The sequence below is a fragment of the Quercus lobata genome, chromosome 11 (genome assembly GCF_001633185.2).
Source record: "Quercus lobata isolate SW786 chromosome 11, ValleyOak3.0 Primary Assembly, whole genome shotgun sequence".
Classification (NCBI taxonomy): Eukaryota; Viridiplantae; Streptophyta; class Magnoliopsida; order Fagales; family Fagaceae; genus Quercus; species Quercus lobata.
In genome coordinates, this window is record NC_044914.1 from 7,738,774 (window position 1) to 7,882,952 (window position 144,179).

The window sequence follows — 144,179 nt, forward strand, 5'->3', positions numbered from 1 at the left end:
TGACAATGTATCAACAACTGTTTGACTTTACAACACAGAAAGTTCTGAAGGACATACCCTGCATTTATTAACCCGTTTTTGTTACCGTATCTTCTTTATCATTTGAATCATTTCTTGGAATGCTGACCGACTTCCCATACCTTATAATTTTGCTAGACTTTATAATCATCATTAATTTAATTAAATTAACAAGAGGAATTCAATCTTAATTCATTCTTAATATTTAGGATCCTAAATAGTTGAATGAATTTAATCATATATAATATAGCCTAAAATGCAAAATGCATTCTCTAAATTTGACTAAAATTTATTTTAGTCCTTTAACTTTACACTTATTTAATTAAATTCTCTAAATTTCAAAGTTATTTAATTCAGGTTTTTGTCCAATTTTATTAAAAAAATTGTTAAATATGCAATTAACTAATAAAATATATATATTTTTAAAAAATTCTTACATAAAAATCTATAAATTTTTTTAATTTAATTTTTTTATGTAAAAATAATTTTTTAAGGACAATTTTTAACAAATTCGACATAATATCTTAATTGAATAAATTTGAAATTTAGAGTACTCAGTTGAATAAAAGTAAAGTAAGATGACTTAAATGAATTTCAGTTAAACTTAGAGGGTGCAATTTACATTTTAACCTATAATATATTATAACTCTATCAAGGACACAATTTTTTTCACAACTTATTAAGGTGGTAATTTGTAAGTGGTAGATAATTACTTTCACATGAACATACCACTAACACTACTTTTATTTCTACCACTCATAATCTATCAATAGAATATGTGAGAGTAAGTTGTATTACTAAACTTATTAAAATATTAAAATGGAAACTCAATTAATAATCCAAATTAAGATTCTAATTGTACTCTAATAAGAGTAATGTTAGAGATACAAATTTTTTTACAAACTGCTGATGTATGATGAGTGGTTATTGGTAAATGAAAAAGTGATATTAATGATAAACCTAGATGAAAACTAATAAAAAGCTAGTCACATTAACAGTTTGTAAAAGTGCTGTAAAATAGTTTGTGGTTGTAACATTACTCCTCTAAAAATGTGTCTAAGTGTTTTTTTTTTTTTTGTTGAGAATTGTGTCTAAGTGTATTTAATTATACAATACACTGATGTTAGATTTTGAATGTTAGATTTTAATTTACTCCAATTTCATATCAAGTGTCTTTCCAGATATACTGTCAATTATATTTACATGCAAATTCATGCATCTGAAATTATAAAATTTAAACTTGGGCTGAATTTAAATTTATTATACTTCTATATAATACTATAAATGTGTTCAGTTCTTTACTTATTATATAGAAACATTATAAATATAATTGTGATTATTTTTAATTGCACATCTTTGTATATGCACTAATTTTAAGTTAGTCATCAACTAATTACAAGTTTATCATCCCTTTTGAGTCATTTTATGTTCATATTGACCTTCAGATTAAACAAATAATTAATTTGTCAATTAAAATACCTAATTAGTCATTGAATTTTTATTCCATGCACTAAAAAGTACATCCTTCTCTTGGAGTTGAGCCAATGGGTCTTTAATACTTCATTAATTATAATTAATTCTTTTAATAATCAATTATAATTACTCATTTATTATTATGACTTGTCTTAAATTATTTAAAATTAAGCATGTGCTTTAATTCACATACATGATCTTATAAATCACTAAGTAAGGGATTAAAGAAGGTTCCTCCAACTTGATTTGGAGAAACACTTTATCTAAAATAAAAGTAAATTGTAATTTTCTAAAGAAAAAAAAAGTTTTTGAATTTTCTATTATCAAAAAAATTTCAGTTTTTCATTTTCAAAAAATTATTTTTTTGAGTTACACACGTACACTTACACATCTCCAAACCCCTTTTTTTTTTTTTTATTCTGAAAACAACAAAAATAATTGTTGTTTTGAATATTGGAAACAGAATTAAATTGAATCAATCAGAAAACAACAAAAACAAAAACAAACTCACAGTTGTTTTAAAAACAGAATTTGATTAAATACAATATATTAGTTAGATTAAATTAGTTTTTTTTTGGGGGGTATTTTACTAAAAAATCCCAAAAAAACAAAAAAATACACGTCGCTCTCATATATCAACAAACTTAACCAACCCAAAAAGGAGAAAACATACCATACATTCACTCACACACAAACACAAACACAAACACAAACACAACAACAATAACAGCAATCATTTCATTTCATTTTCTTTTATACTTTATATTGGTTTTGTTTTTTTTTTGCTACTCCTACTTTACAACAAATTTACGAGTAGAAAGAAAGAAGAGCTTTTGAAAGAGAGAGAGAGAAGAAAAACGACAATCATTATCATAATCAATCAGATCAGAAAAAATGGACGGTGGAGGAGCAGTGGACGGTGGCGGTGGTGTGCCAGCTCATCCTGGCGGAGGAGACGCCGTGATGACGGAGGCTCAGCCGGAGTCTCAGAACTCGATGATGCCGATGTCGGCGACGGCGGCGACGACGGAGAACATATCGGCGACGTTGAGTCACGGAGGGAGGTTTATTCAGTACAATATCTTCGGTAACATCTTCGAAGTCACCGCCAAGTATAAGCCTCCCATTCTGCCGATCGGCAAAGGCGCTTACGGCATCGTTTGGTCTCTATTTCTCTATCTCTTTGTTGGATTTCTTCAATTTCATTTTTTTGTTTTTCTGAATCGGAGAATTTTTGGTTCAGCTCGGCCTTGAATTCGGAGACGAATGAGCACGTGGCGTTGAAGAAGATTGCGAATGCGTTCGATAACAAGATCGATGCGAAGAGAACTCTACTTGAGATCAAGCTGCTTCGTCATATGGATCATGAAAATGTAAAACTCTTTCTCTCTCTCTCTTAATTCTTCTTCGATTTAATGCTTAATTTGGTTTAGTGGTTATTGATTACTTAGCTAAAACTGAAAAAAAAAAAAAAAAGAAAAAAAAAAAAGAGAGAGAGCTAATGAGGTATATTAGTGTGTTATGAAGTGTATTTAATTAATGGTAACGGTGAATGAGAGAATTGACAAATTGTTTCGATTTATTGCTTAATTGGTTTAGTAATTAGTAATTATTTCGTTTTTAATAGAAATTTGATTGCTTTATGTCACTTAGCAAAAACTGGGGGAAAAAAGAAACAATGAATTAGGAATAATAGTGTACTTAAATGTGTTTTGTTGTGTTGTCTATTTAATTCAAGTTGTTAAATGAGGAATTTAGTAATGCATTGAAATTATGTTAATATCGCCTTTTTCAGTATAAATCCGAAATAAGTGTCGATTTTGCTAAAAAGTTCAGTCTTTTGTATTTTCTTGATCTCTTCCAGTGTTTTATGAAATGAATGATAATAGAAAGCACAATTAAGCCGAAACTGATTCAGAATTTTTTTTTTCTTTTTTTTTTTTTTAAAATCTTTGACAAGTAAATAACTTCAATGAAAAAACAAGGTACACAGATAATGTGCTAAATATGTATTCCAGCGTTATCAAGAACATATTTGATTTATTCTACCACTTTCAGATTTGTAAATACGCTGATATATTGTAAATTAAGCAAACCGTTGTTTTTCTGTTTGTCATTTTTCAGTGATTCCTTTCTTGCCTTTTCAAATAATAAGATTAGTGTGTACTGACTACTGAGGTCTTGAATTGATATAGCATTATAGTACAATATGTATCCAGCATTTTCTGCACTAGCTCTTGCCATCTTCCAAGAAATTGCTCCTTTGCCAGACTCCTCTTGGATACAAATTCGTTGGTAATTTTTTTATGTAAATATTTGAGATCAACTTCTCATTTTTTATGGTAACTTGTTTAAATTATTTGATCTAAATAGTTGCAAGTTATATTATGTTGTGATATATCATCTATTAGTTGAGATGTCTTTTTGTGCATGGTTGTTAGTTTTGTGTTGGTGTAGTTGGGATGATCATGTATCGTTGGATACATGTGTCTATACTATATGGTAAGTTTTGTATTGACTTTATTAGTATGTATAGTCTAAACGTCTAATCCATAAGCATGTAACTTTATTTTGGGCCAGTGTAAATTTCAGATATTAGGCCTAATCTTGTCCAACAACTAAAAAATATATCAACATTTTGTTTTTTTTTTTTTGTTTTTTGTGGAGATCATTATGTTTGTCTTCATTCTCTTTAATTTTTAATTTTTATTTATGGATTTTTTTTCTCGTTTTTCGTTTGATTGACTCATCTATATCCTTCTATTATTATATGGATTAAGACTTTATACATAGGGTTATATGACCAAAACTAAAACAAAACTTGTTAGTGTGGCCAATTTGATTGTAAATCGATAAAATACATGATATTCTACGTGATATACAAATATAAAAAATCAAGTCACAATATGATTATAATTTTGAAAATCTATATTTATGAAGAACAAGAAAGGCATGTTAATGGGATTTCTACCATTTAGAAAATAATGGGTCACAAAAAAAAAAGGGTCTGAATATCTCCTCTCTTTCTCTCTCTCTCTCTTAAAAAAAAAAAAAAAAAAGAAGTCAGAACTTCTCATATTCACATGCATTTACCGAAAATCTAAAACACGTGTGAACATGAGAAATTACGCTTGAATAATTTTCACCTCAAGTATTGACCACTTTTATCTCAATCAACGCAAAAAGGCCAAAATCCAAATAAGATAGGGAAAAAAATACAGCATCATTCTTGTATACATAGGAAAGTTCACCAAAGCAATTGAAAATATTCCAAGATCAACATATTCATAAAATGGACAAGCTAATCTATATAAAACATTTGATTGCTTCAAACGTGTTGGACGAATCGTGGCTATTATCTAGCCATTGTACATCTCTAAACATCACAAAAGTGACATACAAGCCTAATAAGTTGTATGACCAGGAGAAGTTAATCCCATAACTCAGTTTTTTACATAGCTAATTCACCATTACGGCTCATCAAGAACTTCTACCATTAGGTTGGGTATATCCGGAGTCAACTTGACAGAGTTTGGTTACACTCGATGCCCAATTTCTCTAAAGTCTAGCTTTGCTCTAACAATCAATCCAAGATTTGGAGTGAACAGGATTTTTTTTCCAGATTTGACAGACAACTTTGGTCAATCAATCTTCCATAAAAAAATGTCTTTACTCTTCAGTTTTGGCTAGTTCCAAATTGTTAACAATCATACAAGTACAAATTCTTACCAAGATTAGCAGAATGGTCCTGGCTAGAAGGTGATATAGTAACCCTGCCAGCAGTGCATAAGATTGTATTTATGGATATATCACCATTTGAATGATATTGTAGAGAAATCTATGAGATGCAAAAATAGAGAAAAATATGCGCCAAAGAAAAACAATTACACAAGACATTATTTATGTTATGTGGTTTAGTAATTTGTCTATGTTTACAGAGTTATAGTGATTTCACTATTTGCAGTAAAAAATGCACGATTTTGTTGTACAATTTTCTCTTTGAAAAAAACACACCAAACCCTAAACTAAAAACAACAGTATTTCACTTATGCACAGAGAATTCACAATGGGCTAAATATGAGTCTAAAAATTTTCCCCAAGGGCATTGCCCCAGACCCCCATGAAGCGGAAGCTTGGGCCAATTCAAAAAGACATTACAAATTTTGGTACATATGTACAAATTGATACATTGTCAATTATAATAAAAATCATTTCTAACATTCAATTTGTATATAACATTCATTATTGGGTTGCTTAATAAAATACTGAAGCTTGCCATATTTCTCTTGCTTCAGCTGTAGGTATGAAATATATTTCAAGCCTACGTATGGCAGCACAAGGATTAAGCAAATGACAAGAACTATAGTTTGTATGGAACCTCCTAGATATAAAGAAGGGAATGCTGAACAATAACCCAGTTTAGACCTTAGAGAAACACCCGATTGTGAAAATGGTGATAAAATATTTTACAGATAACAGCAAAAGGTATACATAAATATGCTAAAGACATTTTTTTGTATTCTACAATGACAATGGTTAATCCAAATGACAAAAAAGAAGACATAACATAACACTAGGAGGTCTTTTCTAAGTAATCATGACAAAAGGTATACCTTCAGTATATAATGCAGTTCTTGGAGAAGACTTTCTATTGTTGCTGCATATGAGGTCACCTATTTAAAATATTAGAGTACTATATATAAGCAGCAATAATTGAAACACTGACCACCACACTTCACATTCTGATGCAATTGCAATAGCTTTTAATGTTTTCCATGTACGAGCCCCGGGAATTGAAAAACAGAGTGCTACTGAAGAGTGGGTTTCCAACTATTTCAACTACTCTACCCGAGATTTTAGCAAATCTGTCAAATTTAGAACCTGCATTAAAAACATTCAATATAAATTTAGTCGCAACCAGAAGAGAACTACATTTTCCAGTGGATTTTATGGGTAACAAGAAAAAGTAATACAGTGAGTAATAGTAAAGCTTAAAGCTGGAAGTATTAACTAGGCACAAATTTGTTCAACCTTGATTAGAAAATAGCAACTATCCTTGATTCTTTTCTGGGTAGACTGCGAAATTAGTTTATGAAAGCAATTTAGGTTTAGCACTCATACCTGTATGTTCTATCTTTTTCGCTAATAATATAAAAGGTGTGAATGTTAGCAAACGTTATACCAATTCATATTGGACACATACGAAAACAAAGGGTACTGCATAAATAAACACAAAAATAAGTACCACTTGACTTGATTCTATCCTTAGAGGTCCAGAATCTGATAATTTTTTTGTACTCGCCCAGACAATTCTAGTTTCATTCCTACTCCTGTATAGAAAGCAGCCTCTCTCTTCACCCACGACAGTTTTCCTTGGCATATCATAATTTACAATACATGAGTTGTCATCAACCAAGCATGACTCGTTAGTTTTTCTTGGTAAAATACTATTTTGATCCCTAAACTTTACTAGAAGGTTTTTTGTCCCTAACTTTAAAAAGTTATTATTTAATCCCTAAACTTTGTAAAAAGTTTTTTCAATAGTTTAGAGACAAAAATAGGGATGAAAAAATAACTTTTTTAATAGTATAGGGATGAAAAACAAATGTTTAGTAAAGTTTAAGGACATAAATAAAACATTTTCAATAATTTATGAATAAAAGATGAACTTTTCAATAGTTCAAGAACGAAAAATGAATTTCTTAAAATTTGAGGATGAAAAACAAATTTTTGATAAACTTTAGAGACCAAAATAATATTTTACCCTGATAAAAATCTTTCCAAGACCAAAGGAAGCCATCCATTGCCTAACACCAAACAAAGATTAATTTTCTTTTCTCTCAAAAAGAAAGTCTGATACTTGAGAATATATGCATATATGAATATTGAATAGGCAAATCAGCACTCACCCAACACATCAATAACGGATTTCAATTCCACAGTTCCTTCCTATAACATCATCCACATCACAAGTTAGCAACGCAACCAAGAGCGAACTGTTCTAAAGACATAGAAGGATGAACTTACTCCAAACATTATAATCCCAACTGCAGGTGTACAACACCAAACAGAGGCTTTGTAATCCATAATATACTTCAAAAACTTGTCAATCATTGCCACTTGATGTTAAAAATTAATAAATGACAAAAAGTTGTAAAGAGTCCACAGATCTTAATCTAATCTAAACAGATATACTTGCTCAATTTGCCAATTTTCTCTGAAAAATGAAGGTCGAATCCTTCATTATTTTGAGCACCCTGCCACATCATTTAAGATGGGCATTTCAAGATAAATTTATTATTTTAACATAATATCAATATTTTCACATTAAAACCCCTGTAGAGAAAAAATCAGCATTCATGGTTTAGTGCCAAATTTGTCACCTTCACTGTTTGTAGAAGTGAGATAGCCTCAACTTTTAATCCTGGTACATAGCCAATACTCAAAACAATGCCATCATTTATATCTTCTATGTACCCACCAACATCATTGTCTGAATCACCAGCAATATATCCCCACGTGACCAACATTAACATTTAAGTAATAAAAAAATTAAACAAAAGACTTGTAAAAAAGAATCAACAAAAGTAAAACCATTATTCTTCTGTGATAGCTTCCCCAATAAATGACAATTTACCAATTAAAAAGTAGCTGAGAAAACTTTAATTTTTGAACATTTTATCTATATATATTACTATTCCTTAACATTGAACATACATCTCATATAGAAAACTTTAATTTGACATGTCAATAGGCATACAAGTGTCTCAAACTCTACAATTTACAATAACAATGCATTTTTGCAGTAACTTTTCAGCAGTCAAATATTCAACAAGAGAAATTTATGCATTAGATAAACATTAACTAGAAAAAACAAGTGCACAGAGATTGGAAGAAATGTTAGACTTTGAGATGTTGATAAAATGTAGTTGATTACTAACAAGTAACAACAGAACCATTTCCTAAACAAAGAAGAAAAAGCAGATGCAAAAGTAGAGAAGAGAAGTAGGAAAAAAAAAAAAAAAAAAAAAAAGAGCTTGCCAATGGCAGCATCGAAGGCATCTCTTTCTGCAATGATTTAGCAGAAACAGACATACCCATTTTCCTGAAGAAGAAGAAGCTGGACCAAATTTACATGCGGTGGCAAACTTGTAATTAAGGAGGACCAAAATTTACACTATACTCGAGAAACATTTCATTGATATTGAGTACCGTCTTAGAAAAAATTCTCCTTCTAATTACAAGTGGTGGCAGACTTTTAATTAAATCAAACATGCCTTCAATTTTATTTTCTATTTTTTGGGTAAAACTAAAACTAAAATATATTCCTTCTTTAAAAAAAAAAAAAATATAGTGTAGTAACCTTTTTCTTTTTTTTTTCGGAGAAATAGTGTTGTAACTTGTACATAGGTTATTCAATATATTTTTTAGGAGGTGAATTTAACCAATAAGATAAAAATAGTGTTATCTTTTCGAATAATAATTAAAATAAAAACAACCAAATGTTTGAAATCTACTAGAAACAATTTTTTGAGAATTAATTCAATTGGGAAACTTAATTTACTTATAAGTAATTTTTACTTTTTTAAAGAAATTATATAAGTTAGCTCAAGACTATTCTACTTTTTCTGAATAAGACATTATTCACAAACATAGCTTCGATTTTCTTTTTCTCCTTTAAAGTTCCAGAAGTCCACAGAGTGCTGGAACCGACTTTAAGTTCATTGACAACTCTAATTATGGCAAAATATATATTTCACTGATTATTTCTCAAGTGCACACTATTTTGTCACAATTGTTTCTCTGTGAAATTTTTGTTGCATTACATAAAGTGATTTAGGAAAGATGTTCACAACTATTACTTCTTTGGCTAGTAATGGGTAAAATGTGGAAAATTGGTAACCCAATGACAATACTGATATCTTTAAAGCTATGACACTTGATTTGTGTGTGTGCACTTTTGTAATTTGCTTTGCTGTAATAATTTGATGCACCATTTGCTGGGGTTTCAATAAATAAGTTTCTTTTCCACCGGTTTGCAGGGGTTTCTAAAAGACAAGTTTCTTTCTCATTATAAGAAATTCCGTGGAGTTATTTGAACTGCTGCATTCAAGATGTGACTGGTCTTATAGGGGCATGATAAGGTTCAGGACAACTAAAAATTTAACGATTAACATCTCTAATTGGCATTACTTTTTAACTTGTGATGGTAATTTTTTTTTAATTTAAAATTTTAATGATGGTAAATTGTTCAAGTGCATCTCTCTATTATAATATCTCATATTCTTTTGAATTGCCATATTCATATATGCTTAAAATTCCCTCTAAATGGAATACAAGCTTGGTTTCAAAAAGTGGAGAATGGATGTTAGGTTCAATCCTAATTTTTGGCATTCGAAGAGAAATGTCTGAAAAATTTTGGTGATATTCTGTTGTTTAAATAACATTTGGATCTCCCAAAATTTCAAAACTGAGATTAGGGTAAATCACAATGCCACATGAATCAAAGCTCTCTTAGATAACTTGATTTTTCCAAATGTTGTTAGGAGATTTTGCATTATGATTTTGTGTTGGGCATTGCCCAAAAATAGGAAGAGGATGCCCCATCAAATGTGTCTTATATGGCTTAACATAGTAACAGCTAAGGTATTTTCAATATTGAAATGAACTGCAAATCCATCTGTAACCCTTTCATTAGTCTAATCATGGTGGCCAAAGAGTTAATTGGCCCTTTTATTGTCTAACAGGAAACAGAATTTGAAAACGATTACAAGTACAAAACAAAGTGTTCCTGATAAACGTTATTTATATACAATGAAATACTATGAAAACTAAATCATCTTAGGAAAAATTTCTCAATATTAATAAAAGGGAGAAACACTGTAAAAGCTTTTGATCGTGATTATTGATTATTGATTACTTAGCTAAAACTGGAAAAAAACAGCTAATTAGGTATAATAGTGTGTTATGAAGTGTATTTAATTAATGGTAATGGTGAATGAGAATTGACAAATTGTTTCAATTTATTGCTTAATTGGTTTAGTAATTAGTAATTAGTAATTATTTCGGTTTTAATTGAAATTTGATTGCTTAAAAAAAAAAGAAACAATGAATTAGGAATAATAGTGTACTTAAATGTGTTTTGTTGTGTTGTCTATTTAATTCAAGTTGTTAAATGAGGAATTTAGTAATGCATTGAAATTATGTTTATTTAGGATAAGTTTTTGAAAGTGAAAATGCTTATTTGTGTTAATATCGTCTTTTCCGGTATAAATCCGAAATAAGTGTCGATTTTGCTAAAAAGTTCAGTCTTTTGTATTTTCTTGATCTCTTCCAGTGTTTTGATAATAGAAAGCACAGTTAAGCCGAAACAGATTCAGAATTATAAAAAAAAAAAAAAAAATCTTTGACAAGTAAATAACTCCATTGAAAAATAGATGAGAAAATACAATGAAAAAACAAGGTACATAGATAGTGTGCAAATATATGCATTCCAGCGTTATCAAGAACATATTTGATTTATTTTATCACTTGCAGATTTGTAAATACGCTGATATATTGTAAATTAAGCAAACCGTTGTTTTTCAGTTTGTCATTTTTCAGTGATTCCTTTTTTGCCTTTTTAAATAATAAGATTAGTGTGTACTGACTACTGAGGTCTTGAATTGATATAGCATTATAGTACAATATGTATCCAGCACTTTCTGCACTAGCTCTTGCCATCTTCCAAGAAATTGATCCTTTGCCAGACTCCTCTTGGATACAAATTCGTTGGTAATTTTTTTATCTAAATATTTTAGGCACTGCAACGTTGTAGCAGATGCTCTAGCCAAAAAAGCCAAGTTCTCTAGAGAGTCTCGGGTTTGGACTGTTTCCCTTCCTGATGAAATTGTTCCTCTTGTAGCTTTTGACATTCATTGAGGTTTTGTTTTCCTGAATAAAAGCCCAGTCTTCTTACAGACTGCTTTCTCAAAAAAAAAAAAAAAAAAAAAAAAAAACTTCTCATTTGTTATGGTAACTTGTTTAAATTATTTGATCTAAATAGTTGCAAGTTGTATTATATTGTGATATATCATCTATTAGTTGAGATGTCTTTTTGTGCATGGTTGTTAGTTTTGTATTGGTGTAGTTGGGATGATCATGTATCGTTGGATACATGTGTCTATACTATATGGTAAGTTTTGTATTGACTCTAATGGTATGTGTAGTCTAAAGGTCTAATCCATAAGCATGTAACTTTATTTTGGGCCAGTGTAAATTTAAGAGATCAGGCCTAATCTTGTCGAACAACTAAAAAATATATCAACATTTTTTTGTGTGTGGGGATCATTGTGTTTGTCTTCTTTCTCTTTAATTTTTTTATTTATGGACTTTTTTCTCTTTAATTGTTTCATTTGATTGTCTCATCTATATCCTTCTATTATTATATGGATAAAGACTTTATCTATAGGGTTATATGACCAAAACTAACTTGTTAGTGTGGTCAATTTGATTGTAATTATTGTAAATCGATAAAATATATGATATTATATTTGATATACAAATATAAAAAATCAAGTATTACACAACTGGCACCAAAGTCTGAATTTCTCCTCTCTCTCAAAAAAAAAAAAAAAGTCTGAATTTCTCATATTCACATGCATTTACCGAAAATGTAAACGTTTTTGTTTTTTTTTGTTTTTTATTTTTTTATTTTTTTGAGAAACAAACACACACACAAGTGAAAATGAGAAATTATGCTTGAATAATCTTCACCTCAAATATTACAAATTTTGACCACATTCACCTCAGGTATTACAAATTCTGACCACTTTTACCTTAATCAATGAGGCCAAAACCCAAACAAAATTGGGGAAAAAATACAGCATCATTTTAGTATACATCGGAAAGTTCATAACAGCAGTTGAAAAATATTCCAGGACTAACATGTTCATAAAATGTACAATTAGGTTGGGTACATCCAGAGTCAACTTGATAGAATTTGGTCACACTCAACGCCCAATTCCTCTAAACTCTATCTTTGCTCTAACAATCAATCCAAGATTTCGGACATCAAAGAGCGAACAAGATTTTTTTTTTTTTTTTTAATCCAGATTTGATTGACAACTTTGGTCAATCAATCTTCCATAAAAAAAATTGTCTTTACTCTTCAGTTTTGGCTAGTTCCATGTTGTTAACAGTCATGCAAGTACAAATTCTTACCAAGATCAGCAGAATGGTCCTTGGCGGAAGGTGATTAGTAACACTGCCAGCAGTGCATAAAGATTGTATCTATGGATATATCACCATTTGAATGATATTGTAGGGAAATTTGTGAGATGCAAAAATAGAGTAAAATATGCGCCAAAGAAAAACAATCACACAAAACAATATTTACATGGTTCAGCAATTTATTTACGTCCAAAGAGTTATAATGATTTTACTATTTATAATAAGAAAATATAAAATGTGGTAGTACAATTTTTTTTTCTCCTTAAAAAAAACACACTAAACCCTAATCTAAAATCAACGGTATTTCACTCATACATAGAGGATTTACAATGAGCTAAACATAGGCCTAAAAATTTTCCCCAGGGGACCCCAAGAAGGCTTGGTCTATGAAGTGCAGGCTTGGACCAATTCAAAAAGACATTACAAATTTTAATACATGTGTACAAAAAATTATACATTATCAATTATAATAAAAATCAATTCCCATTTTATATAGTAAAAAATCTACCAATTACATTCATTACTGGATCACTTAATAAATTATTGAAGCTTGCCATATTTCTCTTGCTTCAGCCGTAGGTACGAAAATATATTTCAATGCCTACATATGGCAGCACAAGGATTAAGCAAAAGACAAGAACTATAGTTTGTATGGAACCTCAAGATATAAAGAAGGGAATGCTGAACAATAACCCAGTTTAGACCTTGGTGAATGGTGATAAAATATTTTACAGATTACAGCACAAGGTATAGATAAACATGCAAAAGACATTTCTTTGTATTCTACAATAATGACAATAATTAAACCGAATGACAAAAAAGAAGACATAAAAAATAACACTAGGAGGTCTTGTAATTAAGGAGGACCAAATTTTACACGGTGCTCGATGAAATTTCATTGATATCGGGTGCCATCTTCCAAAAAAAAAAAATTCTCCGCTAATTACAAGTGGTGGCAAACTTGTAATTAAATCAAACATGCCTTCAATTTTATTTTCTTTTTCTTTTTTTTTGGATAAAACTAAAACTAAAATATAATCCTTCTTAAAAATATATATATATATATATATATATATGATATAGTGTTGTAACTTGTACATAGGTTATTCAGAATTTTTATTTTTAAGGAGGTGCATTTAACCACTAAGATAAGAATAGTGTTATCTTTTCCAATAATATTTTTGAAACAACCAAATGTTTGAATTCTACTAGAAACTATTTTTTGAGAATCAATTCATTTGGGAAACCTAATTTACTTACTATAAGTAATTTTTTCTTAAAAAAAAAAATTATATAAGTTAGTGGAGTCTCAATATTTTCAAGACTATTCTACTCTTTCTCAGTAAGTCATCAGTAACAAAAATGACTTTCAAAGCTTTTTTCTTCTTCTTTAAAGTTCTAGAAGTTCACGAAGTGCTAGACCGGACTAATTTCATTTACAACTCTAATGATGGCAAAATATATAATTTATGTAAGTAATTATTTCTCAGGTTTGGAACTAAACTTCAAATGTATTCGTAACACTAACAAATCATATTAAGATTCATAGTCTTAATATAAGCCTATTTAAAAAAATCTATATATTATTACTTTCGTGTTTGTGTGTTTTAATAAGTATTACTATTTCCTCAAAAAAAGAAAAAAAAAATTCATAGTCTTTTCTCAAAAAAAAAAAAAAAAAAAAAGATCCATAGTCATATAGTCAACGTTTTTTTTTTTCTCTCGTAAAATTCCATATAATGGGGAACATGAAACTGTGAAATTACCTTAGAAATTTGAGCTAGTAAATAAAGACCCTTATAAAATTGAAAGTCAACACCAAATATTAAAGACAATTTAATAGGAGCCCAAATGACTACATTGTTGGTAGACCAGAATTCTATATGTATAATCAATCTAAAGAAAATATGGGAATTGATTATTCAAATCAAAATATTATTTATTTATTTTTTTTTGGTTTCAGTAAAGGAAAATTTGAAGGTCTGCACATAATATGCATATCCTTCATTTGTGTTACCTGCATTTACATAAGCTGATCTTGGGAAGCACTCTTAAGTTCATATAGCTTACAAGCAAATATTTTTTCTTTGTCAACAATCTCATAACCTTTATTTGCTTAGACCCCTCAACTTGTTTGATGATATGGTTACCTATGTCTTCTTTTATATAAAGAATGGCTACATATGTCAGTTGTACTCTTTAGTTCAAGAGTTGTTAACTTGAAATTATTTAATTGATAATTGTTTATCGCAGAAATTGAAGATGTGGAAGAAGCAGCATTAGTATCCCTGTTATTGATAGCAAATGCTATTTATACATTCAAGTTTTACTATAGAACATTGTGGTGTTTGGAGTGGGATGGGCAATGTTGAGAACATTGTCTGATATGCTTCAATGTTGATGAAGAAAACCAAACTCGTATTGAACATTTGAAGCAAAAAACCAAAAAAGAGAACGCTTGAGAGGCAAGAACTTGCTTAGTTGGGAGAATAGATTCTGGTTTTGTCAGTACTTCATTTTGTTGGATGCCATTAGATGAGTGTTGACTCTCTACTCTAGTTTATGAATTTTTGGACTTTGTATTGATTGTTTTCCCTCATAAAGGGCAGGAGAGACCATACAACAATTCCTGTATACTTTAATTCTGATCCAAAATCATTGTACAATTATTTTTAATTGATTAAAATTACTATTATAAAAAAAATTTTGAAAAATCTTTTTATCATTTTTTGAGGAGAATGTTCTAACTTCTAAGTACATACATTGGTAGCATCCTAAAAACTTATACTATGAATATTAAAAGATATTAATTGTAAAAAAGTCGAAGAGTGGACATGGACTTCATAAACAACAGTTTAGTTAATCAAATTAAACTCACATCTTCAATTCGTTTTTTATTTTTTCTGATTATTATTCTAATTTTTTAATATCAGTATATCTTGCACTATACTCCCAATTCCAAATTAATTCTTTGGGAGATGCCATTCTAGTTATCATGGAAAAGCCATATTAGAGATTGAAACTTGCACTATTTTGTAACCTAAAGAATAATAATTACGCCGCATGAAGCAAATGTCACTAATTTGAATCTTTTATTCTCCCTCTTCTTCTTGCTTATCCAAAGAAAAAAAAAAAATGTGCACACTAGTTTGTCACAATTGTTTCTGTGTGTAATTTTTGTTGCATTATAGGCGTCATTAACATTGAAGTTTCTTCCATTAAGTGACTCGAGAAAAGATGTTCACAAGTACTGTATCTTTGGCTAGTCAAGAGTAAAATATGGAAAATTTGTAACCTAATGACAATACTGATAACTTTAAAGCTATGATACTTAATTTGTGTGTACGCACCTTTGTAGTTTGCCTTGGTGTAATAATTAGATGCCCCATTTACTGGAGTTTCAAACTTTCAATAAATAAGTTTCTTCCCCACAGGTTTGAAGGGGTTTCTGAAAAACAAGTTTCTTTATCATTATAAGAAATTTTATGGAATTAATTGGCCTGCTGCATTCAAGATGTGACTGATAAGATTCAGGACAACTAAGAATGGAACAAGTAACATCTCTAATTGGCATTACTTTTTAACTTTGTGATGGCAATTTTTTTTTTTTTTTAATTTTTAATTTCAGTGTCGGTATATTGTTCAAGTGCGTCTCTCTATTATAATATCTCATGTCATTTTGAATTGCCATATTCATATATGCTTAAAATTCCCTCTAAATGGGATACAAGCTTGGTGTCAAAAGTGGAGAATGGATGTTAGGTTCAATCCTAATTCCTGGCGTTTGAAGGGAAATGTCTGAAAATTTTTGGTGAGATTCTGTTGTTTAGGTAACATTTGGATCTCCCAAAATTTCAAAAGTGAGATTAGGGTACATCACAATGCCACATGAATCAAAGTTCTCTTAGATAACTTGATTTTTCCAAATGTTGCTAGGGGATTTTGCATTATGATTTTGTGTTGGGCATTGCCCAAAAATAGGGAGAGGATGCCCCATCAAATGTGTCTTATAAGGCTTAACATTGTAACAGCTAAGGTATTTTGAATATTGGAATGAACTGCAAATCCATCTGTAACCCTTTTATTAGTCTAATCATGGTGACCAAAGAGTTAATTGGCCCTTTTATAGTCTAACAAGAAACACAATTTGAAAATGAAAAACAACTTGAAAATGATTACAAGTACAAAACAAAGTATGCCTGATAAACGTTATTTACATACAATGACCTACTATGAAAACTAAGATCATCTGAGGACAAATTTCTCAATATTAATAAAAGGGAGAAGCACTGTAAAAGCTTTTGATCATGATCCATATACTTGGCATGTAATCTTGAGAACTCCAGTTCTTTCTTGCTAAGGACAAGCTCTAGTTTAGAGCAAGTTTCAACGATGGTTGATGATGTCAAAGCTGAAAGTGAGACAGCAGAACATGTTTGGAATGGCTATATTGTTTGATGGCCTGTGTAACACTGAGTAGAACCTCTGTATTCTATTTTTGGTTAGCGCTTTGTAAAACCAATGTCAGAATTGGTCCAACTCGTTCACAAGAATAAAAACTCACCAATTTATAAGAAGTTCAATTCAAAGAAGCCAGCATGGTCATGCATATATGGAGCTACTCAGGAGAGTCAAACAATGTAAGAATGCCTTCTAGTTCAACCACTGTTGTGCATCTCACTCTTTTCCCCTTCAGAAGATGAAGGAATGCAAAAGTCATCAGAATCTATCAACATAGTGGCAGTTCGAACTAACACATTCCAGTTTTAGTCATAACTGACTTAATTGTTAGAAATTTAAAGCCTTATTTGTTAGTAATACGATTAATGTCTAAACCTTATGTTACTAATTGAATAACAACAAATGTAAGTCAAGTTACAGCGATATACGTCCATTACCTTATCTACTAACTTTATGGAAATATCATCTTGAACATTTGTATGAACTGGGGCACCCAAACAAGTTGGCCTCTTAAGTTAGGACAACAAGGCTGATGAAAAGAGAAGACTGCAAAGATTAATTGACGTTAGTATTATTCAATGATTTGGTAGAGATGTAGAAGATCTTATTTGTGAAATGAAATCAACGTGTATAAGATGGCCAATCTCCATATGTATACCTCAATGTACAGTAAAATGTTGAAGTCACTGGAACAAAGGGCTCTATGAGGCCATGATAACAACATAAGATTTGATAGGTGGATGAACTATTACGAATTCTGTTCAGTAAAAATGATCCACTGCTTAGTATATAGATAGGAAATGGAAGTAACTATGGTGTAAAAGCTAAGCCTCACATTATATTGTTGGTTGTCAACAACCTGGTGCCAACTTGTAGGAACTACGAGATCACACCATGGATTCCTTCAGCATCCATGGATTGTGGACTGACCATAGAATCCTGTTCAACAAGTGGAACACATTAGCTATCCATTCTATGTTTGGGCAATAAGGCCTGGAAAATACAATCATCATTCTTAAGGCCAATTAATGATTATTAGAAAATTTTCAGGTTAAAAAAAAAAAAAAAAAAAAAACTCAGAAATGGTAAAATGGCTTAGGAAAACCCATAACTTAATCTTTGACAAAAAGTGAATCACATTCAAATTTCAACTTTCTCCTCTTTATTGGGAACTTTATCTTCTGCCAAAAGTCTAACAAAAAAATTTCTTAGTTTGTAATTGATTATATCTCAAGATTGAACATTCAAATCGAGATATATATGATGATCAATTGATCATAAGTATTTAAGTAGACTAATCACAGATGTAATATATAAAAGTGTTGAAGTCATTGCCTATCCAATATTATTCTAAATGATTATCTGAAAATTCTCAGGGATAAAATTAAATAAAAAACAAAAGAAAGAAAACGTGAGAATAGTAATATTGCTTACCAAAATCCATAACTTGATCTCAGGAAAAAATGCATCAAATTCGAGTTTCAATTTGTTTTCCTAATTGGGCTCTTCAATTTCTTACACAAATCTAAAGATAGAATTTCATAGTCTATCATTGATTATTTCTAAAGATCGAATATTCAAATAAAGATATATATGATGATAACAGTATGAAAGGCCAATCACAGATGCCTACCTCAGAATCTTGAAAAGTGTTGAAGTCACTGCTACAGCAACTTTAAGTTAGGGAGTCATACTGAAGATTTGAAAAGGGGATGAATTGTCAGAACCTGAATAAATTCAAGAAAGAAAAGAGCTTTTTCTGATTATAAAGATAGGAAATGGAAGCAACCATGGCATAAAGTGTAAACCATAGGAAAGCCTAGGCCTTACTTGATGCATTGTCGATGGTGATACTGAATATACCCAATCAACAATTGTAGATACATACAAGTTATGGTTCTAGTTGACCTGCAACCAGAAATTTTTGAGAAAAAAATAAAAAGAAAGAAAACTCAAGACAATAAAATTATTGTAGGTTGAGAATCACAGAAATCTTGAAGCAATTCAATCATAAGTAATACAACTTACTAAACATTATAATTTGATCTCAAAAGAAAAAATAAGCTAACCCTCTCATTCAATTTGTTTTGGATTTCAAGTCGTACTTCCTTATATTGTGCTGTACAGTAAACCAGAAAGTTCATCTACAAGTCTAATTAAAATAGAATAAATAATTTTTCATTGATTATTTCTCAAGTTCAAAACAAACTTCATATAAATTCTGAACATCAACAAACTTTTGTGAAGTCTGAAATTTGAATAACTAAAGAGCCCTACTTAATCCAAAATTGACAAGTCAAAACTTAACAAATGAAGACAATATAATAGAAACTAAAGAGCCCCAATCAATACATTGTTGGTAGCCCAGAATAAACACACAACACACACACACACACAATCTCAAGAAGTTATGAATTGATTTTTCAAATGAAAATACTTGATTTTTGTTGTAGGGAGGAAATTTGAAGATCTAAGTATGCTATGCAGCAAAATATGTTGCACTATATGAGAAAACAAAAATTCTAAGGAAACTATTAAAAAATAAGTGCATAAGATATTCTATTTCAAAGTGAAATATTAAAAAAAAAAAAAAAAAGGACATTTGAGAAAACAAAATACCAATTTTAGATTCTTTAGAGCTTAGATTAGAGATCAAAACTCAAAATTTTATCTAGATACTTACAATCTTAAATTATCTATGCTGAAGTACAAGAACTCTAATTGGGAAATTAAGTATTTCCAGCATCTACTAGTTAGTAAGGTACCGCATCCTTCCCCCTGTTGATAGAAATCTCAGCTTCTTGCAAGTTGCATCTGTTTAAAGACAGCTCATCAAATAAATGACAGCTTCCCCAACTATAGTGGAAAGGCATCCACTCTTGCCAATTCTTTGATTTTCAAATATGTTACTAACACTTGTTCAAAAAGATGAGCCAGCAACTTGAGCATTGGTCACCACCCACATAATGTTTGACTTGTGTGCAACCTAAAATGTCAGACAACCTTTGAACAAAAAGGAAAAAAAAAAAAAAAAAATTGTGCAAGTTCCTCCAATAATTTAACAAATAATTTTTCAATCTTCTATGGATCCAAATTATGTTACCAAAGTCAGATAACACCACAATATAGAGTATGTAACTGAAAAATCATAATGAGTATGCAATTCAGCGCATTCTCTTTTCCCAATTTGACAGAATATGAGAATCTTTAGTAATAGAGAAAACTTAGATTTTGAAAAATAGCGGATGCTAATGCTTTAAAGTGTGAAATAGCATAGAGTCTCAGCTTTAGATTTTGAAATGCTACCAATAATAGATTCATGTCTATGATTAGAAAATGGAATAGAAAAAAACAGTTCCAAAATGAAGAACGTGGAAAAGAGCAAATTACATTACCTTGAAGAATTCCATATAACTCGCACAGAGTCATCAAACTCCCCACTGCTGTCAATTTGCCACTGAAATATAAATCAACAATGAATTTGAAAGGGAACAAAAAATTTAGTATATTGTACACAAAATTGACAATAAAAAAAGGAAACAGTGATAATAAAATTTTTTGGAAGAGAGATAATAGAAGGGAAGAAAAAAAATCACAAATTTTAGTGAATAACAAAGAAGCAATGAAATCAATTTAAAAGTCCATCTATTGTGATTCAAAGTGAACAATCTTTTATCCCTGGTCCACTCTGACTAGTTCTCTCTCCTTTTCAAAGTGAACAGTAGTTTTGACTGTAAGCTAGGGCTTCACAAGTGTATAAGTTAAAATAAACCTTCAACTACTGTGTCGAACCTTCCACTTAATTACATGTCCAAAGAGAGGGATTGCACTCCATCTTTACTGGAAGGTAGGGGCATTCTTGTCCCTGGAATTCATTTGTTGAAGAGATACAGAGCTTCTCCACCCCAACACAATCAATATTAATGACTCAAACTGATGATATAAATGGGTATCAATATAATAAAGATAAAATGACATCTAAACTTACAAATTCACCTCAAAATTTTGTAGGTCCTGGAATTTGTAATAAGTAGGGGAAGAAATCTAATTGTTCCTATCCTTACCGCCATGACTGAGTTCAGCAGGAAATATCTTATTCCTTCTTTTCACTGGCTTGGATTTCATCAAAAAAGAGCACAATATGGATGGAATTGATGTAAAGTGTCTATTTTTCATTTTTGATTATGACATAGGTGATCCTTAATTTCCCTTTTCCCTTTGCTATGTATACTTTTCTGAACATAGAATGCACAATCAGTAATAAATATAATGCTAGAACTTTGAACTACAATTGAAAAGCTAGATTTCAAGAAAAGAGAGCAATTACTAGGCCAATTGTTAAAAGTACGAAAGCAAATATGATAATTGGCTAAAGCTCAAGAACAATATAATATTGGGAAAATATGAATCATTTTGTGTAAATTTAAACTTTATCCATGACACTTACGCAAGCATTTATTAATTTTTTTTTTTAAAAAGAAAAAAAATCCATTTTTCATGCATTATATTATGTTGGGGGAAGGGCAATAAAAAAGAAATTAACAAAATCTTTCCAAGAGAGTTAGACAGATTAAGTAAACAAACCTGTTCACGCATTAGCGGACCTTGGTTGAAATTCAAGAACCAAGTCTTCCTACCGGCACATTATGCCTAAATTATGAGAAAAGCTTGAAGAAAGTGAAAAATATTATGGAAGAAATAACAAATAATTTATGAATGAAATTTTGATATTTCATTCTTATATGAAAGACAGAGTGAAGAGTCAGTTATGGATGGACTCACCACCAGCTTTTTCTGATATCACATAAGCTTCAAGATGCTACTAGGTGGATGACATAACAGTCAAACTGTTTTAGATGACAATCTTGGAAAACCTGGGGCATTACCTTCAACTCATCCTTCCTTTTAATGATGAAAATCTTGGACAATAAAATATCTAATATATTGCATAATGTGGTGAGGGAGCACATGCATCAGCTTTAGGGAATCATGATTGTCATATGCTGCTCCTAAGTAGAATCTTCCCTTCTCTTCTAGAATGGGATACTAGGGCCATCAGTAATAGAAAAAACAATTACAATTCCACAAATGCAAAAGGAACGTTACCCAACTATGTGCACAAAGGATTATAATATGTAATGATTATTCTAAATAACCATCTCATATGAAAACATAGTTGTAGCACATGAAACAAGCACAAAAGATTCCTTAGTTTATTGTTATTAATGTATGTAGCCAGAGTTTAATATCCAAAACCAAAAACTTGAAGAATTTTTTCTATTGAGCTCACTCGCTAGTATAGTTTCCAGAGTATGAAAGAGCAAAACTCCTCAAGTTCTTCAAAATTTGAACCCATCCTGAATAAGAGACCCGCTTAAGCATTCAATAACTTGGAAAAACTGAGAAAGTCTATAATAAAGAAAAGGAATAATAATTCCCTCTTTAATTTGAAGAAATCCTTCACTTTGTTTTGCGCACAAGGAGCTTTTATATGAACTTACAATCTCTAATGCTCAATTTAATTTGCTAGCTTTTGAAGTTTCCAAATGCAAAAGCTTAATGTATATGCCCATTGTTTTCTTTTCCTTTTTCTATGCAACAAGTTTGTATATGTTGTAGGAAAAGTAATAGGGAAGAGGGGATCTTTGGCATGAATGGTATATTTGTTGGATTCATACAATACTTCATAAATGAGAAGAGAAGAAAATCTTACCAACTTTAAAGAACTTCTACTAAACTCCATTGAATTAGTCAAATTGTTCTTCCGGCTGAATACAATATATATGTTGTCACTAGCACCTACACATCAAGACAATATAGTTCATTAACAAAGAAAAATTTTAGGGAAAACTAAACTGAGATAGGAAGAAAGTAGAGCAATTATGAATAGAATCAGTTGATTTAAGATAAACCATCAAAGAAGAGATGAGGATTAAGTTTAAGCAAACATACCACACATACTGTTGTAACAATATATATGTGTCATCGCCCTCAACACATCTATTTATTTAACTTTGAGACAGTTATGAACAAATAGACGTAGCAATTTGGTGATCAAATGCATGAAATCCACTTTAGGGAGATAAGTAAGGTCCTTGCATCCTATAAGTACCAAATGTTGAAGAGAGAAAAGTTAGTACAACGACTCTAGCAAATTGTACATTCCATAATATCAACAATTTCAGAAAACAGTAGATGAAATAAAGAAATAAGAAGAATAGAAGATGAGATTTGGGGGAACTCACAAAATTTTAATAAACTCCAACCAGATAGGAATCAAATTGACACCCCCACTAGACTGTGTGCAATTGTTAGCCACTCTAGCAGCAACAACAATAAGCAATATCCAGCTTTTGCTGTAAAGTGAGCATCACGTTGGCAATAACTTCTAAAAAAATTCTTGACCAATTTAAGAAACCTTCCACTTGGCTAACACCAGAGAACATCTCTTTAGTAGGGGAATTGGAGCTCTTGAGGAGAGAAAATGTTAACCCATGATCCACTTAAGTATAGTACGCAGGTCTTGTATGAAACCATTCGTTTCTACTAGAGTAAAATGTTAGGGCCATTAGTAACAGAAAATAATTAGTTGTATACAAAGAACAAAAATAAGATCCACTCAAGCCATCAAAAGCAAAAAAAAAAAAAAAAAACATGGGAAAATTTTATACAAAAGAAAACTTCAAATGCAAGTATTGCTTTTGACTTTACAAAGTTCTACAGTTTATAAGGTCTTAAAAAAAATTATATAAATAAATTTAAGAGCTTATCTCTTAAAGAGATTAAGAGAGATAAGCTCTTAAAATTTTAAATCCACCAATAATTGAATTGTTAAATAAAATTACAAAATAGTAGTGGGAGTACGTTATAAATTTTAATAGCAAAACCAGAGGAAAAAACAAGTTTGGTTGGCAAGTTAGATACCTCTGCGCCTAAATTGTAAATTGTATCCATCCCAATGTTCAGATTTTTTGAAGGTTTGTCCAACTGAGTGACAGTCCAACAGTAATCTAATCATGCCAAAATAATTTTATAAAAATACTACCGAATATTAAATTCAATGATAGAAGAGAATAGAATATGCAATCCAGGATACTTTAACTGATCTGATCAGAAATTGCCAAAACATTTATTAAAAAAAAAAAAAAAACAAAACAAAAGAATTTGGCGGAAACTTAAAAAAGAGAAAAGAATTGGAGGCAATTAAGAATATAATATTGATTTAAATGAGAGTATGATAAGTGGATTTGACTACACATACCGCTTGTTCGCTTAATAGATTCTGATATCTGGAATATGGGCAATTTTGTACTGCTCTTTTCCACCAATTGCACAACTTTCCTTTAACTTGGAGCAACGAAAGATTTCCAGAATTTGAAGAGAAGAAAGCTTGGTCAACCACTCAGGCAAAGTTTCCATGGCTTCAAAGTGAGATATGAAGAGACTTTCAAGGGCAGTCAAGATTTGAATATTGTCCGGTATGGACTTAAGTTTAGGCCACCCTCTCAATTCTAAATGTTGCAGGGATGCGTGCAAGTGTTCGATAGAAACGAGACTAGGGAAATCATCCAGCTCCTCACAAAACTTGCCAATCGCCAAAGTCTTCAGGCGGGTGAGAGATTCTAAACCCTCTGGGAGACTCGTCAATTTAGGACAATGACAAATTCGTAATTCGATAAGAGAATGCAATCCTCTTAAATAAGGTATTGATATCAGATTATCGCAATACCTAATTTTTAATTGGGTAAGAGAATGCAATTGTCCTAGATTTGGAATAGATTTCAATTTACCACAACGCTGAATCTCTAGCAGGGTAAGAGACGTGCATGATTGTAGCCCAGTAGGTAGAATAACACACCCAGATATCTCCAAGCGTTGAAGATGGGATGGGACACCTTGTATTTGTAATTTCCAACAGACTTTTATTTTAAGCGATCGAAGAGAGGTGCAGAAGGCCCATACATCCTCATGTGACACGATGGACACCAAATCGGCCCATCCCGCTACCGTCAGAGACATGAGACTCCCATTTTTTTGCAATAACTTCTCTGGCAGACAAGCAAGTCCTGAAATATTCCAAACCTCGAGGGACGTGAGTGTGGTAAGCTTGCTGATAATGTTTTCAAATGTCGTGCTACACATGTCCCTAATGAGTAATTTCTTTAGACTCGAAAAAAAACATGGAGCACTTTTCAGTTGGTTACAAAATTGAATGCTCAACTCCTCAAGGCAAGGAAACACCATTAGGCCTGTTGTTGTTGCTGGCTCCATCACATCCGTCCATTCCTCTAGATTGGGCATTCTACTCAAATCAAGTTTTCTCAAAGCTGGGAACAATATAGTGCCATCACTTCCATTATTATAGTTACTGTAAAACTCAGTTCCTATACGTCTTACACCATCCATACCTTTTATTGTAAGAACCGTAAGATGGGGTAGAAGCCCAAGAGTGGGAAGAACCTCACATTTTCTGCAATTGCCAAATTCGATCTCAATCAAATTGCCAAATAGCAGAGACATCCATGATGGGAATTTCTTTCCTCCAAAGCCATCAATTGCTAAGCTCTTCAAATGTCGGTGAGGCTTGAGACCTTCCAACACCTCTTCATCATTCTCGTGGTTGCCTTCTCTTTCCGATCCCCGTCTCGTCCAGTAAAATCTCAACTTGTATATTTTGGCCTTTTCTTCTAAATTTGCTCTTCGGGCTTCTTCTCTATCTCTCACATGCCCTAGATTCCAGAGGTTTAATTTTCCTCTAAGTTGATTTAAGCATCCCAATTCCTCGATCCGATGACCTGCATCTTGACCCACAATAAAACATGGCAATGTTTGTAGACACGTCAATTGCCCTATATCCTTAAGTTTTTCATAAAAGCCATAAGGGATATAAATATGCCTTAAGTTTATCAATTGTTTTAGATCTTCAGGAGGCTCTCTGACATTTCGGCAACCTTCGATTCTTAAAGTTTGCAAATTGTAGAGTTTGGTGATGGACTTTGGTAATGCTCTGATGGATAAACTTGCGACGCTGAGAAGCCTCAAATGTATTAAAAGGCCAACTGAACTTGGCAATTCTTTTATAGAGTTTCCATTTAATTTTAGAACACGTAAGCAATTAAAATTTAATAACGTGTTGCCAAGCACAACATTTTTTGAAACAAATGTGCGCAATCTCCTAACATCATCTTTTGAAGATGGAATTCTTGGTATAATTTTACCATCAGATTCGATAAATAAATATCGTGTGTAACTGATGTCACCCTCCAAATCCTTATTCAAAAATAAGGTCTCAAATTTTGAAACTGAGAGTGCAAGATCATGTACCAAATCATGCATCTTGCAAATGATAATATTATCAAACTCATCCTTTTTCTCATCTTGAAATAAGGAATTTGCCAACAAGATGTCAAAATACATGTTACCAATATCCTCCATTACCACACAACTTCCTTGAGATGGTTGAAGGAACCCTTCAGCCATCCAAAACTGAATTAACTCTTCCTTTGCAATCATGTAATCTTTAGGAAAAATTGAACAATATGCAAAGCATTTTTTAAGAGATGGTGATTGCAGATGATCAAAGCTCAATTTTAATATTGGTAACATTTCATGGCTAACATGTGGGTAATTCCAAATTTCATTGTTTTGAATTGCTAACCATTCATTTTTGACTTTTTTACGAGCCATTGTCCCTCCTAGGACTTTTGCTGCTAATGGGACCCCTCCACATTTTTTGGCAATATCATATCCGATAGCCTCCAAATCTGGAGTTAATGGAGTTGAAGATACTTTTTTCTTGATTATGGACCAGCATTCTGCCTCAGGTAGTCTTTCTAAGTGATGCCGGGGATGTGTCTCCATGATTTCTGCCACTTTGTCACTACGGGTTGTAACAATAATACTGTTTCCAGTATTTGACATAATTCCTAACAACCAATCCCTTAATGTATCCCATTTTAGTAGAACTTCATTCCATACATCATCAAGAATTAGAAGATATTTTTTCCCCTGCAACTCTTTTTGAAGGTTTTGAAGTACCGTATTCTTACTTACTGAAAGACTTGAGTTATTGGTAAGGGATTCAAGAATCCCTCTTAAAATATTTTGTTCATTAAAATCATCAGAGACACATACCCACATTGTCTTATCAAAATGTTTTTTTACTAGCTCATGATTGTACACTAGTTTTGCAAAAGTTGTCTTTCCCAAACCAGCCATGCCGACTATAGGAATGACGGAGAGTTGTTGATTGGTTGCACTAGTCAGCAAGCTCACTATTTTTGAAACTTGACTTTTCCTTCCTACAACTTCTGAATGATCAAGAAAGGAGTCTGTCTCTCTAGTTGGAACAATCTCAACATTTGAATCTACTGACAATATTCTAGCAAGTCCAAACCCATTTACCAACCCATTTACTTTTGCTAGTTTTTCCTGAACAGCCTTAATTTTTTTCGCCATGGAGAGACTGAAAATAAATGGGTCGAGGAAGTTTACCTTTCTCTTCCTTTCGTTTTCGACCTCTATCTTTTGCCGGAGATTCTCGTACATAAACTCGTCCAGCACATCGTCAGCTTCATAAGCAACATCTTCAAGCTTTTGGAGCCAAAGCTTCACAGACTCATCTCTCACTTGTCTTCTCTCGGCATCAGTCAAAACAGCTCGAATCATGGTTAATGATTCACCAAGCCCTCTCAGCTCCTCCTTGCAGCTCCGAGCATTGCCGATCAGCTCAGTAGCAAATGAAATCACCCTGCTTACGATTTCCTCTGCCATCGTGCTCTGATGATAAGTCAAAAATAAATTGAAAACCATTCATAAACTATAGAAGAACTGGTGATGCGTCAAAAAACTAACAACTATTATTGATGGAAGAGTGAAACTATAGAAGAATTGTGCTTGTGATGCGTTAAAGACTTAACAGCCATCGTTTTCTTCTTCTTTCTCTTTTTCTTTCTTTTTTTTTTTTTAATAAATTGTCTTCATTTTCTAATGAAAAGTAATTGTAAAGTTTGTAAACATAATTGGTTAGAAGTATCTAGTTTGTAAATGATCAAATGAGCATTGCGTGCTTTCATTACCACAAGTACAACAACTGTAGTGGAATAGCAAAAAATGATCTGTTGCATGCATGTATAAAGATGATTTAGTTCTTAGATTACACCTTTGAGAACGACAGTTTTGTTCCCATACAGGGGTAAAAAAGTAAATAACAGAAAAACACTTTTCCTTCTTTACAAGGTGGAGGATCAGGTTTGAGTTATGAAGCAGAAATTGATAGTCATAGTCATAACAATATTGATGAAAACAATAATAAGATGAAGCACAAATTATTTCCAGAACAGAGTCTTACTTGGCAATGTGAAAACTTGAATTTCTTCTTTGAGAATCAATGCACTTGTTGATCTTTTGTAATAAGAGTTATGAAGCAGAAATTGATAGTCACAGTCATAACAATATTGATGAAAACAATAATAAGATGAAGCACAAATTATTTCCAGAACAGAGTCTTACTTGGCAATATGAAAACTTGAATTTCTTCTTTGAGAATCAATGCACTTGTTGAACTTTTGTAATAAGAGATTACAATTTTGGAATTTGAGATTACAAAATAAGGAAAATGGTAAAAAAAGAAGAGGATGGGAATTGGCCAGTTCACTAGATGATCACAACCATCCATCTGGAGAGGGTGGATCCCATCACCTGTCCTTCCATGGTCTTTTAGGTGCAGGTGCCAAGTTCCACCCCCTTCCTTTCCTTGCTTACACCATAGTAGCACAGTTACCTAAGTACTAACTAGAAGTTACAACACTTGGCTGAAATAGAAGAAAAAGAACTAGACCGAAGAGTTCAACTTTTTTAAAGTAAAAATCTAGCTAACTAGTTAACCCATAATAAGAAATGACAAGCTTAGATAGAACTTTGTCAAATCAGAGCCACCAAATCCAATAGAGCTAGATTTGGATAGTCCCAAGTGCCGCTCAGTACAACTCCATGCCGGTACATTTTCTCACCATGCTTTGAGAAGATAAAATAATGATGGTAGTGTGGGGGTACACTAAAAAAGTTTTGAGTTTTTACACAAATAATAATTAGGTCTATACCTGGATTCTAGCTAGGGCTATCCGACGCTTCTTGTGTGAATTAAAATGATCCCAACCCTACTCATCAGTGGCAGTGTAAAACTCCCACACTGCTTGTGGGTTAGTGAAGTTAACAAATGCATACCCTTTGTTAAATCCTGTGCTGCAAAAAAACAAAAGAAAAAGAAAATCAGGGAAGCTAATTACAATATTTGAGTACCTTAAAAAAGAAAAACAAGGTACTCAAGTTTTTTAAGCTCGAGTACCTTTAAAATGTTAGCTCTTATTTCAAGTGACTCACCTATTTAAAACTTGATTTTGTGAAACTCGAGTACTAAAACGTGGTACTCGAACTTAAAATACCATTGTTTGAGTACTCAAGTACTCCAATTTTGTACTGCTCTTTTCCACCAATTGCACAACTTTCCTTTAACTTGGAGCAACGAAAGATTTCCAGAATTTGAAGAGAAGAGAGCTTGGTCAACCACTCAGGCAAAGTTTCCATGCCTTCAAAGTGAGATATGAAGAGACTTTCAAGGGCAGTCAAGACTTGAATATTGTCCGGTATGGACTTAAGTTTGGGCCACCCTCTCAATTCTAAATGTTGCAGGGATGCGTGCAAGTGTTCGATAGAAACGAGACTCGGGAAATCATCCAGCTCCTCACAAAACTTGCCAATCGCCAAAGTCTTCAAGCGGGTGAGAGATTCTAAACCCTCTGGGAGACTCGTCAATTTAGGACAATGACAAATTTGTAATTCGATAAGAGAATCCAATCCTCTTAAATCAGGTATTGATATCAGATTATCGCAATACCTAATTTTTAATTGAGTAAGAGAACGCAATTGTCCTAGATTTGGAATTGATTTCAATTTATCACAACGCTGAATCTCTAGTAGGGTAAGAGACGTGCATGATTGTAGCCCAGTAGGTAGAATAACACACCCAGATATCTCCAAGCGTTGAAGATGGGATGGGACACCTTGTATTTGTAATTTCCAACAGACTTTTATTTTAAGCGATCGAAGAGAGGTGCAGAAGGCCCATACATCCTCATGTGACACGATGGACACCAAATCGGCCCATCCCGCTACCGTCAGAGACATGAGACTCCCATTTTTTTGCAATAACTTCTCTGGCAGACAAGCAAGTCCTGAAATATTCCAAACCTCGAGGGACGTGAGTGTGGTAAGCTTGCTGATAATGTTTTCAAATGTCGTGCTACACATGTCCCTAATGAGTAATTTCTTTAGACTCGAAAAAAGACATGGAGCACTTTTCAGTTGGTTACAAAATTGAATGCTCAACTCCTCAAGGCAAGGAAACACCATTAGGCCTGTTGTTGTTGCTGGCTCCATCACATCCGTCCATTCCTCTAGATTGGGCATTCTACTCAAATCAAGTTTTCTCAAAGCTGGGAACAATATAGTGCCATCACTTCCATTATTATAGTTACTGTAAAACTCAGTTCCTATACGTCTTACACCATCCATACCTTTTATTGTAAGAACCGTAAGATGGGGTAGAAGCCCAAGAGTGGGAAGAACCTCACATTTTCTGCAATTGCCAAATTCGATCTCAATCAAATTGCCAAATAGCAGAGACATCCATGATGGGAATTTCTTTCCTCCAAAGCCATCAATTGCTAAGCTCTTCAAATGTCGGTGAGGCTTGAGACCTTCCAACACCTCTTCATCATTCTCGTGGTTGCCTTCTCTTTCCGATCCCCGTCTCGTCCAGTAAAATCTCAACTTGTATATTTTGGCCTTTTCTTCTAAATTTGCTTTTCGGGCTTCTTCTCTATCTCTCACATGCCCTAGATTCCAGAGGTTTAATTTTCCTCTAAGTTGATTTAAGCATCCCAATTCCTCGATCCGATGACCTGCATCTTGACCCACAATAAAACATGGCAATGTTTGCAGACACGTCAATTGCCCTATATCCTTAAGTTTTTCATAAAAGCCATAAGGGATATAAATATGCCTTAAGTTTATCAATTGTTTTAGATCTTCAGGAGGCTCTCTGACATTTTGGCAACCTTCGATTCTTAAAGTTTGCAAATTGTAGAGTTTGGTGATGGACTTTGGTAATGCTCTGATGGATAAACTTGCGACGCTGAGAAGCCTCAAATGTATTAAAAGGCCAACTGAACTTGGCAATTCTTTTATAGAGTTTCCATTTAATTTTAGAACACGTAAGCAATTAAAATTTAATAACGTGTTGCCAAGCACAACATTTTTTGAAACAAATGTGCGCAATCTCCTAACATCATCTTTTGAAGATGGAATTCTTGGTATAATTTTACCATCAGATTCGATAAATAAATATCGTGTGTAACTGATGTCACCCTCCAAATCCTTATTCAAAAATAAGGTCTCAGATTTTGAAACTGAGAGTGCAAGATCATGTACCAAATCATGCATCTTGCAAATGATAATATTATCAAACTCATCCTTTTTCTCATCTTGAAATAAGGAATTTGCCAACAAGATATCAAAATACATGTTACCAATATCCTCCATTACCACACAACTTCCTTGAGATGGTTGAAGGAACCCTTCAGCCATCCAAAACTGAATTAACTCTTCCTTTGCAATCATGTAATCTTTAGGAAAAATTGAACAATATGCAAAGCATTTTTTAAGAGATGGTGATTGCAGATGATCAAAGCTCAATTTTAATATTGGTAACATTTCATGGCTAACATGTGGGTAATTCCAAATTTCATTGTTTTGAATTGCTAACCATTCATTTTTGACTTTTTTACGAGCCATTGTCCCTCCTAGGACTTTTGCTGCTAATGGGACCCCTCCACATTTTTTGGCAATATCATATCCGATAGCCTCCAAATCTGGAGTTAATGGAGTTGAAGATACTTTTTTCTTGATTATGGACCAGCATTCTGCCTCAGGTAGTCTTTCTAAGTGATGCCGGGGATGTGTCTCCATGATTTCTGCCACTTTGTCACTACGGGTTGTAACAATAATACTGTTTCCAGTATTTGACATAATTCCTAACAACCAATCCCTTAATGTATCCCATTTTAGTAGAACTTCATTCCATACATCATCAAGAATTAGAAGATATTTTTTCCCCTGCAACTCTTTTTGAAGGTTTTGAAGTACTGTATTCTTACTTACTGAAAGACTTGAGTTATTGGTAAGGGATTCAAGAATCCCTCTTAAAATATTTTTGTCATTAAAATCATCAGAGACACATACCCACATTGTCTTATCAAAATGTTTTTTTACTAGCTCATGATTGTACACTAGTTTTGCAAAAGTTGTCTTTCCCAAACCAGCCATGCCGACTATAGGAATGACGGAGAGTTGTTGATTGGTTGCACTAGTCAGCAAGCTCACTATTTTTGAAACTTCACTTTTCCTTCCTACAACTTCTGAATGATCAAGAAAGGAGTCTGTCTCTCTAGTTGGAACAATCTCAACATTTGAATCTACTGACAATATTCTAGCAAGTCCAAACCCATTTGCCAACCCATTTACTTTTGCTAGTTTTTCCTGAACAGCCTTAATTTTTTTCGCCATGGAGAGACTGAAAATAAATGGGTCGAGGAAGTTTACCTTTCTCTTCCTTTCATTTTCGACCTCTATCTTTTGCCGGAGATTCTCGTACATAAACTCGTCCAGCACATCGTCAGCTTCATAAGCAACATCTTCAAGCTTTTGGAGCCAAAGCTTCACAGACTCATCTCTCACTTGTCTTCTCTCGGCATCAGTCAAAACAGCTCGAATCATGGTTAATGATTCACCAAGCCCTCTCAGCTCCTCCTTGCAGCTCCGAGCATTGCCGATCAGCTCAGTAGCAAATGAAATCACCCTGCTTACGATTTCCTCTGCCATCGTGCTCTGATGATAAGTCAAAAATAAATTGAAAACCATTCATAAACTATAGAAGAACTGGTGATGCGTCAAAAAACTAACAACTATTATTGATGGAAGAGTGAAACTATAGAAGAATTGTGCTTGTGATGCGTTAAAGACTTAACAGCCATCGTTTTCTTCTTCTTTCTCTTTTTTTTTTTTTTTTAATAAATTGTCTTCATTTTCTAATGAAAAGTAATTGTAAAGTTTGTAAACATAATTGGTTAGAAGTATCTAGTTTGTAAATGATCAAATGAGCATTGCGTGCTTTCATTACCACAAGTACAACTGTAGTGGAATAGCAAAAAATGATCTGTTGCCTGCATGTATAAAGATGATTTAGTTCTTAGATTACACCTTTGAGAACGACAATTTTGTTCCCATACAGGGGTAAAAATGTAAATAACAGAAAAACACTTTTCCTTCTTTACAAGGTGGAGGATCAGGTTTGAGTTATGAAGCAGAAATTGATAGTCATAGTCATAACAATATTGATGAAAACAATAATAAGATGAAGCACAAATTATTTCCAGAACAGTCTTACTTGGCAATGTGAAAACTTGAATTTCTTCTTTGAGAATCAATGCACTTGTTGATCTTTTGTAATAAGAGATTACAATTTTGGAATTTGAGATTACAAAATAAGGAAAATGGTAAGAAAAGAAGAGGATGGGAAGAGGATGGGAATTGGCCAGTTCACTAGATGATCACAACCATCCATCTGGAGAGGGTGGATCCCATCACCTGTCCTTTCATGGTCTTTTAGGTAAAGGTGCCAAGTTCCACCCCCTTCCTTTCCTTGCTTACACCATAGTAGCACATTTACCTAAGCACTAACTAGAAGTTACAAAACTTGGCTAAAATAGAAGAAAAAGAACCAGACCGAAGAGTTCAACTTTTTTAAAGTAAAAAACTAGCTAACTAATTAACCCATAATGAGAAATGACAAGCTTAGATAGAACTTTGTCAAATCAGAGCCACCAAATCCAACAGAGCTAAATGATGGTAGTGTGGGGGTACACTAAAAAAGTTTTGAGTTTTTACACAAATAATAATTAGGTCTATATCTGGATTCTAGCTAGGGCTATCCGACGCTTCTTGTGTGATTTAAAATGATCCCAACCTTGCTCATCAGTGGCAGTGTAAAACTCCCACACTGCTTGTGGGTTAGAGAAGTTAACAAATGCAAACCCTTTGTTAAATCCTGCGCTGCAAAAAAAACAAAAGAAAAGGAAAATCGAGGAAGCAAATTAGAATATTTGAGTAGCTTAAAAAAGAAAAACAAGGTACTCGAGCTTAAAAGCTCGAGTACCTTTAAAACGTTTCCTCTTATTTCAAGTGACTCACCTATTTAAAACTTTAAAACTCGATTTTGTGAAACTCGAATACTAAAACATGGTGCTCGAGCTTAAAATACCATTGTTTGAGTACTCGAGTACTCCAATAGTATGCTCTTATCTTTTTTTGCGTCAAAAATAGCCAAATACCACATTTTGGTAAAATTTATGTGAAATTAACACTATTTTGAAAATTTGTAGCGAAGTACCATGCTTTAATACTCGAGTTTCACAAAATCAAGTTCTAAGCAACATGGTATTTGGTTATTTTTGCTGCATGGAGGTAAACAACTTGACAGGCTTTGGTCCATCAACATGTAGCAGTCTTCCTTGTTACTTCACATGCATCTGCATGTGACACTTTTGGCTCTATCTCTTGTTCATCTTCCAAGAAATTGCTCCTTTACTTCGTTGTCACTTGATAGTACACCGTGCATGGGGGCACTTTCTGCTCTAATCTATCTCTTGTCAATTGTCATCTTCGAATAAATTGCTCCTCTATTTCTTTGTCTCTTGATAGTACACTCTGTATTTTGGCCTTTAGCAGACTCCTCCAGCTGGATGCCATTATTTAGAATTATATTTGATCTTTTTTTAATCTATTTTTATATATTAATGGATTAATCCATTAATTTATCTTAAAGTTTAAGAGAAAAACTTTTTTTTTTTTTGATAGAAAGGAAATTTTATTGAACAAAGAAACAAAAAACAAACAAAGGCTAGTTTAGCCTTTCCTTCCTAATTACAGAAGCAGCTACCCTAATCAAAAAGGACCAAAAAAAATTACAAGTTAGAAATCACTTAGTTAGGGAGTGAGCTGCCATATTAGCTAGCAACCCAAACGACAGACATTAGAATAAGATACAGGAAGAGACTGCAGGTCCGGCAGGATAAAAGTATTCAAGCGTGAAGGTGAAGTTGGGTCTGACCTTCATAGATTAAGGTCAATATTGGATCAAATTAAAACTACCTGGATTAATTAAAAGCTGCTTAGATCAACCCATAAGTTTTTCTCTCTTAAAAATTGACTACTACATAGTGGACTTTATGCCTCGAGTCTTCCGTGTGAAGCTCTCTCTCCTAGCGAGACTAGTATCTTACCTGTGAAGCTGAAAGTGGTTCTCTCTTACTTTCTTCTTTTCCTCATTCTAGTGACGCAATCAGGTGGATCTCGATTTCTCTCATCTTTTCCCTTTCACTGGTGAGTTCAGGGACGAAACTACACTATGGCAGAGGGGGGCATTGCCGCCCCCCCCTCTCCCAAAATTAAAAAAGAAAAGAAAAATTAGTATAAAAAAATTATGATTTGCTCTTATATGTGTATATATATTTATATATTTGTCTCTCCTAGCTCCTCTAAAATATTTAGATATTGACCTACAAAAAAAAAAATAAATAAATAAAATTCATGCCCCTTTAACTACAAAAACAAAATAAAAAAATAAATATGGACTAAACAAAAATTGCGCACAAAATAAGAAACACTTATTTTGTATGTTATACTTTGTTGATGTGTTTTATAGAATAAAATATTTAAGAAATACTTATTTTGTATGTAGTATTTTGTTGAATATGAAATAGATGTTAGTTTTTATTTTCATAAAAAAAAATTTGGTTTTAAGCTTTGGCCCTCCAAGTATGAATCCTGGTTCCGTCCCTGGGTGAGTTCTTTCCTCATATCTTATCCTTCTCATACTGTAGTGTATTTGGTACTTGGTTTTGGTAGACGTGGCAAAACGGGCGGGTCGGGTCGGGTCAATCGGGTTTGCGGGTTTAACGGGTCATTTTTAAAACGGGTCAATCGGGTTGCGGGTCAAACGGGTCGTGAGTCGGGTTGAGTCGGGTCGTGAGTCGGGTTGAGTCGGGTCGTGAGTCGGGTCGAGTTGACCCGTATTTTTCAAACAATTTTTTTTTTTTTTTTTTTGGAAATAGATGCAATCTGTCAATTATTTATGAGTTCTTTAATTGTGATTAGATTCTCACTAGTGATATTGTTACCAATTACCACTAAACACTTGAATTGATACCCAAATTTGGTGCAACTCCTATTCCAGCTTTCTAGAAACTAATCTTGGTATAATCTTCAATCTATTTAAAGTAGAAAGAGTAAATAAAGGTGGCAAGTAAAAAATAACAAACTATAATGGAGTACATAACATATTAAGTAAAAAAGAATAAGTAAATATTTCATAAAAATTACACCTCAATCTAAATCTACTCAACATTGGTAAACGTGGCAAAACGTGCGGGTCGGGTTCGGGTTCGGGTTCGGGTCGGGTTAATCGGGTCGCGGGTCAAAACGGGTCACGGGTCCAAACGGGTCATTTTTAAACGGGTCAATCGGGTTACGGGTCAAACGGGTTGCAGGTCAAAACGGGTCGGGTCAAAACGGGTCTGACCCGTTTTGCCATGTCTAGGTTTTGGGTCTTTTTGCTATCCGTGGCTGTGGCCATGGATGAGATTGATGTTGAAACCATTACAAATCAAGCCAAAAAATTTTGTTGGTTAAAAGGTAAAGTTAATTTAGAGGTGCTTCCCTCATCCAAAGAATCATCTAAACGGCTCCTTATTGGTAAAATCTTGTCAAAAAAATCCGTCCCTAAGGCTCTGGTTAAAGAAATTCTGGTTAAAGCTTGGATCATTATAAACGATTTTGATGTTGCTCTAGTGTACAAGAATGTTTGTGTTTAGTTTTAAATAAAAGAAAACTAAAGTAATATGGCTTGTCTGACACGTTGTTTCCTTTTCCACGTATAAATACATGAAAGTTCATATAGCATATGGTGTTCAAGTCAAAGAGCAGGAAATAATCTTTGGAAAAGAAAAAATGTATGTGACAAGGCCTCTTTCTATGTTCCAAAAGAATCCTTCGGCACTCTCATGGCCACCCCCTGAAGGTCCAAATTCTGGTATTTTGGTCATCGAAGATGAAGAAGCCGAGCAGCAGTATACTTGTTTTGGATTGTGTAAGAGTAATGAGCTCAAGGACTTGCCTCAGACCAAGAACCTAACGCTTCGCTATTCATCAGGCACTGGCCAGAACCGACGCGTTTCTTATTTTTACGCAAGCTTAATCCCAGTTCTTAATCAGCCGTTGTCTTCCAATCGGTACTATGTCATAAAGAGACGTGGAAGCCATAAAGGGTATGCGTATATATATATATATATATATATATATATTATATCGAGTTGAATTCAATTTCCAGTATTAGTAATTTAATTATTAATTTTAGAAGAGATAATATTTTCATAGTACTGTTCTGTCTCGCTTTAATATTTGTAGTTTTCTTCTAGAAACTATTTTGTAATTAAAAAATAAATAGTGATATGAAATTTGCATGTTGCACCCTGCTTTAAATCGTTTGAGCTCATTGGCCTTGTACCTTAATTGCCCCTTTTAATACACTAAATAATTAAATTTTATACATAAAGCATGAGTTTATGGATCAACTAGTACATGACATTCAAATTAACACAAGATTTGCTGTGCATATTAAGAATAATGAGAACATATAAACCAAAAATATCTATAAATTATTTAGATTTTAAGTTTTTTATATTTTAGAATTATACATAAAGCATGAATTTATAGATTAGATAGTACATGATATCCAATTAACATGAAAGTAGGTGTGCATATTATTAAGAATGAGAAAATATAATCCCATGGTAGAATCTTTAAAATTTTAATTCAATAAGAAAGAATTATAGTAGGCATAACTAATTATGATAGTTATTAACATACATATATTATGATTGTGCTTGCATATGATATGATATGACAAAATTTTACTGGAGGGTTTAAATATATAATAAAATTTGGGCTCAATTAAATGAATATATATATATATATATATATTAAAATTATGACATGTAAAATTATGAGTTTGAAGAGCTTGTAGGACAAAATATTGTGAGAATTAAAAGCCAAACATTATCATGTATGTGTGTGTATATGTATATGTAAGGGCACCCTTTGTAACGAACCGTAACAGTGTTGGGTTCGTACGTAAAAATGCCCAAACAACATCATTTGTAGAGCGTGGGTTTGGAAAGCTAGGCCTTAGTCACCAGACGGTGGGTTTCTCATGGTGTTCATACCTGAATAGGTCATTTTCGCCCAAGGAGTCTTTCTCCTGGAGGCGGGCTGGGAGGCTCTGGTTTTTGGCCATTTTTTTCAGCCCCTTCCCTTAATGGCTTATTTTTCCTTTTATACCAGCATGCAGCCATTCTCCAGCGCCCACGTGTAGGTTTGACTTTCTAGGACAAATATTTGTCCCATTAGCCCATACCTCAAGTGGTTGGGGGTGGTTGTAACAGTTGAGAGTATGGTTCTGTCAGGAGCAGAGTAATGAATGGCAGTATGGGCAGCTTTCCCTGGTCGCCATACTTTCCAGCACACCCTTTTTTACTGGCGCAGATACTTTAGATTTTTTCCCTAGCTGTTCTTATGTCATTTCTGTCCTTTCATTTTGTGGTACTTCGAACATGCCGAGGACTGACTCGTCCTTGACTGTGTCCCAAGGCAGTTTTGTACTTGTATTAACGGTCCTGGGCTGTAACCCTTCTCGGCTCAGGCCTTTTAGACCCCCACGAATAAATGGGTCAGGGCCACGAACTAATGGGCCCCGCAATAGCCCCTCAAAATCCTGCTGTCCGACCTCGTGATCAGGAGAGGAGGATTTTGATAACGCCCAGCCTTCATTATGGCCCATAAGACTTGGTCTTTTATTAGTGCTAGCATCCCTCCATCTACCTGGAAAACAGATCAGACTGCAAGACATTCTTACGAATTCATTCGTGATGCGTTCCCGCCGTTTGACTACCCGAAACGCGCCTTTAATGACTTACTTTTACGAGACTACTTAAATTCAACGGTTTTTTACGGCGTGGGGAAGTGGAACGGGCGTACTCCGGATTAGAGGTTTTCTTGGAAATCTGGACAGGTTAAATGCTTCTCGTTTTGCCCTTTATATAAGAAGGAAGGCCTGAGGATGACTCTTTCTTAGAGAGACTCTTTTTATCCTTCTGAAACCAGACCCTTTAGCCACCTCACGATTTTAATTTATCTACTAGTTACACTTTAAATCTCTATACGTTTCCAGTAGGAGTGAGTGATGAAAGACCCATACCCTTCTCAAAAATACCATGTTCGTATGGAGCTAGAAATGGCTCGTTCAGGGCAAGGATGGCGGAGACTTAAGGTACTCCTCATCCCCCTTTCAGCCAAAATCCGAAACAAGAGTTCGTCACGCCACCTTTTCGATGTAACTGAACTGGGGTCCTCTACCATAAGTACCATCTGCTCTCTCACGAGCATATCTAATATGGCACCAGCGTGTTAGGAGTCAGGACTGATTCAGGGACGAAGTATCCCTGTTTCTTCCTCTCTTCCTTTACTGATGCCTTCTTTTGCCTCTCCTTCCCCTTCTCTTCCATCACTAGATCCATCCTGGTGCTTTCCTTTCTTCCTCTTCTTCTCCTCCTTCTTTCTCTTCTTTCTCCCCTTTTCCTCTTCCTCCGAGGAAGGTCCTCCTCTCAATATGGGCACTACTGGGGCAGAATTTGGAAGGACTTCGGAGACGAGTTTAAAGAAGACCTCGGATGGTTCAATGTGTCTTGTAGTGGTTGTTGTTGTTTTTCTTTATGTGGGAATTGTGAATAAGTAGCCTTTCGTCGCCCTACCAAACGAAAGAAGTCACTATCAAAGAGCTCGCCCTACTGAAGTACCAAAAAAGGTGCGCTCCGCAGGTTGGTTCTTCTGTATAGGCTTGTTTAAGCCCATCTTTGTATATGGTAATACCACTTTTTATTAATAGAAGTTACTATTATTCTATTTTATATGTTTTATTTCTGTATTTCTAAAATGATTATGCCGTGAGCAGACATACCATCCTGGGTACTCTTTTTATGTTTTTATGACCTAACCGATGCCTTGGGCCACTGAAGCTAGTGGGCATAAGTATGCCGAGTTAAATAAATGACACCTAATGCAAACATTCTTAAAAGAGAAAAGCGTATTATGACAAGGTTCACTAGAGTCTTCTGGCGTAATAATGCCGACCTAAGAAATTACATTCAGGGCCGACAATAATTAATAAGGATACGGGATACTATCATGAACATATTGAAGATATCGTGTACAAAAAGACCGACCTGAAAACGGGTTGTATGCCCCCACTTAGACGAAATGATGACGGGGTGCTCGATGCCGTGTCGGGAATAGTCGCCGAGGGCACCCAAAAATGAACAACACCTGCTGGCTGCTGAATAGTAAGGCGTCTTGCCGTCTCACTGATAACTTTCAGAGCCTTAACCTTTTCTTTGGGATTTGGTCCGAGACTTGAGTAACTTAAAAAGTCTTTTGAGGTAGTTGGTTTCCCCATAGGTTTGAGTCCGAGGACCATGCAATACCTTGGTTCTGTCCAAAACTTAGCTTTTTCATCCAAGTAGTTGGTTTCCCCATAGGTTTGAGTCCGAGGACCATGCAATACCTTGGTTCTGTCCAAAACTTAGTTTTCTCATCCAAGTAGTTGGTTTCCCCATAGGTTTGAGTCCGAGGACCATGCAATACCTTGGTTCTGTCCAAAACTTAGTTTTCTCATCCAAGTAGTTGGCTTCCCCATAGGTTTGAGTCTGAGGACCATGCAATACCTTGGTTCTGTCCAAAACTTAGTTTTGATAAGTAGTTGGGGGAATTATCCCCTCGTCTATGACGTGTGCCCTTGGTTTAAGAGAATTGGCTCCTCGGCCAAGCCCCTAGTACTATCCATGCTGTTGACACTACAAAGCGCAGCCCTAGTGAAGAAACTAGTGAAGAAACGTAACCCCTATTGAAGAAACGTAGCCCCTAGTGGGACTTTACGCTAAAACATTCCACCCGGCTGTTGGAGATGATGTGAGTGATTGTCTCGACCAACCACCAGTGCCAAGACACAAGCCTCCCCACAGACGGCGCCAATTGTAGGGGCACCCTTCGTAACGAACCGTAACAGTGTTGGATTCGTACGTAAAAAGGCCCAAACAACATCATTTGTAGAGCGTGGGTTTGAAAGGCTAGGCCTTAGTCACCAGACGATGGGTTTCTCATGGTGTTCATACCTAAATAGGTCATTTTCGCCCAAGAAGTCTTTCTCCTGGAGGCGGGCTGGGAGGCTCTGGTTTCTGGCCATTTTTTTCAGCCCCTTCCCTTAATGGCTTATTTTTCCTTTTATACCAGCATGCAACCATTCTCCAGCGCCCACGTGTAGGTTTGACTTTCTAGGACAGATATTTGTCCCATCAGCCCATACCTCAAGTGGTTGGGGATGGTTGTAACAGTTAAGAGTATGGTTCTGTCAGGAGCAGAGTAATGAATGGCAGTATGGGCGCTTTCCCTGGTCGCCATACTTTCCAGCACACCCTTTTTTACTGGCGCAGATACTTTAGATTTTTTCCCTAGTTGTTCTTATGTCATTTCTGTCCTTTCATTTTGTGGTACTTCGGACATGTCGAGGACTGACTCGTCCTCGGCTGTGTCCCAAGGCGGTTCTGTAATTGTATTAACGGTCCTGGGCCGTAACCCTCCTCGGCTCGGGCCTTTTAGACCCCCACGAATAAATGGGCCAGGGCCACGAACTAATAGGCCCCACAGTATATATATATATATATATATATATATATATCATGCAAAGACATATGTACTTCAAAGGAAGATTTTGCTAATGTGTTGGCTTATTGGCAATATAAGCTAATTTTATCAAAATATTAATGTTACTATATCAACTTCAATTGGCCTTTTATAAGGGAAGCATATCAAAATTCTAAGGAGGAGGATATGGGAAGCTGCTTTTGCTTCAAGTATGTTAGTGATGTAACACCAAAACCTTTGGATCCCAACGACATTCACCAGCAATTTGAGATTCATCGGATCGAAAGAGGATGTCAAGGGGGTGGTTTTGTTGCCAAACCTATAACACCGGATGGGTTTCCTCCAAAGTTCCTTAGAAGAAAGGGTGGGAAGTGTATACCTCAACACCTAGCGATTTTCGATTAGGTAATGCACTAGGCCTAGATAGTGCCCTTCGTGCTCGCCTTCCAGAATTCAACTTCCCACTATCATGTACGAGTTCTCAATCAGTGGTTGTGGGAAAGTGGTATTCTCCTTTTATGTTTATTAAGGAAGGAACATTGAAAGACCAAATGAGTACATCAATTTATTACGAGCTGACGCTTGAGCAAAAGTGGAAACAAATATTTGCATGTGAAAATAATGGGGGCCAAGGCAATGTTGTTGATGTGGATGTTGTTCTTCCAAGAGAAGTGGTTTCAGTTGCTAGGATGGAAGTTGTGGATGTAAAAGTGGTCAATGGAATTATGTGGTTCAAGGGTTGTAGTATAGAGGGACAAGAAAGAAGTGTGGGATTGAGCTTGGAAGTTTTTGAGAGAATGAAGTGGGAGCAGGAAAGGGTGGGATGGGTTAGGGGGAGTGACATACAAGTGAGCTTGAAAAGAGTAGAGGAATTTGGAGGAACGGGTAGGTGGGGGAAATTTGGTTGTTATATTTTGGTAGAGAGATTTGTGCTAAAGCGAATGGACGGAAGCCGGGTATTAACTTATGAATTCAACCACATTAACAAGATTCAAAGCAAATGGGAATGATTCTTCATATCTTATTAAATATTGTAAAATTCATTTAATTTTTGTGCGTGTGTGTGACACTGAATTTTTTTTTTTTTTTTTTTGAGAGAGTTTCCACCTATTACGTTAGTGTGTGATACTGAATTTTGTGTGTGTGTATGATACTGAATTGTATACCTATTTTGCTTACTTCTCTTTCACATTATTTGATTTATTGTTTGTTGTTTAACCATCAAATTGTTTTTTTCCCATTGCTTTTAGATATATTCATATATATTTTTATTGAAACACGTGTTAAAAAAAAGGGTGGAAAATGTGCTAAAAATATCATTTTGTTAGGAATGATTTATACAAATACCCAAAAAATAAAATAAAATGTCATTCTTTTGCTGTTTACATGAGTATGGCTGGAAGGTTATGCTAATGATCTTAACCATCGGTTTAAACTAGTGTTCTCGTTTTAATATACAACTAAAACACCTTTTTGATCTATGCTGACATTATTTTCAATATGGTCCTTAAGTTTTCTCAACTTTTATTTTAGTTCCTATGCTTTTAAACTTTTTGTTATTTTGCACCCTATCATTGTTTTACTTACTAAAACTACTATTTTTAAACTACATAGCCTATTAGCAATGTAGGTATTTTCTGTCAATGTGACGACGATAATAGCCAAAATGAAAGCTTCAAAAACTTAAGGACCAAATTGAAAACAATGCTAAAATATATGGACAAAAAGGTATTTGGCCTACAAAGAAAATACTTACGTTAGCAAATTGAGAAAAATTTTCATTAATGCCATAATTATGAGAAGGAAGTGAAAATTAACCCTAAATACTAGTTATCAAACAATATATACTTCGCTACTATAATATGTCCTCTAAATAAATTACAACTGAAAGTAGTAGAAGTTAAAGTCAGTAAGAATTGAAGGTATTAGAGTTGGAAGTTACCCAAGTCATCGTCATCCTCGTGACCACCTTCACGACCTCCACTGTATCCACGACCTCCACTGCGTCCACCCCCTCCAGACCCACGACCTCCCCCACCACGGCCTGTGGCCTGTGTGCTCGCCTCAGTCGCCGTGGCACGCGCATTCTCCAATGCCGCTTGGCTCATCTCTCTGACAAGATCCAACATCCTCTTCAGGTGGTTGTACACTTAGGAGTTTGGTTCACATTGCGATAGTAATTCCACATTCGACTCAACCTATGAAATAAAGGAGTCCTATTAAAACTTCTTTGGTTAGTTTTGTGTTGTGCAGCACTAGGCCTTTAAGGGCAAATCGAGTTCTGATTTTTGACTATATCTCATGTTGAGCTTATTCATGTATATATATGAACATTGAAATGGTACACCAGTACATATTGCTTGTGACAGATGCATATCTAGTGGGAAGAAATGAAATGTTTTCTAAAATGAATATCAAAATATTGATCCAATGGCTCCATAAAACTTAAATTTTCATAATGCATGTAGCAACACACATATATTGTCAATCCATAAAAGAAGCATCGAATTGTTGTCTTACCAGGATTTCCCAATATGCAAAGTCGCGTGTAATGTACCGTCTGGTCATCCTTCTGTACGACTCCATGTAAGCAGCAAGGTACATCGTGTCCCCATCCAATGCCAGTGCGTCGGCAATATGTTCCTCTCTATGGGCCCATCGGTCAATGTAGACAACATGCTCTTGCACCCAATCCTTATCTAGTTTACCTTGGAGGGAGATTTTGTGGAGATGAACGAACGTATCCACAATATCCAATGGCACTTGCTTCATCCCGAACTGATGAAAGACACGTTCGGGATGATGATCCTCTACTATCCAAAAATAGATCAATGGAACAGTGGCCCTCCATATATGTTGGCTGACAGTGCAATATAGGGGCAACAACTCTAGGACATCCCTGTATGGCTCCCAAACAACCTGCAGAAATGGTCAACAAAAAAAAAGTCAAATACCTACTTATTTGTGTCAATCCTCAATGTGAGTACACATGTATAAGACCATTGAAGAACCACTTCACTAAAAATCCTAAGACATTCTTGACCTATTTCCCCCTCTTATTCTATTTCCCCCTCTTATTGGATTTGACATGGTAAGATGCACCCGGATACTACTAGTTGCACTAGCTAAATCCGAGGAAGAAAATTTAAGTATACACAGCTAAATATATGTGGAATCAAATCAGTGTAAAATTACTGATAAAGGTACTTTATATTGACTGCCCACCTTTTTCTGGAATTCGTAACTAATTCCTTGTATATCTATGGTCTAATCGACCAAAGTTACATTACTAACTATACACATGCAGTAGTTAACAACCCTAGAAAGTGAAAACCAAAAATATGTGGAATTATATCCTTGTGACGTGAAGCGGTAGAATACCTGGTGTGCCCGTATACTCGACAGTGACGCACGATACGCAGCTAGCACATGTGTGGCATGCTCTGTCATGCTCTTCGGCCCCTTCCATCTAGTAAACATATAATTTCAGACAATGCTCATTAGTTAATATCAAACAACAATGATGCCACAAAAATAAATGCATACCAAAAATGAAGCCATTAATTAGCTTTCGTATTTTTGGTGATATGACAATATGTCAGTTTTTAGACCCCTTAAACAATTGATTAAACCTAGGTAATTAGCCAAGTAGTTACTTAGTCCAATTAATCAAGTCTAGGTTATCATAATATAAAAGATCAAATCATGCAAAGCAGTGAAAAATAAATAAGACAATGATATGATCACCTAGGAAACCAAACCGGTAAAAACCTGGGGAGGATTTGACCCAGCTATCCTCAAGGTAAAAAGAAAATCCACTAGAAAGAATCGAAGTTCATACAATAAGACTTACAAGCCCCCACGCTCGACTTCTTATTGCTACCAACCAGTAGAACTTACTGACACGATCACGTGCAAGCTCCGAATCTACGGACTCCTTCTTTCTTTGGCCTTTGCAAAATACAAACACCCCCGTTTGTGACTTTGAGATCCCACTCAAAGGTTTAGCAACACAAACTCTCCTGTTTGTGACTCCAAGACCACCCTTGAAGGTTTAGATCATCAACACCTTTGATAACAACAGAAGGCAGCAACTTCTACAATACCAGATCTTGAGATTTTTCAAGGAATAGCACTAGTAGAAGACATAAGAGAGCTATTTAGGAACAAAACCCTAAATACAAAAGAGACACACTCTTTTCTCTCTGAAAAGCCATATAAAAACGTGCTTAAGGTTTCCTTTATATACTGGGAGAAGTAGATTAGAAACCCTAATCCTAAATGGGCTTGAACTGCTGTTTGGGCTTAATTAAAATTCTGCAGATACGACTTTCGATTGATCGAGCCTGTCTTTCGATCAATCGAACCAGACAGATTATGAAATCTTCTTCCTGCAGCTTGTATTTTCTTGAATCTTGACTTGAATCATCTTGGGCATTGTCTAATAATATCTATAGACTCTACGATCTATATCTAGACAAGTTTGTGTTCACGATTTGCCAATTGTTCTAAACATTTAGAACCTAACACAATACTTATTAGAAATAAGTAAGGAAAAACCTAAAACCTTTGCAAGGCTTAAATTTTAAATGGATTTGTAGTTACAATTGATGAAGTGTTGCAAACAAATATTTTCTAGTTGGCAGGTTCAATTCTCTCCTAATTTTATGGCTTTAGAACTGAAGAGATTAATTTCCATATGATAGGGGGGAAAAAGTGAATTACGATGTTGTCATAAACATGAAACTGATATTGGAGCTATTTGGCCTAGTGTACCATGGTCTACTGCACTAAATGTGAGTCAATCGCACACCAAGGACATTAAGAGCATTGTAGTTTAGACGTTTTCTCCGAAGGTTATTTCATTGGTTTCATCCCCACTTGTTACTATTAAAAAAAGAATTAAAAACGAAGTCTAGACTGTGAATTTTTTAGCACATGAATATGCCTTCGGAAAATAAAATAAACACAAACAAATTCATTGTTTCATAATAATACAAATTTAGATATAAGTTCAGAACAATGTATATAAATTGTTTAACAAACAACCCGTTTTTTCCTTGTTGAAAAAAATTACCAATCTACATACACTACCAAATGAAATGATTACAGAGACTTTTTCATGAGTTAGCCAAAATTCAAAAACAAACATCTTCAATATCAATATTATACTTAAATACGATCAGATTATGTACTATTTACCAATATTTTGTACAACCTATTTTTATAAATTGTGGCCGAGTACATATTAAGTACTGAATGACATTTGTGACTGTGATTCCCATTGCACTAATAGATGCAACTAAGTGTTATGTATTAGCATTATCTATTAAAAAAAAGTATATTCTATTTGTAATTTTCTTCTGCACTCATAACAATGTATATTGGCATGCTATATCTTGTTAAGTAATCCATTAAATTAATGTCAATTGGACTTTTGGTTTGAAATAGGGTTTACTTCTTGACAGTAGTGTCCTTAGTGAATGTATTACAAGTGGCATAAACTATAGACACATGCATGGTGAATGACAAATGGCATGACAATTGTATCAAACTAATCAAATAACATACTGACTGGCAAGGGGACCTGCCTCCACTGGCGATAGTGGTGACCTCATAACAGGGCATATCAGTGGGAACCTCGAATATGCCCACAGCTACACCAAGATCACTACTCCTCCAATCTGCATTGCCTTCGTCTCCGATGCCTTGCATAAGTGCCTGTATAGCCAAGCTAATGCTCCACTACCCCAACTCTACCTCTTCGCATTGCTAATTGGGTTTAGGAACTATAGAGGCATCACCGACACCCGATTTGCCGACTTGTCCATAAACAAAATCGTCCCTAACCGTTCGAGTATGCGATAGCGCACATGTTGCTGCACTACCTCATCAGTAGCATCCGCAGCTAGGGGACCACTAAATTGTGCATCCAGCCAGGTGAATCTTAGCCTCGCCCCAGCAAGGATAGAGGTGTTTTCATGGGGATACAGTATTGGGTCTAGTGGATGATGACCCAATAACTGAAGACACAACGTAGGCCAATCCATCTTAACAGCCCCAGTCATTGGCAACCCATCAACACGAAACCCTAGCATCACCTCAATATCTTGTAAGGTGATGCCCATCTCTCCATGCGGTGGGTGGAATGTGTGCGTCTCTGGACGCCAACGCTCAACCAATGCTGTGATCAACGCATGATCCACTTCCAAGTTTGGAACCTTGAATAACCCTTCAAAACCTGCCTTAATTATGTAGCGAGCAATCCATGGGTCAAGCCCATGCTGGGGTAACTTGCAACTTCGACGTCTGCACTTTAGCAAGCCTGGAACTACCTGCACACGAAAGAGCATTGTCTTAGGATAGTGCACATGGAATAACTATAAGAATGCTACATAATAATAATATGCAAGAAACAAGTAGGCTAACTAGTTAGTTACAAACATTTTGCAATATGTTAGTTAGAATGTTAACTGCTTATTCGCTCTACCTCAATAGCAGATAGGATCAATTCAAGATCAATGACATTGTTTAAAATTAGCACTAAGGTGATGGGCATCATGTTTTGAAATGAATGAACAAAGTGCCTCACATTGTCAAATGGAGTAGGGAATTAGGAATCAAAGTCGTCAGTTGTCTTATGTGTAGCCACGCATAATTGTGTACACATGTTTGGAAAAAAGAATGGTGGTAGATTCATTTTTTAATTGATTACTCTAGCTTCTAAATGAGATCTACTGACTTTGAACATTTCTGCTCCATACAATTTTCTTGATTATTTATGCTTCATACCATTTTCTCTTTGGATTAAATACAATTCTGCCTAAACCAAAAGATTCTACCATGTCTAACGTCTATTTGCAAATAATCAAAAAACCCTACAGAAATAAAAATAAATGATTTCGACATGTCCAAAGTTCAGTACAACTACGTACCTGACCGACTGGCGTCTCCCAAAGCACTGTGGATCGATGAACCGGTTGCTACGTCAACTGTGTACCAACTGTCGGTCCAGGATCCACATTTCCCACTTGCTGCATATCTGACACGCATGCAATCATGTTAGACACATAGGTCTATGTTTAATAGTGAAGAAAAGCTTGGCTTTTGCAAGTAAACACAGGCAAGTAATTGAATGTTCTACAACAAACTCACAGAAACAAATACAGAGAGAAATAGAGTGAAAGAGAAAGAGAGTGAAATGGAGATTTGACAGAAAATTGAAAACATATAATTGCTTAACTAAATTATACATCATGCATCTATATACACTGATTTTCAATCCATTTAATCATATCAAGGAAGAGTTAAAGTAAAACACTAAAATATAAACAACCTAACGTTCATGGCTGCAAGGCATAAACAAAAAAGACATATAGTTGCAAATTGTATAAGCAACCTAACCAACCAACCAAGGTGAGAATCAATGTCTAAATCAAACAAAGTAAACCAACAAATGAACACAGCAAAATGCAAACCAAACAATCAATTAAACACCTCAAAAAACACCATTCTAAAACACTAAAACATAGCTCTAAAATTAAAAGGTACCTAATTACCAATTACCCCTAAACAAGCCCTGCCACCCATCAGTAGTAGAACTTCCCTTCTTTAAACAAAGTGTAAAGTTCTTTCCTTTTACTTTTGCTTGTTCCCATACTTGACATCACACTCAAAAAGAAATTTTATTTAATAAAGCAAGAAGTGAAAAGGGTTCATTGTAACTTAGTGGCTAGTGAGGTGTGTTTTCAACAAAAAAAGGGGGAGACAAACATGGAAGTAGGTAAAGGTTCCATTAGAGACTCTAGTGCAATGGACATCTCACTCACAAGCACAACTTTGGAGGCACCTAATAGTAGTCAAATTAATATTGAGCTTAATTAAATGGATTAAACAAATGTGAGACCTATACCATCAAATGATGGTGTGTGCATAGTTATGTGTCAAATGAACACTGAATTGTTGACCATAATAGTCCAAGAGCTTTGCTTTCTTCTCTTTTGGGTTTTTTTTCTTCATTTGTTTTTATGAAGTCGATTATTTTTTTTCTTAGAAGTCAATTATATTTTTATTGGTCAAGTCTTGGTCGTAAATTAGGTTATTAGTAATTCATTTCTTTTCTTCGAATCAAGTAGATTTTTTTTAAATCAATAGTTGGCTTTCCTAAGTCAACTAGAAATAGGGTCGAGGTAGTTAAAGGTGAAAGGCAACCTTAAGGTGCCAAGGCCTTATATGGCCCAACGCCCTAAGGTGTGAGGCGACAAGGCCTTTGGTGCAACCAAGGCCAGCCCATTCCAGAAGACCTGGAATTTACCAAATTGTCTTTATTCTGGGAGAACTTAATTAAAAGTAATCCAACAAGGAAAAAAAAAAACAAACAATCAAATAAGAGTCAAGTCAATTCAACTTTAGATCGACCAAGGAAGGTCCCAAGATAACACTTCATCATCTGAAATTCCCAAATTAAAAGGTCTTTAAAGAAAACTATAATCAAATAAGAGTAAATTCAAGTTTAGACTAAGGAAGGTCCTAATAGAACTCTTCATCATCTGAAACTTCCCAAATTAAAAAACTCTTTAAAGGAAACCGCCAGTTACATTCCCATCACTGACTTGTAGGTTTTTAATTTTTTATCATTTTTCATCTTTGTTTCTTTATTGCAATTTTCCATATGCATCAAAAGCCTAGGTGGCAATTCATATTCCACTCTTCTCCATTAATTAAATTACATATCAAATCCCATTCAAAAGCCTACACTTTATACCCACAAAAATTAATTCCGACACACAGAAATCAATACCTCCACCAATACCCTTGGGAAATAAGTATAGTAGGCCAAACCACCAAAAAAAATAAAAAATAAACAAAGCCCTAGGTCCGTCAGAAGCGCCTTAGAAGCACCACAACCTGAAAACAGTAGGCTTTTCAGAGGATATACTATTTCCATTCCCAAAAGCCACCACAAATCTTAATGCTCCCGAACCTAACCCAACCTATTATGAAAGGATTGGGTGACCCTAAAAGGCCACTAAGGCCACTATGTTCCCTTTTCAACCCCAAATGTAATAGATGATAACAATAACAATTCGATGTACTTAGTCAACAAACATAACCCACAAAAGGCTGCTAATCTGACACAAGATAGAAGCTTGAATGGGCTTTAATACCAAATTTGATGTAGGCTTTTTAGGAATTTCAGCACTAAACTAGATTCTTGATAACATATTGAATGTGTTGATGGCTGTTTGGTATTTAAACAATAAAAAGAACATCAAATAAAGAAAGGTAAAACACTGGGCAATCACACCTAGGCTTTCCTAAGTACTCACATTTAGGTAGGAGATAGCAATTACGATTGAAAAAAGTTGGAATGTTCATTATATAGGCTATTTCTAAATCCTTTCTTAGAAAGACTAGGAATACTAATAACAAAAAAAAAAGTACTTTAAGAACTTCTAAGACAATTCTAGTCTCTTAAGACAATCAATTATGCATCTGTACACAACTGATGTGGTAAGTAAGTTTATATGTTCCCATATGATATTACAAGGATAATGACATGAAACCAACCAAAAAAAAAAAACAAAAAACAAAACAAAACTTAGATGTTGAATAAAAACAATATGGCACAGTTAGTAGGCCTGTTCAACAATTCACCGGCGCCGACAAAACTGCCTAAAACTGTGCCAATCCGACCACCGAAAGCTCCACCGAAGGTTCCTGGCATGATGATCGGTAGGCTTTTTCCGATACTGAAGTCGGCCGGTGCGGCGGTCGGCAGCAAAATCTGCAAACCGAAGAGAAACCGAACCGAACCGAACCAATATATATATATATATATATATTTAACTTATACATATATATAATATATTAATATATATAATCATTCATCAATTTTAAAATAAAATAAATTCAGAGGGAGAGAGAGAGAGAGTACCAGTTTGGCGTGAAACTGAGAGATCCAAAGGAAGAAGAAGGAAGTTAGTTAGAACGACGCCGTTTCATTTCTTTTTTCTTTTTCTTTTTTTTAATCTGATTCAAAACGACGCCGTTTTGAAACCATTTTAAAATTTTTCTATTAGGTTCAAAATGGCATCGTTTTAGTGTCAGAATTTAAAAAAAAAAAAAAAAAAAAAGGAACACCAGGAAAGAGGACAGTATCAGACTTTGAGTGGTCTTGTCTAACTTAGTCTCCCACTTGCATTTTTTGAAAAAAATATATTAAAAAAAAAAGTTGTGGCAGTATGGGTTAATGTGTTACCATCAGTTTTTTTTTTAATATATTAAAAAAAAAAATGATGTGGCCGTATAGGTTAACGTGTTACTGTCAGTTTTTTGAAAAAGAAAATATTAAAAAAAAAATGCTGTGGTCGTATGGGTTATTGTATTACCGTCAGTTTTTTTTTAAAAATAAATTAGAAAAATACCTATTACTGTTTGAGTGACTAATGAAGCTAGTCAGTGTACAAGATATATATATATATATATATATATATTTTTTTTTTTTCTATTTTGATCTTAGCCACACACGTCTTTTCTTCTCCTTTCCTACTCTTGCTCTCATTTCTCCACTTTACTCCTTAGATTTCTGCATTTCTCAAGTCCCACACTCTTACTTCTCAGACAGAACTCAAAACTCAGTCATCACTCATCAGCTAGAATGCTAGACAGCTACCTCCATTTTTCTTCCAAACCCTAATCCCGCTGAACAAAGAATAGTTTTTCCCTCTCAATCTCAGGCTCTCACTCTCACCTAACCATTTTTATCTTCTTTTTTTGCTCTTAGTCAGCCATATAATGTTTCTTCCAAACCCTAATCCCGCCGAAAAATTAGTAATGTTTCCCTCTCAATCTCAGATTTTCAGGCACATAATTTTTCTCTTCTCTTTTGCACTTAGGCACATAATTTTTTTTCCATACCCTAATCCCGCCGAACAAACAATAGTTTTTCCCTCTCAAATTCTTAGTCTTAAGCTTTGACTTAACCTTCCCTTATTTAAGAACACAAGCTCTCACTCTCACTGTTAAGACTCATCTCTGATTCTCAGTCTCACTTTGTCACAAAGAAATGCTTTCCTTTCAAGTTCTCACGAAATTCCTAATACCTGAGACAATCAATCTCTTTTTCATCTCCGTTCTCCACCGTGGTAGCTTTGCCACTATGTAGTTCTGTCTTTGGTAACCCTAACACCTATTTTGTTTTAGTTTTATTTTATGGTCACTAAATGTTTCTTGATGATTCTAATTTTTTTTTTTTTGGTTATTTTCTTGTAATTTTAGGGTTAATTTAAAAGATTCAGCTTATAAATCTCGAAGGCTTAAATAGTTCCTGGGTATTTTCTCATACTATTTATATCTTGTTTTGAGTTCATAATTTTTTTTTCTTTTTTGTTTGATTTTCTTTTAAGGATTTTTAAAATTTTTTTTTTTTAATTTTAGTTCATGTTGTGTCAAACTTTCATTTTTGTGTTTGATTTTGCTTTTAGTTTTAGTGTTTTTTATTTTTAAAGGTTCACTCATGTTGTTTGCTGTATGGTTTTGTTTCTAGGGTTCAAAGACCTGTAAATTTATTTTTTGATCATCCTATTGATTAATCATACTGTTCTGATTTTATTTATATACATATATAATATTTCTTTTTAAGTTTCACTCATGTTGCTTGTTGTTTGATTTTGTATCTAGGATTCAAAGATTGTAAATTTATTTGTTGATCATCCTTTTGATTAATTATACTATTGTGATTTAGTTTATTATATCATGTTAATATGTTGTAATTTCAGTTGATTATCTTGTTGTGATTTTAGCATTGAGAAAGTTGCTTGTATAGTTTTTGTTTACTAATATTTTATTGAAATTAGTGTATGAGTATGACTGTGTGTTTAAGTTAAAGGTTGCTTGAATGATTTATTTGTTGTTGATTCCTTAATTACTATGTATATGTGATTGTTATTTATATTGATGTAATTAGATCATGGCTGCTTGTGCTTCTTCTTCCACCCCCTCTACTGAGCCTATTCTTAATTCATATGCTGAGGCTAATCAACCGAATACACAATCTCCTATTCCACCATCAAGTGTTGTACGCCCTCAAACACAAACAGAAACTCAACAAGCTACTATTAATGGTGGTAAAGAGCCTTCCAAGATATGAGACCATTTCTCTAGAATAGAGGGTTGTGACCCCTTTACCCTAAGTCCGAGTGCAACTATTGTAAAAAGAGTTATAATTGTCACCCAAAAAGAAATGGAACCTCTACCATGTGGTCTCATATAAAATCTGGTTGTAAGAAGTACCCCTATAGGCATGATAAAGGCCAAACCACTTTGAGTTACCAAAGTAAAAAAAAAAAAAGGGAGGGTGAAGGGGGTAATGAGTTGGTGTTGAGAAAGTTTAGTGTGGAAAGGTTAAGGATGGCCTTGGCTAGGATGATAATTGTTGATGAACTACCTTTTAGGTTTGTTAAGCATAGTGGATTCATTGATTTTATGGCAGAGGTAGAGCCTAGGTTTGAAGTTCCCTCTTGGGTTACTGTTGCAAGGGATTGTCTTAGAGTTTACATTAGGGAGAAGGAGAGTTTGAGAAAAGTTTTAATGGCTGGTCAAAGGGTGTGTTTGACAACTGATACTTGGACTTCAATCCAAAATCTTAATTACCTTTGTTTGACTGTACATTATATTGATGTTGATTGGGTTTATCATAAAAAGATTTCCAATTTCTGCCTAGTACCTGATCATAAGGGTGAGACCATTGGTAGGATGGTTGAGTCTTGTTTGCTTCAATGGGGGATTGATCATATTTTTACAATTACTATGGATAATGCAAGTTCAAATGATGTGGCCATAGAAAATCTTAGAAGGAAAACAAAGGATAGGGTGGGTAGCCTCTTGGGTTGTGAGTTCCTTCATATGTGTTGTTGTGCCCATATTTTGAATTTAATTGTGCAAGATGGGCTAAGGGACCTTAATGAGTCAATTGTTAAGGTTCGAAATGTAGTGAGGTATGTGAAATCCTCTCCTAATAGATTTGAGAAGTTTAAGGCATGTGTTGAAAAAGAAAAAATTCAAAGCAAAAGTTTGTTGTGCCTTGATGTGTCGACTAGGTGGAATTCAACTTACTTGATGTTAGAAAGTGCACTAAAGTTTGTGGCTGCATTTGAAAGGATGGAGGAAGATGATGGGCATTTCCTTCATTATTTTGAGGATCCATCTAATGGTCACCCTCGGTTTTTAGATTGGGAAAATGTAAGACTTTTTACAAAGTTTCTTGGTATGTTCTATGAGGCAACTTTAAGATTTTCTGGTTCCTTGTTTGTGACTACTAATGTGTATTTCCATGAGCTTGTTAGTCTTCAAGACCAGTTAAATCAATTGTGTAATGGTAGGGGTGATCCTTTGTTAAAGGGTATGGCACAAAGAATGAAATTGAAGTATGATAAGTATTGGGGAAGTGTTGATAGGATAAATCCAATGTTGTTTGTGGCTGTTGTGGTTGATCCTAGATATAAATTAAAATATGTGAGGTTTTGGTTTAAGCAATGGTATGACAAGGAGAAGGTTGATGAGTTAGGATTGAGAGTTAGGGAAGCATTGAATAGATTGTTCAAGCACTATAGTGGAGCAATGGGGAACCCATTTGGTGCTAGTGCTAGTGGGACTAGTGAGTTTTGTAGTAGTGATGTTGCTACCATGTCCTCCATGCTAAGTGGCTTTGATAGTGCAGAAGAAAGGATAAAGAGGTACAATAACATTTACAAACAGCATTCAGCATATAAGGATAGTGTAGAATGCAAATCTGAATTGGACCGATACTTGTTAGAAGCTAGTGTAGATACGGAGATGGAAGGTTTTGATATTCTTGATTGGTGGAGGGTGAATTCTTCAAGATATAGGATTCTTTCTCAAGTTGCTTGTGATGTTTTGGCAATTCCTGTCTCCACTGTTGCATCAGAATCTGCATTTAACACAGGGGGTCGTGTCTTGGATCCTTTTCGCAGCTCATTGTCTCCCAATACTGTTGAAGCTTTGATTTGTACACAAAATTGGTTGAGGTCCAAGGATTCAACTGAACCAATTAACCTACGAGAGGTAATGGATGAAGTGGAAAACTATGAACTTGAATCGGGTAATGTGTTTATCTTCTTTTCTAATCTTTTTCTGCTTTTATTATTTATAAATTCTCTTGTATTTATGTTATTTATTTATTTGTGAGTTATTATTTATATACAATTTTTTTGTTTTTTTTCCCCTTTTAGAGCTTGCACCAAAACCCATTGTGGGTTCAGATTTTGTTCTAGACTAATTTGGAAGGTGGGGTTGTTTTTTGGACTTTACCTAAGGTAACTTAAAAATTTTATGTAATTTGCTTATGTTTGTTGGTTGCTATTTGTAATGGTGTTAATTGTCATGTATTGCTTTATACTTTCTACTTATCATTATTTTTTGGGGATTGACATTGTAGGGATGGAGTTTTTTGTATATGATGACTTGGAGTTGGAGTTGGAGTTGTTGGCTGGTTGATTGCAGAAATTTTTTGTAGTTAAATTTCTTGGGCTACTGCTAGTTGCTAGCTTGATGCTTCTTTGCTGCTTTCTGATTTATTTTTGTTTACTAGTTGCACACATGACAACATAAGCACTGAATGAAACACTATTAGTCTTAGTAGACTAGGCTGCCTCCATTTTTTGTGAAAAATATGTAGTTGTGTAGTGTACCGGTGTATATTTTGGTCCAACATCCATTATATATATTTGTATAGTGCTTCTCAAGCATTACTTGACTATTTTGTAGTGCTGCACTACTCCTCCTCCTTGGGGCTATACTACTGTTTATATTTAATGTGATTACTATAATAGAAATATTAATGTTAATGTTGTTGCCATGTTGGATTGTTGTGTCTTGATATTTTATAATTGTGTTTGATTTGGAATGTTGTGATAGGTTTAGATTTATTAATGTGTTAATGTTTTTAATAATTACATGTTTAATTTGACATGTTGAATTTAAGTTAAATTATAGTTGAGACTTGATACTCTATAATTGTGTATTTGATTTGGAATGATATGAGTCTGGTGGCAGGTTTGAAGTTGTCTTTCTTGTGGTTGAAACTTGATAAAGAAAGGCTTAGTTAAAAGTTAAAAAGAAGTCAGTTAAAAAAAGAAATTATAATGGGCTCAAAATACTATTTTTTTAAGGCTTAAAAGCCCAAAGCTTGGAATAGGAATCTTTAAAAATCCAGCCCATATAACCGAACGAACCGCACTGAACTGTTAATATTAACCGCACTTTGTGTAGACCGGTTTTTATCTTTCAAAAGTCAAGTGTGGTTAAGCATTTGGTGAAACCACACCCCACAGGTGTGGTGCAAAAAATCTCTCTAAAACCGACCAAACCGAACCGTGTACACCCCTAACAGTTAGAGACCTAAGCAGAGTGAATGGCAGCAAAGGTTTTAGGATGTCCATGATCTGTGTGTAGATATATGCGTGCATATCCATTATACACACATTATATCTATTATAATAATAACTAAACAAAGTGGAAGCTTGTAAAAGCCAGTAAGTTTGAAGCTTGTAAAACCAATAGCTTCTTAATTCAAGATCATTCAGCATTGAATTAAAAAGAAATTTTCCCTAATTCAAAATCATGACATAACTTGTGACATAATTTCTGGAAAAAATAGGGATTGATTTGATATACTTTCAAACTATAAGAATTACAAAGCAATTTCCCCTAACAATGAACACCGTTGTCATGCTAACTGTATTTTACATGAATTTCTGCCCTAGATATGCATCCAAACCCACTTCAAAACCAAACCCAGCAAAGCTAAAACAGCAACAATAATTATGAATAAAGATAGAGAAAAATCTAACAGAGAAAAACTTAAGAAGCCACACTCAAATCAGATTACATGCAAAGGGAAAAAAATTAAAATTTGAACTCAACATTTACAAATTACCTTAATACATTTCTAATCCTTTAACTCTGAAGACAGATTGGGTTGAGCTTCGGCTGTGGTGAGATTGAAAAAGTGTGGGTTTGGGTGTGGGTTTGGATTCAGCTTCAGAAAGGGTCTACTGAACGGTTTGGTTTGGGTGCGGGTAGAAATGGGAGAACTTGAAGATGCATTAAACTTGGGAATGGTCTACTAAACGGACTGAGAAAGGGAGAGAAATTGTTGAGGAAGGAAGACAAACAGTTTTAGAGATGTTACATTCAAAAACTCCTTATTCTGCATATAACTCGGTTTCCACATTGACGAATTATAAACAGTAATGCGGGAATATTTTATTGCCCAAAAGCCAAGTTGGAACACCAGCGTGGCAAGAACTTGCCCAGAACTCGGTTTCTTAATAGTCGAGTTATTTAAGTAACTCAATTATCGTATAATCGAGTATCGAAATAGAGGCACGCCCCTATATAGTTTCGAAACAGGGGCATAATGCCAAATATTTTGTCCAAAAAGGGCAAAAGGCTAGATCCCCCTTGCAAAATTCAAAACTCACTTTCGCATTCAAACAGTCAGTCTTGAATTCCAGGAAAATGAATTGTGACTTGTCGATGTGGCAACCGCCAATTGGAGAACCCCATTGCTTGAAATATTATCTATATATATATATAAAACCGAAACTTTTGAAACTTCCACAATTTTCCACGTCAGCACAATATTTTTGAAACTTCCACAATTTTCCACGTCAGCATAATATTTAAATTAAATTAAATTTTTCACCTCATCACTGTTTTCTTTTTCCAATGCAAATTAGACTTCTAGCCAAATAAGGACACTCTTCCACTGCCTCTACTCTCTCCTATTTAAGAATTGCTTGCGTAGAAAACTTAAGCCCCTGAATAACCTAACAAGTGAAGCCGCAGCAGGTGGTTCTCTTCGCAAGTATGCAGCTGGAAGTGCAATCACAACAGACTTTAAAAAATTATATGCACTTGTGCAGTGCACGCCTGATTTGTCTGAGCAAGACTGCACTAATTGGTTACTTATCACTATTGCGGTTTATCCACAATATTGTGCTGGGAAGGTAGGTAGGAGTGTACTTCTAACAAATTGTAAAATCAGGTATGAGGACTACTCTTTTTATTTTTTTTTATTATTTTTTTTTTAAATTCTTTTTATTTTAGATTTTATGATTAGATCTGCTATTATCTTCTTTTGCCGCAACACAATTTTCTCCTTAAAACTTATTTTTCTTCAAGATTTTTTATGAGGGCGGCTCATGCTTCACAATTCACATATTCCACTTTTGTATTGGACTCCTCTCCTTCTTCGGTCAATGCATCAAGGTTAGGGTTATTTGATTTGTTCAATAAAAATTATAGATTTGTTGCTTTTTCTTATAAGTTTGTCAATTGTTATTTTGTTTATTTAATTGCTGGGCCTGAATCTTTTAATTAAATCTTCAAATTTTTTTAACCTTTTAAAAGTTTTAATATTTTGAATTTTAACATTTAAAAGGTAACTCATATTTCTCTAATATTTCTATGTTGTGTAGACATATTTTTTTTTGTTTATTATATTTCTCCATTGTGTAGTCACATAATTTTTGTTTTGTTTTAATAAATTCTTGGCTCAAAATCTTCTAATTGTTTGGTTTACATATGAATTTTTAAGTTCATTTTTTGCAATACATTTAATTGTCTGGCCAATTTCAATAGTAGAAAAGCTATAATCATGGATTCCCTTCTTTCTATTGTATTTCTCTATTGCATAATTAAATATATATATATATATATATATATTTATATATATATAGTTTTATTTCAATACTTTTGAAGCTTTGAATCTTCTGATTTTTTTTTAAAAATTTTTTTTTGGCCTTTTGGAAGTTTTAACATCATAACTTTTGGGTTTTATTTTTTCTATTATCAAAAATTATCTAGAAGATTTCAATGAATATCCATGGATTATTCTTTTTGAGGGTAACCCATCTTTATCTTATATTTCTATTCCTAACTTTTTTTTCCTATATTTTTTCTTTAATTATCCGTGTTTACATCTCTTTTGTTTTTCCTATTTTTACTTTCATAGCGTATGTACATGTTGTGTATGTTCTTTGATTCTTTCTTTAATGATTTTTGTGTGAGTATGTGTCATCGTATCTGGGTACTTAGGCAAAATCTATAAAGACTAAAGATGCTTCTTCTTTTTTTTCTTTTCTTTTTTTGTAATGAATCCTATGTTTTTCATGACTTTAGTGAGTCATATTCTTAATAATCGAAATGGTTTTGTTTGACATGGATTTTGTTCATATTGGTTTCAAAGTTTATTTCTTGGCTTATATTATAGATTGTAATATATTTATTCATCAAACTGTTTAGTTGAGTTTGTTTTCGAAATTGTTTTCAGTGTTGGACATTTTCTTGAAGCATGTTGGTATCATATATTAAAATAATGTTAAGTTGATGATAATAATAATAATAATAATAATATAGTTTAATAAATGTCTGAAACGTATAGCTGTTAACAAATGTTTTAGCTATATGATTTTATTTTACAAATTCAATTTGCTAAAACATATTCAATTTTGGTTTTTAAACTCTTCCCAATAATTAATAATCATTTTTTTTAAGAAGAAGATTGGAAATATTATTAAAAAAATTAAGTTAAAAACGGATAAAGGTGTAGAGTTGAGGACTTGGTTTGGTCATGATCCAATTTTTATAACTTAATATTCATAGCTCAAACTTATTTCTAAAAAAGATATAAATTAAAAAAAAAAAAAAAAAAAAAAAAAAAAAAAAAAAAAAAATATTCAAAACTCACAACTCATAACCCAAAGACCTTACAAAAATTCCAAAATTCATGTTTGGCTGTATAACACAATCACCCTATCTTAAAATTTAAATTCCGCTTTTTGTCAAAATGGTGGCGGCCACACATCACATCACATTACACAGTTTGCTTTACTATGGTTGCTATCTTGTTTCTCAAAAAATAAAAAATAAAAAATTATGGCTGCTACACGGAGCGTGATTTTCTCTTACACCTTTCAATTCAAAGGAAATCTTCTCCCGCACGCCTCTCTTCCGTCAATGGTCTGATCCAATGAAATCCATGACTTGTCTGACACGTTGTTTCCTTTTCCACGTATAAATACATGAAAGTTCATATAGCATATGGTGTTCAAGTCAAAGAGCAGGAAATAATCTTTGGAAAAGAAAAAATGTATGTGACAAGGCCTCTTTCTATGTTCCAAAAGAATCCTTCGGCACTCTCATGGCCACCCCCTGAAGGTCCAAATTCTGGTATTTTGGTCATCGAAGATGAAGAAGCCGAGCAGCAGTATACTTGTTTTGGATTGTGTAAGAGTAATGAGCTCAAGGACTTGCCTCAGACCAAGAACCTAACGCTTCGCTATTCATCAGGCACTGGCCAGAACCGACGCGTTTCTTATTTTTACGCAAGCTTAATCCCAGTTCTTAATCAGCCGTTGTCTTCCAATCGGTACTATGTCATAAAGAGACGTGGAAGCCATAAAGGGTATGCGTATATATATATATATATATATATACACAGTGGTTTCCTGGGGTCCAGATTAAAATAGTCTGGCCTCAGGGGTGCGATGAGAACCTCGCCCAACCCAATAGGGGAAGGCAACGAGCTCTCCCTCACACATTTCAATAATAGATTTATGAGAGTGTGATAGGACTCAATGCCTAAAGCGTAGTGATTTAGCCTTGGTGGCGGTCACTGCTGGTTCAAAGATCAAACAAGCAATGAAACCATTCTTTTACTTATGTGTTAATTTGAGGCCCATACGGTGGCAGAGAATTGGAGAAGATTCTCGGGTGTTGAAGAGCCTCCTCTTTAAGGTATCGAGTTGAATATGTTTGTGAGCAACATTCTTGTACACAAACATTTTGATGTTGCACGTCTGACTTCTGCCTCATGATTAAAAGTTTTAATCATGAGGCAGATGTCAGACGTGCTTGGGATCGAAGACCTTGGCTAATAAAGGCGGAACACCCAATTCTTAAACGATTCAGTTACAGTCCAGACCAGAGTGTTGATGAAGAAGATTAAGGTCTTTTCAGCCTTGCATTATTGTAAATTTTGACCATTTTTGGCATTATGCAATCAAACAGTTTTCACTTTATCTTCTATTTAAGAACTTTACACATGCACTTGTCTACATTCTCTCTTGCTGACTAACCTTGTTTGCAGCGACGGAACCACAGCTACCCGAAGGGGCTTGGGCCATGGCCCCCCTTGAATTTCTTGTTTCTTTATTTTTGAGGGAGGATTTATTATTTATATTCCCAAAAATATAAAGTTATTCCCCTAAAAAATTATATACATAAAAGTTGTTTTTTTAAACCCATCTTTTTTTTTCTTTTATAAGATTTGAATATTGAAAATATAATCGTTAAATTACATGTACTTATTATATTATTTTTGTTTGTAAAATTACAAAAATAAAAAATAAAAACTATATCAATAATGTCATGTTTAACTTTCAAATTTTTGTGGTAAAAAATTATGTATACAAAATAAATTTATTGATCGAATAATAAATAACACTTGATTGGAATGAAATTTGACATGCATGTTAAAAACAAAAAAAAAAATATACAATCTAACAATTAAATTTTCAAAATTCATATTTAATAAAAAAAATGTAAGGAGAATTTAAATAATTTCTCTCTAAACTAATTTAGGAAGAAACCTGTTCAAAAAATATGTGAAAGAACCCAATAAAAAATAAGTTAGGCTTTACATTTATGTGATTGATTCTAAGACCAAATATGTCGGTAAGATGTTGTTTTTAAAAAATACTTATTTTTTTTCCATTGGTATTTTTAGAAACGGTTTTTTTCCCCTTTATTCAAATGACTTTTGTTGTTAAGTTGTTTGTGATCCAAAGTTAAAAAAATTGATTTTTTTAATTATTTATCCTTGGTAATATTAATCAATTTTTTAATTCCAAAATATTAAATATATAAATAGATAACTGTGGGGCCCAATGATTTATGGGCCAGGCCCGCTTGCTCATGAGGAGTCCAAAGGCCCAAACCAAAGAAGGTTAAGGCCCGAGCTAAAAAATGTAAGGCAAAAATGGCCCGGAGACGCGGCCGAGGACAGTCTAGTCCTCGGCAGACCCAAAGCTCCATAGAGAGGAGGGGTAAAAAAGAGAGATAAGAACAAAATTGTAAGGAGGTCTAAAAGATCTTGGGGGAAGTTATCCTTACTACCCTTCCCCGATAAGACTCTGCACCTGACAGAGCCGTATTCTTCAGCTTTATCAACCATCCCCAACAATTCTGGGATTGGACTGATGGGACAAATGTCAGTCTTGTAAAGGTTGACCCTACACATGGACGAAGGACAGCGAGCGCAGGCTAGTATAAAAGAAGAAGTAAGTGAATCTGGTAGGGGGCGCTGATCCCACCTCCAGAAAGAAAGGCTCCATGGGTGGAAACACCCTAATAACCCATGCAGATCATAAAAAAGACCCGTCGTCGGGTAACTAGGGAAGACCTCAATGGTCCTCGGATCAAGTCCGAGGAGCCCAATCCCATAGGATGCGACGCCATAGGGTTTAAATATTCAAACCCAACTCCTTTTTCTACAGGAATTCCTCTAAAATCAGGACCGGAACATCGCCCCGCGACTAAAGCCAAGCTTTTCAAGCCCACTCTCTACAAATCACATTGTGAGGGATCTTTCATGTGCGAGCCCAGCAACATTAATGGGCCGCAAAGGAATCGTGCCCTACAATTGGCGCCGTCTGTGGGGAAGCTTGCGCGTTGGCGCAGGTGGCGGTGGAATCAACTCTTTGGCAAGCAGAAATTTCTGTGGTCTCCTCCGTCTCCGGCGACATATAGTTGTTGCTCCGACGTAAACTTCTGCTAGGGGCTACGCCTCGCAGTGCTAAGGGCGCGGACATCTCTAGGGGTTTCCAGCCTCAGGCCAAGTTTCCCCGCCCTGGTGTAGGAGCTTATGGTCGAAAAATAAACCAAGTAAAAAAAGAGCAAAAGCATAAGTTTTGGACAGAACCAAGGCCTTGCATAGTCCTCGGACTCAAGCCTATGGGGAAACCAAGTACATAAAAAAATCAAATCACAAGTTTTGGACAGAACCAAGGCCTTGCATGGTCTACGGACTCAAGCCTATGGGGAAACCAAGTACATAAAAAAAATCATAAGTTTTGGACAGAACCAAGGCCTTGCATGGTCCACGGACTCAAGCCTATGGGGAAACCAAGTACATAAAAAAAATCATAAGTTTTGGACAGAACCAAGGCCTTGCATGGTCCTTGGACTCAAGCCTATGGGGAAACCAAGTACATAAAAAAATCAAATCACAAGTTTTGAACAGAACCAAAGCCTTGCATGGTCCTCGGACTCAAGCCTATGGGGAAACTAAGTACAAAAAAGAAATCTCACAAGTTTTGGACAGAACCAAGGCCTTGCATGGTCCACGGACTCAAGCCTATAGGGAAACCAAGTACATAAAAAAAATCATAAGTTTTGGACAGAACCAAGGCCTTGCATGGTCCACGGACTCAAGCCTATGAGGAAACCAAGTACATAAAAAAAATCATAAGTTTTGGACAGAACCAAGGCCTTGCATGGTCCTCGGACTCAAGCCTATGGGGAAACCAAGTACATAAAAAAATCAAATCACAAGTTTTGGACAGAACCAAGGCCTTGCATGGTCCTCGGACTCAAGCCTATGGGGAAACCAAGTACAAAAAAGAAATCTCACAAGTTTTGGACAGAACCAAGGCCTTGCATGGTCCTCGGACTCAAGCCTATGGGGAAACCAAGTACATAAAAAAAATCACAAGTTTTGGACAGAACCAAGGCCTTGCATGGTCCTCGGACTCAAGCCTATGGGAAACCAAGTACAAAAAAGAAATCTCACAAGTTTTGGACAGAACCAAGGCCTTGCATGGTCCACGGACTCAAGCCTATGGGGAAACCAAGTACATAAAAAAATCATAAGTTTTGGACAGAACCAAGGCCTTGCATGGTCCACGGACTCAAGCCTATGGGGAAACCAAGTACATAAAAGAAATCTCACAAGTTTTGGACAGAACCAAGGCCTTGCATGGTCCACGGACTCAAGCCTATGGGGAAACCAAGTACATAAAAAAATCATAAGTTTTGGACAGAACCAAGGGCTTGCATGGTCCACAGACTCAAGCCTATGGGGAAACCAAGTATATAAAAAAAATCAAATCACAAGTTTTGGACAGAACAGAGGCCTTGCATGGTCCTCGGTCTCAAGCCTTTGGGGAAACCAACTACTTGTAAAGAAAAACTACATTACATGCACTTTAGGATTTATCCGAGGAAAACTCTCCACTAACAATTGGGTTAGCTCCTAAATTGTGAGGATTCTCAAGTCTGCTTTCGGATCCGCAGCACCAAAGGGATCAATGCATTATAGAGCAATATGTCGCCTGAAAAACAATCTGAGTTCTCTACTACTCAGTCAACTCCTCGGATGGATTATTTAGAGATTATCATTATCGAACGGTATTCTCGCACTTATCACAGAATATTCACTTGTTATCTCGGGTTTCCCGCTCTAAGTATCGTTGAAGAAACACACACATGGAGCACACCCTTTCACAAAGCAGTGTTGCTAAAAGAATAGTATTCAAAACAAGTAAATAAATTTCCCTTTTTATTAAAACAAAGAAATAGTACAGTGTACAATGAAAAGCTGGAATCAGCTTATGTCAAAGCTCACTACATAATTGAAAAGGAAGATATAAGAGAATAAGACAAAACCGAGGAGGCGGTACAGACAAGAGGTTGGCTTCTAAAGCTAACCACATAATCAAAAGGAAAGAAACAAGAGAATAAGACAAAGCCGAGGAAGTAGCACAGAGGGGAGGTTGGCTACTGCTTCAAGACCTTGTTTTTCCTCAATGCTCTTGCATGCCCATAACTCAGGCAGCCAAAGAACCCAGCTTGGGGCCTGCACCGTCAAAGAAAAGGTGCACGAAACCCAACTTGGGCCTCACACCGCCGAAGGAAAGGTGCAGGGAGCCGGAAGTTGAGGAGCCGGAAGTTGAGGAGCCTACACCAAAAATTTGCCTGCTACAAGGCAGAGGTGATGATGGCGGAGAATCTTTCTTCTGACACACCAAAATCCTGGCATGAACAGAACCTGCTTCGGATTTTGACTAAAAGAGGGAGAAACACCTTTTCCCCTCTGTCGAAACGGAGTATTCTCTTGAATTTGTGCCTCCTTTGCCCGTACATCACTACTTTGAGTCTCAGGAGGACACGGCGCCTTTGTGGCGGAAAGAGTTCCTTTTCCCCAACCTTCGCCTTAAACATGATATACTAAGGGAGGAAACTGAAGGACTTGTGCGTAGGTAAAGCAACCTTCTCTCCTATTTATTTAAAAAGATAAGGTGGTGGCATTTAATTCACGCAGCGTCCCAAGGAGTGCTACAGACAAAATGTCTCCGGCTCGATTTCCAACGCCATCTGCAACCATGAGATTAAAGGAGTTTCGTGAAGGTACACCTCGAACACTGGGACGCCAAAAAGTAGCGCGTGGCTAAAGATTACGGAAATACCTCTAAATTTGTGGGCCTAGTTAATTCGCGACCCAGGCCCGTTCTACATGGGGGCCCAGGGACTGCGGCCCACACCGAGGGATAGCCGTTGCCAAGGACTACCTCCTGCTCGGCACCTCGTGAAATACCCGAGGAAAGGGAGAAACCGAACTATGGTCCTCGGACTCAAGCCTATGCAAAAAAAGGGGTTTTGGATAGAACCAAGGCCTTGTATGGTCCTCGGACTCAAGCCTATGGGGAAACCAAGTACTCAAAACAATTTCTGGACAGAACCAAGGCCTTGTATGGTCCTCGGACTCAAGCCTATGGGGAAACCAGGTACTCAAAAATTTTTGGACAGAACCAAGGCCTTGTATGGTCCTCGGACTCAGGCCTATGGGGAAACCAAGTACTTAAAAATTTTTGGACAGAACAAAGGCCTTGTATGGTCCTCGGACTCAAGCCTATGGGGAAACCAAGTACTCAAAATTTTTTGGACAGAACCAAGGCCTTGTATGATCCTCGGACTCAAGCCTATGGGGAAACCAAGTACTCAAAAATTTTTGGACAGAACCAAGGCCTTGTATGGTCCTCGGACTCAAGCCTATGGGGAAACCAAGTACTCAAAATTTTTTGGACAGAACCAAGGCCTTGCATGGTCCTCGGACTCAAGCCTATGGGGAAACCAAGTACTCAAAAAGAAAAAAAAAAAAAAAAAGGTTTTGGACATAACCAAGGCCTTGCATGGTCCTCGGACTCAAGCCTATGGGGAAACTAACTACCCGTATGGGAAAGTCCTCGGCTTAAATACGGTAAAATGTTGAGGCCAATAAGAGTGCTAGAATGACGGCGAGATGCTTCACCACTCGGTAACCTAAGGGGGCTGTTCATTTTTGTGGGAGATATGTCTTCGAATGATTATTTCCTACACCGCATAAAGCATCCAGTCCTAATCGTGGCATTGTTTCGGGCAAGTATCGTTATTCACAGGTGCGCATTGCTATGACAAATAATTTTATTAAAGTTATGGTGACATCTTTTTATTAGCAAGCATTTTGGCCTTAGTCGTCATTGATTCAAGTGCTATGTTATTGTGCCGAGCAGCGCTTGTAAATTTATAAAAACATAGAGACAGAACATGCGAAATAAAATAACAACAATTTTTATTAATATGAAAAATTATTACAACGTACAAAAAGGGGCTCAAACAAGCCTATACAAAAGGTGAACTACCGAAGCAACGATAACATCCGCAGTACAGATAAGTAAACAGTTAGGTATCTTTTGAACTCGTCTTCAAAGTCTCTCCAATCTCTACCTCAGTATTGCTCATATTAAGATAAGAACCTTCTTAAGAAGAATATGAAGGACAAGAAAGAAGAAGATGAAGGACAAGGAAGAAGAAGAAGATGGAGGAGATGAATGAAGAAGATGGAGGACATGAGTAAGGAAGGAGGAGAAGAAGAGAGAAGAGACGAAAAGAAAGAAAAAGGAGCAAAAGAGGGAAAAAGGACAGCACCAGGACGAATCTGGTGCTGGGAAGACTAGGAGAGGAAGGCGGAGGAGGGCACCAGTGAACAAAGAGAGAAAGAAGCAGAGGCACTTAGCCCCTACCTCAGCCCTGACTCCTAACACACTGGTGCCATGTTAGGTATGCTCGTGAGGGGCCGGGTGGTGCTGATAGTGGGTGTTCTCGACTCAGTCACGCCGAAAGTTTGACGTGACGAGCCCCTGCTTCGGATTTTGGCTGAAAGGAAGGTGAGACGAATCTTAAGTCTCCGTCATCCTTGCCCTGACCGAGCCATTTCGAGCTTCGTTAGGACATGGTGTTTCTGAGAGGGGAATGGTTTTTTTTTTTTCATTGCTTACTGCTACGGCGAGTGTATTTCAGGTTAAGGTGTAACCGGAGAGTAAAAGTGAACTCCGGAAGAACTCTAAGGGCTTCAAACTCTGGGGGGATTAGAGGGATTCAACTGAGGGAGAAACAACTCTTGTTCCTCCTCTTTATATAGGGGATGAAGAGGAGAGTACTTAACGTGTTCAGATTCCCAAGGAAATCTGCAAACACGAAGACACCCGTTTCGTTCCCTCATGCCATCGATAACCGTTAAATCTGGGAGATCTCGAAAAGGGAAGATATTAAAGACGCGCTTCGGATAACCAAACGGCATAGGCGCATCATGAAGAAATTAAGAGGAGCGTCTTGTAGACTGGTACACTTCTCGGGCAGGTGAAGAGTCGCCAGCGCTAGTCAAAGGCCGCATTAAGTGAGTCATAATAGAGGCTTGATATTACCAAAACCCCCCACTCCAACCCGGATGTTGGACAGTAGGGTTTTGAGGGGCTATTGTGGGGCCCAATGATTTATGGGCCAGACCCGCTTGCTCATGAGGAGTCCAAAGGCCCAAACCGAAGAAGGTTAAGGCCCGAGCTCAAAAATGTAAGGCAAAAATGGCCCGGAGACACGGCCGAGGATAGTCTAGTCCTTGGCAGACCCAAAGCTCCATAGAGAGGAAGGGTAAAAAAGAGAGATAAGAACAAAATTGTAAGGAGGTCTAAAAGATCTTGGGGGAAGTTATCCTTACTACCCTTCCCCGATAAGACTCTGCACCTGACAGAGCCGTATTCTTCAGCTTTATCAACCATCCCCAACAATTCTGGGATTGGACTGATGAGACAAATGTCAGTCTTGTAAAGGTTAACCCTACACGTGGACGAAGGACAGCGAGCGCAGGCTAGTATAAAAGAAGAAGTAAGTGAATCTGGTAGGGGGCGCTGATCCCACCTCCAGAAAGAAAGGCTCCATGGGTGGAAACACCCTGATAACCCATGCAGATCATAAAAAAGACCCGCCGTCGGGTAACCAGGGAAGACCTCAATGGTCCTCGGATCAAGTCCGAGGAGCCCAATCCCATAGGATGCGACGCCATAGGGTTTAAATATTCAAACCCAACTCCTTTTTCTACAGGAATTCCTCTAAAATCAGGACCGTAACATCGCCCCGCGACTAAAGCCAAGCTTTTCAAGCCCACTTTCTACAAATCACATTGTGAGGGATCTTTCATGTGCGAGCCCAGCAACATTAATAGGCCGCAAAGGAATCGTGTCCCTACAATAACATATAGAAATTTTATTTGTTTGGTAATTTATGGGAAATATAACTATAATATTTGACTTTTTCAAAAGAAATATACAAATAATCACAAAGTTATTTTGTGTGTTTTCTTTTTATTTATTTATTATTTTTTATGGGATGTATTTTCTTTCATTGATTGGACAAAGAAACTTATTTAGAATAATGCTAAAACTACTATAAACTTTAATACACAGGATTTACAAAATCGATGTATCAATTTTTAAAACATAATAAAAAAAAGTATTACATTGTTGATGTAGCGTCAATTATATTTATTATTACATTAATTTGTAAATATTTTGTAATAAAGTTGGAAGTAGGTTTGGTTTTTTTAAATTTATTTATTATGTTATTCATGTGGTAGTAATCACGATTTTTGCCACATCAAATTGTAATTTTTTTTAATTAAAAAGAAAAAATTAAGCATGTTCCCCGATTAAACTCAAGTATCGACCAAAAAAAATACAAACATCATTATATTTTTCAAGGACAATTAATTTTAATATAACTATGTGTATGAATTTATGTATTACTCTTTTTTTCTTTTTCTTTTTTACATGAACCATATGTATTACTTAAGTAACTATATCTAAAGTTTAACCTTTTTAAAACTAGTAGTAGCTTGAACAATTTTCTGGTTGATATTTTGTATTTTTAGCTTCTTTTTTTTTTTTTTTTTTTAAGTTACAAAAGTTAATTAAGATCCTAATTTTGTCTCTGCTTGTTTAGTAGTTCTAGGACCACAACTTTTTTTTGTCACAGCTTTGCCAAAATTTTAATATGATAAATTGAGAGTTGTTGCCTATCACTTCCACATGGATGATCATTATTTTTTCTTCACCATTCATAGATTACTACATCAGAGTTGTGATAAAAAAAAAAAATGTTATTCTAGATTTTCTTATATTTGTTTGCAAATCATCTTATTCAATGGAGTTTGGCTTCCTTCTAGTTCTTTTGAACATTAGAGGTGACACAGGACTAATACTTAGCATAAAATATAGATACTTGCCAATCTTGTCTTGTGTGCACAAGAGCTGTAAATGAGCCAAGATTTGTTGAGTAGTGAATGTTTAAGCTCGACTTGACATCAAAAGTAGAATGTTCAAGCTTGGCTTGAGCTTGATACGAGCCTACAAATAATGTTCAAGCTTGACCTTGTTATAAAGTATAAAATCTTGAGTTTAGCTTGTCTTGGCTTGATTCATTGGTGAAGCCAAGGTCGAGCTCAATATCAAGCCCAAACTCAAGCTCAATATCATATTTTTTAATTTGATCCAACACAAGTATATTATCAAGCCTATATCAAGTTTATTATTTAGCCTATTTGGTTTGGATGAGTGGTCTCAACTTATAATTAATTAAAGTCTTAGAAGGATATGAGTTTATTTGTCAAGCTCATATCAATTTTATTACCAAACTCATAAATAAGCCTAAGCTCAACTTGTTTTGTTACTTTTGTATCGAGCCTTGGTGTTCACAATAAGCTTGTTCATGAACAATATTTTTTACTTGGGCTCGGTTCATTTACTAAACAAGCTTGAAACTAAAACTTAAGCTTGGCTTGTTTATAAACAAATAAACATGAACAAGCTTTTTATCAAGCCAAACCCAAGCTGTTTATGAACGGCCTGGTTCATTTATAGCCTGAAAAGATGGAAGTCTCACTTTGTTTAATAAACACTTTACTTTTTATATTCTTTTTGGATAATTCACATGAAATTTTCTACATTGGCTCTTGATGCTTGTGCGTTTAACTAAGCTTGTTTCTAACTCATCTTATTTGCTTAAAATTAATTTTTTGTCCCTCCTTTAAAATAGTTGGCCAAACAATGTGCACATAAATAGCACTTATTGGCTTATTGCTTTCTCTTGCCATCATCTCAAGAAATTATTGGCACTCAATAGGCTAACCCCCACTTTACGTGAGTCACGTGAAGAGCAAGCCCAAATCATGAGTCCCATATAGAGATCCACCCTCATGTGCTAAGGGAATGGAGTCTGCCTATGTGGACTTATTATTTCATATTCATTGTCCATTAAGTTATTCTTAGTTTCACCAAAAGTATTAAGTACCAAAAGTATTGATTCCCACAAAAAGTATCAAAAGTATTATATAATAATAATAATTGTAGGGATATAGCCAATCATATGTCCAATTTTATAATTTGCTAACTTATGTGATTATGAGTGGTAGACATACATTTTTTGCCTTGTACAATCCATCACTTTACATAAATTGCTCACAATCGCACAACTCAATAAGTTGTGAAATTAAGTATAGAAATGGTTGTGTTCGTAAGTGGACTCATTAGATATAGGTAGCAGCACTACAAGGGTTTGATGTTGTAGCATTTGGTGTGTGTGAGGGACTTAATAAGCAAAGTAAAGGGTTTGATATTGTTGCATTAGGCATGTGTGAGGGACAAAAAACAAAGTTTGGGCTTATGCGTTAGTGTGAGAGCATCTTTCAGTGTGCTAAGGGTTTGGTTAAATTTATGTTTCCGACAGTTAGTGAGTATACGTGACATTTTCATTATTGATAATGGATTTTTTTGGTTAGGGTTCCATGTTGACGTAAGAGACATCTCAAAGTATGTAACATGGATGGAGGAGCATCCAAGTTTTATAGAGCAAGCTATTTCTCATGATGTATTGGTTTCATCTTATGAATAAAATTTTTATAATTCTCTTAAAAAAAAATTAATACCAATATCCTTAATCATTGATCAGTTCCTTAAGATGCTTAAGGGAATCCCTTTGTCATCCAAAGTAGAACTCGTTATTCTTTTTTCATGACATAAATCTATATGAAAATTAAACAACCTAGGTAGCATTATACCTTACCTTGGAACTGAGTTTTCGTGTTGATCTCCGACTTGGTTGGACCTGGGCGAGACTTTTTGACAATATCCAAAATATTGTTTTAAAGACTAACAGAAGATTAAAAAGCTTAATTTCAAGAGAAGTGCTACAAAGACAATATTTTCATAACACTTTCATAACATTTTTTTTGAGTAAAACTAAAATTAAAATATAGTCCTTAAAAAAATAATGATATAGCATTGTACATTAGGTTATTATACTTAAATTGTGATCCAAAATCATTGTACAATTATTTTTAATTGAATATTTAAAATTACTATAGTTCAAAAAAAATTGAGAAAAAAAAAGTTTAAGCACATTTTTTCTTAAAGTAGAAGTATCCTAAAAATTATACTATGAATATTAAAAGATCAATTAATTATAAAAAAGACAAAGAATGGACATGACCCTCGTAACAACAATTTAATTGAAACCAAATTAAACTCACATCTTCAATTCATTTTTTTTCTGATTATTGTTCTAATTTTTTAATATCTGTAAATCACGTACTATACTCTCAAATTAATTCTTTGGGTGATGCCATTCTTATTATAGTGGAAGAGCCATATAGAGATTGAAATTCACACTATTTTGTAACCTAAAGAATAATAATTACGCCACATGAAACAAATGTCACTAATTTGAATCTCTTATTCCCTCTATTTTTCTTGCTTATCCAAACAAAAATGTGGTCAGGGAAAAGATGTTCTCAACCATTGCACCTTTGGCTAGTTATGGGTAAAATATAAGTCAACTTAATTGACTTGGTTGTTAGAAATTTAAAGCCATATTTGTTAGTAATACAATTAATGTCTAAACCATATGTTACTAATTGATAACAAATATAAGTCAACTTTCATAGAAATACGTCCATTACTTTAACTACTAACTGTTGGGAAATATCCTCCAAACATTTGTATGACAGCAAACAAGTTGGCCTCTTAAGTAGGACAGCTAGGCTGATGAAAAGAGAAGACTGCAAACATTAATTGAAGTTAGTATTATTCAATGCTTTGGTAGAGATGTAGAAGATATTATTTGTGAAATGAAATCAATGCGTATAAGATGGTTGATCTCCATATGTATACCTCAATGTACAGTAAAATGTTGAAGTCACTGGCTGAAGCCATGATAACAACATAAGATTCAATATGTAGATGAATAAATACGAATTCTGTTTAGTAAAAAGGATCCATTGCTTAGCGTATAGATAGTAAATGGTGTAAAAGCTAAGCCTCACATTACATATTGTTGGTTGTCAACATTCTGGTGCCAACTAGTAGGAACATTAGCCATCCATTCTATGTTTGGGCAGTAAGCTGGAGAAAGACAGTCATCATTCTTAAGGCCAATTAATGATCATTAGAAAATTTTTAGGGATAAAAAACCAAAAAAAAAAAAAGAAAAGAAAGAAAACTCAGAAATTATAGAATGGCTTACCAAAACCCATATTCAAATTTCAACATTCTCCTCTTTATTGGGAACTTTATCTTCTGCCAAAAGTCTAAAAACAAAATTTTATAGTTTGTCATTGATTATATCTCAAGATTGAACATTCAAGTTGATCATCAATATGTAAGTAGACAAATCACAGATGTTGTATATAAAAGTGCTGATGTCATTTCCTATCGAATATTATTCGAAATGATTCTCTGAAAAGTCTAAGGGATAAAAGTAAACAAAAAACAAAAGACAGAAAACTCAAGAATAGTTATATGGCTTACCAAAATCCATAACTTGATCTCAGGCAAAAATGCATCAAATTCGAGTTTCAAGTTGTTCTTCCTTATTGGACTCTTCAATTTCTTGCACAAATCTAAAGACAGAATTTCATAGTCTCTGTAATTGACTATTTCAAAAGATTGAATATTCAAATAAAGATATATATGATAATAACAGTATGTAAGGTTAATCATAGATGCATACCTCAGAATCTATAAAAGTGTTGAAGTCACTACTACGGCAACTTTAAGTTAGGGAGCCATAACATAAGATTTGAAAAGGGGACAAATTGTCAGAAACCAAATATATTCAAGAAAGAAAAGAGCTATTTCTGATTATATAGATAGGAAATGGAAGCAACCATGGCATAAAGTGTAAACCAAAGGAAAGCCTAGGCCATACTTGATGCATTGTTGCTAGTGATACTAAATATACCCAATCAACAATTGCAGATACATACACAAGTTATGGTTCCAGTTGATCTGCAACCAGAAATTTTTGAGGAAAAAATAAGAAGAAAGAAAAATCAAGATAATAAATTTAATGTAGCTTGAGAATCACTTGAAGCAATTCAATCATAAGTAATACAACTTACTGACCATTATAATTTGATCCCAAAAGAAAAAATAGGCTAACCCACTTGTTCAATTTGTTTTGAATTTCAAGTCGAACTTCCTTATATTGTCCACTGCACAGTAAACCAGACTTTAAGTTCATTTACAAATCTAATTAAAATAGAATAAATACTTTTTCATTGATTATTTCTCAAGTTCAATAATAACTTCATATAAATTCAGAACATCAACAAACTTTGGTGAAGTCTGAAATTTGAATAACTAAATAGCCTCAATTAATTCAAAATTGCTAAGTCAAAACTTAACAAATGAAGACAATATAATAGAAACTAAAGAGTCACAATCAATACATTGCTGGTAGCCCAGAATAAACACATAACACACACACACACACAATCTCAAGAAGTTATGAATTGATTTTTCAAATGAAAATACTTGATTTCTGTTGTAGGGAGGAAATTTGAAGATCTAAAGTATGCTATGCAGAAAAATATGTTGAACAAACAAAAATTCTAAGAAAACTATAAAAAAATAGGTGCATTAGCCTTTCTATTTCAAAGTGAAATATTAAACAAAAGGACGTTTGAGAAAAAAAAAAAAAAACTAATTTTAGATTCTTTTGAGCTTAGATTAGGAATCAAAAGTTTATCTCGATATTTACAATCTTAAATTATCTATGCTGAAGTACAAGAACTCTAATTGGGAAATGAAGTATTTCCAGCATCTGCCAGTTAGCAAGGTACCACCCCCTTCTTGCTGGTTGCATCTGTTTAAAGACAGCTCATCAAATAAATGAAAGGTTCTCCAACTATATTGGAAAGGCATCCACTCTCTCTTGTCAACTCTTTGATTTTTAAATATGTTACTTACACTTGTTGAAAAAGATTAGGCAGCAACTTGAGCATAGGTCACCACCCACATAATGTTTGATTTGTGTGCAACATGAAATGTCAGAAAACATTTAAACAAAAAGAAGAAAAAAAGAAAAAAAAAAGAAGCAAGTTCCTCCAACAATTCAACAAATAATTTTTCATTCTTCTATGGATCTAGATTACGTTACCAAAGTCAGATAACACCCCAAAACAGAGTATGTAACTAGAAAATCATAATGAGTATGCAATTTAGCGCATTTACTTCCCCATTTGACAGCATATGAGAATCTTCAGTAATAGAGAAAACTTAGATTTTGCAATGTGTAATCCAGTCTCAGAAGTGTTAAATAGCATAGAGTCTCAACTTTAGATTTTGAAACACTACCCAATAATAGATCCATGTCGGTGATTAGAAAATGGTAAAGAAAAAAAGAAGTTCCAAAATGAAAAACGTGGAAAAAAGCAAATTACATTACCTTAAAGAACTCCATATAACATGCACGCATCATCAAGCTCCCCATTGCTGTCAATTTTCCACTGAAATATAAAGCAACAATGAATTTGAAAGAGAACAACAAATTTAGTAAATAGTATACAAATTTTAGCAAAAAACAAAGCAATGAAATCAATTTAAAAGTCCATCTATTGTGATTCAAAGTGAATAATCTTTTATCTTTGGTCCACTATAACTGCTCTCTCCTTTTCAAAGTGAACATTAAAAATATATAGTTTCGACTATAATCTAAGGCTTCACAAGTCTATAAGTTAAAATAAAACTTCAACTACTGTGTCAAATCTTCCACTTAGATTTCCAAAGAGAGGGATTGCACTCCATCTTTACTGCCCCACCCTAACACAATCAATATTAATGACACAATCTGAGGATATAAATAGTATCAACATAATAAAGATGAAATTATATCTAAACTTACAAACTCACCTCAAAATTTTGCAGGTCTTGGAATTTGTAATAAGTAGGGAAAGAATTCAAATATTTTCCTATCCTTACCGCCCTAACTGAGTTCAGAAGGAAATACCATATTCCTTCTTTTCCCTGCCTTGAATTTCATCAAGAAGAGCACATTATGGCTAGTATTGATATAAAGTGTCTATTTTTCATTTTTGAATATGACATAGGTGCTTGGTAATTAGTGATCCTCAATTTCCCTTTTCCCTTTAGCTATATATATTTTTCCGAACTTATATTGCCCTAACCATAATAAATATAATCCTAGAACTTTGAACTACAATTGAAAAGCTAGATTTCAAGAAAAGAGAGCAATTATTGGGTCAATTGTTAAAAGTACAAAAGAAAATCTGATAATTGGCTAAATCTCAAGAACAATATAATATTGGGAAAATATTAATCATTTTGCGTGAATTAAAACTTTATCCATGACACTTATGCAAGCATTATTATAATATATTTTTTAAAAAAGAAAAAAAAAATCCATTTTTCATGCATTATATTATGTTGGGGGAAGGGCAAGAAAAAAGAAATTAACAAAACCTTCCCAAGAGAGTCAGACACTGAAGTACACAAACCTGTTCGTGCATTAGTGGACCTCAATTGAAATTCAAGAATCAAGTCTTCCTACAGACACATTATGCCCAAATTATGAGAAAACTTGAAGAAAGTGAATATATTAGGAAAGAAATAACAAATACTTTATGAATAAAAATTTGGTATTTTATTCTTACATGAAAAAAAAAAAAAATACTAGTACTAGAGAAGAGATAGAGCAGAATGTCAGTTTTGGATGGACTTACCACCAGCTTTTTCTGATATCACATAAGCTTCAAGATGCTTCTTGGTGGGTGACATAACAATCTATCTGCTTTAGATGACAATCTTGGAAAACCTGGGGCATTACCTTCGGTACATCCTTCCTTTTAATGATGAAAATCTTGGACAATCAAATGTCTAATAGCTTCCATAATGTGGTTAGGCATTGTATGGGAGCACATACATCAGCTATGGGGAATCACAATTGCTATATGCTGCTCCTAAGTAGAATCTTCCCATTTCATCTACAATGGGATACTAGGGCCATCAGTAATAGATTAAACAATTTAAATTCCACAAATGCAAAAGGATTGTTACCCAACTATATACACAAAGGATTATAATATGTAGTGATTATTCTGAATAACCATCTGATATGAAAACATAGTTGTAGCACATGAAACAAGCACAAAAGATTCCTCAATTTATTGTTGTTAATGTATGTGGCCAAGGATCAATAGCCAAAAACTTGAAGAATTTATTCAATTGAGCTCACACACTAGTCAAGCTTCCAGAGTTTGAAAGAGAATAGAACCTCAAGTTCTTCAAAAGATGAACCCATCCTGAGAGGGCCCACTTGGAAAACTGAGAAAGTCTATAATCAAGAAAAAGGACAATAATTCCCTCTATAATTTTAATAAATCCTTTACTTTGTTTTGCGTATATGAACTTAAAATCTCTAGTGCTCAATTTAATTAGCTAGCTTCTGAAGTTTCCAAATGCAAAAGCTTAATGTATATGCCCCTTGGTTTTCAATGATTGAATGGCTAAATAAAGAACACAAGATGTTGCTAGATTCATAAGAGAGACGAATCATGTCAACAATTTAGATAGAAAAAACAAAGAAAAAAGATGAGGACAGTGATGATTTGCCAAGTTTAGTTACCTTCGAGCATAAATTGTATTGTATTATTACAATATGGTGGTCCCAATTGTTGGGATATAAGTAATATTAAATTTCTAAAGTTCTTGCTCCAGTTGTACTAATAAAATACTACCAACACTAATCATGTCAAAAGAAATTCATAGAATATTTTGGATTGACAAAATTTTCTTTTCCTTTTTCTATGCAACAGGTTTGTATATGTTGTAGGAAAAGTGATAGGGAAGAGGGGATCTTTGGCATGAATAGTATATTTGTTGGATTAATATAATACTTCATAAATGAGAAGAGAAGAAAACCTTACCAACTTTAAAAACTTCTACTAAACTCCATTGAATTAGTCAAATTGTTCTTCCAGCTAAATACAATATATATGTTGTCACTAGCACATGCATATCAAGACAATATAGTTCATTAACAAAGAAAAAGATTGGGGGAAACTAAACTGAGATAGGAAGAAAGTAGGGCAATTATGAATAGAATCGGTTGATTTATGGTAAAGCATCAGAGAAGAGATGAGGATTAAGTTTAAGAAAACATACCACACATATTGTTGTGATCATATATATGTGAACTTCAAAACAGATTCCTCTTTTTAAACCATTCCCCATCTTTGGACCAAGATGTGTCGTCGCCCTCAACACATCTATTTATTTAACTTTGAGACAGTTATGAATGGATAGGCACATAGCAATTTGGGGATCGAACGCATGAAATCCACTTCAAAAAGATAAGTAAGGTCCTTGCATCCTATAAGTACCAAATGTTGAAGAGAGAAAAGTTAGTCCAACGACTCTAGCAAATTGTACATTCCATAATATCAACAATTTCAAAAAACAGTAGATGAAATAAAGAAATAAGAAGAATAGAAGATGAGATTTGGGGGAACTCACAAAATTTTAATGAACTCCAATCAGATAGGAATCAAATCGACACCCCCACTAGATTGTGTGCAATTGTTAGCCACTTTGGCAGCAACCACAATAAGCAATATCCAACTTTTGCTGTAAAGTGAGCATCATGTTGGCAATAACTTCTAAAAAATTCTTGACCGATTTAAGAAACCTTTCACTTGGCTAACACCAGAGAACATCTCTTTAGTAAGGGAATCGGACCTCTTGAGGAGAGAAAATGTTAACTCATGATCCACTTAAGTACAGTATGCAGGTCTTGTATGAAACCATCTGTTTCTACTAAAGCAGAATGTTAGGGCCATTAGTAACAGAAAATAATTAGTTTTAATTCACAAATGCTAAATCCATAAAATAAGATCCACTCAAGCCATCAAAAACAAAAAACAAGAAAAACATGAGAAAATTTTAGACAAAGAAAACTTCAAATGCAAGTATTGCTTTTGACTTTACAAAGTTCTACAGTTTATAAGGTCCTAAAAAAAATTATATAAATAAATTTAAGAGCTTATCTCTTAAAGAGATTAAGAGAGATAAGCTCTTAAAATTTTAAATCCACCAATAATTGAATGGTTAAATAAAATTACAAAAAGTAGTGGGAGTACGTTATAAATTTTAATAGCAAAACCAGAGGAGAAAACAAGTTTGGTTGGCAAGTTAGATACCTCCACGCCTAAATTGCAAATTGTATCCATCCTAGTGTTCAGATTTAATGAAGGTTTGTCCAATTGAGTGCCAGTCCAACAGTAATCTAGGTACCATTTGGATCATGTTCACGTCCACATGTTTTGCATTTCAGCTTTTTTTTTGGACCAGCGCCTGATGCATTGTTAATGGGACATGAATAGTGCAAATAAGCAAATAAACAGAATTTTTTTAGTGTGAACAGTAACTGATATTTTTTTTTAATTGTTTTCAGTTTTCAGCAAAATATGCGGTATCCAAACCCGCTCCTAATCATGCCAAAATAATTTTATAAAAATACTACCGAATATTAAATTCAATGATAGAAGAGAATAGAATATGCAATTCAGGATACTTTTAACTGATCTAATCAGAAATTGCCAAAACATTTTATAAAAAAAACAAAAGAATTTGGCGGAAACTTAAAGAGAGAAAAGAATCAGAGGCAATTAAGAATATAATATTGATTTAAATGAAAGTATGATAAGTGGATTTGACTACACATACCGCTTGTTCAAACTGCTTCAGAAACTTATATCCAGATCATGATATTTGGAATATGGGCAATTTTGTACCGCTCTTTTCCACCATTTGCACAACTCTCCTTTAACTTGGAGCAACTGAAGATGCGCAGAGTCTGAAGAGAAGAAAGCTTGGTCAACCACTCAGGCAAAGTTTCCATGCCATCAAAGTCAGATATGTAGAGACTTTTAAGGGCAGTCAAGGCTTGAATATTGTCCGGTATAGACTTAAGTTTAGGCCACCCTTTCAAGTCTAAATGTTGCAGGGATGCATGCAAGTGTTCGATAGAAACGAGACTCGGGAAATCATCCAGATCCTTACAAAACTCGCCAATCACCAAAGTCTTCAAGCGGGTGAGAGATTCTAACCCCTCTGGGAGACTCGTCAATTTAGGACAATACCAAATTTGTAATTCGATAAGAGAATGCAATCCTCTTAAACCAGGTATTGATATCAGATTATCACAATACCTAATTTTTAATTGGGTAAGAGAATGTAACTGTCCTAGATTTGGAGTTGATTTTAATTTATCACAAAACTGAATCGTTAGTAGGGTAAGAGACGTGCATGATTGTAGCCCAGTAGGTAGAATAACACACCCAGATATCTCCAAGCGTTGAAGATGGGATGGGACACCTTGTATTTGTAATTTCCAACATCGTTCCATTTTAAGCGATCGAAGAGAGGTGCAGAGGCCCATACATCCTCATGTGACACGATGGACTCCAAATCGGCCCATCCCGATATCATCAGAGACATGAGACTCGCATTGTTTTGCAATAACTTCTCTGGCAGACAAGCAAGTTCTGAAATATTACAAGCCTCTAGGGACGTGAGTGTGGTAAGCTTGCTAATAATGTTTTCAAATGTCGTGCTACGCATGTCACTAATGTCTAATTTCTTAAGACTCGAAAAATGACATGGAGCACTTGTCAGTTGGCTACAACCTTCAATGGTCAACTCCTCAAGGCAAGGAAACACCATTAGGCCTGTTGTCGTTGCTGGCTCCATCACATCCGTCCATTCCACTAGATTGGGCATTTCGCTCAAATTAAGTTTTCTCAAAGCTGGGAAAAACGTACCATCACTTCCATTCTTATTGTTACTGTAAAACTCAGTTCCAATATGTCTTACACCATCCATACCTTCTATTGTAAGAACCCTAAGATGGGGTAGAAGCCCAAGAGTGGGAAGAACCTCACATTTTTTGCAATTCCTAAATTCGATATCAATTAAATTGCCAAATTGCAAAATTCCATCCCTTGCATCAAGGCTTGTCAACATCCATGATGGGAATTTCTTTCCTCCAAAGCCATCAATTGTTAAGCTCTTCAAACATCGATGAGGCTCGAGACCTTCCAACACCTCTTCATCATTCTCGTAGTTACCTTCTCTTGTCCATATGGCCCAGTGAAATCGCAACATGCATATTTTGGCCTTTTCTCCTAAATTTGCTCTTCGGGCTTCTTCTTTATCTCTCACATGCTCTAGATTCCAGAGGTTTAATTTTCCTCTAAGTTGATTTAAGCATCCCAATTCCTCAATCCGATGACCTGCATCTTGACCCACAATAAAACATCGCAATGTTTGTAGACACGTCAATTGACCTATATCCTTAAGTTTTTCATTAAAGCCAGAAGGGATATAAATATGCCTTAAGTTTATCAATTGTTTTAGATCTTCAAGAGGCTCTCTGACATATGGGCAACCTTCGATTCTTAAAGTTTGCAAATTGTAGAGTTTGGTGATGGACTTTGGTAATGCTCTGATGGATAAACTTGCGACACTGAGAAGCTTCAAATGTATTAAAAGGCCAACTGAGCTTGGCAATTCTTTTATAGAGTCTCCATATAATTTTAGAACACGTAAGCAATTAAAGTTTAATAATGTGTTGCCAATCACAACATTTTTAGAAACAAATGTGCGCAATCTCCTAACATCATCTTTTGAAGATGGAATTCATGGTACAATTTTACCATCAGATTCGATGAATAAATATCGTATGTGACTTATGTCACCCTCCAAATCCTTATTCAAAAATAAGGTCTCAGATTTTGAAACTGAGAGTGCAAGATCATGTACCAAATCATGCATCTTGCAATTGATAATATTATCAAACTCATCCTTTTTCTCATCTTGAAATAAGGAATTTGCCAACAAAATATCAAAATACATGTTACCAATATCCTCCATTACCACACAACTTCCTTGAGATGGTTGAAGGAACCCTTCAGCCATCCAAAACTGAATTAACTCTTCCTTTTTAATCTCATAATCTTTCGGAAAAATTGAACAATATGCAAAGCATTTTTTAAGAGATGGTGATCGTAGATGATCAAAGCTCAATTTTAATATTGGTAACATCTTGTTGCTAGCGCCTGGAAAATTCCAAATTTCATTGCTTTGAATTGCTAACCATTCACTTTTTTCATTTTTACGAGTCATTGTCCCTCCTAGGACTTTTGCAGCTAATGGGACCCCTCCACATTTTTTGGCAATATCATATCCGATTGTCTCCAAATCTGGAGTTAACGGAATTGAAGATACCATTTTCTTAATTATAGACCAACATTCATCTTCACGTAGTTTTTCTAAGTGATATGAGGGAATTGTCTCCATGATTCTTGCAACATTGTCACTACGAGTTGTTACAATGATATTGTTTCCAATATTAGAATTAATTCCTAACAAACAGCCTCTTAATTTATCCCATATCATATGATCTTCATTCCAGACATCATCAAGAATGAGAAGGTATCTTTTTCCTTGCAACTCTTTTTGAAGGTTTTGAAGTATTGCATTCTCACTTTGTAATTGACTTGATTTATTGGTAAGGGATTCTAGAATCTCTTTTAAAATCCTTTTTTCATTGAAATCGTTAGAGACACATACCCATATTGTTTTATCAAAATGTTTCTTTACTAGCTCATGATTGTACACAAGTTTTGCGAAAGTTGTCTTTCCCAAACCCGCCATTCCAACTATAGGAAGGACTGAGAGTTGTTGATTGGTTGTACTAGTTAGCAAGTTCACTATTTCCAAAACATCATTTTGCCTTCCTATAACTTCTGAATGATTAAGAAAGGAGTTTGTCTCTCGGTTTGGGATAATTTCATTGTTAGTATCTACTAATTCAACTAACAATAATTTAGCAAAACCATACTTATTTGCCAAGTCCTCTACTCTTACCAATGATTCCTGAATAGCCTTAATTTTGTCTGCCATTGGGAGGTGGAATAAACCGGGATTGGAGGTTGAACAGATATCACGTACCTTTCTCTTCCTTTGGTTTCCAACTTCTATCTTTTGCCGGAGATTCTCGTATGCAAACTCGTCCAGCACATCATCAGCTTCATAAGCAACATCTTCAAGCATCCGGAGCCAAAGCTTCACAGACTCATCTTTCACTTGCCTTTTCTCGGCATCAGCCAGAACAGCTCGCATCATGGTTAATGATTGACGAATCCCTCTTAGCTCGTCCTCGCAACCCCGAGCACTGCTGATCAGCTTAGTAGCATATGAAATCAACTTACTTACAATTTCACCAGTGATCGAGCTCACAATTCCTTCAGTCATGGAGCTCACAATTTCCCTAGCCATCGTGCTTTGATGATAAACTCAAATATAAGTCTAAAATTATTCATAAACTATTATCAATAGAAGAGTGAAACATCAGCTTGCGCAAATGACATTTTTTTTATGAATCAAGAATTTATTAAACAAACAAATACACAATACAACAAGCTTCCTTCCTAATAACATCATCAAAACAGGAAGGACAACTACCCAACACAAAAGAACCAATGACTTTAAAATTAAGAGACCATTTGGCTAAGGTGTAATAATCAAGAATTGTGTAATAATATATATGTGAATAAATATCGTTTTCTAACGATACGTAATTGTAAAGTGTGTAAATATTAGAAGTATCTAATTACCAATGGACAAAGTTTGGCAAAGATTTTGTTTTATTTTAATTATTTTGATGAAGGCAAGGAATTTTAGCGTAAGGTTACAGCTCTACTCAACATCTTTTGATTGTATATTTTGACAAATTTACCATTAAATTACATTATCTTCCTGTATCCTCCATGTTTGCAAAATTTTTAGAAGATAAAAAATTAATATTTATGTCATCAATCAAATGTTTAAATTTCAATTTATTATAATATAAAATTATGCATAAAAAATAAGTTTATAGATTGAATAATAAATAAAATTTAATTGACATGAAATTTTACATGAATGTTAAGAACATAAAGAACATGCAATCTAACCTTTAGATTTTTAAAATATATAATCATGTACTCATGTTAATTCTTTAAATCAAAGTTGGAGGTTTAGGCTACAACTAAGTTTGGTGTCAACTTTGTCTATTATTAATTATATTAAGATGATCAAGTGAGCATTTAGACTTTCATTACCACAACAATTGTAGGGGAATTAGCAAAAAATGATCCGTTGGAAAGATGATTTAGTTCTTAGATTACAGCTTTGAGAACAACAATTTTGTTCCTATACAAAGGGAAAGAAAAAAAAAATTAAAAAAAAAATTTCTTTCCGTACAAGGTGGAGGTATTATGTTTAGGTTTGAGTTATAAAGCATAAAAATTGATAGTAATAGTCATAATAGTATTGATGAAAACATAAATAAAAAGAAGAATATATAATTTCTGGAACAGAGTCTTACTTGAGAATGTGAAAACTTGAATTTCGTCTTTGAGAACTAATGCACTTGATGATCTATGGTAATACGAAATTACAATTTTGGAATTTGAGATTACAACGAAATGGAAAATAGTAAAAGTGAAAGAGGTTGGGAATTGCCAATGGAAGGAGATCTGGGAGGCTTTGGTGTTTTGTCTGTTTCAGTTAAAAGTGGAGCTTTTCATGGGTGAGAAGGTAGACATTTAAGAGCATTCACATAAGGCTCTTTTTAAAAAAAATTATTTTAACATAACAACTTTTTTTTTTTTTTTTTACATATTTTTATATAAATTATCTATTTTACATTATATATTATTAAAATATTAATTTTTTAATTGTTTATTTTTCTTCATACCTATCAATTATTATCTATTTTCTTCTTTCATCTTCAATATACGTAATAAAAAATAAAAAATAAAAATGTAAAATAAATAATACTAGTGTATTTTTATACAAATTTATATATCTTGACGTGGATGAATATTAGCCTTAATTAAATAAAATAATACTTTAAATAATACTTTTTCTTATTATACAAGCACTCAAAATGCAAGTGCTCTTTATAAGTTCAAAATTGGACTTGAACGGTTCAACGTGAACCTCAAAAAAAAAGTAATGGAATTTCTAACACGTGGAAAATGGGTCAAACCCAAAACCCAATCCGACGCAAACAAGTTAGGTACAGGTTCGATCAATTGGACTAAGGGGTCTAAATACAATTTTTCCCCATACTCATCAAAAGTTTGTTGGCAATTTTTGTATGTAGTTTAGATAATTTTCTCAATTATTTAAATAAATTTTTTAGTAAGAACGTTTTAGTTTAATTTGATAGGTACATTCTAGTATTTCCAATAAAAAAATTTAGAATTGAATCTATTGATATGTTTTGTGTAGTATTTCATGTTTTTTCAATTGTCATGTTACTAATTAGTTGATTAAAGTATTTCTAATATTTAGGTAATAAACAGAGGGTTCATAAAGGTTAATGTAGCATATAGGTTAGTCCAAATTTTTATTTTTATTTTTCATAGATCTAAAAAAAAAAGAAGTGACTTCTTTAAATTTAGATTTAGTATATGTTTGGATTCAACGTCCACGTTTTGCATTTTGCACTTTTTTTTTTTGGGAGCAACACCTCTTACACTGTTCATGTGACATGAACAATGCATTAAGGCAAATAAATAGTAATTTAAAAAGTGAACAGTAACCGGAAATGATTTTTTTATTATTTTCAGTTTTCAGCAAAATAAACGGTATCCAAATGCATCCTTAGATTCTTTTGATCCGAACCCAATCTCGATGAATCTGTCGATCCAATCATGTCTTTATTTCTTTTTTGGTTAAACAAAGCTCATAATAATATTAATTAGAAACAATCATTATCAATCTATTTACAAAAAGCTCAATTTTATACTAGGCAGGTCATTCAAAATATGCAGAGCAGGTCCTTTCTTCTCATGTTGACATTCACGCTTCAATATCTTTAACCTCAATTATTACAAATATTGACCACATTTGTGTTTAGGTCAATCAATGCTTTTTACGCTAGCTTCTTTTTAGATACATCATACTTCGCATGCAATTCTCTTCCACCAATTTCACTGATACAGTACAATGCGCATCCAGCACTTTCTGCACTATCTCTTGCCATTTTCCAAGAAATTGCTCCTTTGGCAGACTCCTGGATACAAATATTTTAGATCATCTAACTTTTTATGTAATTTGTTTAAATTATTTGATCTAAATAGTTGCGAGTTGTATTATTTTGTGATATATCATCTATTAGTTGAGATATCTTTTTGTGCATGGTTGTTAGTTTTGTATTGTTGTGTTGGGATGATCATGTATCGTTGGATACAAGAATTGTATTGACGTCTAATCCATAAGCATGTAATTACTTTATTTTTCTTTATTTTGCTTTGCCCAAAGCAAAATAATGTAATTACATGCTTATGAATTAGACAGTTCATACTAATACAGTGTGTGTGTATATATATATATATATTGTGTGGGGGATCATTATGTTTGCCTTCTTTCTCTTTAATTGTTTCATTTGATTGTTTCATCTATATCCTTTTATTATTATCAGATTTTATCTATAGGGTTCATGAGACTAAAACTAAAACCAAACTTTTTAGTGTGACCTATTTGATTGTAAATATTGTAAATACATATTTAGCCAAATATATATAATTATATTGCATCAGTGATTGCAGAAGAAATCATTAATTGAATTAATCCCAAACTTGTAAGAAAAATACATATATATATATATATATATATTTAAAACCTTTATAAGTTGTTGACTATTCATGTATCATATAATACAAGATATTATATGTGATATATACAAATATTAAAAATCTAAGTCAAAAATACTATTCTAATTTTGAAAAAATATATTTATGTAAAAATAAAATAAAATGCATGTTAATGGGATTTCTACCATGCAGAAAATAATGCATCGCAAAACTAGGCTCAATTAGTGAGGCAAATAGGCAACCTTGTAAGGCCCCAAAGAAAAAAGGTTTCTAAATTTTTACCAATATTGATATCTTTGTACCACTAGAAGTATTAATTAAGTCTTATAATCCACTAATAAATAAAAGATAGTTTTAAAATTAAAAAAAAAAAAAACTAGTTAAAGAAAACCTTTTTCATTGGACGTGACAATTTGTTTTTCTTAGTTTTAGATTGAAAGAACTCATTTAATCTTCCACACACAAATACTAAAAAAACTCATTAATTTCCCACTAGTAAATAAATTTATACTCAAATTTTATTTAGAGATTCAAATGTAGAATTTTATTAAAATTTTTAATCATAATTTTTTAGTAATTTTTTGTTTCACTCAAGAAATAATTTTTACTTTAGTTCTATAGTCATTGAGTAATACAATAAACTTGTTTTAATTTGTTATTTTATATTAAAAAATAGATTTTAAATAATAAAAAAACCAAAAGTTATATAAATCATCAACTTTATTTGAAGAAGTTGCCTTAGACTTACACCCCACAATGTCTTAAGTGAAGAATACAAAACTGAAACCTAATTCAACCCATCTGAGTGTTCATTTATCCTTAATTATTACAACTGATTCCATTGTTGGTTGATAGTAGACTCACACAGTCACACTCACACTATGCATGGGGCGCTTTCGTCTTTATATATTGATGTCTCATCTTCCAAGAAATTGCGGCCCGTTTGATAATATTGTTCTAGTAACGTTGTTTGTATTTTTTGGAAATATGTGAGTAAAAAAGTATGTGAAAATATATGTAAATGTTATTTAAAAACTAAAAACTGCAATTTAAGTTGTGGTATCAAACACCCCCTTCCTCGCATACTCCTTTTAGATGCCACTACTTGGAATAATAATATTTTGATCTTTAGTCCATTTTTATATTGATTAATCGATTAATTTATATGTTTAAGAGAGAAAAACTCATGGATTGATCTAAGCTAGAAGACAGACAAAATAAATAAAAATTCTAACCCAACTTCACCTTCACGCTTGAATAATTTTCAGCCCTGCATTATTGGAACTTTTGACCACTTTTGCGATTGCTCAATCAACACTTTGCACTTTATCTTCTTCTTAAAAAAAAAAAAAAAAACTTAATATAATTTTTTTATTAGTGTAAATATGTTATTTAAAATATTTTATATTTTTAAAAATACAGCATCATTTTATTATACATAACGGAAAGTTCATCACAGTAATTGAAAATATTTCAAGACTAACATATTCATAATGTTTGATTTCTTCAAACGTGTTTGACGAATTGTGACTACTATAGTTTGAAAACAGTTTATTTAGTTGAAACTGAAAACATTTTGCTAATATTACTGTAGATAAAGTTAAAAAATAGCTGAAAAAATATAGTGAGACCCATAAATAATATCAAAAAAATGCAATAAAACCCTTAAATAACAACAAAAATAAACTAAACAGTAGCAAAAATAGACTAAATAGTAAATAAATAAATAAATAATTGACTTTTTAAACCAATGCCCACGCAACTTCTATATCAAACCAACGTACATCTCTAACCATCACAAAAGTGATATACAAAGCCTATAATAAGCTAATTCCATAACTCAATATTTTTCATAGTTATGTCATCAAGAACATCTACCGTTGGATTGGCTATATCCGGGGTCAACTTGACTGGCTTTGGTCAATAAACATGTAGTAGTCTTCCTCATGTGGCACTTTCTACTCTATCTCTTGTCATCTTCCAAGAAATTGCTCCTTTATGTCGTATCTTGATAGTATACACTCTCCATGGGGCACTTTCTGCAATAATCTGTCTCTTGTCTTCTTCCAAAAAATTGGAATTATATTTTGATCTGTTATCCATTTTATATTATTGATTAATCCATCAATTTATCTTAATAATTAAGAGAGAAACTCGTGGATTGATCTAAGCTAGAAGTACTAGTGACTCCTTTTAATACAGGTAGTTTTAATTTGATCCAATCTTGACCTTAATCTATTAAGTTCAAACCAAACTCGATCATGTAGCCAGGATAGACCCAAAAAAATAAATAAATAAAACCCGACTTCACCTAACGCTTGAATAATTTTCACCTTCACCTTCACGCTTGACCACTTTTGCCATTGTTCAATCAACACTTTGCCCTCTATCCTCTTTTGAGGTATTTCACATCCACTTGTCTACGTTTGAGTCTTGATGCCTTCATCATTCATGCCACTACGTTTAATGCTTATTTGTAAGAGTAGTGTTTATTGCACACAAACTAACTCACAAAGTCTTGCATGCACGTCCAAACTACAGAACTTGTGCAAGTTATGATTTTCAAATGTGTGCCCCAAAACCGTGTGAATTAGTTTGTGTGCAATAGCTTTTACCCCATTTGATCTTATTTGCTTTTAGAAGCCCCTTTCTTCACCATGATGCCTATTGCTAATGTACCAGAGATTAAAATAAATAAAATAAAATAAAACAGATACAGCATCAGAATATGATGAAGTCACTGCCTATCCAATATTATTCCACTTGATTATCAGAAAATTATCTAAGATAAAAATAAACAAAAAAAAAGAAAAATAGAAAGAAAACTTAAAAATAGAAAAATTTCTCACTGAAATCCATAACATGATCTCAGGAAAAAAAAAAACATCAAATTCAAGTCTCTTATTGGCCTCTCCAATTTCTTGCACAAGTCTAAAGACAGAATTTTAAATTTTATGTCATTTTTATTTCTGAAGTTTGAGCATTGAAATAAAGATGTATACAATGATAACTAATATGTAAGGCTAATCACAAATGCATACCTCATAATCTAGAAAAGTGTTGAAGTCACTGCTATGGAGACTTTAAGTAGGAAGCCACAACATTAGATTTGAAAAGTGAATGAATTGTCATTAATTCTGTATATTCAAGAAAGAATAGAACTATTTCTCATTATATAGATGGGAAATGGAAGCAGCCATGGCATGAAGTGTAAATGCTAGGAAAGCCTTGGCCTTACTTGATGCTTTGTCGATGGTGATACCTAATATACCCAATCAACAATTGCAGATACATTCAAATTACGGTTCCAGTTGACCTACAACCAGAAATTTTTGAGGAAAAAATAATAAGAAAGAAAACTCAAAACAATAAAATTAATGTAGCTTGAGAATCACAACAATCTTGAAGGAATCCAATCATGAGTATCAGGTTGTAACCCCCTTGTTCAATTTGTTATGAATATCAAGTAGTACTTCCATATAGTGTACACTGTACGGTAAACCGAATATTAAGTTCGTCTACAAATATAATCAAAATAGAATAAACAATTTGTCACACATTTTCACTCAAGTTGAGAACTAACTTCATATGAATTCAGAACATTAACAAACGTTGGTGAAGTTTCAAAATTTGAATAGATGAAGAGCCCTTACCAATGAAGACAATACAATAGTAACTAAAGATCACTAAGCAATGTATACATTGTTAGTAGACCAGATTAAACAATTGTTGGTAGAACAGAATAAACACACATCACACAAATAATCTCAAGAACTTAAGAATTGATTGTCCAAAAGAATATCAGATTTGTGCTGTAGGGAGGAATTTGAAGATCTAAGTATGCTATTCAGGAAAATATGTTGCACTATATGAGCACACGTTATTTTTTTTTAAAAATTTTAAGTATATTATTAAAACATAAGTGCATAAGCTAGTCTATCTCAAAGTGAAATGTTAAACAGAAGGACATTTGAGAAAAAATATCAATTTTAGATCTTTTGAGCTTAGAATAAGAACCAAGTGTTTATCAAGATATTTGGAACATGATCAATCTTGAACTATCTAGGTGAAAAACATGTCCTCTAGTTGAAAAATAAAGGAATACCATCATCTGTCATTTAGTGAGGCACCGGACCCTTACCCCTGCTGGTAGATATCTCAGCTTCTTGCAACTATTTAGAGACAGGTTATCAAATAGAAGAAAGGTTCTCCAAATATAGTGGAAAGTCATCCACTCTTGTTAACTCTTTGATTTCAAAATATGTTACTTACGCTTGTTGGGATAGATGAGGCAGCAACTTGAGCTTAGGCCACCACCCACATAATGTTTGATTTGTGTGCAACCTAAAATGTCTGACACCCTTCAAACAAAAAAGAAAAAAAGAGGAGAGAGAGAGAGGGAAACAAGCTCCTTTAACAATACAACGTATAATTTTTCTTTCTTTTATGGATCCAGATTACAGTACCAAAGTCAGATAACACCACAATGCAAAGTATGTAATGAGTATGCATTTCAGTATTAGGCAGATTTACTTTTGCAACCATGAAAAGAATCTCCCCACACCCCCCCCCCCCCCCCCAAAAAAAACCCCCTCTAATTTGACAGGACATGAGAATCTTTAGTAATAGAGAAAACATAGTAAGATTTTACGAAATGTAATCCAGTCTCAGCTTTAGATTTTAAAATGAAACCCGAGAATAGATCCTTTTGATTAGAAAATGAGGAAAAAAGAAGTTCCAAAATGAACATGTAAAAGATTAAATTAAGAAATGGATACATCATCCTGAAGAACTCCATATAGCATGTACAGGGTCATCAAAACTACCTATTGCTGTTGATTTGCCACTGAAACATAAAGAGCAGACAAATTTTAGAAAGAAAAACAAATTTAGTAAAAAGGAAAGAGCAATGATAAACGATAGAAGAGAAGAAGAGAGAACTCACAAATTTTATCTCTGGGCCACTCAACTACTTCTACCTCCTTTTCAAAGTGAACAGCAACAATATCCAGCTTTGGCTGTAATCTAAGGATTTACAAATTAGAATAAATCCTCAACCACTGACAGATCTTCCACGTAGCTTTTTCTAGAGAGGGATTGCACATCTATCTTTGCTGGATAGTAGTGAAACAGATCTGCCTCACAACTCTGGAAAGGCTTTAACATCATCAATATTAAATGAATTTAACTGGGGATATACGCAAGTATCAATTTAAAAAATATGAAATGATATTAAACTTACAAACTCACCTCATAATTTGCTCTGGTATTTGTCAAAAGTAGAGGAAGAAAATTGTTCCTGTCCTTACATCGCCCTGACTGAGTTCAGCAGAATATTTCCTATTCCTTATTTCCCTGCCTTGGATTTCATCAAGGAGAGCACGTTATGGCTAGTATTGATGTAAAAGTCTATTTTTTTTTTTCATTTTAGAATAAGACATAGGTGCTTGGTAATTTGTTATCCTTAATTTCCGTTTTCCTATAGATATACTTTTCTGAACTTCTTAGAAAGCACTGACCATAAAATAAACATAATGCTAGAATTTTGAACTACAATTAAAAGCTAGATTTCAAGAAAAGAGAGCAATTATTAGGACAATTATTAAAATTATAGAGGAAAAACTCATTATTGGCTAAAGCTCAAGTAATATTGGGAAAATATCAATAATTTTGTGTGAGTTATAATGGATTTTTTTTTTTTTTTATAAAAGAAAAAATTATCTTTCATGCATTATATTATGCTGGGGGAAGGGCAATAAATAAAAAAATAAAAAAAAACCAAAACCTTTACTAGAACGAGAGTTAGAGAGCTGAAGGACCTAAACCTGTTCATGCATTAGTGGACCGCAGTTGAAATACAAGTACCAAGTTTTCCTATAGACAACATCATGCCCAAATTTTATGAAAAACTTGAAGAAAGGTGAATATATTAAGGAAGGAATATCATATACTTTATTAATAATAGTTTGATATTTTATTCTAAAAAGGAAAATAATACTAGTATTAGGGAAGAGAAAGTAGAAAGTCAGTTTTGGATGAAATTACCACCAGCCTTTTCTGATATCACATGAACTTCAAGATGCTACTAAATGGATGACATAACAGTCTATCCGTTTTAGATGACAATAATGGAAACCTGGGGAGTTACCTTTGGCACATTCTTCCTTTGAATGATGAGAATCTTGGACAATAAAATATCTAATAGCTCCCATAATGTGGGAGCACATGCATCAGCTATGCCCAATCAAAATTGCTGTATGCAACTCCTAAATAGAATTTTCCGTTGTCTTCTAGGAGGGAATATTAATGCCGTCAGTAAGATAAAAACAATTATAGTTTCACAAATGCTAAAGGAATCTTTCCTGACTATGTACAAAGCATTATAATATATAATGATTATTTTGAAAAACCATCTCATAGGAAAACTAAGCAGTAGTATACGAACCAAGCACAAAAGATTCCTTAGTTTGTCATTATTCATGTATGTTGAGTACAAAGTATAGAGACTCAAGTTCTTCAAAATTTGAACCCATAATGAAAAACAGACCTACCCAAGCATTCAGAAAATGGGAAAAAGCATGTATAGAAAAATTCCATCATAAGTCTCACCTTACGATCAAGCAAAAGAATAATAAGTTCCCTCTTTAACCTGAAGAAAACCTAAACCTCTTATGAGTGTAAGGAACTTCTATACTATCAGAAAATCTAAATGCCTAATTTAATGAGCTCAACTTTAAAGTTTAAAGTTTCTATATGGAAACGTGATGCAAGACAACCAGAACAAAACTAAAATAACAATAAAATAAAGGGATATGATCTAGGAGTAAGCACTTAGGCCTTGCTTGGAGTTAGCACCAAGCGAGGAAACCAGTAGGAGTCAGCACCTAGGGTGGACCTTGAGTAAGCACCAAACCAAAGAAGGACTCAACGGCCATTGTTTTCAGTCATTTAAATTTCAACTATCTCTTTAAGGAGTACAATAGATTGCTTATAAAGGATTACTAAACCCTAGTTCTAATTGGCTAGAAAACCCTAATTGCCTTATTACAAAAATAGCCTTGCTTCCAAATTAAAATATTAATAGCCTAATAAAATACTAGGACCTAAAACATAAAAAATAAAAATGACTTGCAAACATAAATAATACTTAATAAAAATCTTTTTGTGTCTTCCACATCATTCTCCTATGGTTGGAGAAAACTCGACCTCGAGTTTCAAAGCATTGAAGGATTAGGATGCTGACAGGTAACACTTGCTTCAAGTCTGGAATCACCTTAGGAAGCTCAGTGAAAAGAAAAACCTTGAATTCCACCATATCAAACTCATTTGGAATAACAAAATCAATGTGTGGTATCAGTATAATCTCGTTTTGAACCTTATGAACCATAGGAAGCATTGTGGTTTTAACCTCTTCAACTTCACCAAGATGCAGATTTTTAAGAACTTTCGAGGGCTGATCAAAAGCACGTTCAACAACTTCAACTTTCACATCATGTGCACCCTCAAGCTTGCTGGGTAGTTTTTGAGTGGGTGCCATTATCTTTTCTAGCTGGGCATTAATCCTAGTGATTATTTGCTCCCCCAATGTCTACGAAATACGTGAAAAATTCTAATTTGCCTTTCTTACAATAACAAAAAGTGAACTAAGAAGATCCAAGGAAATGTCTTAACTTTCATTTATGACCAAACCCATAATTGTTTCCATGGCTGAAAGTACAGCAGGTGGATGGTTGAACCTAATCATCTTTAAGAAACTTTGAAACATCTCAACAACCAATGCATCACACTTAAGATCCAACAATACCAAGCATAACTTGACCTTTGCAATGGTATCAAGAATTGAAGTCACCTTCTTATAAGAGCGAGTAGACACATGAGACATATTTTCGCATGCTGCCACAATCAATTGAAATATTTCCTTCATTTTCTCATCCTTATATGGGGCATCTGGTGCTGTTATTCTTGAAATCTCAATAATGGAAGATACAATTGAAACCTTCACATCCATTTCAGCATGTCTCAAAAGTTTATTATTGATCAAAGCCTTTACTAAGGGAAAAAGTGCATCTTGCATTGATTTGGATGGTACTTGCTCCACGTATGCTAACAAATTTTCAACTTCATCAAGAAGATCAAGAAGAGTAAGGAGGTCATCAATGGAGGAAGGAGGGTTAAGGAGTCTATTCCCAGCCTCCTTAAGCTGCTTTTCAAATTCAGTATGAAAGGAAGTCTTTTTTTTTTTTTTTTTTGGTGGGGGCCGACTCTCCTACTTTTAAAGGAAAACTGGTGTTGTATAAGTTGGGCTTAGGGCTTGTTAAAAGGATCGGGCTATGGGTTTTACAATAGGATGACTTTTTTAAAAAAAAATATATTTGGTGCTGGCCTATTGGATCAAGCTAAATTTATAATGGGCTGTGTTGGGTTCTTTATTTAGATCAGGTAAAATTGTGTTTGAGTGGCTAATGGGTCAGGTACAATTTTGAGAGACAAATGCGCTAGTTTTATATATATATATATATATATATATAAAGCTTGGTTATGTAAATGGCTAAAGAAGGCAAATAGGGGAATTTAGACAAGCCAGTGGGTTATCTCATGAGATTGGATAGATGCAGGTCTGGTGTTGCAGTAGAATCAGTGGCGTGCGAGGCTAAGGCTTTCGATGGTGTTGTGGTTGTGATGGTTGGCCCTTCCAGCAGCTTGTGATGGTTGTGGGCAGCGGCTTTGGAACAACGGGGTGAGATCAGTATTAACAAATTCTTGTGGTACTGTTCTGGTGGAGTGGATTATGGGTTTTCTGGATCTGGTTTCCTTTATGGTGGTTGGCTTTTGTGTGGGTATTGTGGTTTGATGGGATGAGAAACACAGCAATGATTTTTTTTTTTTTGGGTGATATTTTCTGGTTCTTTCATGCGGTGATGCTTCAACAGATCGGTATTTGCTCTAATACCACAATTGACATAGGACAACCACACTATTTCAATGAAACAAATAAACCACAAAATAAATCCTAGGAGTCAGCACCTAAGGGCTGACCTAGAGTCAGCACCAGACGAAAGAAGGACCAAATGGCCATTGTTTTTATTCATCAAAAGATCAACTATCTCCTCAAGGAATACAATAAGTTGCTAAAAAAGGATTACTAAACCCAAGTTCTAATTGGCTACAAAACCCTAATTGCCTTATTACGAAAATAACCTTGCTTCCAAATTAAAATATTAATAGCCTAATAAACTACTAGGACCTAAAACATAAAAAATACAATTGACTTGTAAACATAAATAATACTAAATAAAAATCTTCTTGCGTCTCCCGCATCAAAACGCTTAATGTATACACCCTGTGTTCTCTATGATTAAATAGCTAAATAAAGAACACCTGATGTTGCTAGATTTGTTAGAGAGAGTAAACTCATCAACAATTTTAGAAAGGAAAAAAAAAAAAAAAAGGAAAAAGAGGAGGTTGGTGATAACTTGCCAAAATTAGTTATCTTCACAATTATTGAATTGCATCATTACAATATGGTCTCAGTTGTAAAAGTTTGAGCAATATTAGATTTGATGAGTTCTTACCCTAGTTGATGATAGACTACCACCAACACTAATCATTCAAAAATCACGAATATATATTGAATTGACAAATTTTCTTTTTCTTTTGCAATGTAACAAGTTAGTAAACATTGTAGGAAAGGAAAAATGATAGGGAAGACGGGGTCAATGGCATGAATAGTATTTTTTTTTTTTTGGATTGAATAAATACTTTATTAGTTAGAAGATAATATTTGAAAACGTACCAACTTTAATGACATTATTTAGCACTAAAGGCAAATCCTTAGGTCACAGTTACCTGCATTTCATTTTTCACAATATATTTAAGCTTTCATGAACTAATGTGGGATGCATGTACTTAAACAAGAAACCTACTGCTTGTGCACAGGTCTCCCGAACAGGAGCAACAAACTGATCTGATACATAATCACCAAATCTGCAATGAAAAAAAATTGAATTTACTGATCTATGAATACACAAACACAGATCAGAAATATATATAATCTACTATTCCGAATAGACTAAGAGGAAACCGAATCACTCAAGTATGCAGTTCATATATAAATATAAATATATCAAACTGTACCGATCAAAGACATAATAGATGAATTGCACATTCTTGAAGAAATTCACAGTTTTTTAGCCACGAATTCCTAGCTACTTTAACGAAGTTCATCAGCTCACAATTTTCAGGAATATTTTTCAGCAGATCTGCTTTTCCATTGGAAACCTTATCCTCAGTGTAACCCTTCATCTCTGCAGTATTAGCAGCATCTTTACACGAATATCATGCACCATCAAGAAAAGATTCTGGCTCAGCCTTAACAAAAGTAACATTCAACTGGCCATCATCCAGCCCAGAAGGCAAATTCCACCCATGATCAACCTCCATGCAGACATCAAAATTACCAACCTCACTGTAAGAGACAATATTGGCCATTGTGTTGAGGATGACACATCTTCAAACTTAGGCCTCCTCAGATTTGGCTGAAGCCCATCTGATGAAACTTGCATATTCAAATCAATCAATCAATCTCTCTCTTCATTGTATTTGATATACCTTTATCTTCTACTTCAACAAAAACTGCACCATCCCAGCTCAAGTCAGGCATAAAGTATGAAGCACAAGAGCGTTTCGGGACTCAGGTGCGGATGCGGGTGTGGGACTCAGCAATTTTTGAAAAAGTAGGGTACAGGTGCGGCAGGACTCGGCGATTAAAAAATTATTAAAAATATTTTTATTTATATTTTCTATATATTTTTACTATTAAAATATTTTAAAAAACACATTACTATGCCTTGATTCACAAAACAAACAAAAAAGAAGGAAAGAAACACATTAATATGCCTCTAAGGTCAGAATTTCGGCTGTTCCGGCAAGTTTCCAGGCAGATTTCAGCCATTTTCGGCCTGTTTTGGCTGTATCAGTCGCAGGCCGATACGGCCCGATTCTAGCTGAATCAGCCTGGTTTGGTACGAATCGAGCCGTGTCAGCGCAAATCAAGTCTAGTCAGTGCAAATCCGAGAAAAAAAAAAAAAAATCAAACCCGGCACTAACATGCGGGCAACCGCGTCCCGCGTCAGGCCGAGTCGAACTCAAGTGCGGCACCCTCCCAGCTGCGACCATGCTTTCTTGGGCATAAACACCCCAGGAGAAGCACCTTGTTGAGTAAAAATTTCCCTCAAGGCCATGACACTACCATGGCGAACCTCCCAAACTATCAAAATATATAGTCAGAAAAACTATCACTTGAAAATGAAAAGAAATATCAAAGAATAAGAGGCATAATGACCCTGATGAAAGATCTATTTTGTGAACCCACAACACCCTCCCCTCCTCCCCAACCCCAACCAAAAACAAAATGGTAGAAGGGGGAAAAAATCGCTTGCCTGGATCAAAAATATCAAGGATGAGTTGCTCCAAAAAACTATGGAAGGGCCACCGCCCGTCTCCATCATGCTTCAAGCCATCTTCGTCATTATTAACATCCAAAAATGACTGCATAAGAAGCCAAAAGCAAAACTTTGTACCTTGTAATATGCAAAAGCCAAAACATAGAATGGTAATAAAAAAACAGTGCTTTGGCAACCAAAACAGAGCATGAATAATATAATACAATGTTGAAGCTCTAAACAACAAAACAACATGTAGCTGAAGATATCCACAATGCACAGAAAACCAAAACTGCAGATCTTCAAAAAGATCTTAATACTGACTGCTAAGAAAGCCATTTTATCCTTATAACATTAGAAGAATGCATGGCTAACTGGTATTGGTTTTCTGAGTAACAGTAGAAATTTTATTATGTTTTTGGGCATTACACAGTTCCAGGCATATTTCTTATACTTGTATTTATTTTTCAGTGTCAAATGTAATTTTTTAATTTTCTGGTTTGTAGGAAGTGCTGTTCCAACAGTCCATTGGCTCTTATTTTGGTTTTATTTGAGTTTAATTATTTAGTTTGAGCTCACAAATGAAAGCCCATGGAGTCCAACTCTTATTAGGAGTCAAGAAGTACAAGTTGCACTAGAATTAGGTATTAGTCATCTATTTATATATATGTAATACTTTCTATTCATGAGGAAGTTCCATAATTTTCAGTAGTTATGAAGCTTTGTTTAAGGTTTGTGTGATACAACCTTTTCCAAGTTGTGATGCCAAAGAAATTCTAGGAGGTATTGTGCATAAGAGCTGCCTTCAGCAAATCAAAATAGTAAGTTAGGAACGTTTTCAAACAATTAAGAAAACTAGACATCTCGAGTACCTGAAACTCGAGATTCAACTGAAAACCCCACCTTTATATAATCGTTCTGAACGGCTGAGGTGGCAAAAGTTGCCACGCAGATCTCGAGTCTTTGAGACTCGAGATTTTGCTCCCATAAACCGACGCTAAAAGACACGAGATTTACTTAAACCACAAATTATTTTGAATAAAATTTGAACAGTTCTCGAGTCTTATAGATTCGAGTTTTGTCTGGCACAAACCGAGTCTATAAGACTCGTGATTTACTTAACGAAATATTGTGAAAAAATTTTGAACAGAACTCGAGTCTTATAGACTCGAGTTCTGGTCTTTCTACGCTACAACTTTAGGTTGGATAAATTTTGAACAGAACTCGAGTCTATAAGACTCGAGTTCTAGTGCACCTACTTCTACAAACCCATTCCGTCCACACTAAAAAACAGATAGCAGTATAATTTAGTAACGTATTCTGGGATGACATTATTCAGTCCACACTCAGCCTCACTAAACGCTCAGCCAAAAACAGAGTATCCTCAACTCTCACCCATAGACACAGCCTCACTAACTCTCACACCTCTCACTCTCACTCTCACTCACCACATTGCCTCTCTCACTGCTCTTCCCTTTCAACAATTTCATATTTAAGGTATGGGTTTTTTGATTTGATTGTTATTGTAGTTGGGTATTAGTTGTATATGGGTTTTGCCACTAAGAGAACTTTCCAATGGCTTTATGGGTTTTCCAATGACTCCATGTTTTTTCCTAATATAAGATGTTCTTCTTGTAGTATCTTTTTGTTCTTGATTTCAATTCCTTTTTTTATTGGCTTGCATGTCATTTGAGCTATATATTATTTGTTATATTTTCTTTGATTTATTACTAATTCATGTGATTAATCTTAACCATCTTGATAAAAATATGTTTTTGCATTAGCCATTTTGGTGAAATAAAAAAAATTCTTTTGTCATTGACTTTATTCTTTTTGAGGTGTTTCCCTGCATTAATTATTCTTGATCAAATCTGCCAATTTTAAAGAGAATCAATCTTTCTTGAATTAGATTCACCAAATTCTTGTAGGTTAGAAAATTTTATGAAAGATTCATAGCAATGTACGTTTCCCTTGTTATCTGAGATGTGGAGTGTTGCTTGACTGTGGAGTCACCACTTTTTCTTTAAGGAGCTAGTGGATTGTTTGAATTTATTGTTAAAAGACAAAGAAAATGGGCACATGGTTATAGTAATTGTTGAAGTTACAAAACTTCTTCTAGAAATAATGCGTACAAAAGACTAGCAGGACATGAGTATGCAGATATCTCAGGGGATTTAGGTATGGATGCTAGGATGTAAGTCTTGCTTTGGAGTTGACTGTGTTGTTTGCCATGCCTGGAAATTGTGAACATCTCAGAATATAGTAAAAAAAGAACTTGGAGAGGATTATTTGTGTAGTGACTAATTCTAACTTTAAGGGCTGCCTAATATTTCCTTCATTTTGCTCTCTGACATGGTGCTAGAGACATTAATGTAATTTTAACTGCTTGAGTTGCCCCTTTTCAGTTTAGTAAATGGTAAACGTAGCACTAGAACATGACAGTTCCTTTGGAAAGGAATTGTCTGCCTCTATACAAGATGCAAACTTAAGAACCATTGATTTTGTTATAGGTAAATCATGTGGAAAGATGCCAATGTTTTTCTTCCAATGAAACCTTTAAGGTCCCTAACACTTTTTATAGTGGTGTAGCAGATTGAGTTTAGATGTGTATAGGTTAGTACAGGTTAATATAGGTTAGATGTGTATAGGTTAGTATAGGTTAGTACAGGTTAATATAGATGTGTATGTGTGAACAAAATATTATGGACTTTAATCTTGTAACGACTTTTCATGGAATCATTATGAAAGTGGTCTGTACATAATAGCAGAGGTTCTCTTATTCATTTTCACAGAGCAAAATTTGCCAAAAAAAAAAAATTTACAAAGAACTCGAGTCTATGAAACTTGAGTTCTTCAGGGAAAAAAACAACAAAACAGAGCAACCCTACTGGACCTCTCTGAGTAAACAGAGCAAAAGGAAGGAAAAAATTTTCCCAGTGGAACTCGAGTCTATGAAACTCGAGTTCTTCAGGGAAAAAAAGAACAAAACAGAGCAACCCTACTGGACCTCTCTGAGTAAACAGAGGAAAAGGAAGGAAAAAATTTTCCCAGTCGAACTCGAGTCTATGAAACTCGAGTCCTTCAGGGAAAAAAAGAACAAAACAGAGCAACCCTACTGGACCTCTCTGAGTAAACAGAGGAAAAGGAAGGAAAAAAATTTCACAATGGAACTCGAGTCTATGAAACTCGAGTTCCTCTGGAAAATTTTTTTCCAAAACAGAGCATCTGCATTGGACCTCTCTGAGTAAACAAAGCATCTGTTTTGGAAAAAAATTCCCAGTGGAACTCGAGTCTGTGAAACTCGAGTTCCTTTGGAAATTTTTTTCCAAAACAGAGCATCCGCATTGGACCTCTCTGAGTAAACAGAGCATCTGTTTTGGAAAAAAATTCCCAGTGGAACTCGAGTCTGTGAAACTCGAGTTCCTCTGGAAAAATTTTTTCCAAAACAGAGCATCCGCATTGGACCTCTCTGAGTAAACAGAGCATCTGGCTTGGAAAAAAATTCCCAGTGGAACTCGAGTCTGTGAAACTCGAGTTCCTCTGGAAATTTGGTTCTCAACTTTTATAGACTCGAATTTGGTGGTTTGAGAATTTTTAAACTAATTAGAGAAATATCCCCTTTTTTGTAACTCAATTTTCTCAAAATCGAGTTAAAAAAAAAAGTTCTTGAGCGTTATAGTGATGTTTTTAAACCAAATCTTTGATTTATGTATAAGCATAGATTCAAGTCATAAAAGAGGAAACATAGGGTTAAAATAGATAAGCTCACATCTTGTAAAGAGAATAAAATTATATGTTTGGGAGTTTAAGGTTAAGAGATTTTAAAGAAAGAATACAAAGAGGAGATGGAATGAAATGAGAGCATGTGTCAATTATTTCTAGCTCAAATATGTTTTCTCCTTCCATAATAAGGGAATGTATTTTGAGATTGTGGGCTCTAGACCTACTATGCACATTTTGCGCCAAACCAATAAAATATATTTTGTGAAATGAGGTAGTTTTTGATGAATAATAAGAGTCTTTTAACTCAATTGCACTTGTGGAAGCATTGAGAGTTCAAATCCCCACTTTCCCAACAGTCAAAAATAAAATTTAAACAGAAAAAAGAACAATACATGAAAGTAAGAATTGAAAAAAAACCTCCTCATTTTCTCCCTTTTACAACTTTCCAGTTCTCACTTCACATTCTGTTCCTTTTCATTTTGTTATCTCTATCCAAGCAGAGGCTGTAATTAAATATTTTCCATCCAGTGGCAAATTTATTTGTCTAACCTAAAATCCAAGCAACACCAATCGACTTTGTCCAATGAAAAGAAAATTTCACTCGGTTTACTTTCACCACTGAGTGGTCATAAAAGATTTGCCCTTTCATCTTGACAAAAAAATATGTTCTAAGTTTTAATGCTTATAATTTACTAACAAAATAATCGCATTGATTGTGACATCTCTCCCCTTTAGTTTTCATTCCTCTCTTTTCACTCTTTCATTTTCATCCGTCCACCGGCCAGTTTAGTATGTAAATTATGACTGATAAATTAAATAAGAAACAGAGTCATGTATATAAACTGTTATCCTGAAGCTGCAGCCTGCAGCTATCACCAATGTATACGAAACTGAACAGACGGCACACACATGATACCTTTTTCTGCATCCATAGGCAGCAGGAAAAATGAAGTACCAGTTGCTCTCTCAAGCTGTTATGTATCAAAATATAAACATGAATTACTTACATAATGTGCAGAAATAATTGAAGAAGTTCCCAAGAGAAAGATTCCACAACCTTGTTTATGAAGATCATAAGTGTTTTTTAAAACATCAAACATAAATTGTCTTCACCAACTAAAAAACCCAGTATCAACAACATCCAGGCATGCTCTGTCCCAAAACAGCATAATAATCGGCTATGTGAAGCAGCTCAAAGGCTGATGAGATCACCCTTTGGTGGTTGCTTCTTGGAATCATGCCCACTTTCAGACGTACCCCCACCTTTCTTACCAAATATCATTTCATCAAGATCATCCATCATTTCGTCAGTACTTCCCCCCTGGCCACCACCTCGAGAACCAGCTGGTTTTCTAATCAGGGCATCTTCTTTTGCATGACGGGGTGACTGATCAGGCTCAACAGCAACGGGTATCATAGCTGGTTCTGGCTCAAGTGGAACTGAAGGCTTCTTCAGCTCTTCAAACTTGGAGAGAACTTTCTGGATCTCATCATTCACATTCAAGGCTTCAAAAAGCAGGGCCTCATTATCTCCAGCTGTCTCAATAATTCTCCGGATGGTAAATTGTGCCTGACGACACTGTTGGACCAGTGTGGTTGTCAAGTCATCCTGACAATGGGAAGAAAACATTTCATTCATGTTACTTTGTGCTTACCAACAATGACTACCTAATATATAAACTGAAATAGTAGTTGCAAAAATCAGGAAAATATGTAACAAAACTAAAATTGACAATATAATTCCTCAAACAGCTGAAACCATTCATTCAAGAAGGCACAAAACAGCAAAGTCTCTTTTTTGATAAGTAATAAGATTGTGTTGAGAAAGAGAAGATATTTTATGAAAACACAGGGTATTTACTACTCTTGAAAAATACAAAATATAAATCATTACATGCAAAGAAAGAACAAATCAATAAAATCTAAAAAAGAATTCAAATGATTAGTGATTTTGAACTGCTTGAACACAGAACAATCAAGTCTCGATCTCATCATCATTACAAAAGTGTCAAACAAAAATGTCATTACATGCAAATGACATAAAACAGCTTCTGCACTGTACTAGGTGGTTGTCATTGCGCTACGCTTTCTTTCTTTTCCTTTTTTTGGACTCAACTTGTAATAGGGAATAATATAACACTCAAGTGAACTGGCCCCATGGCCAGACCTGCTAGGTCGATCGACTGCCAAGAATTAGGACATCCAATAACAGTCATTGTTGTGCATGTGAGGCATTTCCTCTCTCTTCTTTTTTTTCTTTTTTTTTTTAAATCATTGTTATTAAGGATAACAACCCAATATTTAACCCACCAAATGGATCTAGATCAGACACTTGATCTTACATGACAGAAAATTATTTGGTGTTCGTTCAACTATAATAAAATAAGCAAATTTAACACGTTCATTGCTATTAAACATTATGGGTTCATAGGAAAACTGCAACGCATCATGCAACAGAGATTTACCAGAATGTCACGGTATTAAGCTAAAGGTGTAAGTTATCTTTCTGAATGATTTTTCATGGACATTTAAATTATATGGTCAATATGCATATACCACAGGAAATGCTTCATCAGATGATCAGGTAGACAGTTCTAAACCTTTTTTTCCTTTTAAGTGAGACACTGCAGAACTTAAGAAGCTATCACTGAATTGAGTTTCATATTACCATGTTCTTATTTCAGACACCATTTTTGAAATGGTTACATTCAATTCAATCAAATGCATGCTATAAATCAAATTGATGAATTTTAAACAAACACACAAACAAGAGGACAATGGTTGCCATGGAAAAAAGGTTTAGGTTTTAAAAAAAATTAAGCTTTCACCACAAAGTTTGCAAGATCTCAGAATTTTGGAGAGGCAGGAAATATTGGATGGTAGCAACATTGGTGATTGTTTTCATTCCACCAAGTATCCATGAAGTGAATTTTTATTAACTTGGGAAAATTTTGCTTCCCTTCTGCCTTAATTACACCAAACAAGAGAGAGAGAGAGAGAGAGAGAGATTGGGTTAATAAAGGAAAAAATTGGTCAAGTTTCTTTCATAAGAAAAAGATTGGGTTGGAAAACATAATTAGGTTCAGAGAAGAAGGGATGGATTGACACAATAACCACAAGACCAACACATCCATGAAAAACCCACATGTATTCAATATTTCAATTACACAAGACCAAAAGGATTCATTTGAAGGAAATTTCTAGTACTCTCACATTTGGTATAAAAGGTCACTCTCTAGTACAAGGATCCAAAATATACCATCAATAATAGCTAATTTTTTGCTACCATTGGTCAATTGTTAGCAATCCCTAACAAATTTCTAATTAGCAGAGTGAGCTCCATATACCAAGATAAGAATTAGATAGGTAACTGCCAGGCAAACATTTTCTAATTCCTATCAATGTTCTTAGATGTATATGACGTGAAAAGTGTGTGAATCATGATTAGCCTCCAAATTACCAACGAACCATGATCGGGCTACAAATTGCAGGTGGACCATTATGGACACCAAATTGCATCTAAACGAAGATCTAGGTGAGTGTTGGTGAGAGGCTCAACCTTAACTTACGTTGCAATATAGCATTGGCCAACTCCTTTCAACCCACAACCTATGAATTTGTCTTACATCAAAGTTATAATTAGAAAATACATTTGATATGTTTCTTTCTCTTCAGAAAAATATTTTAAAATTTTTAATAATAAAGATGCAAAAAGAAGATAAAAGAAAATATAATAGTAATTATCAGTCAAAAGACCCAGAATTCAAAAGTGAGTAGAAAAAAAAATTGAAACCAAGATGAGCTTTTGGGAAGCAGACAGACACACAAACACACAGAGAAAGATCACTGATGAGCTTTGAGCAGTGGCCAATCTAAGTGTTGATCTGAGACAGGAAAGCTCCAAATGATCAATTTAGCAGCAAATATAGCAGATTGAGAGTGTCTAATCTGGGGTCAAATGACAAAGCTAATTGTGCCCAGTAATCAATATTCTTTTTTTTTTTTTTTTTCTAAAAGAAATAGTTGTCCTTGTGTGTAAATGATCATTCCAGAAAATATGATTATGATAACTAGGAAAAAGAAGTCGCTTCATTGGATTTCAAAGTTTTTGACAGCTTATTCAACTTTTTATTTATGACAACCAAAGAAAAAAAGAACCAAAATTTGTTAACTGTTAAGAATGCAAAGTTTTGACAGAATGTTCAATTGAAAATAAAGGTGGATTTTCGAAAAGATTTATTGGAAATCTGAAAATTTCTAATGCTGCATTTGTTTGAGCAAAAAAAGCATTTCTGTATGGTTGCATAAGAAAATGTGGGTCAAAGGAAAACTCAAGTTGGTCAATGGAAAAGCCATATAATAATTACCCTTGTTTTCCACTATTATTTTCCAGAAGAAAACAAGCTCTCTCCAGACCAAGGCTCTCTCATTCAAACATGTAAGGGTAAGGTCTCTCTTTCTTCTCTTCCCTCTACAATAAGATTTCTCCTGTCTCACTCTCTCTAGTCTCTACCAACACACACACACACACACACACAGACCAATCAGCCCCAATTTTTTTTGAGAGGCTGATTCTTGGACTCAAAAATGAGGAGTAGTTTAGTGATAGAACTTGGAAGGAAAAGAAGATGGGGTTCATTGAGGTTATGAGCTGAAAAGGGTTGGAAGGTTGAGAAATGGTGGGTCTGAAGAGAGTATATGAGACTTGTTTGATATAAATAAAATGCATGAAAGCAGTAATGAAATTGGTCTTATGAAGAAAGAGAAGGTGAGGGTTGTGAGCTCATTTTCAATGTCTCTACCAAACACACGAAAATGAGTCTGTATACCATAAAATGTTTTTCTTAAAAACAAGTCATTTTCCAAAAAGAAAAGTTTTTCATTCAAATGAATGGAGCATGAGTCTTCCTTAACTTTATGCATTCCCTCAATATTAATGATTTCTAGGAAAATTCTATCACTCCCAAACAAAAGAAAATGTGTGAGTTTTCCAGAAAATGTATTCTAGAAAATCCCCCCCCACCCCCCAAAAAAAAAAAGCTTTTCATTGAAACAAACAGATCGTGAGTTTTCCTTAACTTTTGCATTCCATCAATTATAATTTATAGTTATTTCTAAGAAATTTTTTTTCAATAATTAATTTTCAAAAAAAATTCAACAGAAAGGAAAGGGAAAAAAGAAGAAGTTGAAAGCCGATAAAAGAGAGGTCAATTGTCTAAATAGATTATATTGGAACTTTACATGTTTGCAAAATGCAAATGATTCATCATCCATTCCAACAAAAACTGCTAGATATACTTGGATATAAATCATTTCACAACTAATCAAATTAAATGGCTACCCAACAAATTGACAATATCACCTGACAAATTAACTCAGAGAAAGTTAGGAAAGAGAAGATGGCAAAGGAAAATGACCTGATACCAAGGGGGAAAAAAGGAAGTATGAATGAAACAGCTTACTTTGACAAAGAAGACAAGAAAGAATTTCACCGAAGGAGAATATTAAACGAATGCAGGAGATGTTTTAATTCTATAACAAGTACAGAAATGCACTCTATACTAAGTCAGTCCTATTGCTTAAATATAAGACACAACATTCCGTAAGAGAGTAAAAATTCCACTGCAACCAAAATTTTTTGGGGTAGAAAATCCCAGTTAAACCAAGAATTCATTTGTAGGGGATCACTTGTGGATAATTTCCATATCCAAAACTTTAGCCAGTCAAATGGAAATTGCATATGTCACCACAAACAATTAGGGAACAACTAGAGCATACTGCTTCTGAGGTAATGCAATAAGCCATTTGTGAACCATGTGATCAGTGATAATAAGCAAGGTTGATATGGCACAGAAGTCAATACTATAACTTGTAGGAATTTAAAATCATTTAACATTATGAAATCTAGAGTGAGAAAGGGGGGGAGTGGGGAGGGGTTAATGACAACCAGCTGAATAAGATAAAAATACCTGCAAAGCATCTTGCTGGGGTGAAGAGGATAAAACCGTTGTAAGAAGCTCAATACTGTTTCTTGCAACATCAAATGCTTCCTTTGTTTGTTCAGCCGTAAAGCTTTGCACTGGAAGATCACGCTCAATCTGCCGAGGAAGACCCTCATTCAATTCTGACTCTGATACTGAACGAGCAGGAGTGAATATAGGTGCCAAACTTTCATTGTCACGACCAGGGAACTGAATGCCCCTTGATCTTAAACTCTGACATAGAAAGACGAACAGAAAATTTTATATATATATATATATATATATATTTAAAACTTGCATGGAGATATTTAAAAATTTATTTTTCATACTAAAAATATATAATGGATTTGCTTCCCACACTTTTTTTTTTTTTGGGTAATTTAATTCAAACATAAACTCTCTTTGAACCAAATTGTAGAACAAATCCTTCTTTAATCTTCTTCATTAAAAAAAAAAAAAAAAATTGTATTGGTAAGTTACACACGTACTCCAATTTATTTATTTGTATGAGATTCCTCTGTATTTTCTTATATCTTTTGTCAATAAAGTTTATCACTTATCAAAAAAAAAAAAAAGTTACATGCGTACTCCATAATCTAGAAGACTAGAATTTGAGCCTGAGCTCATTGACATCCTATCAGCCACTGCTACTAACTTTTCATACGCCAGTCGGAAACAATACTAGATAGAGAAAAATTAAAATATTTACACTGTAGTTGACATAAATTTACATTTTTGAGAGAACCACCCACCAGGGGGGGGGGGGGGGTTGGCAACCGAACAAAGGCCAGTATTAAAATATAAAAGCAACAAGAACTTTACCTTGTATGTTTCTTCATAAACAGGCAAATGGCGGAGCTCATTGGTCGATTCTCCCCATGATTCAATTAGCATCAAAGCCTTGTTACGGTTATTAACTACAGTCTGAGGATCTTCAATCAACTTCACCATCTCATCAAGAACTCTCTCCGCTGCTACCTCCAAGAAAGCCTTCTCACAATTCTTAACACATGTTTCAAGCAACACCAAAGCTAAGTACTGAATCCTAGGACTCTTCAACATGATCCTCCTTTTAATTCCGCGAATCAATTCAATACTGTTAATCTTTTCAGTATTGATAATGTCACAAATATCAAGATTCATGGCCCAGTCAGGCTCATCAAGGTTCTCCGAGGTGGCATCATTATTATCTCTTATCAGTCTGGTTTGGGCCTTGGAAAAGCTCCTTCATCTTGAAGCTCATTGAACTCATGCCCGCAGTCATCTTTCGGCCCACCTCGGCACCTCCAATCTTGAGGCGTTCACCAAAGGCACTAACTTTCTCCATCAAATTGTCACTCATATTTGCAACCCTTCAAGACCCTAAAACCAAATCTTCAAAAAACCAACCTGGAAAACCCACAAACCTCCAATATGTCAGAATAAAGAACACTCCCACCCTATGGTGCTAAAATTAAATAATTCTGTTAAAGGTAAGTTTTCATATAAGAGGGAATTTTCTATTTCTGCAACAACAACAAAACAACACAAAATACAACATTTTCCCAGAAACCAAACAAAAGCATTCAAGAGCCACATATAAACCATATTATATTTCCTTTGCCCAATTTAAAAATAGCATAGTATTGAACACTAATTCTCACACATTCAACGCTTTTCAAAACCCAAATTTTCCCCAAAGTTAGCGAAATTATTAATAAAATCCCTAAAAATCATTATCAAAAAAAAAAAAAAAAAAAAGAGAGCTAAGGAAAAGAGGAAGAGAGTCACTAGATGTGAGCTAAGGTAAAGAACGCAGTAATGCATATTGAGAAGTCAATATTATGGTCTAATTCCATGACTTTAGCACTTACTCAAGGTTCGGAAATTTTTTGTTTTTTAGACCTCGTGTAATGTTTGGGTGGGGGAGGAGGCTACGGGGCATCAACCTTAGGGTCATCATCGTGCTGCAAATTCCATTAGATGCATGCAATCAATATTCGATATAATGGTAAGAATAAAGTGAAGTAGAAAATATATTATTACATTCAAATCAAAGTTATCATACCATAGCGGGGCCTCGGTGTCCTATTTTGTGTCCACCTGTCCCACAAGTGGGTGCTCTTCTACTGCGTTGCGGTCTACCTCGTGGGGGTGAGGGCTCATGAGGGGGATGCTTGTCCGGGACATCAGTATGTGGCTCTACAGTGTCAATCCCAACCGGAGGTCCTAGAGGGTCAGATGAGGATGCGGTAGGTGGGTAATCCTGCTCTATGTAGAGGCCAGGAGTGGGTGCACTAGAGCCGGTGTGTGGGTATGAGGGTGTCTCGGGGAGTATAGGAGGGGTCACATTTTGGTCAATACTGACATCGAAATTGGGCTGCGAAGGTGGGCTGGGTGAAGGGACCTCGGGCTGAGGAGATGCATATGGGATGGGTGAAGGGACCTCAGGCTGAGGAGATGCCTGCGGGATGGGTGGAGGCATCTCAAGAGTAGTTACAACCCGAGGGGTTGTTGCACGCCGACCACGGCCCTTGACTGCACTTGTGCTTGGGATTGCTGTAGCCGGCCGAAGACGACCCCTAGCTGCGCTTGTGCTTGGGCTTGTAGTAGCACGATGACCACGGGTCGGTGTACTTACGGGTGCTGCACTTGTGCTTAGGGTTGCAGCAGCTGCTACTTCAGTCTCATCCCCATTGTTTGCATGCTCATTTACTGCAGGACCACCACCAAGGCCAGCCACATTATTTAGGACACGCCGGACATGGTTGTGAGCTTGGCTACCTTCAAGAAGCATCGCCAACAGCGCTAAATGGCTTTGAATTTGAAACGGAGAAAGAACCAGTACAATTACACATTTACGTATCAATTAATGAATGAATAATATAATACTTATGAATCTACTCAAAACTAACAGTTCTATTAGAATACTATATGTATCAAAAACTATTTCATTACATGTCAATCAAATCAAACCAGATTTGCTGAGAAATTCATAGAAATTGATTCTATGTTCGTACATGTACTCAAGTAAAATGAAGTAGGCAATCAAATGTAAGTAGAACACATTACCATAATATCTAATTTAGCGCTGTTGCGGTCGACATACTTTCGAGTCACCAGACCGTACCAGACGTAATAGGCATGATTGCGGGGCATCTCACCAATCTGAGGAGGTGCATGACAAAGTTGTTGTCGTCTCATTTCCCAGGAAATGATATATGGTCCATGCTCCTCCCTCCAATTCTTTTCCACCTTCCCACGTAAGTCGATTTTATGCAGCCTATCATCGTAGACAACATGGTCAGGCCGCTCCTGCGCCAAGCCAAACTGTCGAAGGACACGGTCTGGGTGGTGTCTCTCTACTATGCAAAAACACACAAGCGGCACCCTTGCTGTCCACGTATCCCTCCCTGCAACACAGAACTCAGGAAGGTGGCCGAAGTGTGCCTCGTATGGCTGCCACACAATCTACGATAAAAAAAAAAAAACAATTATCATAGCATCTTCAAATGTGAAACAAGGGAAAATACATAGGTAAAGGGTAAAACTAAAATTATAACAAAAGATATATTAAAGGATGAAGCAATCATATTATTAACGAAGATGATCATAACCAAACAATTTTTTGAATATTATTACCTGCTCTGGCTGCATTATAACTAATAGCTCGCGATAGTGGACCAAGGCCATGCCGGATGGCCTACTCTTCGGGCTTGGCACCCGCACCCACCTACAATTACAAGCAAGCAAATAACATAAGAACAATAATACAATTTAGTTACTAAGAAGAGTACATTGCAGAACACACTTGGTATCAGGAAAAGACTTACTTAAATGCAAGTGGAGCATATGGCCATGGGCCATAATCACATCCAGGTGGGGGCTCTATCCTCGGGCACAAGAATGGCAACCTTGCCCATGCCCAATACTGGACCAAGGTGCACACCCCACCAATCTGCGATGCCCCTTTCTCGCTTGCCCGACACAACTCCCTATATAACCAGGCCAGGCAACCACTACCCCAACTATACTGTGGCGGATCACGAAGGTTACGCATGAAGTCCAGGAACATCAAATGCACCCTATCTCCTGACTTATCCATGAAAAGTTTTTCCCCTATTAGCGCTAAAATATAGCACCGGGCATACCGGTGTATCTGCATCTCCGTTGCGTCATGAGGCAATGGCGCTGCAACGGCCTCAACAAGTCGGCTGATGAGAATTCTTTGCCCCACCAATGTTTTATTGTCATTCGGCGGACTAAAACCCAGCAACTCCGTACACAATTGCCTCCAACCCCCATCATCCACCACAGCAGTCGGCCCAACCAAGACGTCACCATCTATAGGAAGTCCGAAAATTACCTCCACATCTTGTAGGGTGATTGTCATCTCACCATGTGGAAGGTGGAAAGTATGAGTCTCCGGCCGCCATCGCTCAACTAGGGCTGATATTAGACAATTATCTATCTCTCTTGAAGGGGCTCTAAATAATCCTTCTAGCCTTAACAATTTGATAATATCAATGACTCGATTATCTTGCATCTGAACGTTTGCCATCTCCTTAGTGCGACCACGGCACGTAAGTGGGCCCGAGTCCTACAAAATCTGTAAGGTTGAATTTATTCAACCATCTAATTGGCTTTATTCCGTGCCAAATTTGCTTGTAATTCAGCATTTAGTAACCCTGTATTTAGGTGGGTTTGATGTAAGGGTAGTGAGTGAGATAGAGTGAAGTTTGCTCAAGAGTGTGCAAGAAAACAGAGTGTCGCGGCTGGGTCTCGCGGGTGACTCGCGGCTTCAAGCCGCCAGAAGCAACCTCACGTGCCAAGCATGCTGGAAGGTGAACAGTCTGCTAGCTGGAGCATTACAGGACAAAACAGGACAACTGGCCATACGGTTATCTCGCGACTGGATCTCGCGACTTAGTCAAGCCGCGAGGTCAAGCCGCGAGCCACCCCTGTTTTGTAGAATTCTGACGTTTCACATTCCTCTCCACTCCAGTATAAATACCCCTATTACCCACGATTGAAAGAGAGCTTCCAGAGAGAATTTTGAGAGAGAAACCCTAAAGAAAAACCAGATTGTTTCACCCACAATCTCTACCTTAGAATCTCTTCAAATTCCTCAACTCTCTTCCTCTCCATTGTTAAATCCTTGAGAGGCTTTATACCAAACCAGGTTCTCACCATTATCATTATTGTGAGTTTGCTGTTTGGATTTCTGGGAAGCAGTTAGGAAGGAACCAATCTTCATTGGTTGATGCTATGGTCTAGTAGCGGAATCCGGAAAGCTAGAAAAGAAAAAGGTTCGGCGCAACCTCGTTGGAGCAAGAAGCTTGGAGGGCTTAGGTGCACTGGGTAGATTAGGCTTGGAGGGTCTATTGCTGTCCTTGTATCCCAACTATATTTTCTAGTGGATTGATTACCGCTTGGAGGGCGGCGGAGAGGTTTTTCGCCGAGGACTTCGGTTTCCTCTTCGATAACACATCGCGTGTTGTCTTTGTGTTTGCATCTTCCTTCCTCTATCTTTGCCTTTAAATTATCTGCTGTGGATTTTATTTTGTTATGGCTTAGATAGTATTTAATCAATTTCGTATGATAGCATATGTTAAGTTTCCGCACACTAGTTGTTTGACATATTGCTTGAATTGATTAAGTTGTTATTTGGGGGTCTAAACGTTCAAAGGTGTTTTTACACGTTTTTGAACTTTCAATTGGTATCAGAGCGGGTACACTGATATTGGTTTCATTACCATTGTGTGATCCTTGACTCCCTTTTGAGATGGATAGGTCTCAATCCCTAAATGCACCTCCATATTTTGATGGTAGTAATTATGCTTTTTGGAAGGTTCGAATGAGAGCTTTTCTGTGTTCTATTGATGAATCCGTTTGGGATGCTGTTGAGATTGGTTGGACCAAACCAGAGGCAGCAAAATCCACATGGGATAAGGCAGCACTTGCTGCATCTAATGCTAACAGTAAAGCACTCAATGCTATTTTCTGTGGTGTGTCTCCAGATGAATTTCACAGGATTTCTCATATTACCGTGGCCAAAGAAGCATGGGAGATTTTGGAAACTACCTATGAAGGCACGAAGAAAGTGAAAGACACCAAGTTACAAATGCTGACCACTCGGTTTGAGGAGCTCAAAATGAGTGAGGATGAGTCTTTTGACTCTTTCTATGGGAAGTTAAATGAAGTGGTTGTCAGCAAGTTCAACTTGGGGGAGAAAACGGAGGACTCGAAGATTGTAAGAAAGATCCTTCGATCATTGCCGGAAAGTTTTCGAGCTAAAGTGACAGCAATAGAAGAGAGCAAGGACCTCGATGACATCAAAGTGCAAGAGCTGGTGGGTTCTCTGCAGACTTATGAGATGTCGCTGCCCAATCAACGGAAGAGTAAATCTCTTGCTCTAAAGACCATTAATGAGAAGGTAGAAGATCAAGACTCATCGGGAGAAGATGTGGTTGACAAAGATGTTGCATACCTTGTCAAGAATTTCAAAAAGTTTTTGAAATTCAAAAATAATGGCAAATTTGATGATAAAAGAAAATTCCAAAGTTCTGGAAGGGAGAAAAGGGAATTCAAAAGGAAAGATGGAAAAGAATCCCAACCTACACAAGGTGTCACGTGTTTCGAATGTAACGGGCATGGACACTTCAAAAAGGAATGTCCGAATTATTTGAAATCGAAAGGTAAAGTGTATGCCACGACCTTGAGTGACTCGGATTCGTCTGACTCAGAGTCTGAAGAGAGCTGTGATGGAGAGGGGAACTATTCGGCTTTTATGACTATTGCTCATGTTGAGTCGTCAGATGAACTGAATCTGCTTGTGCAAGACCTTGGAGAACATAGTGATGATGAATCACTAGGAATTGTTGAAGAATCGGATGCTGAAGTAGATGGAAGCAACGCGAACCTTCAGGAGAATTATAACTTACTTTTGGAGAAGTCCGGGGAATACACAAGGGTGGCCAAGGCTGCTGTGAGAAAAATGAAGAAGGCTGAGGAGGACTACAAAAGTCTCCTAATCCGATATAGGGAGGCCAAGTGTGAGATAAAAACTCTGAATGGAGAGTTGTCCGAAGCTTACACAAAAGTAAGGTTTCTTGAGAGTGAGGTTGTGCAAGCTAATGCTAAAGTAGAGAGGGTTACCACCAAGAAGCTAGATGATGTTATATCATCTCAAAAGAGCTTTTCAGACAAATCCGGATTGGGATATACCGGAGGAGGTAGTTCGTCTGGAAATATCACAAAAGAAGTAAAGTTTGTAAAGGCCAAAGATCCAGTTGTAGCTGACTCTACTGGTGAAAAGCTCGAGGTGAAGGAGAAGAAGAATTTGGTGAACCAACGGATGTTAAATCATCACAATCAGTTAGCAGGCAGGTCTGAATCTCGTGCCAAGTCACGTCCTCGACCCCAAAGAGGTCCTAGAGGAACTTATGTGTGCCACTACTGCGGACTTCAAGGGCATACTCGACCAAATTGCCAAAAGCTGAGAGCAAAGAATAGTGCAACCCCTCAAAGGTCAGGAGGACCTAGAAATGAGAGAAGAAGTTGGGCTGGAGATCAATCTAGAGATCAGAATGGTGATCCCGGAATGATGAACGTGATGAAGATGATTGGTGCATTCACCAACTGCTTGGAAAGCTTCTCACGAAGGTTTGAAAGCCCTAACTCCCGTACCCAATCCTATAAGGAAATCACCCCAAACGCAAGTGACGTGAGGGTGAATAAGGGTACTCATGCATAAGCATTACAACATGTCCATGCATCAATACTTCCTATACTTTGTGACTATGTTTGATTGTTTTGCTTGCTATTTTTTTTGTTGTTGGTTGTTTGTTTGTCTTTTTGTACATTTCTTTAATTTTGTTTTATCAATCTTTTTGTTTCTTGTGTCAAAAATCCAAAAAACACATAAAAATAGAAAATCAAAAAGCTTGATTGACTTTGTTGAGTTTTTTTTTGTCTCAAAACTTGTTTTGCCTTGTACCTTTGTGCTAATGGCTTTGTGCATTTTCGAGCATTGCTTGTCTTTATGCACTTATATCACAGTGGGAAAAATCTTGAAATCTTTGTGATTGTTGTAAATAGATCTTCAAACCTGTCATGAATGATTAGTGAATGGTTTTGTTGATCTTAAGACTTGCATAGACTTGTGTCTATATATCTTCCCACTCTTTATTTTTGTTTTGCTGAAAAGAGCTCACCAAATGTAAATCTCCAAATGAAAAGAGATATTGAGCTGCAAAAGCCTGTCGCACACTCTAGTATTTGACTAGGAAAAAGGGTAAGCGACCTTATATTGAAGTGAATGTTTATTCAAAAAGCCAAAGGCTTATTCATTAAAGTGAAATATCAAATATCACCCTCACAATGAGAGGTGATTGACTCAAAAGATCAAAAAGATCAAATGTTATGATTGAAAGTGGAGTCAAATGTAAAGCTCCAAATCATGTTATCAAGTTTATGTGGGAGGTCATATATACATATTTCTATAATTGAGATGGGTCACATGATCTAGTGCTAATTGTGTATGCCTTGGTTGAATTGATCATTGAAGCTTCACATTAGACGAAGGACTATCTCATTGTTGATATCCACACACAACACACAAGTTTATGTTCAATAAATGCCATTTTCATTTGTGTGATTGTACTTGATGAAATGTGTTTTCACATGCTCAATCTTTGTTAATTCAAGCTCAAAAAGATTTTTGTGTATTTTAGGTGTTTTTGGAAAGTATTTTGCTTGAAAAATCTGAAAATTTCAAAAATCCTGTTTTGCTCTGTTTTGGCGGCTCAGTCGCGGGTATGTCAAGTCGCGAGCCTCAGTCGCACCTTCGCTGGTAATTTCTGGCGACTTGTTCGCGAGTGGAAGGTCCAGTCGCGAGGTTACTCAGAGATTTTCGCGGCTCAGCTCGCGACTCACTCGCGGGTAGACATTCCAGTCGCGAAAAACACTTAGAAAAATTTTTCAAATTTTTGGTCTTGTGTGTTTTGGCGGCTTGAGCTGGCGACTGTGTGGCGACTTAATCCAGTCGCGAAAATCGCGTGTTTTGCAGAAATAAAGGCAGTTTTTAAAACTTGTTTCAGTTTTCCCTCGAATATTTGTGACTGTTCATCTTCTCCCTCCCAAACACTCCGTGCTCCCATTTCCAATCTCCATTGTTGCATACTTGTAGCTCAAAATCTTCAAGTCACAGGTATGGGGTTTCTGTTCTGCCACTCTTTTCTACTTGATTTTGTGTTTTTTCCTTTGATCTTTCGCATATATTTGTGTTTTTTGAAATGGGTTTATGTTTCGGAATTTGCTCCTTGTTCACGCTTAGATTGCGTATGCTGCTGCTAGAAGTGATTTGTTCTTAGTTGTTTCACTATTACTCTTCATTCTGTGCTTAGCTATGTGATTCTTTGATTTTCACTGATCTTTGAGCTGTTGAGTTGTTTCAATTTTTTTTGGGGGTTGTGAGTTTAATGTGCTAAATATGCCTGCTCTTTTGTGTTAATCTTTTGGGAGCATATGAGTGCTTCACAATACTGTTTATGTGTCATATCATTTTCAATTTTTTGTCTCATTGACATATAACCGCTTTTAAGTTAGTTTCTTTATCTGATGCTGTTATGTGTATTTCCTATCTTAGGCTTGTTTTTCCATGTGATTGATCTAAATAGCCTGTGTTTAAATGCTTCTAGTTCAGTTGTATGGATGATATCTCTTTGATAATTACATGAGACTAACTTGTTTTACACGTATATTGCTCTGTATTGTTGTGGCCTCTTCTGATTGATCACAGATGGCTCCCTCACCTCCTAAGAAGAAAACTACTGCGAAGAAGGCTGACAAAAGGTTGAAAATGGATTCTAAGCTTTTTAGGTCAGTTCATCACTTTGAGAGATACAGGGATAACTTCTTGAGTGCAGGAATTATTCAAGAGAGATTTGTTGATTTGGAGGATTTAAGACAAACCTTTATCCCCAGTTGTTTTGAAGGTAGAGGATGGGAAAAACTTCTGAGTGATTTCCCTGTAGTTTGTGAACCCCTGATTAGGGAATTTTACTCAAATGCTGTGATAAAGGAGAATGAGTTAAGCTGCTGGGTTAGAGGGAAAGAATTCATTGTAGATGCTCATGTCATAGATGAGGCACTAGGACTTGAAGGATTAGATGATGAGGAGTTTATCAACTACAAGGATAGGAGTGTATCCATTGAAACAGTTCAACAAAGGATAGGTGGGCAGAGAGAAGGAAAATGTTTGAATACCACTGCCTTTCCAGTGGACATGAGGTGCCTAACAATCATCATGATGTTTAACCTCTATCCCATTAAGAAGTTGACTACCATCAATTGTGCTAAAGCAATCTTTCTGATGGATCTCAAAGAAAAGAACTTCATAGACATAAGTTCCCACATATATGACATCATTGTGGATGAGACAAGAACAACCTCTAGGCCAAAACTGATCTTTCCCAGTTTGCTTATGAGGATTTTTAGAAGGAAGGGTGTTCCTATCCCACAAGACATCAGTCCCATGTCCACACCTTCTGCAATTAACAGGCTTACCTGCAAAAGGATAAGTGTTAGACTTCCAGGAGAAGAAGATGAAGGTGATGAAGGAGAAGGTGTCCCAATGGAGACTGAAGCAGAGGCAGCCGGGCATCCATCAACCTCAACACCCAGGAGGAGTGGCAAAAGACCCAGAGCATCAACTTCTTCAGATACTCCTCCAGATGCTTTCCAAATCATTCTGGAAAGACTTGATGGGATCAGAGAAGTCCAGACTGAGCACTCTGAGAGGATGAAAGCTATGCAGGATCAGATTGATGTTTTGTCTGCAAAACTTGACAGCTTCACCACTCAGCCTGAACACTGACCATTTGGCCATTCCTGACAAAAAGGGGGAGATGTTTCTGTTGAGGATGGACTGAGAAGCAAAAGAGCAGCCCTTAAGGGGGAGTAATGTGTTGAGGGGGAGTCATGTTTTAAGTACTTTTAGTGGTTTATGGGTTTGATACACTATGTTTTTTTTTTTGATGTATTGTTTCTAACTCTTAACTTATACTCTTGGTTTAAAGTTTAATATATTTTGATGATGTTATTCAGGATGTTTGGTTTGTACCCATGTGCTTATGTAAGCTTTTAGGGTTTATGTCTTTTGCATGTTTGTAGGCTTTATGGTATGTACCTTGCCTAGTGCAGCCTTCATGCTATGATTGAAATCAGTACTTTAATCTAAATGTTATGCATTTTGGTTTATGTACTGTCACTTTTGTGCCCGTGTAGGATTGTTCCTAGATGCATATGCCTTGTGTGATATGCATTGGTTGAGTGTTGTGCATATAAGTGTCTTGCCTTGTGCTTGTTAACTTGTATGTTCTTGTGTTCATTCCAAGTGTGAATGAGCACTGTGATCACTACCTTGTGGTGTTCACTTGGTTGATCAAGCCATGGTTTGTTTCATAACTCCATCTTTGCTTGATCAATATTGCCTGTTTCATATGCATTTTATAATTTTCTGCTTACAATGATCATGGTGTATTGTTGTGTTTCAGGAGTATTATGTTCATATGATTCAAGTGCTTCACAGCTTCTAGAGTTAGGTGTGAGTGAGTTTTGTTCAACTGTTCCCAACTCACGTGTTAAGTCTAGAGTCTGTTTTAGGGTTTTGTCACGGAATAGCCAAAGGGGAAGATTGTAAGGTTGAATTTATTCAACCATCTAATTGGCTTTATTCCGTGCCAAATTTGCTTGTAATTCAGCATTTAGTAACCCTGTTTTTAGGTGGGTTTGATGTAAGGGTAGTGAGTGAGATAGAGTGAAGTTTGCTCAAGAGTGTGCAAGAAAACAGAGTCTCGCGGCTGGGTCTCGCGGGTGACTCGCAGCTTTAAGCCGCCAGAAGCAACCTCACGTGCCAAGCATGCTGGAAGGTGAACAGTCATGCTAGCTGGAGCACTACAGGACAACTGGCCATACGGTTATCTCGCGACTGGATCTCGCGACTTGGTCAAGCCGCGAGGTCAAGCCGCGAGCCACCCCTGTTTTGTAAAAACCTGACGTTTCACATTCCTCTCCACTCCAGTATAAATACCCCTATTACCCACGATTGAAGGAGAGCTTCCAGAGAGAATTTTGAGAGAGAAACCCTAAAGAAAAACCAGATTGTTTCACCCACAATCTCTACCTTAGAATCTCTTCAAATTCCTCAACTCTCTTCCTCTCCATTGTCAAATCCTTGAGAGGCATTATACCAAACCAGGTTCTCACCATCATCATCATTGTGAGTCTGTTGTTTGGATTTCTGGGAAGCAGTTAGGAAGGAACCAATCTTCATTGGTTGATGCTACGGTCTAGTAGCGGAATCCGGAAAGCTAGAAAAGAAAAAGGTTCGGCGCAACCTCGTTGGAGCAAGAAGCTTGGAGGGCTTAGGTGCACTGGGTAGATTAGGCTAGGAGGGTCTATTGCTGTCCTTGTATCCCAACTATATTTTCTAGTGGATTGATTACCGCTTGGAGGGCGGCGGAGAGGTTTTTCGCCGAGGGCTTCTGTTTCCTCTTCGATAACACATCACGTGTTGTCTTTGTGTTTGCATCTTCCTTCCTCTATCTTTGCCTTTAAATTATCTGCTGTGGATTTTATTCTGTTATGGCTTAGATAGTTTTTAAACAATTTCGTATGATAGCATATGTTAAGTTTCCGCACACTTGTTGTTTGACATATTGCTTGAATTGATTAAGTTTTAATTTGGGGGTCTAAACGTTCAAAGGTATTTTTACACGTTTTTGAACTTTCAGAAATTAATCATAATTTCTACAAAATTCCTCACATAAGTTTGAAAGACACTATCACCTAAAGAGTTGCATCATATAACTCTTACATCTCCTAGAAAACAAGCTTACAATCATGTAATTTTCTTGTTTTGCCTCATATGTACAGACCAATTTTATTTGATTTGGAAATTATTAGAATAGCTATGATAATGTGCACACCAATTTTATTTCATTGTAAATTAATTATAGCCCAATAATGTACACACCAATTTTAGCATTAATCTGAGGCTACACCTTATGTTCTCTTTATGTATGTGCTACACTTTCTCGAGCACAAAATCTTACGATATACACTAAGGTGTTCATGATTGGCTAGTAAACAGTAGTGAGATGGATATTTATACCTTTCTTAATAAGTTCAAGTCCAATAATCAAAGACATATGACTTCAAAATCAAGATCATGTGATGAAAAACTATAAACATCTTCCTACACAACATGCACTACAAAGCTCAAGCTAGTAAAGTGCAATAAATAAGCTTATCCAAGCTAAACAAGGTACATAAACATGGTATGTAAAAATAAATTGGCCAGCCTTGATTACAAATCCAAGAAAAATAATGCAAAACACATAAAAAACCTTATTGGTTACAAAATGCTTAGGACCTGTTAGGATATATGTGTTTCACATTAAGAACATATGTCATGATTTTGTGTAATTGGTTTATCCTTTGACAAAACACACTTTACTTGTATTTGGGTAGATTTAGGATGTGTTTAAATATTTCGAGAAACTATGTTTCAAGATCAAGTATTGAAACCTTCAAGTCTGTTCAAGAAAACAAGTTGATAGTACAAATTCATTAAAGCTCGACAGCTGGCTCTACAGTTGCATCTATCAAGTTTAAGAAAGCTGTACAAAGTTCGATGTGCTCAACACCTGCTCGATAGCTTCTCGACACCTTCTATCTATCGAGGTTTAAGATTTTCAGAATTCAAATCTAATTTTCTTGGGATCTGTGAATATGTCTTTGGGCTTTCTTTTCTCCTAACCCTAGACATATAAAAGGATTGTTTTAAGGGCTGTCAAATAGTTCACAAGTTGCACAAGCTTTGAACAAACTCTGTTCAAGAAAATTGTGACTGGAGACGAAGTTCTTGCCCTAGTTCATCTCTTTCTCTTGAAGAAGTTACTGTGTATGTACATTGTAGAATTTTGTGACCAAACATCTTCTTGATCTTCATCGTGTGGATAAACTCAAGAACTTTGCAATCAATAACCTTCTTAGTTGGTGATTGAAGTCGCGTACTAGGATCTACGCAATTGGTTAGTCACGTACTTAGAAGTCATGCATCAAAAAGGGGAACTGTCACTATAGAATAAGTCCAATTGGGTATTGGGGTAAAGGGTCAACTGTAGGTTGGCAAGGTACTTGGAATTCCTTTACTTGTAACCGCTTGTTGTGATAATAGTAAAGTTTTGGGAGTGGTGACTTGAAAATCACCCGGTGGGGTTTTCGCCGTTAGGTTTTCCCCATTCGTAAACAAATCACCATGTTATTTATTTTCCATTGCATAATTAGTTTATTGATGATTTGTTTGTGCTATCACGTGCTTGTATGGTAAATTGATTAATTAATAACTTGGCTAATTAATTAATTAATTAATTTCTATCACAAGGGGTCATTCAGTTTATGTTCTATCAGGACCAAAACTAAAAGCACACATTATGCTAAATGATTAAAAAAAAAATGCAAATGCAATACATGACAATGCTTAACTAAGTTATAGAGGATACAAAAACAAGAAATATCAATTTCTTAATTAACCCTTGAATACATGTACAAATTAGTACATACACAAAATCAGAAATAGCTTAGCACTTATCTAACACATACTATTCAAGTTTCTCCACAATGTCAAGCATGTTCTAAATCAAGAGAGAGATATCACAATTCATATAATCCTCAAGAAAAATAAAACCACACACAATAAATATTTGTCTTTTTGAAATTTATCAATGTTTTTGGATTTTTTTAAAATAAAAAACAACCAAAAACAAAAACAAAAACAAAACATGTCCACAAACAATTGAAAGAATTAAATCAAGGACAAGTAAACAACAATCACTTTAGAGAATCTTTTCTCACCCATATAGCACGAGTCTTTGGCTTTGTAGGTAAAAATCCATGAGAGGCAGAGTGTATTTGAGGGATTACACCAATATTTTGAGAGAGACTGAAATCTTGCAAATTCCTTTCACTAGCCAACAAGATCAAATTTTTCAAAAAAATATGAAACAATTTATATGGACTTATGGCAGGAGAAATATCATCACAAATCCTAGACTGAAACACAAAATACTTAAATATCAATTTATGACAATTAGGACGAATGTGGCTGGAGACCACAAAAGTGACAAACAGGAATAAATTGAAGAACATTAGTATTCCTAACAACAAATCTAGTTTTAGATTTTGGTTTTTTCCTCAACAAAGAACAATTTGATCTAATATGGCCAACAACACCACAAAGGTGACAGATAGGCACAAAAATAGATTTATTATGCTCTCTAACAATAGGTTTAGACATAGGTTTAGAAACCTTAGCACCTACATTAAAACTTTTACCTTTGTCTAACCTAGCAAAATAAGCCTTTTCTTTATTATTCCTCTTGAAAGGAGGGATATAAAATTTCTCAGTTTTAGGCTTAAGAGAAACAGAAACACTTCTATTATCAATAGCAAGCTTGGTACTAGTCAAATTTTCAATTTATCTTCAGATTCAACTAACTCTTGTTCCAAGCTTTTCATCTTCTCATCTTGAGAGGAAATTTGATTTCTCAAAAACTCATTCTATTTATTAGATTCAGCTAATCTAACAACCAATTCCTCTTTTACAAGATTAGCCAATTTTAACTCTTACTTGAATTTCTTAGCAATTTTCATAGATTTCAATAATTCCTTACAGAGAATTTCACAGGCATCAATAAGATCAATACAAACATGAGCAAAAACATGATCAGAAAGACGCTTTAAATTATCCATGACAACAAGGGTCAAGGATTAGCTACTAGATCAAAAGATCTAAAACAAAAGAGCTACCTGCTCTAATACCACTTGTACATTTTTAGACCCTTTAAAACACAACCAGATTAACCTAGTTAATTAGCCTAGTGATTACTTAGTCAAATTATCAAATCTAGGTTAACACACATATATCATGTTATTGTAAAGTGCAGAAAATAAATAACAAAACGATATGATAACCCAGCAAAACTAAATTGGTAAAAAACCTAGGGAGGATTTAACCTAGATATCCTCAAGGTAAACCGAATTCACTATGAAAGAATTGAACTTTACACAATAGTAACATAGAACACTAACATCCTATTGCTACCTCGAGTAGGAAACTTACTACCACAACCACGTGACAGCTTCGAGTCCCCAGACTACTTTCTTGGATTCCCGGCTAGTACAAGCACTCTCGCTTATGTATCTTTAAGCTCTTGAAGCAGCAACTGAATTGATCACCAAGCTCTCAACATCAATCTTGAGATTGAAAACCCTAAGTGTATGTGAAGGTAAACACCTCTATATCTCATAGATGATTCACTCACACAGCATAAAGAGCAACAAAGTCCTTATAGAACTTTTGAGTACAAAATCCTAGATCTACAAAAAAGGCGCCCTCTTCTCTCTCTAAAAAACTTATAAAAACGTTTTAGGGTTTCCTTTATATATAGAAGTGTTTTACTTGAAACCCAATACGTTTAAGTAGAGTTTGGGCTGAATTTGAACTTTGCAGAAAAATAAATCTGCATGTGGTTCGATCGATCAAGTCTAATTTTCGATCGATCAAGCCTTGCAGATTTGATCTAATAAATTCTGCAATCACTCAATTCCAATTTTACAATTAAACATACTTTGAGCAAGCCTAAACCTAGAATCTATGTTTTGATCATGGTTTGCCAACATAATACAAATTGAAGTTTTAACACATTAGTTCCTAAAGTCTTAGAACCTAACAACAAGTATATAAATGCAAGTGCTTCACAGCTTCAAAATTAGGTGTGAGTGAATTTTGCCACTGTTCCCAAACTCACATTTAAGTTTAGATTATGTTTTATGGGTTTTGTCACGGAATAGCCAAAGGGAGAGATTGTAAAGTTGTAATTTACACCTATGTTTTTGTTGGCTTTTATTCCGTCCAAAATTTGATTGTAATTATGCTCAATCTTATGTACCCTGTATTTCATGTAGGTTTTTATTTGTAAGGGTTGTGTGTGAGAGAGAAAGAGTGTGAAGACTCAAGGTAAATTAAAGACAAAAGTGTTTTCGCGGGTAGTTCACAAGTAAGCATTCCGCGAAGTGATGCATGTGCCTTACATATGACTGGAATGTGAAGAGTTAGGATAGGATGGAGACAACTAGTTTTTGCCAGTGTCTCGTGGGTAAGGCCTTCCCATGAGATACCTGCGAAACATTCTCTTTTGCTGAACTATCATTTTTGATACACACTATCTGTAATCACATTATATATATACCCCCATTATCCACATATGTTGAGGAGTGCTTCTGAGAGAAAACCCTAGCCATAAACCTTGAAAGTTAGAGATTATTATATCCACAATTCTCTACGAAATTACTTATGGATTTTCCTCAACTCCTACCTCTCGATTTCCATACCATTGAAAGGTTTATAGCCCAAACACTTACCATACCCTTTCAGAGTGTTCAGTGAGGTTTTGGTATTGTTGGGAAGCATTGGAAGAAGCTAGGCTTTGGCGGATGCAATTTAGCGCATTGCGGGATCTGGAGAGCTAGACAAGACACAGTTCCAAGAAGCCTTGTTGGAGTAGGAGCTTGGAGGGCTCAGGTGCATTGGGTAGATTAGGCTTGGAAGGTCTCTTACTAACTCATGTATCCCAATTGATTGTCTAATGGATCGACTACCACTTGGAGGGCGGCAGAGAGGTTTCACATTGAGTGCTTCGGTTTCCTCTTCGATAACACATCGGCGTGTTATCCTGTGTTTGCATTCTTCTTCCCTACTCTTTTAGCTTTCATATTACTGTTGTGTTATATTGAATATGGCTTAGAATAGTTTATTCGTTTATCCATTTACATTTACTCTATTCCGTATTTAGTATAAGTTAGAGTAAAATCTATCGAGCCATAATTTTTAATTTGGGGGTCTAAACAGCTCTTGTGTTTTAACACATTTTTAAGCTTTCATACAATATTAATCATAGCCAACCACAACATATTTCTTAGTACACACACATATATCTATATATATATATATATATATATATATGCAAATTATAACCATATCTAAGAACAAAACCATGATATAAATTCTGGAAAAATTGAAAATATATTGCAAAGAAAAATGTATAACATGCTTTGCGGCAAGATCATTTTCTGCTACTAATACTAGTCTACATAGAAAATGATCAATATCATTTTCTTGAGAAAATTGGAGATTGTAGAGTTGGAAATGAAGAAAAGAGGAGGCGGAATACTTGAATGATACCTTTAAAGATTTAGAAAATTGTGTTTGTTCGTTCCTTAGTGAGGTACCAAGTCCATGTGGTTGGCACTCTCAGAGAACAATTTTCTTAGGGTGATGTGTGTGGTTGTGAGCTCTTCACCCTTTAAATAGGAAAGATACAAAGAGGGAGAAGATTGAGGTAGGTAGAAGTAGAATGTTGTAAGCAATTAAGTCATAATGTATGCTTGATGCTTCCCACTATAATAGTAGCAAAGCCTAGATTACGATAGGAAAATGCTAAAATAATCACTTTCACAAAATATTTATTGGTTTTCATATACGCTAACCATTAATATCGCCTTTTCATTTACCAATAACTACTCACTGCATTAACAGTTTATAAAATATTTTGTAAAATAGTTTATATATCTAATATTATTCAAATATTTAATCCTGTAATAAGTTATAAATGGTAAATGATAAAATAATCTATATGTTAAGTGTAGTTGGAATGAGGTGTAATAAATAAGATGTGTAATAAGGGTTTGTATGTGTACAATAAGAGGGTGCTGGTGTTGGGGTGCAGAGCAGGCTATGACGCAAGGCTGTGTAGGTTGGGATGCAACAGTGATGCAGGATGTAATGCAGCAGTGAGCAGTGATGCAGCAGTGAGTATACGTGCCTAAGGTTCACATGTGAGATACATTAGAGTTGGTTATTAACTGTTGCAAGTCAGTTAGAGTTAGTTAGGGACTGATGGGTCTTGACAGTTGTCTTAGTGTTGTATAAGAGACTAGTGAGTTGTATATTGGACAACCAAGCAAATTGTATTCTTCAATGAAACTTTTCCTTTTCTTTTCTGTTATCTTCTCTCTCTATCTTGGAGGCCTACCTGACCTCGAATCTAGCTACACATAAATCCACCAATGCAATCCTAACAAGTGGTATCAGAGCATCATTCCTGCTGCCATGATTGAGACTCGTGCCGCTGCCATGAATACAGTGAATGAAGCTATTGCTTCTCTTCGAACTACCTCTGACCACCATAACAAGGACATCCAAGAAATACAAAAGATTCAGAGCATTCATACCAGAACTCTGAACGAAATGAATCAGAACATCAATGTGATCTTGCAAAAGCTTAATTCCATAGATGGAAATCAACATTCACCTCAGAGAAATGTGCAACCGAATTCAATTCCCAATTCTTCAACCTTGTCACTCGCCAAATCTGTGAAGTTGGATTTTCCTCGATTTTCTGGTGTTGATCCGGCCAGCTGGGTTTACAAGGCTAATCAGTATTTTGGTTACTATCAAACTCCAATTGTAGAAAAACTAATGATAGCTTCTTTCCACATGGAATTGGAGGCATTGATATGGTTCCAAGAAGCAGAGGAAGCTGGGATATTTTCTAATTGGGAATCCATGGTGCAGGCTTTACATGTAAGATTTGGATCAACGACTTATGATGATCCTATGGAGGTATTAACAAGGCTGAGGCAGACCACCACAGTAGCCTTGTATAAAGCAGAGTTTGAAGCAATATCAAACAGGATCAAAGGGCTTTCTCCAATGCACAAGCTGAGCTGCTTCTTGAGTGGGTTGAAAGATGAGATACATTTGCCAGTAAGAATGCTTAGTCCTCAATCCTTGAATGCAACATTTGGATTGGCTAAAATACAAGAAGAATATGTGATGAGTTGCAGAAGGAATATGAAGAATCAACAAGATTCAGGTAAGAACTTTATCTTGGGTTTGCCTAAAAGTAATGGTGTGGTAGAAACTAAGTCTAGTATACCCATTAAGAGAATAACTCTTGCACAGATGGATGAAAGGAGAAAAAAGGGACTTTGTTACAATTGTGATGAGAAATGGGGGCCTGGACATAAATGTAGGAATGCTAGACTCTTTATTTTGGAAGGAATTGAATTGGTTTCTAATGGTGATAATTCTGGTGTGAGGATAACAGAATTGGATGAGGATGTGAATGGTGGGGTGGTTCATAAAATGGATAAGGGTGTTCAATCTAATCAGGATGAGGAGGTAGAGATTACTTTGTATGCTATTACAGGAACACCTACACCTGGCACAATGAGGGTGAAGGGAAGAGTAAATGGAGATAGGCTAGTGATTTTGATAGACAGGAGTAGCACTCACAATTTTGTGGATGCATCCTGGATCAGTAGCTTACAACGAAGGGTAGATGTTACAAAGGTGTTGGAGGTCAAAGTAGCTAATGGTGAAATTGTTAAAACTCAAGGACTTTGTAGTGAGGTACCTGTGATAGTCCAAGGAGTGAAATTCTGTATCAAATTTCATGTTTTGGCATTAGGTGGCTGTGATGCAGTTTTAGGTACTCAGTGGTTAAGTACCTTAGGTGAAATCCAATGGAATTTTAAGTTGTTGACTATGAGTTTTTGGTATAGGAATCAGTAGGTTTTGTTGCAAGGTCTAAACTCCAATTCAGATTCTTCTTTTGTGGATGGCAAGAAATTCTTCAATGCTTCAGTGAAGAGAGGGTTATTGTTAAAGATTGATGGGGTAGACTCAACTGATGTAGTAAGTAAACTTTCGGCTGAGGTGGAAACACTATTGCAAGAGTTTAGCCAAGTCTTTGAGACTCCTACTGAATTACCTCCACTAAGGGGTCATGAGCATTCTATCACCCTTAAGGAAGGTGCCCAACCGGTATGCCAAAGGCCCTATAGATACCCATTTTATCAAAAAAATGAAATAGAAAAAATTGTGAAGGAGCTTCTGTTAGTTGGTTCAATTAGAGACAGCAATAGTCCATTTGCTTCACCTGTTTTGTTGGTTAGGAAAGCTGATGGCTCATGGAGAATGTGCATTGATTATAGGGCATTGAACTCTATCACTGTTAAGGATAAATTTCCTATCCCTATTATTTATGAGTTGTTGGATGAATTGCATGGGGCTGTTATTTTTTCTAAGCTAGACTTGAGGTCTGGGTACCACCAAATCAGAATGAAGGAGGAAGATATATTCAAGACAGCTTTTAGGACACATGAGGGTTACTATGAGTTCTTGGTAATGCCTTTTGGCTTAACCAATGCTCCTTCCACCTTCCAATCCTTAATGAATCAGGTATTTAAGCCTTTCTTAAGGAGATTTGTCCTAGTTTTCTTTGATGACATCTTGGTTTATAGCAAACTTGTGTCTGAACATGTCATCCACCTTAGGAATGTTTTAGAACTTTTGGATACTCATCATTTATATGCTAAAAGGTCTAAATGTATGTTTGCTTGTTCAAAAGTGGAGTATTTGGGACATGTAATTACTGCTGAGGGAGTACACATAGACCCAAAAAAGGTGGCTGCTATGCAGTAGTGGGCTATTCCTAAAAATATCAAGTCTTTAAGGGGGTTTTTGGGTCTCACTGGCTATTACAGAAAGTTTGTTAAGGGGTATGGGACTATTGCAGCTCCTTTGACTGCTTTATTGAAGAAGGATTCTTTTTGTTGGTCCAAGGATGCTGATTTGGCTTTTCAACAACTTAAAGAGTCTATGATTACCCCACCTGTCTTGGCTTTGCCAGATTTTGAGAAGCCTTTTGTGGTGGAATGTGATGCTTCTAGGAGGGGAGTAGGTGCTGTCTTGATGCAACAGGGAAGGGCTATTGCTTATCATAGCCAAGCACTTAAGGGAAAGAACTTGGCCTTGTCCACATATGAGAAGGAACTCTTAGCCTTGGTGATTGCTGTGAAGAGATGGAGAGCTTATTTGGTGGGCAGATCCTTCACTATCAAGACTGATCAACAAAGCCTAAAGTACTTGCTGGAACAAAAAATTGGAACTCCTACTCAACAGAAGTGGTTTACTAAGTTGTTGGGTTATAATTTTGTGGTGGAATATAAGAAGAGCAAGGATAATTTGGTAGCTGATGCTTTATCCAGGAAGGTTGAGTTTGAAGACACTGATATTGATGGTGAGGGGGGAGTTTTATGCATGATTTCATTTCCAACTCCTGCTTGGTTGACTGACCTCAAGGCTAGCTATGCCACTGACCAGCTAGTTCAGAGTATTTTTCAAGCTTCTCAATTGGGGAAGGAAGTTCCTAAGGGGTTCTCAATACAAAATGGACTTCTATTGCATAAAGGGAGAATTTATTTGGGGTCCTGTGATGCCTTAAAAGATACTGTTCTGCAACAAGTCCATAATAGTCCTTTGAGGGAGCATTTCGGATTCCTTAAGACCTTGCATAGAGTGAAGAGGGATTTCTCTTGGCCTGGTTTGAGGGAAGATGTAAGGAAGCATGTGAGGGAATGTGATACTTGCCAAAGACTAAAGGCTGAGACTTGTAATATAGCTGGTTTGTTGCAGCCCCTACCTGTACCTGAGAAGCCTTTGTTGGATGTGAGCATGGATTTTGTTGAGGGTCTTCCAAAGTCTCAGTCTAAGGATGTGGGTTTGGTTGTAGTGGATAGGCTGACTAGATTTGTTCATTTTGTTCCATTGTCACACCCTTATATTGCTACTAAAGTAGCTACTAAAGTAGCTACCCTATACCTGCATTATGTATTCAAGTTACATGGAATGCCAGCCTTAATTGTGAGTGACAGGGACCCTGTGTTTACCTCACACTTTTGGTAGGAATTGATGAGATTGCAGGGGGTGCAGCTAGCCATGTCCACGGCTTACCACCCTCAATCAGATGGGCAAACTAAAGTGGTTGATAAGAGCTTGGAGCACTATTTAAGAGCATTTGCAGCTGACAGACCCCACTCTTGGGTTGACTGGCTTCCCTTGGCCGAATTTTGGTTCAATACCAATTTCCATATATCTACCAAATTAACCCCTTTTGAAGCCTTATTTGGTTATCCTCCTCCAAGGTTATTGGACTATATACTAGGCACTACTAAGGTTGAAAGTGTGGAGGTGCATTTGAAGACCAGACAGCAGCTACTGACATTACTGAAGCAGAACTTATGGGCAGCTCAGGAAAGAATGAAGGTCAATGTTGACAGGCATAGGACTGAAAGAAACTTTGCTGAGGGTGATTGGGTGTATTTAAGGCTACAACCTTACAAGCAAAGGTCATTGAGGCAGAGCAAGATGGGGAAATTGTCTCCTAGGTATTATGGACCCTTCCAAATCTTGAAAAAAATTGGTCAGGTGTCTTACAAGTTAGACTTACCATCAGATTCCAAGTTGCATTCCATGTTTCATGTTTCATGTCTAATAGCAAAATTGGGTCAGCATGTGGCAGCCATTCCTACTCTTCCAGCTGTAGATGTAGAGGGCATCTTGAATCCTGAACCCATTGCTGTGTTGCAGGAGAGGTCCCATCAGTTGAGGAATAGGACTGTGACTCAAGTCTTAATTCAGTGGCAAGGGGAAGGTGTGGAAAATGCTACTTGGGAGAATTTATACCAACTGCAGCAACAATATCCTCACCTTGTGGGCAAGGTGTTTTAATGTGTGGGGGGGGGGGGTATTGTTAAGTGTAGTTGGAATGAGGTGTATTAAATAAGATGTGTAATAAGGGTTTGTATGTGTACAATAAAAGGGTGCTGGTGTTGGGATGCAGAGCAGGCTGTGACGCAAGGCTGTGTAGGTTGGGATGCAGCAGTGATGCAGGATGTAATGCAACAGTGATGCAACAGCAGTGAGCAGTGATGCAGCAGTGAGTATACGTGCCTAAGGTTCACATGTGAGATACATTAGAGTTGGTTATTAACTGTTGCAAGTCAGTTAGAGTTAGTTAGGGACTGATGGGTCTTGACAATTGTCTTAGTGTTGTATAAGAAACTAGTGAGTTGTATATTGGACAACTAAGCAAATTGTATTCTTTAATGAAACTTTTCCTTTTCTTTTCTGTTATCTTCTCTCTCTATCTTGGAGGCCTAGCTGACCTCGAATCCAGCTACACATAAATCCACCAATGCAATCCTAACACTATATATATATATATATATATATCTAAAAGCTAATGTGTAACATTTATTATTGTTATGCTCTAGTTAAGCAACATTAGCATACATATCATTATCTTTTTCTTCTTTTTTCTAATTTTCCTATAATTTTTTTTGACATTCACTTATCTCAAACCTTTATCCCTCCCTTACTTTTTCGTCTCTCTACTACCTTCTACCTTAATATCACCATTCATATTTCCCTTCATCTTCCTTTATTTTGTCTCTTCTTATTTACACCCTCTTATTCTCTAATCTTTCTCCCTCCCTTACATTTTCAGCTCCCCACTAGCATCTACCTTAATATCACTATACATCTTTCTCTTTATCTTCCTTTATTTTGTCTCTTCTTATTTACACTCTTATTATACATTTGTCATTCTTTCTTCCATTCTTTACATAGTTTTCCCTCACAAAAAGGTTTCTCTCTCTCTCTCTCTCTCTCAATTTTTTGGAGAAATTTCAGAACTCTAAGTTGGTTGATGCGATATAGTTTTGTGTTTTAAGTTTTTCTTTGGTTCTCTTTGATTGTTAAATGTTATCCCATTGCATTATAAATAATTAAAAATAGTAGATAAAAACATTGTATTATTATATTACATAACATGATTTGGATAATTTAGTGCTTATTGTTTATATATATAAATATATATTTATTTATTTATTCTTTTTTTTCTTCTCATCTTATTTTATTCAACGTTAGACTAGGCTTGGTATTAAGTTATTAACATGTCAAAGATGGTTGCAAATTCAGAATTCGAGTTGGGTCTCGATATGTTTTTGTGATGATAGGTGCTAATGATCTTTACATGGTATATATGGGGTCTTCTTGTTATTTTAGTTTTCGCTTTAACAACGTAGAAACTGTTAAATTAATGATTGAATGTTTATATGTTACACATTTTTGCAACTCTTTTCAACGCATTGCATACATTAGCAATTACTACAAATAATAATTGTTCAATCACTTTAAATTTGGGTTTGGAAAAGATTAAAATCCAACTTATATATGAATACTTCTCAAATTATTTCTTTATGGGGTGCACAACTTTTCTCTTATATAGCTTTTTAAAACAAATAAATAAAAGCAATCTCAATCAAATTTAAATTCCTTAAAAAATAATATTTCATCACTGAATAAAAAAATATATATAATATACGAAAGCATGGTATACAAACAAAATTAGGCAAGAACTTATTTAAATTACACTGTTGTTTTAATGGAAAGAAAACAATCATTATTTTTCTCAATGTTGATCACTTCTAAAATCAAGAAGAAAATAATATTTCAAACAAATAATAACTAAAGCTACATAGGGATTTATTCAAATTACAAAAGAGCCATAATAAAAAGAAACTAATGGTTACATTCTTTAAAAGTGATAAAGAAAAAAAAATTATGAATAAATGGTATGTCTTTTACTTTTTTTTTTTTCTTCTCATATTATTTTATTCAACATTTAAATTTAGCCACGGCCTCCATATCATTAAATTATTTATATTTCCTCTCTTTATTTATTTTTAAAAAATTAAACATATAATATTTTACTTAGATTCAATAAAACAAATTGTCCTCATAAAGTGGAGTAATGCTAGGGAAACACTCATTCTCACATTCAATACGCTAAAGGAAAAAGGGAATACAAAAAAAAAAAAAAAGGACAATTCAGAAACACTAAATAAAAATTAAAATTAAAATTAAAAGGATATCAAACCAAATATAACATAAAGAAACTAATAATGCATATTTATTGCCATAGAATCTTCATCAAATTTTGAAAAATGATAGTTTGCTAAAGGAGAGAGAGAGAGAGAATCAAACGTCATTAGTAACTTTTAATTGGAAAACAAAGAGGTTATAAGGAGAAGTAAAAAACAAAATAGAAATGACCATATGGAGAATATTAAAAACTTTATAGTATAGTAAAATAAACCGTTACATTCACTTAAAAATTTAAATCAATAATCAACCACTTAAATACAATCATAGTACTAAAATAAATTTAAAACTAATTAAATTTTAACAATGGAAACCATATTTCCATTCATAACTAAAAAGGAGTTGTTCTTCAGTAATAATAGAAGTTGTACAAGAAATCAAGTTAGAAAATTTTAAGATCATTTTTTTGACATTTCATTTAACCTTATATAATATATATATATATATATATATATATATAATTTTCATACACTATTACATTTTGAAAAATCTAATGAATGATACTTACTCTTATTTAACGTCTCTGTTACAAAAATCATCAATAAATATATGCTAATGGTAAGAAGCATTACAATTGAGATCATTAAAAAAAATGATAAAATTAATTGACAACTATCATTATAGAGTAATATTCTATGATTTTACGCGTGTAAAGAAGTGGGATATATAGGGTTTACTTGAAGGTATATGCAAAGATTCACATTAAATATATATATATATATATATATATGTATGTAAAGGTAAAAAAAGAAAAAAGAAAAGAAAGAGGAAGTTATATGTAAGGTTTTTATTAACTTAAAATATAATGAAAACCAATTATTAACAACTAAAAAAATAATATTAATAAAAAATATATTTAATGAGAACACCCAAAAAAAATTTATTACACGCAACGCACGGATTTGCGATTAGTATTAACTAGTCGGAAACCCGTGCAATACACGGGAACTTACCTATTTATAATAGACTAAAATAATTTATAAAATTTTAAATTGATTATGAAACTATACTATTGCGTGAATTGTTCCTATCTTTTTGAGTTACAATTTGACGAATAAGCCAAATTTAGATATTGAAAAAAAAATAACTAAAAAGTTCTGATGTTAAAACGTTCGAAAGGGGAAAAAAAAATCAGAAAATTTATTGGCACTGCTTAGAAATTATTGAAACAAAAAAAAATATATATGACTACCAAATAGAGAAATATAAGAGAAAGATAGGTTACCTTCAAGAGAATAGTCCATAGTTATAACAGTTGAAATTTGCTAAACTGTTTCAAATATTGCAAAAGTGCTTGTACCCAAATAATATTGTCGAACACTTTGAAGGTGCAAATAATATAGGCTTCCAACATAATCTTTAATTAATAAACAAAGAAGCATAACACTATAAGAGAGAACATAAGATAACATATAGTGCATATACCTTACTCCACAATTGTGAGAAAATATCCACACAAAAGGAATTGAAAACTTATACATACGTCTCCATAAGGTAAAGCTTAAGATTATATAATCTAAAATAATATAGAATATAGCATCTTTGAACCACACAAAAAGTTAGCAAGCTTACTACAATACTTGTAGTTATACTATATATTGTAAAGTACTATTCCATACAAAACAAAAGCAAAAAAAAACTAATTCACAAAAAAGAGAAAAAGCAATAGCAAGCGTACGGATGAAATTAAAGCTTAGAGTTTTCTTTCTTAGTGGAGACAGACAGAGGATATTGCTTTAAGGTTTTCACAAATTTTGTCTTATATATATATATATATATATATATATATAAAAGAGACTCCTGTTAGGATTCTCTCACTATTTAGTTTTAAAAATTAAAATTTTTTTAAATTAAAATGATGATGTGGAAAATTGTGGGAGTTTCAAAAGTTTCGGTTTTATATATATATATATATATATATATATATAGATTAGTAACGAAACTAAATAACAACTAATAAAAATTTGCCAACTCAACTTCTAAGAAAAATACTGTAAAAATTGTCGCATGCACATCACTATTCAAATAACAGCATGCGTGGAAGGGAGAGGTCAAGCTTGATCCTTAATAAAATCGAAAAGTAGACTATCTTGGCAAAAAAAATCCAGGTAAAAAATAAGTGGAATACTGGTCTGTTTTATAATCTTTTTTTCTTTGATCACTTCAATTTTAATAAACTTATATAATGGACTCTCATTACACGTTTGTGTGTAGGTGCTCATTTTTTAGGACGAATTAAACGAGTAATCACACACTATTAAGTTATTTTTAAAAATAGCATAAAGACGAAAGATTTTTTTCCTTATTGCATAACACATGATGAGATGACTTAACTTAGTTTACATACTTCTTATTACTAAATTCTGTACATTTTTAGACCCCTTAAAACACAAGTTGTTTAACATAGTTATTTAGCCAAGTGATTGCTTAGATAAATTATTAAGATCTAGGTTAACACAATCAAATCATATCATGTAAATAATGCGAAAATATAAAGAACACACGATATGATAACCCAGGAAAACCAAACGGATAAAAAACCTGGGGAGGATTTAATTTAGCTATCCTCAAGGTAAAACAAATCCACTATGAAAGAATTGAAGTTTATATAATAAGACTTACACCACTAACATCCTATTACTACCTCAAGTAGAAAACTTACTACTATGACCACATGACAGCTCCGAGTCCACAGACTACTTTTTCCCTTGACCCACTGCAACCACAAGTACTCCCACTTGTGATTTTGAGATTCCACTAAAAGGTTTCAGATCTGGTAGGTCACAAACTGAAGGACTCCTTGTGATAGAAATTAACTAATTAATTAGTCAAGTTATTAATTAATCAATTTGTCATGCAAACGCACGGTAGCACAAACAAATCACTAATAAACTAATTATGCAGCAGAAAATAAATAACACGGTAATTTGTTTTCCAACTATCTAACTATCTAGAAGAAGAAGAAGAAAAAGAGAAGATTAAAATAGGGGGTGTAAGAAGATTATGAAGATCGGTTTACTAGATATACAACTAAGAAGAGATAAAAGATTATATGAACATAAGGAATGGGTATTTGCACAACAGAAGGAACCTACTCTCACTCCTCCAATACATGTTCATATGCCTCTCCAGTCTCGGCAATCATTATACAAGGACTTGTCGGTACCACCAACCTCCCCATTTTCAGCAACTTCTCCTTATCAAAACCTCCAACCACGGTTATAGCACACTCTGATCATAATCCCTTTAAACCAAGTGGAATCTTTCCAGCCATCACATATTCTACCCCACCTTAACCAGAGTCCCAAAATAAACCACAAAATCAGTCTTCTCCAATAAAAAAGGACAAGGAGCCATTATGCCAACCTCTAGATCCAACCATAGGAGCCTCTTCAAGACCTCCAGACATGAATATGTTAGCCATGAATCCTGATCCCCCAAACCCAATCTCCTCATTTCTCAGATCCCTTACCCTCCAAGATCCCAAGGAACCTTTTGTACTTCCTATAATAGAAGACTCAGACTTAGACTTGTCTGATCTTGGCTTGGAAGAAATATTCATGACTGACCCAAAAGAAGAAGAGGAAGATGATGTTCTCCGTCCTCAAAAGTCTCCATCCCCGCCACCAATATTTTCTCCACCACCCTTTGTCCTAGATCACCAAACCAGATTGTCTTATTCATCAACCATAGATTCAAAACATTTGTTTACCCTTGACAATGTCCCTCCTTCCAAATGGCATGATGAGTTCTTTAACATGTACTCTTGGTGCATAGCTGAATTCCAGGTCCCAAATGCCACCGTTTCCCAGATTATTGCCAAGTTTGTTGCAAGAATTACAGGAAGATTACGAGAATGGTGGATCAATCTCGGAGAATACAGACAGAGGCAGGCAGCCCAATGTAAAACATTGGAAGATTTCTTTACAATTGTCCATAATGAATTTCTGGGTGCACCAACTCATTATAAAGAGGTGGCACGGGAAGAGTTTTTGCTGATGAAATGTTGCTCATTTCAAAGAAAAGATCTGGAGAAACATTTTGACAAGATGTCTAGGAGATATTACTCTTTTAATGGTATGGATGATGTTAATGCTAAACATACCTTCCTCAATTCCCTTCCAGAACCATTAGGGGATGAGACACTTCGCATGATGAATCTTCAGAAAATTACTTTGCAACAAGCCTCCTTGGGAGAAATTTACCAGCATGCACTCATTGCCCTTGAAAAACTCTGCAACCAGAGAAAATTTCTTTCAGAAATAAACAAAGTTCATAGCAAGCTCAGGGATAATTGCAAAAGAAAGGATTTGCAGATAAAGTGTTATGACAAGAATTGTTCTTGTTCAACAAAGAAAAGAGATCATTTCAAGAAATATTCCTGGAAGAAAAAACACTATGCAAGTCCCAAGAAAAGATTTTCAAAAAAGAAAAGTTGGAAGTTTCTTCGACAAAAGCAGTTTAAAGGAAAAACTTCAAAAGTCTGCTTTGTATGCAGAAGACCGGGACATTTTGCAAAAGATTGCCCAAAGAAGGAGAAAGCAGCAAAGCTTCTTGAACAAGCCCAGATCCATGCAGAGGATACTCCATTTTCAGATGTCGAATCACTTTTTTCATTGGATGATGAATATTCTCCTCAAGCTTTGGTTGTCGTGGCCTATTCCACTTCAGAAGAAGATACAGATCTGGACAATGATGAAGACTCAGAACCAGAAATTCAAACCATCTATACATCCCAACCTATTATAGCCCCTCTAACCAATCCCACCCCTATAGCCCAGGTACACATCCTCCTAGACACCTACTCCAGACCTATCCCAGTAATAGCCCTGTTTGATACAGGGGCAGCAGCAACAATCCTCCACCCCAAGATTTTACCAGCAGAATGTTGGTTACCCCACAATCAAATGTTCAGAGCGGCAAACGGTGAAACATTCCTTATCACTTTGAAAAGTAAACCTTTGCTCATCAGAATTTTTCCAACTCTCACCATTAGACACCAAGTCCTTGGATCCCCTCTCACAGGAAGAGACCTTCTCATAGGATTTGATCTTCTACATCAAATTCCTAATCTCAGATGGTCCTCAAAAGGTCTAATGCATAAACAACACCTTCTCACATGGACCCAAGTTCCCCATCTGTTTACAGTTAACCCCTTTCAATCTTTAAAACTCCAGATTATTCATGACTGTTGTGCAAATACCCATTCTGAATTCCTCCTTAAAAATCCAAACCCTTTGTGGAAAAACCCAAACTTTTTCATATCCCTTCCCTTCAAGAAAAATGAAGATGTTAATCCCACAAAAGCCAGTCATCGAGGAATGAATCCAGAACATTTAACCTTAGCCAAACAAGAACTTGCCACTCTCTTTTCGGAAGGCCTCATTGAACCAACCACCTCTCCATGGGCATGTGAAGCCTTTTATGTTAACAAGCATTCTGAACAAGTCAAAGGAAAACTCAGATTGGTGATTAATTACCAGGATCTTAATCACTTCCTTGCAGATGACAAATTCCCTCTGCCAAACAAAAGTGCACTCTTTCAACATCTTTCAAATGCAAAGATTTTCTCAAATTTTGATCTCAAAGCAGGATTTTGGCAATTGGGAATCCATCCAGAAGAAAGATACAAAACAGCCTTCTGCATCCTTGATCATCACTATCAATGGACTGTCATGCCTTTTGGCCTCAAAAATGCCCCATCTCAATTCCAAAAAGCAATGGTAACACTGTTCCAGCCACTTCTGAAGAATGCATTGATCTATGTAGATGATATCCTCCTGTTTTCCAAGGATGAAGAATCCCATGAGAAATTGCTCACTGAATTCTATAATTTAGTGAAATCACAAGGAATTATGCTCTCAGAAAAAAAAGATGATCATTGGACAATCCTCCACAGATTTCTTGGGAGTAAATATTTCAGATGGCAAGTACATATTACAGCCCCACATAGCTGCCTCTCTTGGTGAATTCCCAGATAAGCTCACAAGTGCTAAACAGATACAGCAGTTTCTTGGAATTGTCAATTATATGTCAGATTTCATTCCCAAAATCTCCAAATATAGAAATACTCTTGCCCAACTGTTGAAAAAATGTCCTCCAAAATGGAATTCTGTCCATACAGAAGCAGTCCAACAGTTGAAAAAATTGGCAGAAAAGCTTCCTCCTTTGCAAATCCCAGGAACAGGAAAAAGGATATTGCAAACAGATGCAAGTGATGAATGTTGGGCAGCAGCTCTTTTTGAAGAATTTGATGGGAAAAAAAATATTTGTGCGTATAAGAGTGGTGCATTTAAACCCTCAGAATTACATTACCACTCTACCTTTAAGGAGATTCTTGCAGTCAAACATGGAATTGAAAACTTCCAGTTTCATCTTCTTGGGCATCACTTCCTGGTAGAAATGGATATGTCTTCCTTCCCTAAAATGCTTCAGTTTAAAAGAAAAATGCTTCCACACCCCCAGTTGCTTAGATGGTCAAATTGGTTTTCACAATGGTCTTTCCAAGTTAAGCACATCAAAGGAAGAGATAATCTTATCACTGATTATCTTTCCAGAAAGCCTCCAGTCCTCAATACCAAAATTCTCCCCTCCCCTTTATGTGTATACCCTGTTACAGATCCTTCCTCATCATCAACTCCTTCTCATACAATTCCCAGTGAAATCGTTAATATGATAGAGAATCTCCCTCTAGAAATAAAAGACCAAAAAAAGACCTTAACTCTTCAAGCCAGAGCCAAAAGAATTATCAGAATCCTCCATAATTACCTCAAAAACCACCAACCCCACTTCCTTGCTGTTTTCCCTGATATTGACCAACCATGGAAAACTCCCTTTGCCTTCTGGATAACAAATTGGACGGTTGCACATTATCTCTACATGTGGTATTTACTTAATGAGTACCATTTGTGTGTCCATTTTGAGCCAGAATTTTACAAATACATTTTCCCACGTGAAAATAGATATTTTCATAAATTCTGGTTCAACATTTTGAAAAATGATGCCTATGATGGAGAATGGATAAAATATCCTTCTATAGAACATCCAAAATTTGCAACCAAAATGACCTCAGCAACCCTGATTGTTAAGCTTAACTCTAAAAATGATGTTCGGATAGAAGGACTTTTCCACCCTGCAGAGATACAGTGGCTTACCAATCCAGATGGCACTTTACACACACATCGAGACCCTTCTTGGGTATCCTGTTACTATGCTCTCACATTGACAGAATCCCTAAATAAAGGGATCATATCTCAAATAGTACCAACTATCTAACTATCTAGAAGAAGAAGAAGAAGAAAAAGAGAAGATTAAAATAGGGGGTGTAAGAAGATTATGGAGATCGGTTTACTAGATATACAACTAAGAAGAGATAAAAGATTATATGAACATAAGGAATGGAACACAAGAGAAGGTACAACAGACTTAAGGATATTATTAGACTTAACAACTTTTTTACATTGGAGCTACTTGTGGACATTTTACAGGGACATTTTACAGGGACTCTTCCTCTCCTTTCTTCACTCTGCCCTCTTACAAAGCCTTCAGGGGTTATTTATAATGAAAACTTTTATAGAAATATCTATTATTCAGAGTACAACGATCTTTCAAGAGAGTGTGGGGGCGGACTCCATGTTGACATCTGGCTGAAGAAGCAAGGCTCTGAGCTGTGGAGCAGGGGCATGGTAGGGGTCTTGAGTGCAGAAGTGGACAGTTGGGAGGATGAGCTGTGAGGTGTGTTGGATGGATAAGGATGAAACGTCTGAAGACGTTTCTAGAGTCTTTTTTTTTTTTTTTTTTTTTTTTTTTAAGTACAAAATATTAGGAAAGTCTAGTCTCATCCATCTCTTCCTTGGAACCATTCTTCATCTACATCAACATCTGGATCATGATTATGGTAGTAAGGGTCATCATACCCCTCAAAAGGATTTGGCATTTCCCAATTGTTTTCATGTGGTAATTGCTTTCTACAGGTTTCTGGGTCCATGAGTACTATTTGAGATATGATCCCTTTATTTAGGGATTCTGTCAATGTGAGAGCATAGTAATAAGATACCCAAGAAGGGTCTCGATGTGTGTGTAAAGTGCCATCTGGATTGGTAAGCCACTGTATCTCTGCAGGGTGGAAAAGTCCTTCTGTCCGAACATCATTTTTAGAGTTAAGCTTAACAATCAGGGTTGCTGAGGTAATTTTGGTTGCAAATTTTGGATGTTCTGTAGAAGGATATTTTATCCATTCTCCACCATAGGCATCATTTTTCAAAATGTTGAACCAGAATTTATGAAATATCTATTTTCACGTGGGAAAATGTATTTGTAAAATTCTGGCTCAAAATGGACACACAAATGGTACACATTAAGTAAATACCACATGTAGAGATAATGTGCAACCGTCCAATTTGTTATCCAGAAGGCAAAGGGAGTTTTCCATGGTTGGTCAATATCAGGGAAAACAGCAAGGAAGTGGGGTTGGTGGTTTTTGAGGTAATTATGGAGGATTCTGATAATTCTTTTGGCTCTGGCTTGAAGAGTTAAGGTCTTTATTTGGTCTTTTATTTCTAGAGGGAGATTCTCTATCATATTAACGATTTCACTGGGAATTGTATGAGAAGGAGTTGATGATGAGGAAGGATCTGTAACAGGGTATACATATAAAGGGGAGGGGAGAATTGTGGTATTGAGGACTGGAGGCTTTCTGGAAAGATAATCAGTGATAAGATTATCTCTTCCTTTGATGTGCTTAACTTGGAAAGACCATTGTGAAAACCAATTTGACCATCTAAGCAACTGGGAGTGTGGAAGCATTTTTCTTTTAAACTGAAGCATTTTAGGGAAGGAAGACATATCCATTTCTACCAGGAAGTGATGCCCAAGAAGATGAAACTGGAATTTTTCAATTCCATGTTTGACTGCAAGAATCTCCTTAAAGGTAGAGTGGTAATGTAATTCTGAGGGTTTAAATGCACCACTCTTATACGCACAAATATTTATTTTCCCATCAAATTCTTCAAAAAGAGCTGCTGCCCAACATTCATCACTTGCATCTGTTTGCAATATCCTTTTGCCTATTCCTGGGATTTGCAAAGGAGGAAGCTTTTCTGCCAATTTTTTCAACTATTGGACTGCTTCTGTATGGACAGAATTCCATTCTGGAGGACATTTTTTCAACAGTTGGGCAAGAGTATTTCTATATTTGGAGATTTTGGGAATGAAATCTGACATATAATTGACAATTCCAAGAAACTGCTGTATTTGTTTAGCACTTGTGAGCTTATCTGGGAATTCACCAAGAGAGGCAGCTATGTGGGGCTGTAATATGTACTTGCCATCTGAAATATTTACTCCCAAGAAATCTATGGAGGATTGTCCAATGATCATCTTTTTTTCTGAGAGCATAATTCCTTGTGATTTCACTAAATTATAGAATTCAGTGAGCAATTTCTCATGGGATTCTTCATCCTTGGAAAACAGGAGGATATCATCTACATAGATCAATGCATTGTTCAGAAGTGGCTGGAACAGTGTTACCATTGCTTTTTGGAATTGAGATGGGGCATTTTTGAGGCCAAAAGGCATGACAGTCCATT

The 144,179-nt window shown here is 35.0% G+C and overlaps 5 protein-coding genes, 3 long non-coding RNA genes and 1 pseudogene across 22 annotated transcripts; 3 read left to right on the plus strand and 6 right to left on the minus strand.

The window, feature by feature from the left end:
* The first annotated feature begins 2,218 nt into the window (after positions 1–2,218).
* LOC115967900 (mitogen-activated protein kinase homolog D5-like) lies at positions 2,219–11,282 on the plus strand. 5 transcript variants are annotated; one of them, XM_031087052.1, is made up of 3 exons: positions 2,219–2,654; positions 2,735–2,864; positions 9,534–9,605. In XM_031087052.1, the coding sequence occupies exons 1-3, from the start codon at positions 2,386–2,388 to the stop codon at positions 9,588–9,590; spliced, it is 456 nt and encodes a 151-aa protein (XP_030942912.1). In that variant the 5' UTR covers positions 2,219–2,385; the 3' UTR covers positions 9,591–9,605. The 5 variants fall into 5 exon arrangements, with proteins under 5 accessions (XP_030942912.1, XP_030942915.1, XP_030942913.1 ...); XM_031087055.1 differs by lacking the exon at positions 9,534–9,605 and adding an exon at positions 11,166–11,282 and having other exon boundaries at positions 2,220–2,654; XM_031087053.1 differs by lacking the exon at positions 9,534–9,605 and adding an exon at positions 3,687–4,104 and having other exon boundaries at positions 2,220–2,654.
* Positions 11,283–16,767: 5,485 nt separating this feature from the next.
* LOC115969348 (disease resistance protein RGA2-like) lies at positions 16,768–28,268 on the minus strand. Its single transcript, XM_031088969.1, has 19 exons — positions 28,242–28,268; positions 24,425–27,942; positions 23,409–23,706; positions 23,116–23,265; positions 22,877–22,962; positions 21,946–22,196; positions 21,748–21,796; positions 20,760–21,398; positions 20,559–20,620; positions 20,078–20,149; positions 19,847–19,977; positions 18,994–19,071; positions 18,797–18,890; positions 18,598–18,688; positions 17,999–18,102; positions 17,822–17,920; positions 17,601–17,709; positions 17,267–17,392; positions 16,768–17,185 (listed from the first exon to the last, which is right to left on the minus strand). Exon 2 carries the CDS (start codon positions 27,934–27,936, stop codon positions 24,436–24,438), a length of 3,501 nt encoding a protein of 1,166 aa, XP_030944829.1. The 5' UTR covers positions 27,937–27,942; positions 28,242–28,268; the 3' UTR covers positions 16,768–17,185; positions 17,267–17,392; positions 17,601–17,709; positions 17,822–17,920; positions 17,999–18,102; positions 18,598–18,688; positions 18,797–18,890; positions 18,994–19,071; positions 19,847–19,977; positions 20,078–20,149; positions 20,559–20,620; positions 20,760–21,398; positions 21,748–21,796; positions 21,946–22,196; positions 22,877–22,962; positions 23,116–23,265; positions 23,409–23,706; positions 24,425–24,435.
* Positions 28,269–29,321: 1,053 nt separating this feature from the next.
* On the minus strand, positions 29,322–33,854 carry LOC115966339 (putative disease resistance protein RGA1). The gene is made up of 4 exons (XM_031085587.1): positions 33,668–33,854; positions 33,401–33,443; positions 29,607–33,108; positions 29,322–29,401 (listed from the first exon to the last, which is right to left on the minus strand). Exons 3-4 carry the CDS (start codon positions 33,100–33,102, stop codon positions 29,322–29,324), a joined length of 3,576 nt encoding a protein of 1,191 aa, XP_030941447.1. The 5' UTR covers positions 33,103–33,108; positions 33,401–33,443; positions 33,668–33,854.
* Positions 33,855–37,170: 3,316 nt separating this feature from the next.
* Positions 37,171–43,274, plus strand: LOC115966340. Its single transcript, XM_031085588.1, has 3 exons — positions 37,171–37,604; positions 42,246–42,312; positions 42,447–43,274. Exons 1-3 carry the CDS (start codon positions 37,222–37,224, stop codon positions 43,098–43,100), a joined length of 1,104 nt encoding a protein of 367 aa, XP_030941448.1. The 5' UTR covers positions 37,171–37,221; the 3' UTR covers positions 43,101–43,274.
* A 9,972-nt stretch (positions 43,275–53,246) lies between these two features.
* LOC115969352 lies at positions 53,247–54,116 on the plus strand. Its single transcript, XR_004086944.1, has 3 exons — positions 53,247–53,268; positions 53,371–53,423; positions 54,059–54,116. It is a non-coding gene; the product is annotated as an uncharacterized LOC115969352 (long non-coding RNA).
* A 19,286-nt stretch (positions 54,117–73,402) lies between these two features.
* On the minus strand, positions 73,403–73,905 carry LOC115969351. Its single transcript, XR_004086943.1, has 2 exons — positions 73,713–73,905; positions 73,403–73,600 (listed from the first exon to the last, which is right to left on the minus strand). It is a non-coding gene; the product is annotated as an uncharacterized LOC115969351 (long non-coding RNA).
* Positions 73,906–73,909: 4 nt separating this feature from the next.
* On the minus strand, positions 73,910–79,003 carry LOC115969349. Of its 11 annotated transcripts, none has more exons than XR_004086934.1 (8): positions 78,767–79,003; positions 77,564–77,824; positions 76,270–76,330; positions 74,946–75,034; positions 74,551–74,828; positions 74,349–74,440; positions 74,065–74,128; positions 73,910–73,943 (listed from the first exon to the last, which is right to left on the minus strand). It is a non-coding gene; the product is annotated as an uncharacterized LOC115969349 (long non-coding RNA). The 11 variants fall into 11 exon arrangements; XR_004086933.1 differs by lacking the exon at positions 78,767–79,003 and having other exon boundaries at positions 74,551–74,590; positions 74,749–74,828; positions 77,564–78,447; XR_004086941.1 differs by lacking the exon at positions 78,767–79,003 and having other exon boundaries at positions 74,349–74,463; positions 74,551–74,590; positions 74,749–74,828; positions 77,564–78,447.
* Positions 79,004–82,538: 3,535 nt separating this feature from the next.
* On the minus strand, positions 82,539–85,435 carry LOC115966341 (putative disease resistance protein RGA3). Its single transcript, XM_031085589.1, has 2 exons — positions 85,270–85,435; positions 82,539–84,183 (listed from the first exon to the last, which is right to left on the minus strand). The coding sequence occupies exon 2, from the start codon at positions 84,177–84,179 to the stop codon at positions 82,539–82,541; it is 1,641 nt and encodes a 546-aa protein (XP_030941449.1). The 5' UTR covers positions 84,180–84,183; positions 85,270–85,435.
* Positions 85,436–103,666: 18,231 nt separating this feature from the next.
* Positions 103,667–110,083, minus strand: LOC115967710 (annotated as a pseudogene).
* Positions 110,084–144,179: the final 34,096 nt, after the last annotated feature.

What these genes read in the sequence shown, in the direction of transcription:
- LOC115966341 (XM_031085589.1), bottom strand. Translation starts at nt 84,179, where the DNA reads ATGGCTAGGGAAATTGTGAGCTCCATGACTGAAGGAATTGTGAGCTCG.
- LOC115966339 (XM_031085587.1), bottom strand. Translation starts at nt 33,102, where the DNA reads ATGGCAGAGGAAATCGTAAGCAGGGTGATTTCATTTGCTACTGAGCTG. An exon ending in ACTTGAGTACTCAAACAATG is followed by an intron (nt 29,402 to 29,606) that starts GTATTTTAAGTT and finishes TTTGCAGCACAG; the next exon opens with GATTTAACAAAGGGTATGCA.
- LOC115966340 (XM_031085588.1), top strand. Translation starts at nt 37,222, where the DNA reads ATGAAAGTTCATATAGCATATGGTGTTCAAGTCAAAGAGCAGGAAATA. An exon ending in AGACGTGGAAGCCATAAAGG is followed by an intron (nt 37,605 to 42,245) that starts GTATGCGTATAT and finishes GCCTTTTATAAG; the next exon opens with GGAAGCATATCAAAATTCTA. An exon ending in GCTTCAAGTATGTTAGTGAT is followed by an intron (nt 42,313 to 42,446) that starts GTAACACCAAAA and finishes AAAGTTCCTTAG; the next exon opens with AAGAAAGGGTGGGAAGTGTA.
- LOC115969348 (XM_031088969.1), bottom strand. Translation starts at nt 27,936, where the DNA reads ATGGCAGAGGAAATCGTAAGCAGGGTGATTTCATTTGCTACTGAGCTG.
- LOC115967900 (XM_031087052.1), top strand. Translation starts at nt 2,386, where the DNA reads ATGGACGGTGGAGGAGCAGTGGACGGTGGCGGTGGTGTGCCAGCTCAT. An exon ending in GGCGCTTACGGCATCGTTTG is followed by an intron (nt 2,655 to 2,734) that starts GTCTCTATTTCT and finishes TTTTTGGTTCAG; the next exon opens with CTCGGCCTTGAATTCGGAGA. An exon ending in GTCATATGGATCATGAAAAT is followed by an intron (nt 2,865 to 9,533) that starts GTAAAACTCTTT and finishes ACCGGTTTGCAG; the next exon opens with GGGTTTCTAAAAGACAAGTT.